This window comes from Pteronotus mesoamericanus, unplaced genomic scaffold (assembly GCF_021234165.1).
Source record: "Pteronotus mesoamericanus isolate MK-2021 breed Mesoamerican mustached bat unplaced genomic scaffold, CSHL_Meso_final scaffold_705, whole genome shotgun sequence".
In the NCBI taxonomy this organism is placed as follows: domain Eukaryota; kingdom Metazoa; phylum Chordata; class Mammalia; order Chiroptera; family Mormoopidae; genus Pteronotus; species Pteronotus mesoamericanus.
This window is the reverse complement of record NW_026555326.1, coordinates 6,238,992-6,382,200: the sequence shown is the minus strand read 5'-3', so window position 1 is coordinate 6,382,200 and position 143,209 is coordinate 6,238,992. Positions and strand designations below refer to the sequence as shown.

Below are 143,209 nucleotides of genomic sequence, written 5' to 3'. Positions count from 1 at the left end.
TCAGTTTTCCTTCCTCTCACCTTACTCCTCTCCTCTGCTTTCCTTCATCCGCCTCTTTCCCTCCCTATTTGTTCTCCTCCTCTTCCCCTCAGGTTCTTCCATATTTCCCTTGTCAAAGTTGGGCAAAGTGGTTTCTTGTGCCCGATGTGACTGACAGCATCTTAAGAAGTAAGTTGCTCTCACTGATCACCAGTTCACCCTGGGAGCGGTGGGCCCATATCACCTGAAAGGAGTGTTCTTACAGATAGATAAGGGGGCCTGTTAAGTTGTTTACTATGTTGGAATACCCAGCTCTTAACCAGCATGTGCCTTGTGGCTATAAGCCCCATGTGTTCCTGGAGACTATATATCAAGCCCCCACTCCCTTTCCAGCATGGAGATCCAATTTCTCTCTGCTGCCCAAGACTCTGCTTCTTAATAAACCCCTGGTTTGATTCTGGAGTTGTCAGGCTCTTTCTTCGGTCTCTCAGCCCCGTCCTCCTTTGGAGGTTGGTTCCAGTGCGCCTTGAAAATTTTCCCAACACTCAAGCATCTTCCCTCTCTCCATCCCCACTCTCAGTCTGCCAAACCCATCCCCACCTAGACTGTGAGCTCTGAAGTCTGACCAACGATTCTTTTCCCAAGGGGAAGCCCCGCCTGCCTTCATTTTGAAGGGGATTGGTAAGGAGGCACAACACTGGGATTCGGGGGGTGGGGGGCTGGGAGGGCACGAGTGGAGCACAGGAAGGGCCATGTGCAATCCTTGCAGAGACCGGGCACTATTCTTCTGCCTCTCCCTGTTGTCCTGGGCAGTCTGTCCACTCTCCAAGCCTAACCTGTCTTTTAGATGTGAATACCTCCCAGATCGTCTTGAACTTTAGCCATGAATTTAAATGCCTGTTGGACACTCCCACCTGAGTGTTGCCCTGTGCTTCCCAGACCCAGTTGTCTAAAGCAGAAATGGTCTCCTCACAGGCCCAGGCCTGCTCCTCCTCCAGTAGACCCTCCGTGAGTTACACCAAACCCAGGCAGGGCCTGGGGCCAGGCGAGGGAGACACCCTCAGCCCTCCTTTCTCCCTTATCCCCAGTTCATCATTCACCATGTGTGTGCCTTGCCTCCCTCCCTTCCCCACCATTGCTGCCTTGGTTGATTTTCCCCTTCTTCTTCTTCTCCCCCTCCCCTCCCCTCCCCCTCCCCTGCCTTTCTCCTCCTCCCTCCCCTCCCCCTCCTGTCCCCCTCCCCTCCCCCCACTCTTCGTTGTCTTCTCTCCTCCTCCTCCTCCTCCTCCTCCTCCTCCTCCTCCTCCTCCTCCTTCTCCTTCTCCTTCTCCAAAACAGATGTTATTTGCCCTGACCAGTGTGGCTCAGTGGGTTGGGTGTCACCCTGCACAGTGAAAGGTCGCTGGTTCAATTCCCATTTGGGGCGCATGCCTGGGTTGCAGGTTTGGTCCCTGGCTGGGGTGCATATGAGAGACAACTGATGGGTGTTGCTCTCCTACATCGATGTTTCTCTCCCTCTCTTTCTCCTTCCCTTCCCCTATCTCTAAAAGTAATAAATAAATAATAAAATATTTTAAAAATAGACAATTTTTAGGGCAGTTTTAGGTTCCCAGAACAACCGAACAGAAAGCACAGCGGTCCTGCGCACCCCCCGCTCCCCACACGCACAGCTTCCCCTGCTGTCTATGTCCCCCACCGGAGTGGCACATCTGTTACAGTGATGGGCCTGCCCTGGTGCATCGTTATTGCCTGAAGTCCCTAGTTTACATTAGGGCTGACCCTTGGCGTGGTACATCCTATGGGTTTTGACAACCGTATAACGACATATATCCACCTTTATGGTATCGTACAGAATAGTTTCCCTGCCCTAAAACCCTCTGTGCACCCACCCTTGGCAACCACTGATACTTTTACTGTCCCCATAGTTCTGCATTTTCCAGAATGTCATAGAGTTACAGTCATACAGTAGGTCTCCTTTCCAGATTGCTTTCTTTCACTTAGTAATTTGCACTTAATATGCCGCTATGTCTTTTTACGATTTGACAGCTCATTTCTTTTTAGCACCAAATATTATTCCATTGTCTGAATGTACCACAATTTATCTGTTTATCTACAGAAGGAAATCTTGTTTGCTAGCAAGTTTTGGCAAATATGAATAAAGCTGCTATAAACGTTCATGTGCAGGTTGTTGTATAAATGTAGGTTTTTACTCCTTTGCATAAATATCAAGTCGTATGGTTGATTGCATGGTAGAATGTATTTATTTTTGTAAGGAACTGCCAAACTGTCTTTCAAGTGGCTATACCATGTACCATTTTGCATTCCCACCAGCAATGAATGAGAGTTCCTGTTGCTCCACATTCTTGACAGCATTTGGTGTTGTCGGTGCTCTGGGTTTTGGCCATTCTAATAGGTGTATGGTGGTATCTCTTGTTTTAATTTGCATTTCCCTGACAACATGTAATGTGGAGCATCTTTTCATACGCTTATTCGCCATCTGTATATCTTCTTTGGTAAGATGCCTGCTCAGGTCATTTGCCAATTTTTTAATCAGGTTGTTTGTTTTCTTATTTTGAATTTTAAGACTTCTTTGCATATTTCCGATAACAGTGCTTTATCTGATATATCTTTTGCAAATATTTTCTCCCAGTCAGTAGCTTGTCTTCTCATCGTCTTGAATTGTCTTTCTCAGAGCAGAAGTGTTTAATGAACTCCGGCTTATCAATTATTTCTTTCACGGATTGAGCCTTTGGTGTTGTATCTACTTTTACCTGGACCACACCAAAAGCCCCCTGACTCCCTAGGTCATCTCCTGCCCTCCCTGCCTTCACTTAGAGGATCTCTGTGAACTCACCTGATGGCCTTTCTCCCCTAACTGTCTGCTCTGCCAACTCCCACCCATCCTTTGGAACTCGCCTCAAAGCTGGTTCCTTAAAGGAGCCTTTCCCGGTGTCTCGGTCCAGCCCAGGTGCCCCCTGCCCCATGACATCTCTTCCAGTCCCTCTGCTCCTACTTCTTTCCACTAGTCATGATTGTAAGATGAGGCTCCCTGCTAAGATGTAAGGTCCATGAAGGCAACTGGGATTCCTATGTTGGTCACTGTTTATCTTTAGAAAAATAATTATTTTAATAGCAAATACACACATCTACAGTGCTACGTGCCAGAAACCCTCCAAAGCAGGCGACATATTGAACTCATCTGCTCTCTGCAATCACTCTGTGAGTATCTGATTATTTCCAGTTCACAGATGAGGTATCAGAGATACAGTTTGCCCAAGATGACAGAGCTAGTAAGTGGAGTAGCTGGGTGCAAACCCCGAAGATCTGGCTCCAGAGTCAGTGTTTAGCATACTGAGTTGCCTCTCAAGCTCCCTATATCTTTGTTGAATGAGTGACTACATTGGAGAGAAAGACAGAGATAGAGACAATTAGAAAATAGTATGAGGTGGTTAAAGATTGGAGTGAATCAAATAGGCATTTGACTCAGAAGGACTCCTTAAGTATTGTTGACTGACTGATAGACAGACTCTGGAATAGGGACACTCCTGCCCCAGTGCCTCCTTCCTTCTGGGATGAGTAGCACAGATAGATAATTAGTGGGACAAAACCCAAGTTCATTTTGAGGGGCATGTTGGAAGGATGCCCAGGGCACATTAGTACTGAGCCGCCTCGGGTAGAGGCAGCCTGAGCCATGGATAATTACTGCTGAGATGTCCAGGACATCAATTTAAAAGATTCAAACAGTCATCCCTGCAACTCTGGCCCAACCACAGCCATTTTAAGGGGAGACATGGAATATACAGAGAGTCCCAAGGTCATGGCTCCGTTCCTGCTTCTGACCCCATCCATGGCCACACTGGGGGCCTCTGTTGTAGATTCAGGAAATGTTGCTACCCAGTTTTCATGGATAAAAGTAATTTTCCCAGATGGTGGAAATATAATTGAGCAGCATTGGGGAATGCTCTGGTCCTCCCTGGGGAACACCTGGGTGTGACATTCTCAATCAACAGACCTGGGACCCTGAGCTAACTTGTTCATCCTGGGAGTCAAGTCATTTCTGTGGTGCCTGCTCTTTCCAGGAGACAAGAGGCACTTTTCATGTGACAAATAAGGACTTGGTGGGTCGCTAGAGGGAACACAGCTTTGACAGAGACAAGGAGGCATGAGGCACAGAGAAGCTGACGTGAAGCCAGAAAGCCCCTGAAGTAACTGCGTTAGCCGTAGAGGCTATGAGCTCCTAGGAGACCAGACAGAGATGGTGGCCCGGGCCTCCACAGGGAGAACAGGCTTCCTTGAACCAGGGTCCCTGCTTCTGGAGATGTGAGAACGTTGTGCCAGGCAAGTACAGGACAGCAAGAATCACAGCGGTGGATCTGGAGGCCAGAGAGCATGAGTCTTCCTTACCCAGGAGGCCGGGGTGACTTCTGAGGCCTGGGGCAAAAGAAGAACGTGTGGCTACCGCAGCCCAAGGGCACCCCATGTGCTTACACCACGAGCAGAGGTAAGAGGACAGGTTCAAGAGGGTCAAAGGCTCCCCAGACCCAGAATGTTGGGGGCCTGACACCTGAGCTCCTGTGGTTGACACCCACCTCCCTGAAGGTTAGGGCAAGCAATGCAGCTTAGGGACTTGGGTGGCCTGGGCAGTGATGACCAGTCTACTCTTGCCTGTAGTTCAGTCAGAACATGGTGATTATATCACTTCGTTATGTTAGATATTTCTGTATTGTGATAAGTATTACCCTTATCGCCTTACAGAAGTCCCTTCTTAAAAGCTTCTCTTATTATGTTAAGAGAAAGAAGCCATTTATATGTGTAAGTCCATTTACATGAATTTCAAGAACTGGCAAAACAAACCTATGGTGATAGAAATGAGAGCAGTGATGGCCTCCGGTGGGCCCTGTCTGGGGTGATGGCAATATTCTAGATCCTGATTTAGATGTTGGTTTCACAGGTGTATCCATTTGTCTAAGCTTGTTGAACTTCACACTTAAGATCTGTGCATTTTACTGAACGTAAACTGTATCTCATATAAATAAGCAAAATGACCTTTTCTTGCTGTTCTTGGGGAAGAGATTTTCCTGCTCTTTTTCACTGTGGAGAAGCGGCTGGCTGGGCCTCCAGGAAACGGTGAGCAGCTTTGGAGTTAGACAGCCTCTGGTCCTAATTCTGTTCTGCCACTTTCGTTGTGATCTTGGACAAGCTGATCTCTTATTTCCTAATCTTTAAAATGGGCCTGGTTAAATAGTTATAGAGCATAATGCCTGGCAAATAGATGGTATTCAGATATCACCTCCTACAGGAAGCCTTCCCTGCCTTCTCCAGACCATGTCAGGTGCCCTTTTCATTCCCACACACCAGCCTTGGTGCGCATGTCATTCAAATCTGTATTTCAACCATGGCGCACATCTCTGACAGTCACAGACTTTTGTGGTTGTTTATTGAATACTCAAACTGCAAATATGGCATCTGTAAATGCCAAGAGTCTGCTGTATTGTAGTATTTATATCTCTCCGGTCTGCACCCTCCAGTAGGCTCTCAGATTATGAAGGTGAGGACTGGGTCTTGCTCGGCTTTTAGCTCCCCAGCTGTAAGGAGTGTTCGCTAATTGTTTCACCAGTGAGTAACTAATAAGTATATTAGTGCATGCATAAGTAATGGAATAAATGCATGAAAGAATGCATTAACTAGCAAATATGTGAGTAAGTGGATGAGTAGAGAATCAAATGAATGAAGGAGTGATGGTTTCCTTCCTTCCAAAGGGATGTGCGGTGGTAGCAGCCCAAACAGCCCAGCTGTGGGGCCCTGGGAAGAGCTAGGGCTGGGACAGCTTGAGGGATAGCCAGGAGGGCAAGTTCAGCTGCCAGAGCCCTCCAAATACAAACCCTTCTGGAGACTGCTCCTTCCTTGTGGCCACCGTTGCCCCCACCCCTCTTCCGCAGTGGGGCCGAGGCAGTGTGAGGCAGGGCATGCCTCCAGGAGCTGAAAGCTCAGGCCATGGCTGTCCTCTCTCCTGACGTCCCTGCCACAGACTGTGAGGGCCCGCTCCCTCCCCCAGTGTCATGTCCCCGAGCAGATGTCGCTCCTGTCTTGTCAGCAACAGAGCGGCTGTCAGGAGTTTGCATTATTTATCTGCTCTGTAACAGTTACTGGGATTTAGTGTTTAATAACTGTCACTCCAATATATCTTTTCTTAATCCCTTCAGATCTGCTGCTGTAGCAATTTTAAATATTTATCAACACTGTTCATGTATTTGCTGGTTGGGTTGTATTTTTTTTAATAATTAAAGATTTATAAGACACTACTCGAAATTTAGGAAGGATTGGTAGAAATCAAAGCGGGAGGAGAGGAGAGATCTGTTCTTGGAAACTGATGCCTGGGATCCTAATCTGGAGTCTGCCCTCTCCCCAGAAAGGCGGACGCTCACCCACTGGTTCCCGTGGCTGCCTCCTTTTCCCTCTTTCACACAGTTTCCAGCAAGTGAGATACAGGCCCCAGTGTGGGCCTGCCTTCTGCTGGAGCCCCACTGCCTGCCAGCCTTGGGCTGCGGGATGAGAGGGAGCAAGACAGAAAAGGTCCCTGTTGACGTTGATGTGAAGCTTACATTTTAGTGGTGGAGACAGACAATAAACATGGCAATGCATTTTAAAAAATAATTTTGGAATTTGAAAAATGCTATAAAGGGAATAAACAGATAATGACTGAAGATGGGATATTAGCATCAATGTTCTTTATTACAAGCAATAGAAACTGACTCAGGAAAACCTAACTAAGAAGAAGTTTCTAGAAGGATAAGGGAAGTTCATAGATGAAGGGAAAGAATACAAGAGAAAAAGAACATAAGAATGCGCAGTAAGGATTATTTTGCTGCAGGGGGTGTGGCCTTTGGGACAAATGTCTCCCAACAGTGTTCTGTTTCTTTGACACTCTGCCCAGGAGTCACAATCCAGGGACAAAAGTTTCTCACTCTTTGGCCAGGGGAGACCAGGGCTCCTTGACTGACAGTTTTGCCAGAACTGGCTCTATTGGGGGAGGGGAAGTTATCCAAAGCAACTCGGAGTGTTGGAACCAGAAGGGCTGTAGGCAACGGGCAGGCTGCAGCATCAGGCGAAGAGGACGCAGAAGGCCTTTCTGAGCGTGTCCGAGCTGAACCCAAATGCTGAGAAGGAGCCGGGTCCGTGAAGAGCTGCACGTGGAACAGGAAGTGCAAAAGTTAGGAGGCTGGTTCTGTCTCGCCTCACAGTTAGGACCACACTATGGGCCCAGATTTTTGTTTATTCCAAATGGAATAAAATAGAAGGCCCAGGTCCAGAGGGCATTCTCCTAGCTTCTGGGACAGGGAAACCAGGAGGGTGGAATTCGGGTTAACTTAAGTGGTGTTTCTGGAGGCCTGTGGCGGACCCGGCCTTGTGTCCTGTTTGGCAGACCCAAGATGGACGAGACACGCAGGCACCGCTGGGAACGCTGTCGCTCTTGTCGGGAGATGCAAGCAGAGCTGGCAGCAGGGCAGCGGCAGAAGCAAGCCCGGAGTGTGATTGGAAGCCTTTCTTCTTCCCTAACTGTGTGATGAGGGTTATAAATTCCCCCTTAAGTACTGTTTTAGCAGCACCCAATGATCTTGATTCATGTTTTTATTTTTATTCACAGTACTTCCTAATTTCTCTTTAGCCCATGGATTATTTAGAAGTGTTTAGCTTCCAAATATTTAGGGATTTCCTAGTTATCTTTTTGTATTGATTTCTAATTTTTTTCCCCATTGTGGTCAGAGAAGATACTTGGTATGACTTAAATCATTTTAAATTTATTGAGCTTTATTTATGGCTCAGAAGACGATCTCTCTTGATAAAATTTCATGTTTATTTGAAAAATTGTATTCTCTGCTGTTGTTGGGTAGAGGGTTCTATAAATGTTGACTCGATCAAGTTGGTTGATAGTGGTGTTCAAACATTCTGTATCAAAATACTCTGACAACTTGCTCTATCAATTATTGAGAGAGGGTAACAAAATCTCTGACTATAATTATGGATGTGTCAATTTCTCCTTGCAATTCTATCATCTTTCACTTCATGTATTCAACTTCCCATGAATGGTGGACTTTTTCAGTCTGGCCTGTAAGAACAGGTACTATTCCCAGCTTCTGTGAGTGTTGAGCACTGTTTCCTTTATCCTTTAATCTATTCAAATTACTCTCCCCTCAGCCTCACAGATTCTTCCTGTGCATGTGCTGACCAGTTCACAGCTGAATACTTGAGCGGGATTCACTTTAGATCTGCAGAGCTCTCTCTCTGTGTAACTCCTTTCTCTCTACTTTTCGTTCCCATAAATTCTACCTGCCTTGTACTCTCAACACTGTCTCCTTAACTCCGGGAGTTCACCAGGCTTCACCTGGGATTCCCTTCCTACCTGTAACCTGGAAACTTCTTAAGGTAGTAAGCTGGGCAATCAGAGGGATGACCTTATTTATTTCCCATTTCAAAGGGATCCTTGGCCTTCATTGCCTGGTCTTGTAAATGTCTTATAAATAATCATTGTCTAATAAATAATTGTTTCATATATTTTGTGTGGTTTTTGGTTGTTTTAAATGGAACGGTAAATCCTGTCTCTTTTATATTCCATTTTGGCTGAAAACCACTCTCTTTGGATTTTGGAGACCGCTCTTGAGATGCTACTGGCAACCTGTGGCAAACTCAGTGGGAGAATCCCAGGAGGTCCTCAGACTTTGGGAGCAAACAGATGCTCTCTTTGCTAAATCACTGTTATTTAGAGAAATAATTTAGCTTATTGCTGGCCTAATAGACTAAATCCATGCCCACTTGACACCACATGAGCATGCAACCAAAGCTACTCATCAGGATTGACTAATCCATAAATTCAGGCCTGCCCAAGCAGCACTCCATAATCAAGAGCAAGTGAGGTCAGTGGGCCTGGACCAAGCAGACGCCAATGGCTCCCCTAAGTTGTAGGGGCAAGTCAGCCACTCTCTCAGTGTACCTGCTGCTCTCCCCCTCCTCCTCAACCTACACCCATGGCCTCGTGCAAGTTGACTGAGGATACTCAAGACTACTTTGCAAAACAATTTATGATATGTTGGTATCCACCCAAAGTAAACTATTTTAGCATTATAGCTCCATTCAGGAGTTCACCAAAAGTAGAAAACAGAAATTCTCTCAGTGGGAGTACGTGGAGCATTACAATATTGACTACTTTGCTTGAAAGGAGAGATAGCTTAAGGTAAGGTTCTCACTAATTCATATGTTTGCTAATGATTTGGCTAGATGGTCAAGAATTTGAAGGGTGTAAATTCAAGAACAGGTGACAAGAAAATTTAGAAAAAAGATATATGCTCTGATCAGTGTGGCTTAGTTGGTTGGGGTTCATCCTGTAAAGCAAAAGGTCACTAGTTTGAATACTGGTCAGGTCACATGCCTAGGTTGCAGATTCTGTCCCTAGTTGGGGTGCATGCTAGAAGCAACTGATTGATGTTTGTCTTTCACCCTGATGTTTCTCTCCCTCTCTTTTTACCACCTCCCCAAAAAAAGATATATAATGGGCTTTTGGGGATGGGTACAGAACATGTGAATATTTGTCTTCTGTGTGCGTATCTACCAAGCTCTTACTAGTAATCAGGCCGACAAGGCGGTCCCCTTTGTGCGTGTTAGTTACAATTTTCCCTCAGGGATCCCAGGGTTTGCTCAGTGGCCTTATGAACAGAGTGGCTAAGTTGAAGGCTTGGCATAGGCTCAATTACATAGGCTCAGCAAGAGTAACCTGATTACTGCCATTATTAAATATCCAACATCCCCAAAGCAGAAACAAACCCTGACTTGGTGCCATAACTTAGGGGGCCACCAGCCAGCTGCGTTGGGCCAGGTTGATTATTTCAGATTCCATGCACAGAGGGATTATCATTCATTCTCCCAGAATATAACCCTGTTCTAGTAGAATGAGGGTCCTTGCCAACAGGGTCCCTTATGTGAAGATGAAGTTTGTTTGTCCAAGGAATAGATACTGGAATAGAACCTGTCAGTGGCAGACAGAGCTGGCTGCCATGAACAGGTCATTAAGAGGGTCTGGATAGAGCCTATGAGGTAGCACAAGAGCCAGAGATGGCCACGGAGATGAATAAATAGCTGCGTCTGGAAACGTCCATGCTTAACTCAGGGCTCAGTAACTGTCAGGTTGACAAGGGCATGGCAGCTCAGCAGCATGTATGCGTGTGTGTTGTATGCCAGTTCTCATCTTTCTGATCAGCTGTAAGGGCTTTAAGGCAAGGGATGATTAAAGAGGCCTCAGACAGAAGGCGAGAGTGTGAGGCAGTCTCTGATCCCTTGTTTATTCAGGGTGTAACATAGTTTCTGTCACCAGGTAGCTTCATTTGTTGAAAGAGAAAAAAGAAAAAAAAATGAATGAGTGTGTCTGCAAATCTTTGGGGTTGGACGAGATCGCAGAGATGATCTAGTCCCATCCCCAGCCACTGTGAGACTTCGTTCTTACATAGAATAATGGTTCTAGCTAAAATGCATCAAGGGCTTACCATTCTACTTTATACACATTAACCTCTTACATGCCTCTAAACCCAAGGGGGTAATTATTATGCTTAGGTACCGATGAAGAAATGGTTTCAAGTAACTTCCTCAAAGTCACACAATTAGTAGATGACAGAGTCAGGAATGGAAGCCAGATGTATCTGACTCCACAGCCTAAGCTCGTGAACACCGTGATGTATTGTTGGAATACATATTGTGACAGAGTTCTCACCACCTTACGAGATAATTTGTGCTCTCATTAGCCAGCTTAGTTGTTGGAAAGTTTTTTTACGCTGAGTTGAAACCTGCCTCCTCATGACTCCATGCACGCTGTCTGGGTGTCATTTCTGAAACTTTTGAGAGCCGCTCTGCTCCCACACAAGCGTCCCACAGCTGTCTGAGATCATCTCATTGGCTGCAAGTGTGGGAAGGCCTCTGACTCGGTTCAAGTTTCCCAAGGCTCTTAACATTTGCTCTCAGGTTGAGCAAGGTGCAGTCTGACTAGTACAGGAAGTTTGGGGATCATTGCCTCCCGTCTAGACACCATACGTTATTAATGCCACCTCACCACACACAATTTATTGGTAAGAGAAAGTCTTCCATGGCCCTGGCCTGGTTGGTTGAATTAGTGTGAGACTAAGCGCAAAGCAGGAAATAATATGACAGGGCAAGAACAACAAGCTCCCCTGGGTCTGGCCTTAGTCATCTGGGATTCTGGTTTCTGGGTCTAAGTATTGAGTGGAGAGGGAGGGCGGGGAGGCTGCACAGGAGCTGGGGGAAGTGCTCCTGGTTTGTGCGATGATGCTTAACAACTGCTTCTGTCGGAGTGGAGCTGTGAGGGGGGTGTGTGTGTGTGTCCACATGCGTGCACATCCGTGTGTGGGTGATGTAGCAGGGACTCTTCTCCATCAACCACACACACGGGTGTGCACGGGTGTGTCTAGCAGCTGGTGAGTGTCTCAGCCTCATCTATGTGAGTTCTCACCCTCACTTTGGGTATAACTGCATCTTGTTTTACTAGAAAAATAGCCTCCCAGACTAAGCTGAGCTCTGCCCATGAGCTGGCCTCTGGATCTTCCCCACATCCCTCCAGCCCTGGCGCGAAGAGATAACTAAGGAGGCTTCGCTTGTGTGGAAACCCAGGAGATCCAAAAGTTCAGTTCTGGTAACCTGTGCCGCGGCTGCAAGGAATCCGTCTGTGCACTTCACCCGAGCCTGGGCAGGGTCCTCTCAGGCCCCTGCATGTGTGCGGTGGCTGTTGCTCACCCTTGCACGTGACCCCTACTTTCCCTGGACTTCCTCTTAAGATGTAGAGTGGCTTCTGATGCACAGAAGAGGATGACGATGAGAGGTCTTGGATACTCTGACCTTCCCGAGTCCCCAGATGTGCGAGGGGAGAGGGTGGGTTGGTCCTGCTCTCCCTCCCCAACCACAGCCTGGCTTTCATCCTGACATCACCCTGTGCTAGCTGTGCGAGGAAGGGCCGCACCCTGGCTGGATGAGGCAGACACTGGGGAGCAGAGAAGGTGTGAGTGCTGGAACCCAGCACACTTGGGTTTGAATTTTGGGCCTGGTATTGGATAAGTCACATAAGCTTTCTAGACCCCAGTTTCTTTATCTTTTAAATGAGGTTAATACTCTCCACCTCCTGGGATTGCTGAGAGGGTTGAAGATCATGTGTACAAAACACCTGTCTCACAGGGGACACTTAATAAAGAACAGTAGTGACTATTGTAAGGAGACCCTGACTGCCCCTCCCACCCTCTCTGGATGGCACGGAGAGACAGGGCTAATGGATATGGCAGTTTTTGGGGGGTCCTGCAGGCTGTTGTAAGCTAGAGTGATAAGAACGGCAGTGTTTACATAAAATTCCCTAATACTTTGTGTTTCCACAATGTGCAGCTTCTGAGGGCTCCAGGGAGTGTGCTGGCAGTTCTGGCGCATCCCTTTCTGTGCTCCTCCCCTGGAAACATTGTTCTTCTGAATGTCCCCAGCTCAGGAACTTGCTATTTATCCTTTCCTGCTCGTTCCCTAGCTGCAGGAAAAAGATTGAGGATGCTGGAGGGGAGATTTTTTGTCTCCCTGAGTCTCTATGCTCCAAGGGGAATGGCCAATTAGAGCCCAGCTCCCGGAGATGCATCACTGTTGCCCCTGGCTCCTGGGGCCCCCAGCTTGGCTGGCTCCTGGGTAAAGGCCATGGGCCACAGCCATCTCCTAGCAAAGGTGGGGAGGCCCGGAGGGGGCAGGTGGGCCATTGGATAGAAGCTAGGAAGACAGGGAGGGCTTGAAGAAACTGTACACTCTTCACCACTCAGCGTCACAGGGCAAGGGATGGCCACATCAACTCAAATATGACAGTAATCCAGAGTTTTGGAACCACTCCCAAAGGAGGAAGGAACGGCAGGGATTGTGTTTCACTTGCACGGCTTCACCCCTTTCCCCCCTACCTTCATTTCCCCTTTAACTTTGGGGAGACACTGAAGGTCAGAAGACAAGAAAGGAGCTGACTTCTTTGGGCTTTTGGCTGGGAGGAGGCTTGGGTGCAACTTTCTTCTGAATGTGGATTCATCTGACACCAGCCACCTGAACCGTGCTGCGCGTGGGAAAGACCTTGCCATGTCTGCTCTGGCCCCCAAGATCGGCTCCCTGGGTCTGTCTCTAAAAAGGATGGTGATGACATTGCCAAAGCAACTGGTGATTGGAAGGGTCTAAAGATCACAGTGAAACCGACCATTCAGAACAGGCCCAGAATGAGGTAGCATCTTCTGCCTCTACCCCGATCATCAAAGCCCTCACAGAACAACCAAGAGACAGAAAAAAAGCAAAACACCATTAAGCATAGTGAAAATGTCAGTTTTGATGAGACGGTCAACATTGACCAAGAGATGCAGCTCTGATCTTTAGCTAGGGCACTCTCTGAAACCATTAAAGGGATCCTGGGGACTGCACAGTTCGTGCGCTGCGATGCCAGTGGCCACTACCCTCAGGCCATCATAGATGACATCAGTAGCGGGGCAGTGGGATGCCCAGCTGGTTAAAAACCACAAAGGAAAATATTTCAATTTAAGATCATCTGACAACCGGACAACAACAACAACAACAACAAAGAAAGAAAAAGAAGAAAAGAAAAGGAAGGAAGGAAGGGAGAGAGGAAGCAGGGAAGGTAGGAAGGAAGGAAGGAAGGAAAGCTGAATGGTCTGGCTCAGTTTTAACGTGACATTTGTGGCTGCACATTAGAGCGCTTTCTGGTTGCGCGGAGGGGAGAGAAGGTGGAGTCGGCTTGCCCCTCCACGCCTCCTGTGTCTCATCAGCCTCCTGATTCAGATCTTCATGCATTCACTCATACATTCATTCATCACAAAACTTGTAGTGAACAGCTCCATTGAGCCTGGCTGTGTTCTAGGTGCTAGGGATAAAAAGTGAAGACCCTGCTCTGCTGGCAGACACTAGTATTTTAGAAACACAGGTGAGTCACCAGGGACACACCCAGAGTGAGAGTCCATGGTGATCTCATGGTAATACTGAGAAGAAGCCCTGGCTCAGAACTGGGGAGGCCATGGAAGGCTTCCTGGAAGAAGTGATATCTAGGATGAGCCCCAAAGGTCAACTAGAACTAGTTAGTTGAAGGGAAGAAGGTGGGTGTTGTAGGGGAGCATGTTCCAAGCTAAGAGAACATTGTGTACGAAGGCCCAACAGAGACAGCGAGTGTGGTATGTTCTAGCAATGGAAGCACACCGGTGTGGCTGGACCTCAGAGGGGGAGGGCAGAGTCTGAGGGCAGTGGGGAGCCATGAAACGTTTTCAGCAGGGAAGTGGTAGGACCCAATTTGAACTTTAGAATGAGCTCTCTGGTTGCTGATCCCCCTGCACAAAAGGAGGGGGGCAGGGAAGCCAGGTTGGAGGCTGTCATGGTGAAGAGGTGGCAATGGCCTGGACTTTCACGCCTGCTCCCCTCAGCTTCCCTGGCCCCCCACACCCTTGCCCTGTGTTCTGACCACTGGCCCTGCACAACTCAGGAGGGGATGTAGCCTGCTGTTCTCCTTGCCCCAAATCTGCTTCACTGCTGAGCACTCCTGCAGTGGGAGGACCACCAAGGCTCTTGGGTATTCACTTTACTCGTGGCCTTGGGAGTTCTTGTGTGTTTTGTTGCTCCCCGGCCTGCTGGAGGGCAGGACTCCTCAGGGACCGAGTAATGGCCATGAGACTCCACCAGAAATGGATGTGGGGGCTCTGAGCTAAAGGCAGAACAGAGCAGGACTGCGGTCATTCCAAACTGGAGAGAGGTCCTGGGTTCTCATTTCAAGCCCAGAGGTGCTAGGGAACCCCCCATTCTCAATGACTCCTTGAAACCAGAGCAGGGTAGAGAAATTGGAACCCTTGTACACTGCTTGTGGGAATGTAAAATGGAGCAGCTGCTGTGGAAAACAGCATGGTAAAAAAATTAAACATAGAATTACCACATAATCCAGTAATTCAACCTGTGGCTATATATCCAAAAGAATTGAAAGCAGGGTCTCAAAGAGATATTGCGCACCCAGTTCATGGCAGCATTATTCACAATAACCAAGAGGTGGAATCAATGCAAGTGTCCATCAATGGATAAATCGGTTAACAAAATGTGCTGTACATATAATGGAATATTATTCAGCCTTAACAAGGAAATAAATTCCAACACATACTACATCATGGATGAATCTTAAGGCCATTATGCTAAGTGAAATAAGCCGAACACAAAAAGACAATTACTGTATAACTCCACTTTTTTGAGTATCTAAGTAGTCAAATTCATAGAAACAAAGTAGAATGGTGGTTGCCAGGGGCTGGGGGAGGAAGGGATATTGCTTAAGGAGTATAGAGGTTCAGTTTTACAAAATAAAAAAGTTCTGCACACTGGTTACACAACAATGTGAATGTACTAAATACAACTGAGCCATACGCTTAGAAATGGTTAAGATGGTATATTTTTTATTATATGTCTTTAACTACAATTAAAATTAAAAAGAACAGATTATTTAAATTAAAAAAAATGCAGCAAAGGAAGGTCAAAGGGTGGTGGAGGAGGGTATTAGCATTTCTTCCTTTCCCAGGGCAGGAGGAAATGAGAGGTCAACCCAGGTTCTGACTCCCCTCACCTGAGCTGCCCCAGGTAAGGTCATCCCCTTGCCCTTACTGGGGACTGGTGAGGACCAAGAGACAGCTGGATAGGCAGAAGGAGGAGAAGTCCTGAACATTTAGCCTGTACCCAAACAGCCAAGGATCACAGCTGCCATTTTCCCTAACAGCACTGTTCCCGCTGAACACATATTTACAACTTACTTTCCCCTCGATATTAGTCTTAGCCTATTTCTTCTCTGTGAACATAGTGGGGAGGCTGAGAGGTGAGAAATACTATGTAGACATTCATGTAGAGGTGTCTCTGCCATCCTATTTGTCCTACCTGTTTCCTTTCTACAGAAAACTGTAGCTGAGGTTCAGCTGGAGGCACGGGTGGATGGAGTGATAGTTGGGAAGCCCCTTTTGCCCATAAGAGGAGAAGTCAGCCTGGAGGCGAAGACCACCATTGATTTCCCTCTTGCTCAAATCTGATGTTGCCCCCTCTGTCTAAAGCAGCCAGAGCCACTGGGGGTCCTAGGCAAGGGCACACCCAGCTGGGCTTGACTGAGGTCAGACATGCCCTTCTCCAACACCTCAGGGGATTACTCCAGTCCTCGGCCTTCTTCTGCCATTTGGCGTGGTCCATTGTATGCCCAAGTTCCCAGGACCTTGACTATGAACACCGCAGTTGAATTCATCAGTGTGCTGGGTAGGTTTTCCGAAGCTTTTAGGTCTCTCTCTTTTTTAAATCCTCACCTGGGGATATGTTTATAGATTTTAGAGATAGAGGAGGAGAGAAAGAGAGAGAAACACTGATATGAAAGAAACATCAATGAGTTGCCTCCTCTATACCTGCAACCTGGAATCGAACCCACAACATTTTTGATGTACTGGACAATGCTCCAACCAGCTGAGCTACCCAGCCTGAGTTAGGCCTTGCTTAACTAGGATGTGGTTAGTTCCACAGATGAGACAGGAAGGAAGACAAATGGTAGTAACAGTATGTATATATCTTTCTTAAGAAAACAAGACTGTCTTGGCAAAGCCTTCATTGGCCTTTCCTATCTTCATTGGTTCTCCTTTTTTAAAAACTCTTAATCCATGTTCCCCTTAATCTAAGTCTTAATCATTGTTGTCTTGTATTATTGGCATAATGTAGAAATTCTTTTATTGGGTAAGACTTAACCCCTTAGACAAATAGTAGACTCCTGGGGAAAAGGTCTTCATTTCTTGTTTGCCTTTTGAGTCAGGATCTTAAATAGGGTCTTTGTTTGGCAAAAATATCGTAGTGCTCCATCCATTTCCCATGGGACTCTCTTAAATTTTTGATATCCAAATCACTTACTTTTTCTTGCTGCTTGTTTTCTTGTTGATTTTGATATCCAAATCATTTTTCTTGTTACTTATTTTCTTGTTGATGTTAATATTCAAGTCATTTGCTTTTGAGGTGAGTATTATGTTATCCTGTTAATTTTCTGTTCTTCAGCTGTTAATTGATCTTCCCAAGAGCTTTTTAAAATTGTGTTTTATTGATTAAGCTATCTTACAGTTGTCCTGAGGTTTCCCCCTTTGACTCCTCCACCCAGCACCAACCACTCCCTCAGGCAATACCCCCACCATTGTTCATGTCCATGGGTCATGTCTATGGGTTCTTTGGCTACTCCATTTCCTATACTGTACTTTACATCCTCATGGCTATTCTGTAACTACCTATTTGTACTTCTTAATTCCCTCACCTCTTCACCCATTCTCCCATAACTCCCTCTGATCTGGCAACCATCAAAATGCTCTCTGTATCCATGACTCTGTCTCTGTTCTTCTTGTTTGCTTAGCTCATTTTTTAGATTCAATTGTTGATAGATATGTATTTCTTGTCATGTTAGTGTTCATAGCTTTGTTATTCTTCTTCTTTTTCTTAAATAAGACCCTTAAACATTTCATGTAACAATGGTTTGGTGATGATGAACTCCTTTAGCTTTTTCTTGTCTGGGAAGCATGTTATATGCCCTTTGATTCTAAATGATAACTTTGCTGGGTAGAGCAATCTTGGCTATAGGTCTCTGCTTTTCATAACTTTGAATATTTCTTGCCAATCCCTTCTGGCCTGCAAAGTTTTCTTTGAGAAATCAGCTGACAGTCTTATGGGAACTCTCCTGTAGGTAACTAACTTCTTTCTACCTGCTGCTTTTCAGCTTCTCTCTTTGTCTTTAGCCTTTGGCATTTTAATTCAGATGTGTCTTGGAGTAGGCCTCTTTGCATCGATCTTGTTTGGGACTCTCTGTGCTTCCTGGACTTGCATGTCTCTTTCTTTCACCAAATTAGGGAAGTTTTCTTTCATTATTTTTTCAAATAGATTTCCAATTTCTTACTCTTTCTCTTCTCCTTCTCGCACCCGTATGATGAGAATGTTGGACCTTTTGAACTTGTCCCAGAGGCTGCTTATATGATCCTCATTTTGGGGGGTTCTTTTTTCTTCCTGTTGTTCTGACTGGTTGTTTTTTTCCTTCCTTATGTTCCAAATTATTGATTTGATTCTCGGCTTCATCCATTCTACTGTTGTTTTCCTGTAAATTGTTCTTTATTTCAATTAGTGTATCCTTCATTTCTGACTGGATCTTTTTTATGCTGTTGAGGTCCTCACTAAGTTCCTTGAGCATCCTTATAACCAGTGTTTTGAACTCTGCATCTGATAGATTGCTTATCTCCGTTTTGCTTTTCTGGAGTTTTGATCTGTTCTTTCACTTGCACCATATTTCTTTGTCTCCTTGTTTTGACAAGCTCCCTATGTTTGTTTCTATGTATTAGGGAGAGTCACTTGCTTCTGTGTCCTGCTAATGTGGCCTAATATACTAGGTGTCCTATAGGAGCCAGTGGCACAGCTCTCCCCTATCAGCCAAGATGAGTAGTTGAGGTGCACTCTTCATGTGGGCTGAGTACACCCTCCTCTTGTAGGTGAGCCTTGGTTGCTGTTGGCAGATCAACGGGAGGAATTTACCCAGGCCAGTCAGCTGCAAGGACTAGCTATGACCACTTACCACCAACCTCTACTCTCTGTGGAGGATCAGTTCTGCAGGGGCAGGGTGGTGGTGCTCCAACATGGTCATTACCTGTCCACTGGGTGCACTGGCTCTAGGGTTTCCTGGATGATGCAGGCCAAGGTCAGCTCCCACCTGTGTTCTGCCTGGGGCCACTCTGCCTGACCTATAAAGCAGCCTGAGATGGCTGCTACTTGTGCTGGCCTTGGAGATTCCCAGGAGAAACCAAGCTGTGAATCTAGGCTGATTGCTACTAGTGTTGGGCATGGGGCTCACTGAAGTCAGTTATTGCTTGATTGAGAGGATTTATGAAGTTGTGCAGCATGAGCCAAGACCAGCCATTCCTATGGAAAAGCAGCTTGGGTGGGCTAGTAACTTGGGTGGGGTGGAGTCTTTGGGGATCTCCAAGGTGGGTCAAACAGTGTTAGTCATGTTGATGGAGTCTCAGACATGGCACGAGCTTGCTGGCTCTGTGGCTCTGTGGTGGGATGTTTAGAGAAGGGACAATGGCCTCTGTTCACCTTGATGCCAGACATTTCAGTTCCTCTCTGTATACCACTGGTGCCTTTTAAGCTGTTACCTTGGTGCTGGGGCTCAGAGGGAGTGAGTCTGTATAAGGTGAATCTATGTGTGGGTTATATAAGAGGAACTGCTTGGGGCTCCAGAAGTTTCTTCTACAAACTCAATCCCTGCTGGTTTTTGCAGCCAGAAGTTGTGAGGACTTAACTTCCTGGCACTGGAACCCTGGGCTCAGGGGCCTGGTGTGGGGCTGGTACTCCTCGCTCTCAAGATATTCCTCCTGAATTTTTATCCACCACACGTGGTGTGGGACCAGCCCATTCTGCATCTGTGCCCCTCCTACCAGTCTAGATGGATGTAGTTTCTTTAATTCCATAGTTTTCAGACTTCCATTCAACTCAATTTCTAATGGTTCTGAGTGATGGTTGTTCTATATTTTAGTTGTAATTTTGATGTGGTTGTGCAAAGAGGTGAGCCATGTCTGCCTATGCAGCCATCTTGACTGGAAGTTCCTGGTATGAGCTTTATTGTTTTTGGTGGCTTTGTGGATGATTTATATACATTTTCTAACATTGATTTCATCAACCTCACTAAATTCTGAATTTTGGGGGACAAGATATTAATTTCACTTTGCAACGTGTTCATATCATATTTGTTTGTGTCCTGATAACCACGCATAAGCAACAGAGCCCAAGAAAGACCTTTGACCTTGAGTAGGGTCAGGCTGAGGTTGTGGTTAAATGGGAAAGAACTATTGAGTGAGGGGTTAAGATTAGAATGTGGTCAGTTCACTAGTGAATATTTTTGTGTTATGTTGACTTTTGAGTCTTGGCATAACCTGTGAGAGCTGGAGAATTAATATTCAGAAAACATTGCCTTTCTGACACTTAGATGGTAGTTAAGAATATCCTCTCAATTTGCAAGTTGTAGTTTTCTCCTGCGCTGGCAGGAGCATGTGAGCACAGAGCTGCAGTTCTGTCATGGAGGAGGGGAAGCCTGGTGAGCTGCTTCCTGAGTTTAGAGCTAGTGAGTGGGAGTCCCAGGGCCATGGTTTCACTTCAGTCTAAGGAAGAACTTTGTAAAAAGACTTAATTTTCTTAAATAATCCTCATATGTACCATTCCACATTGTGGAAAAACTTAAGTACGCAGTCTGGACACAACACTGAGACTTCAGAGCACCGGCACAAATACTTCCATTTCCATATTTTATCATATATTAGAACAATGTGTCCCATCTTAGAGACTGTGACAGGTGAGGACAGACTGGTACAAGAGGTTTACAGTGAAAACTTTAAATTTAGAAGTGGTCGATGTGCCAGAATTCCAGATTGCTTTGAAAAGCATATTTAGAAATAGGTCCGAAAGTAACTCTATCCTGGTTCTTCCTGTCTGGTCATTGCAGCTGCATTCGGTATGCAATTGTTAGCAACTTAACCTTAGCAGAGGGTGCTTCCAGCACCTTATAAAGAGTTGATTGAGGCCTGCAACAGGGCTGAACGAATAAACAAAATGACTATCTACAAAAAGTTTCAACTTCCTGTTTTTCAGGAAGAACTTTTAACAAGTAGAATTGATGAACTGGCTGGGCTGCCTCCTGAGGTAAAGAGCTCTCTTTCACTTACAGAATTAAATCTGGGAGGAGGTGATCGGGCAGTTGTGGAGAGAGAACCACAACTGCCCGTGGTGGGCGGGGGTGGGGCAGAAGGCCTCTTCCAAATCCTAGCTTTGATTATTCTACATCTTTTGTGCTATGATACAAAACAAACTCTTGAGGACAGGACTAGATTTTACTCATCCCCCAAATACCGCCTAAACCCAGTGACAGCAGCTTGGTTGATGATTAATGAGTGAATGAGTGTCTGACTGGGTGGATAAGCCATGGCATGAGTGAACCAGCTCTCATCTTCCACGTGGTCTTCAGCACCTGGCCACTCCAGAAGCCAAAGCCAAGGTTAAGCTTCCTGACAGTCCTTCCCATGGGAACCAGAGTGAGAGATGGGACCCAGGGGAAAGAAAGGAGACAGGTCTGAAAAGAGGGGTAGCTGGGTAGCTCGTAAAGGGTGCTTTAAATGTCTTGAGCTCCTACTATAGTGGCTGTCAACCTTGACTGTACATTTAAGTCCCTGGGAAGCTTTTTAAAAAAGTTGTAATGTCTGTATCAGCCTCTGATTTAATTGGCCTGCGGTGCTGGGCATCAGGAGTTTTTAAAATTCCCCAGGTGATTCTAATGAGGAACCAAGTTTGAGAACCACTGTCTTATTAAGTGCTAGATGCTTTACATACATGTTCTCATTTTAGTGCTCGCAATAACTCATGAGTCATGCATGACTTCTCGGAGCGTTGTCCCGAACCAGAGGCATCACTTTGGGAACTTGTGTGAGAAATAAAAATTTTCAAGCCCCTCTCCCGGGTTGAGCCAGGGATCTGTGTCCCCCCCGACCCTCAACACCAGCCCAGGTGATTCTGCTGCATGCTCCTGTTTGAGAACCACAGAGTTGAGTACTGGCAGCCTTTATTCACAGGTGCAGCAGACAGGTGTGGTTAGTAGCCCAACGTCTCAGCAGGGATTTGAATCCAGGTATATCTCTCTGTCCAGACTGGAATGTCCTCCTTCTTTGCCTATGGTTTCTGTCACAGCCGAGGTGCACCGCATTGCTTGCGGGAGGTGACTGGGGTTTCTTGCTAGCCTTGGGCTCATTCTTCCTCCTTCTCTTCACTTGGTGCCAACATGTAGCTCCATCTGGGGCTCAAATGCTCTTGCCCTAGAGAAACAAAGGGCAGAACACCCCAGGATTCATTCTAAAACAGTTTTATTAGGTGCTTAAAATAGCTCCTGGCAGATGGTATGTAGAATGAGGACTGGAGCAGAGCTGCAAATGACATTTACAAAGTTGTGCGTGTTTGTGCAAGCACATGTACAAGCACGTGCAAACTCATCACATGTGTGCATGGTCGGGGGGGGCGGTCAGGGAAGTTGAGGAATTGGGGAAGGGGCGTAAAGGAGAACTAGAACAGGATGGGTGATTCTAATCTACCCCAGGCTGAAAAGAAGGAGGACTTGAGACTGTGTTTCCCAAGGCACTTGGGCGAGCCCTGTGCCCTCCCTGGTCACAGGGCTGTCAGGTGCTGTTGACTGGCTCAGTGAGCTCTAGTATGGCTCCCAGGGTTAGGGGTCCACAGAGCTGACAGGGGAGGTGGATACAGTGGAGTTCCAGGAAGCTTGTGGGTTTTGATGGGCTGCAAGCTTGAAGCTTTGATTGAAGTTTAGGGGCATACACAGGAACCCTTGTTTTGTAAATGAAAACACTGGGAATTCACTTCATTTTCCTTATTTTAAAGGAAAAGTCTATATACATGTATCTGAATCCAATTTACGTGCAGAGATGGTGGATGTTCATCCATCTAATCCTGACAGACCCCCAAGTTGTGGGTGGCTGTTTCCTTTGGCAATTTCCAACTTTAGTCTGGAGTCCGGTAGCCGTGGGTGTGACTCACAGACCTTCTAAAACAGCAATACTTGATTTTTCTAGGTTTTGGGCCCATTTAAGAATCTTATCAAATCCAGGGTGGCCTCTCTCCAGAAAATTTCACATATGCATATAAGCAGAAAATTTTGGCAACAATTCCCAGAGGTCCATTGACTCTCCAAGTTTGTTTTGAACCACTGAGGATTATGACCAGGGGTCCTCAGTCCAGCCCTGCCCTGAGCCAAGAGGCTGGGATCTCGTTCCCCTCCACCCTCACTGTAAAATGAATGGAGATAATGATATCGAGGCCATTAGAAGGCAGGGGTCTGAACCAGATGATTCTTCACAGCAGAATTCAGCTGCGAGGGATTTTACTGAGCAGTGACCTTTAAGCGGGGGAGCCGTGCACTCGTCTCCCGAGGGCTCCTTGACTTCAGTCAGCTCTGGCCCCACAAGTCCTGGGACCCACCCACCACACACCCAGCTCCTACAATCCTTGTTGGTGCAAGTGATAACTGTCTCCCCCTGATCCTCTATAGTTAGTTAGCACCTGATTGTTTCTGGCTAGCATTGCACACCCCTAAGAGAGGTGCTCTGCCCTCAGGTCCTTGTTTTCAGGTAGAAGGTGTTTTAGTGTGGGTGGGTGAATTGAGTATGGGGATTCAAATTAGGAGACCCAGGTTCAAACTCCAGCTCTACCGTTATTGGTTGTGTGACCTTAGGTAAGTTCTATAAAATTTTCAAGCCTCAGCCTCCTTGCCTGTAAAATGGGGATTACAACCATTTCTGTGTTGCTTAACTCAGTATGTTATTACTAAGAGCAAATGAGAAAGTTGGTATCAGTGAGCCCAGTCATGTGCCACAAAGTACTGCATGTTATTCACAGCATGTAGGTTGAGCCTGCGTTCCTTCTTCCCTCCTCATAGACTGACGGCCTGGCCCTTTTTGATTCCTGAGGTGGCAATGAGGGAATGAGGAATAGCTCCTTAGCACTCCTTCAACCCACTGTGTTCTCTTGTTGCCAAGGGAGCTGCCATTTTCCAACAGTGGCTCTTCTGAGTTCTCAGACATCCACGAGCAAGGCCAGTAGGCCCCTTTGCATACAGTGGTGCTGCAGATGGGGGTGAAGGGCTGTGGCAACTGGAAATTTCTACAAACAAGGCAGAAGAGAGCTCTGAGTTCCTTGCTCAGGACTGTAGAAAAGGGAACCTGGAGGGGCACAAAGATTTGGGTGTGGGGAGGAGACCAAGGGTGAGATGCTGATTCCTGACTGTAGCTGGGCAATGCAAGGCCACAAGAGGTGGAACCAGCTTTGGATGAAGACAAAAGAAGAATGGCTCAGGACACCATTGGGGCATGAGAATGACATGGGCCGTGTGGCCGGAAGGAGGCCATAGAGACTGTGTTTTCTAATCAATGCTGAGAAATGGGCATGGAGGCCAGATGAAGCAGTGCTGAGTACTCCTGCCACCTAGACATTGCTTGGTGCATTGCTGAGCTCAGTGTCGTGCTTTGATGAGGTCCTGACTTGCCAGCTGATGTCTGAGCTCAGAGGCAAAGGAAGCCCATGGGCAAAGGCTGGTCTGGCCATGATTCTGACCAAGAAAAAAGAGCTGATTATTGAGGGGAGAGACCAGAACCTCCAGAGAAAGCCATTGTGGAATTTTAGAGTTCATAGTATCCAAGGAAGGAGAAGATGCGGGGGGGGCAAAATGAGGTGCACCCAGATTTCTAAAAATCACACTTCAAAATCACACTCTTCAGAGAGAAGGATCAGAAGCTGTGATTCTCAAGACAATATAGTTCAAGAATTTTTAAAACCCCATCCTGAAAATAAAGTCATAAATTATCCTGAACAAAAAAAAGAAGGCAGCATCTAAAAATAAAAGTGGCCACACAGGGAGCTAAAATCTGCACACAGATTTTAGAAGTTCTTCTGTTCTCAAAAAACTATTGTCATACTTTTAAAGCATATGAATTTGAATCTAGTGGAGCAGGGTGGTTAAGAAGCAGCCTTTGGAATCAGACAAGCATTTGAATCCTGACTCTGCCACCAACTAGCTGTGTGACCATGGATAATTCATTTAGCCTTTCTGAGCTCTGATATCTAAATTTGTAAAATGGGGATAATGGTAGTGTCTACTTTATAAGGTGGCTGTCAATGAAAAGAAAGTGTGAAATCTGTACTAGAATGTTTAGCACATAGTAAATGCTCAGTGTTAGCCATTATTTCAAGTCTATAAAAAATACAAGGAGCCCTGGCTCGTGTGGCTCAGTTGGTTGGAGCATCATCCTGTGCTCCAAAAGGTCTCAGGTTCAATTTCTGGTCAGGGCACATACCTGGGTTGAGGGTTTGATTCCCAGTTGGGGAGCCTATGAGAGGCAACCAGTCGATGTTTCTCCCTCATACTGATTTTTCTCTCTTTTCCTCCCCCTTCTTCTTTTTCTAGAAGCAATGAAAAAGTGTCCTTGGGTGAGGATAAAAAAAAATTAATAATAAAATACATGGAGATGGTGTTGATCGAAGGGTAACTGCAAAAGGAAAGCACAAATGGGTAAGAACCATACCAGGAAGGTTAAAGAGAGGAGACCTGATCCTTGTGAAACTCATGAGGAACATACAAGTGTCCTTTTAGTAAAATCATCAAGAAGGAAGGTAGACCTCAGGCCCAGCACAGCCAAAGTATTGTCAATGGTGGCAGAGGAAGGGCAGGATGGACACTCCTCCTGTCACTGCTGTCTCGCCCTTGGAATGATGTCCTTGAATGACAAACACAAAGATGGAATTGATGGTCAGTGAAGCTCATTCCTCACTACCTTGAATGATTTCCAGTCTCTCTGTTATGGGGTAGGGCACTGACAGGCCACGGGCTACTTTTGAAGATTCATGGGGGAAAGGCAGAGAGGTCAGGAGCCTGTGAAAGAGTAAATGTGTTTTGATTTTCAAAAATAGGGGAAAGGATAGTTCAGAAAATACCGAGATATACTTGGTATGCATCCCTGGCAAAGTTCTAGAAGCAATGTTTAAATGGAGATGATTATTGCAGGGGACTCCTAACTGGCCTTTCTGCTTCTGCCCTGACCACTCCACACCCCCATGCTGTTCTTGCTGTTCTCAGTCTAGCAACCAGAGGGTTCTCCTTAAGTCAAATCATGCCATGTCTGCTCAGCACCCTCCAGTTGCTCTTCCTCTTAATTGGAAAGAAAAACCCAAGTCCTTCCAGTGACCTACAAAGCTCAATGCAATTGCCCAGCTACTTCTTTGACCAAGGTCTCATGGCCACTCTTCCCCCGCCTCTCTTGCTCCGGTCACACTAGTCTCTTGCTCTTGGCCTTCGCCCATGCTATTCTTTTGGCCTCGATCACTCTTCCCCCAAATGTCACCTTCTCAACAACGTGCCGAGCACCCTGCATAAGTCCTCATTTCTTCCCTCATCCTCTTTCCCCCCTGACTTGTTTTTTTCTCCATAGCACTCATTACCATCCAACATACTATATATTCTTACTTATTGGTCCTGTTCATCAGCTTGCTACCCTCACTAAAATGCAAGGTTGGGCTCAGAGAGTTTCATCTGATTCTCATTTCCTAGAACTGTACCTACTACATAGTCATGAAATATTTGTGATTGGGAGGGAGGAGGAAGGGAGGAAGGAAGATGGCTTGCTACACTTAAAAAGAGTTCACTAGACTAGGGTGACCAACCATCTCAGTTTGACCAAGACTGAGAGTTCCTAAAATAAGGGACTTCCAGTGCTAAGACCAGGAACATCTCAATTGGCCGTCCTACACTGGATTAGCCAACCTCATTTACTTCTGTGATAAGGGACTAGACTGATAGCTCCCAGTGATGCCACAAACTCACTATTCCCTCATTTTGACCCTGACTCCCACAAAGTCAGCCTTGTGGGAGATTCAGAAATGTTAGCTGCAGGACAGTATGTTTAAGTGGTTTGCAGTTGTCAGAGAGGCCACGCCGGATGTGTTGACTGATGGACCTGTGTCAGGCAGGTGGGGAGGCTGTTGCGGTGAGCCACACAACGTGTCTGCCCACGTCTACTCCACGATCTCTCTGAGCCACGGATGAGGACACAGAAGGCAGGAGAGCCGAGCAGCAGCATGCTCTAGGGAGGGAAGCTAATCCGTTCAACAGTCAGGCCAGGATTGGAAATCGTCTGAATAGACTGACATGACAGGTCTTACATAACAATTTAAAATTTAAACAGAAATAAATATTGCTTTCTATTTAGGGTTAAAAAAAAAAGGAATTGTCAATGTGCAGAAGAGACCAGGTAAACTGCTATTTTGTTTGTTTTCAATGCAGGATTTTTAGCCTACACGCTCAGTCTAGTGTGAAAGCTAAGACTTCAAATGCCACGTAGGCCTGTTAATAGCCATACGAGGCATGGTGTCACTGTCCTCTGCCTGCTTGGAATGCGCCTGAGCCACATGCCCAGCTCTGTACCAGGCAGAGGCTGCTCACTCTCATTGGCTCTGTTTCTAGCTATTCTAGGACACAGCAACCCACAAAGTGCCTTTCTCTCCGTCTCCCTAATTCGCCGTGTCCCTGCAATGTCATCCCCTTCCAGGAGAAACAAGGCCACTCATTTGCATTCTCTCCCCAGCTCACCTAACTTCTCAGGGTAGCCAAGGTGCTGAGGATGTGGGACTCAGTTGAGAAACGGTTAAATCACCAAAACTGCCTTTTCTCCTCAGAAAAAGGGATTCATTTTCAAGGTCTCAAGCAGCTGAGAGCTCCAGTGCAGCCAGAATGGCACCCCTTCTCCCCAGGCCCCACCCCGACCTGGCCCAGGGCTTCCTGTCTGTAGCTGGGTCTGAGGGAAAGGCAGGCAGTGAAGAGGTCTCCCACCTTCCAAGCCCAGGCACATTTGGAGTGTTCTGAGCTTGCGGGATCTGAGGCCCTTAGCCTCTAGCTGCGCTGCTCACTTTCCAGGTTGCTCTGATGGGCCCAGGGCTCCAGGGAGGCTGTGGAGGCAGCAGCAGAAGTGCTGATGGGAGGGCACCGTGGAGCTCCACAGGCTTTCTAGGGTTCTGGGTGCTTATATAAGGGAACAGCATCTCGAATCTCTGTGCCATGTGGGTCCATCTGGAAAGGCAGCAGCTGCCAATTGTCCTAGAGGGAAGGAGAGGCATTGACTTCTGGCTCTAGTTTGCCATGATCTGCAAAGGCCCTGCCTGCCTCTTCTCCACAGACCTTCTGAATCACAAGAGGATGGATCCAACCCTGACAGATGGCCAATAGGCTAGATCCCCAGGCCAGCTCTGGTCAGTTGGCAGAGCTGCCCAGCACATAGCCGTGGAGGTCCCGAAGTTCATCAGGAAACAGCACGTGGAGGCTTTAGGAGTGTCAGCCATGGGTGCTGGAAAGGGGAGTGTCTCTGCTTGGCCAGCCCCGCCCACCAAAGAACACATCACAAAGAGCACAGGAAAGAGCACATGTGAACGGAGCCTGCTGACCTGAGCAGCCCACCAGTGTAGTGGGGAGGAGTGGAGGGACCATCCTCCAGCTCCTTCCCCAGCTCTATCCTGGGGCCTGAAGCAGGAACGAAACATTCTGGCTACCACAGGCTGCAGCTGCGAGGTTCCCAGAGTGTGGTCCCCAGACCAGCAACAACAGCATCACCTGAAGACTAGTTAGAAATGCAAATTCTCAGGTCCTGCCTAGATCTAGATCAGAAACTCTGGGGGTGGGCCCAGCCATCCATGTTCAGCAAGTCATGGGGTGGAGCTGCCTAAGAGGCAGAAGGCTTCTAAGCTGGTATTTGGAAAAGTCTTCAGAGAACCCTGTTCTCCTGTCTCATGAGAGAAAGGCACTACGTCTGGCTTGGGTGAGTGTGCACTTTCAAGGTCCCGTGGGGCCTGATGCTCATCTACTAGTCTGGCTTCTACCAGTGTATATATCTGACTCTCAAAGGTAGCTTAGAGTCTGCTGAATGTGTCTTGTACAACAGGGGTCCTCGGGCTCACATGTTGCTTCTTTTCAGTCTCAGGAGCCTCTGACTCCCCCAAGCCTGCCTGAGAAACAAGCTCTGTGGCCAGGGGCTTCTTGCCCCGGAGCTGCCCCATTCCCTGGCCAGAGCAGCCCTCCCCTTGCCTCTGTTGCCTTTTCAACAGATGTCCCCTCCACACTTGGGCCTTGGAAGTCAATCTTTTTTTTTTTTTTATAAAAAACAAAACAAAACAAAAAACACTGTAAAAGCAAACCAGGCTCATTGCAAATTATACTGAAATAGACCGGAAAGATAAATGCGGCGATTTCTTTGTCCCACAGCCCTTCCCTCCCCAAATCCTCTATCGCCCCACACTGCCTCCTACCCAGTGAGCCCAAGTTCTTGCTGTCTTGATGATTTGCAATTCTCTGCATGACTCTGCCTCTTGGGTTTGTTTAATTAGAAATAGGCCTGGAAAGTGCTTCTTATGCACTGGCATGTTAATTGCTTATCAGAGAATGAGAAGGGGTGACAATGTTTGGTGATGGAAATTTCCACTCCCTCCATCTCTGGCTTTTTCTCCCCCCACCCTTCTCCTTGCCTCCTGTGCTTTCTCCCTCTCTCGTCAGCCTCCCCTGCCCTTTGCCCCTCTCCCCCCCCAGCTCACAGTTACAGGGATGGTCTGGGAGAGGCCAGCATGCAAACCTACAGGGAAAACCTGTGCCTTCCTTTGCCATTTCCCCTCCTTTCCTTCCTCCTCTTCCACCCAGCCCCTCCCTCAGTCACCCTCTCTAGGCTTTAAAGGGGTCCAGAGCAGGGAGCTCTGAGTTTATACTGAGTAGTCAAAGGACTATTTTCCTTTTGTTTCCTTTCTCCCTTGTTATGTTTTTCTTATTTAGTTTTATTTTTTTATAAAACAGGAGAAAAGAGTGAATTGGGTTGCGGGGAGGTGACACATTTCTCCACAAACGTACAAAATTGCCTATACAAAGTCAACCTCAGAGTGCCAACTGGGCTCCCAAGACGGGGCGGTCCTGGGCGGCCTCTTCCCAAAAGTCCCTCAGAGCAGGCTGGGGTCCACTCCAGGAGCAGCCCCCAAGATCGGAGGACAGGCCTTCTGCCCTTGCCCAGGAAGGGAAAGAGCAAGCAACTGAGACTGTACAGAGCAAAAGAAGAGGAGGGGGCATGTCCTGTGGGCCAAGGGCCTGGGGACACAGGCAGGGGACATCCAGGTGGTGGCCCAGGAGCCTCTGGGCATGTAGACAACTGGGAGGTGGAAGGCTCTGGCCAGAGTCCTTCTGTCCCTTGCAGATACCCCTCAAAAAGGCAGCAGAGGAGCCCCCACAAGGCGAGGGCCACGTTTTGGAGGCTGCAGGAGCAGCCCCTGGGGCCACAAAGCCCCGTCTGTCCTGGTCCAGCGGTCAGGCCTCAAGCACGTGGATCCATGTCACTTTCTTGGCAGGGCGTCTGGCCCAGATTGCTTCCCTTTTGTTAAAAAGTAGTCCTAGTTTTTTCTCTACTGCTGAGAACAGGCTGAGCTCCAGGAATTTTGAGACAATGGTGGTGACAATGCCTCCCCTTCTAAGGACGTGGACAGCTTCCTTCCCAGATTCCAGGGCAGGACAAGGGGTGCAGACACCACTCGGACCGAGGGGGCACCCCAGCCCCAGAAAGCCCAGGCTGGGAGGAGAGGCCGCCCACCCAGCCCCTGCGTGGGCTGGCCAGTGCCAAAGTGGGCTGCTAGCCCAGCTGCCAGCAGGAGGACAGCCAGAGCCAGGACGGCTATGAGCCCAGGTCGGTCCCCTAAGGCTCTGTGGCAAGGAGTGGCCTCTTTAGTCCTGGCCCACACACAAGCCAACTGGGTGTGGGCATCTGCGAAGGCCACTTGCAGGCAGGCCCAGTACTCTGTGGCCTGAAGCAGGCGGGTGATGTTGTAGCTGTGGGTGCCCCGCGGAAGGCGGGCCAGAGCAGTGGCCCCCTGTCCCCGGAGGGAGGAGACGCTGGACCAGGTGAGGTTGGTGGAGATGGTGTTGGGTGGGGGGACCCAAGATAGCAAGATGTGATAGGGGTGGGTCTCCTGCACCCGGAGCTCTAGCCCCCATCCCTTGTCCCTGCCTAGCGGCAGGGGAGCCCGGCCCACCACCACACTGACTGTCTTAGTATCGGCCCCCACCAGGTTCTGGGCCACACAGGTATAGAGCCCGGCCTCTTCCACTGTCACCCTTCGCAGCTCCAGGGTCCCCTCAGGGTACACCCGGTATCTCCTGCCTGCACGGGCAGCTGTCAGTCGAACCCCGGCTGGAGTGACCCAGTAGATCTCAGGTTCTGGTTCAGCCAGTGCCCGGCAATGCAGCACTAGGCTCTCTCCACTGGCCACATGGAGGATAGCGGGGAAGCTGCGGGGGGAGATGAGGGGCAGGCAGTGGTCTGTCATCTCTCGGAAGGGTACCTCTCGGACTGGGCGGCGCTGGAGGTCTGGCGGCTCGGCACACAGGGTGGACTGAGGTTCGATGAAGCGGACACGGGTGCTGGTGGCATTGGCCCAGCGGATGACACAGTCACAGCGGATGGGATTGCCATGAAGACCCACCTCCTGTAGGTTGGGCAGGGACTCCACTGTCTGCCGGTGCAAGGCACTGAGCGCGTTGTTGTTGAGCATGAGGGTCTCCATCTGGGGCAGGTGGTGGAAGGCGCGGGGGTGGATGAAGGACAGCCGGGGGTTGTTGGTGATGTCCAGCTTGGTCAGCTCCGGGAGGTTGACCAGGGCAAATTTGTCAATGGAAACCAGCTCCTCCATGTTGTTCAGCCCCAGCTCCTTGAGGTGCAGCATGTTGGCAAAGTCCCCTGGCCCCACCTGCTGGAGTGGATTCTTGTTCAGGTCCAGAAACTTGAGCCCGGGCACCTGCTCCAGTGCCCGCCTGGGCACCCGGACCAGCTGGTTGTCATAGAAGGAGAGGCTCTCCAGGCTTTGTAGCCCCTCCAGGGCATAGTCAGAGATGTCCCGAAGGTTCATGCCTGCTAGCACCAGGCTGCGCAGGTTGGCCAGGGGCCGGAAGTTCATGTCCAGGATGGCATCTACCTTGTTGCCCCCAATCATGAGGATCTCCAGGTTGGGCAGCATCTCGAACCAGCGGCTGTCCACAGCCCTCAGAAGGTTGGAGTTGAGGTGCAGCCGCAGCAGGTTGCCAAGACCAGCGAAGGCCCGGGGGGCGATGCGGTGCAGCTGGTTGTGGTTGAGATAGAGCTCCTGCAGGCTGGCCAGTCCTGCAAAGCTGTGGTCCTCCAGCCGGGTCAACTGGTTCTCCTCCAGGTGCAGGCTCAGCAACTGGGGCAGGGCATGGAAATCACAGTCTCGCGTGTCTGAGAAGCTGTTCTGGGACAGGTCCAGTTCTGTGAGGTTGGCCAGATAGCCAAGCTCACTCCGGTCCACGCGAACAATGCCATTGCTCTGCAGTAGCAGGGTCTGTGTGCCCACAGGCAGTGCTGGGGGCACGGCCGTCAGGAACAAGTCATTGCAGTCCACAGTAGTGGCCTCACGGTAGGATGAGCGGGGTGTATACCAGGGCCGGATCTGGCAGGCACACTGAGGGGGGCAGGGCACACGCCAGGGGACCACAGGCACAGCGGCAGTGGCACCAGCCACCCACACTAGCAAGAAGGGTGCCACGAGGAGCCTCATAGTGGAGCCACAGGGGAGGGGACCATCCACAGGAAAAGTCTAAAGTCCTTCTGCTTCTAGCAGTTTGTAGGCTGAGGGTCAGCAGCCTGCCAAGGCCTGGGGACCCCCCCTCCTAAGGCAGTCATGGGGGCTGGGTGGGCATCACTTCTTGCCCTTCTGGGTGTGGCTCTCCATCCGTGTCCACTGGGCCTGCTCACTCATCGCCATGCCCCAGCGGGGCAGCCCTGGAGAAGAGAAGGCAGAGTTAAGCAGGTGGCAGAGAAGCAGAACCTAGTCCCTCCTGCCGTCTCCCCTGCCTGACTCAAGAGGCCAAAGAGCTGAGTGCAGTGGGTCTCCTGGTTCCGTCCTACAGTCCCTAGGCTCTAGTGTCCTTTTCTAGGACCTGACACAGGAAGTAAGTACTGTGAGTCTTCATGGAAGGAGGAAGAGATTGGAATGAGAAGCTTCCAGAATACCAGGGAAAGGTGTGGGTGTGTGAAGAGGGGAAAGCTGTGATTGCTGTCATCTTGAGTCCTTATGAGCCCAGAGAGATGCGGAGTTGATTCTCCAAGCTTGCTTACATCTCTCCTCCCCGTCTCCTTGGTTCCCTCAGTAAACGGAAAATAAAGCAATGGTTTCCAGACATCTCTCTGAGAGGTATGGGCAGGGAATGGTGAAAACAAGTGCAGCTTCCAAATTCCAGGGTGGCTCACAGGACTGTGGAAGATGAAAGGCAGGCTGGGGAGGGGAGTGGTCCTGCCTGGGGTCGGTTTAAGTTCTCCTGGGGTGGAGTGCAGCTTGGGTTTGGGCCAGCTTCCCTACCTGGAGGCAGGTCTTTCCCTTTCTCTTCAGCCTGGCCGAGCTGCCAGTTGTTGGGATTAAGAAATCTGGGTCTGAGCTCCTTAGTCCTGCAGGTGAGACCTTATGTGACCTGGCCCCAGCCACTTCTGGCTTCTCTTGCTGCCATCCCACTAACCCACTGTGCACAGTCCTTTCAGGCTGAAGTTGCCCTGACGTGTCCCCCTTCTCATGTCTCCTTTTCATTGTCTCCCAAGCAACCTCTAGTTGCTCTTCAACACTCAATTTAAGGTCAGTCACCTCGTATGGAAAATTCCTCCCAACCTCCCGCCCCTGGCTGGCTAAGGGCCCTGCGTTATGATCTTACAAGGCCCCACGCTTCCCCCTGTCACAGCTCTGATCACATCACGTGGAAATTCTTCCCCATGTAGGGGAGACCATGTCCTCATTGGTCTTGCTGTTCCCTCCTTCCCAACCCAGGTTCTCTCAGACCCCACAGCCAGGCTGCATCGCCCTGGAGGCAAGTCCAGCCTTGGCCTGGAACCAAGATGGGGAAAGACAGGGGGCTTCCTGGGCTTGGTCTGAGTCCTCTGCGGAGGTCTGATTTGGGCAGTTTTCCACCTGCAGGCATTAGCGAAGTGCACGCACACTTGCTAAATACCTGCAATTTGCCAGGACTCTTCAAAGACTCTGAATGTCTTTTTCTGATTTAACCTTCATAACTAATCTATAAGACAAGTATTAATACCTCCAGTTTGCAGATGAAGAAATTGAGGTTTGAAAGAGATTGAAGAATTTGACTCAAGACACACAGCTGGTAAGCAACAGGAGACGGGAATCTACACGAGTTCAGAGCTCATGCTGGTTATGCCACGCTTCTTGGTTCCCAGGTCTGGCCGGAGTCCACCCGAGGCACCCTGGCGTGCACTGGTGGCTCCGGCAGCAGAATGGGTACTCATTCTTGTTTCCTGGGGCAATGACTCCTTATTAGGGAGCTTTGGGAAGCTGGGGGCTGTGTCTCCTACCACCTTACAGACAGGTACCTCTCAGCTGGCCAGAGGAGCCCTCTGCCCACTTCATCCTGCTTCCAGGACCCTGGGGCCGGGGAGGGTAGCAGCTGGAGGCGTGGTACCTCCCTGAGCAGGAGAGTGGCATGCCTGTCTACATCTGACTACCTCCCACCTTCTTTTGTAGCTATTTCTGAAGATGGGAAAAACAACCATGATTTAAAATGCACAGAGGTTTTGGGTAGGAGTGTGTGGGCACTGACGCATAAAACTCAGGGCAAATGAACTCATGTGCACACACACGCACCTGTGCATTCCCGGCCACCCAAGCCCATGACGGGCAGTGGGGAACAAGGGAGGGAATTCTGTGGTGTACTATGTGGGTGGAGAGGCAGCAGGGACAAGCTGAGTTCCGGAAGGACCAGTGGTTCCCACCTCTTGCCTAGACCTGGCACAAAAGAGCAGAACCCATCAGCAAGGAGATCTTACTATTACGTACTTACAGCCTCCTACTGGAGCACCCTGGGAACAGCTATTGACTTCTTTGAACGTCTGTTCCTTATGCATACATGAAGTTGTCATCAGGATTAAAGGAACTGAGTGTATCGCACACAGAAAGAGCTCAATAAATATTACTTTCCTTCCAGCTCCACTCATCCCCTGGGGTTGGGAGGCCCTCCAACTAAGACTTCTTAGGGGGAAGAGAGGTTGGATTCTAGAGCTTGACAAGCATCCATGAAGCCTGCCCACCGTGGGCTCAGTGTTTTCCCCAGGTTGTGGAGTGGGAAGCTGTGAGCAGAAATAGATAATACGTTTGTCACACCTTAAAAGAATGCCTCTCTGGCAGGACCCAAAATGCAACATGCTTAGGAGAACCTAAAACCATTCCCAAACAGAGACAAGGCTGGAGTGGGTGGAGAGGGGTTTCAGTTGGTCCCCAAGCATGTCGGACCCTGCCTGAGTCCCAGGCATCTCTCCTCCAACACCTTTTTTCTAACACGTTTTTGATGGAGAGACCATTTAAAACTTAATTAAAACCCTCCAGAGAATGGCCTTTCCCTGCACCACTGGTAGCACCCTCCTCCTTGCCGCCTCTGTCTGGAATGGGTGACTGAGGTAATGCTCCTGCCCCTTGCCAGGAGACCAGGCCTGGGGTTCAGCCCCCAGAGAGAGGCAGCGGCTTGATGACTTATGTTCATGCACCTTTGATCCCAAGACTTGGCAAAGGCCTGGACAAGTCCTCCCCCCTCATTGCTGAGTGTTCAGCCCCTCCCGGGGTAGAATTCAGAGCTGCCCACTCACCTGCCATGACCATTTAAGGTTGTCTTGCACACAGCCCACTCACGCAGGCTGATTAGCAGTTTCTTCTGGGAGCTCAGAGAAAGCTAATTGTCTTTCATCCCTAATCTCCCGGGGTGAGCGGGAGTTCAGGCTATCACGTGCGCATTCTCCCCAACTGGATTTCAAGCTCCTAGCAGCAGGGGCCACGTCTTACATGCTTCTTGTGTCCCCATAGTGCGGTGTGTAGGACTGTGCACGAGAGGGTACTTGTGAATGGATACAAATAGTGAAACGTGTAATTTTCCCACAACCCTGCGTGTCAGCAGAGAAAGGATTTAATCTCCTTTTGCAGAGAAGCAACTGAGGCTCTGAGAGGTTCAGTGACTTGTCAGAGGTTGCACAGCTTCTGCGTGGTGGAGGCAGGATTCAGCCAGGTCTTTGACTCCATAACCTGAGCTTCCAGTCCAGCCAATGCTCGCTACCTGGTGGATCAAGGCCTGCCTTACAGGAGCAGAGTGCAGGGCTGGCCCAGCATGCCAGGCCCCTGTGCAAGTTCCTTCAGAGATGGCCTGGGCCCTGAGCTCCTCCTCCCTGGCTACCTGCCAGGCCCCTAAGACACCATTCCTAGGCTGTAGCGTGACTTACTGGAGGGACAGCAAAGGGGAGACACTGTTCCTCTGTGAGTGTGGCTGGGCCTAGAACCTCAAGGGCAAACAGAGCCAGCAGGCCTCACGCAGACCCCAGCCTGCCTTCTGACTGGGGGCTGGGGGCGGCTTTCTCTGCCAGCACTGCTGGCCACGGCCTTCAGTGACAGGGCTCGGAAAGCCCAGGGGCCACAGTGAGGGAAGCAATGTTACCCATGCTGGGGCGGGTTTTCTCTTGGAACAACTGCCTCTGTAAGCCCCATTGGACTCACCTCCTCCAGGAAGCTGCTCTCGATTTAGGAGAAAATGTGGAGCTGATTATTATACTAAGACCCTTGGCAAAGCCTAAATGAAGAGATTTGGAGGAGCTGCTACCAGGAGCCAGAGCTGCCTTTCCCTCCTTTTCCAGCCCTGCCCCCAGCCCAGTCCCAGTGCTGCTGCCACATCTAAATTGCTGCTCCTGCAGCCTCTGCTGTCCTCCTCCACCCTCCTCTCCCCTCCCTGGCGCCTCCACCCCACCCCTGGGAGCCGGGGGTCTGGAGGGAGGAGCCGGCTGGCGGTGATGGATTGCCTGGCCTCGCAGCTTCAGTGCCAGGTCCCCCAGAGCTGCGGAGATAGATGGGCAGCATAATTGAGTGTAGCGTTGATAAACTCCGGCCTCCTCACCAGCAGATAAGCGCTGGGTGGAAGGGATGCAGAGGGAGGGAGGCCAGCCCTCCATCTGTACACCTGGCCTCCGCTCCTTCTGGGAGGTGCGCATGGCCCCTCACACCCACCTCTCATTTAATCACACACGACTAGGACCTCAGTGCTGAAGGAGACCTCGGAGGGGCTGCGTGTTTATCTAGTCTTCCAGAGCCTGAATTCCATACATAACTTATGCAAAGGTAGAGCAAAGACGCCTGGGCTTTGCACTCAGTTTGAGCCTGGCTCTGCCTCTCCCTGTGTGACCTTGGGAGACATGGGCAACCCTCTGAGCCACAGGTGCCCGCCGTGCTGGGGAGTCGGGGTAAGACACGGCCGGCACAATAGCTGCGGGTGTAAGGGCGATGCGGGGCTTGTTGGTCCCCTTCAGTTGCCCCTTTATGCTGCCTCTCACTCCAGCTTACCACCTACTTCTCATCCCTCACCTTTTGTAATAAACTTTTAAAAATATTACTGAGGTATAAGATTTTACAGGAGAGTACATAAATAACACTAATGCTAAGCGTACAGCTGGGTGAATTTCTACATTTGTGTCTACCAGCAGAACACCACTCGGATCAAGACGTAAATGTTTCCAGCACTCTGGAAGGTCCTCGGGGAAGTTCCTTCCTGGTCCACAGCCAGCCCCGACCTGGAATTAGCCACTGTCCTGACTTCTATCACCATCAATCAGTTTCATCTTTTTAACCCAGACTTCCGCTTCCTTTTCCACCACAGCTTGGAACCGTGGCCTCTGGAAACTTTAGGGAATGCCAGAACTTCAGATTTGAAATTCACCTGATTCATGCTTCTATTTCCTGAGGGCTAAGGCTTCTCAGGGTCTCATGCTTAATCAGCCATCTTCAGAAAGGGAGACTGAGTTTTCTTTCTCATTCCATAATTCCCACGTCTAGGGATTGCTCTGCGCTTTAGGGCCCTGCTCCGGCTGGAATCCCCCGGCCTGTGAGCGCCAGGCTGCCTCGAGGCAGGGCGGTGGCAGGATGGCCTCCCGGCTGCCCTGGGACTCTCAGCCAGCCTCTCTTCCCCAAAGCCCTGCGGGGCCCTGGCCACCGCGTGCGGCAGCTCTGCTCCCTGCCCTTTCTGTTGCAGACCCCCAGGTCTTCTTATGAGAGAGTCCTGGGGCGCTAGGCAAGAGGACACAGCGACAGGTAGACGGAGGGGCCCAGACTCACTTCTAACTGCCCCCAACTTCTCTACTTGCCTGTCTCAAAGGCTCCTCACACTCTACTTGCTCTAAACTCAACATCTTCTCCATCTTCTCCCACCAAGCCTGCTTTTGCTTCTTCAGTCCCGTCTCTCTCAGGCAGACCACCACCCACCCGTCTGTAAGACTGCAAACCTCTGCCGTCTTGATCTGTCTCTCTCCTACCTCACCCCTGACCCCACAGTCTTTGGTCTCTCTTCCCCACCCTTAAGTGACCCTCTCATCCCCAGACTTGCTACACCTTGGGCATCTCATGCTGCCTGTGAAGCAGCTTCAACTACCGAACTTCTCTTCAGCCATAGAAACCCATCCCAAATGCGACCTCCTCCATGATGCTTTTCCCAATCCCTTCTAGAAGAGCGGCTACTCCCCCTCCCCTTGCAGTCCCAGAGACTTCAAATTGACCTCACCACAGCACCTGCCTGCCGTCAGGCTGCAGGTCCATCTGCCTGACAGAGCTCCTCAAGGACAGGATGATTTGTTATTGATTTCTGTATCCCCAGAGCCTAGTGCAGTGCAGAATTTACTTGCAGGGGTGGGGGGTGTTCTACTGCTGCGAATTGTGTAGGGCAACCCATTAGTGGGTCATGAAAACAATTTAAAGTGGGTCACAAGCCCTGGCCGGTAGCTCAGTTGGTTAAAGCATCATTCCAGTATGTCAGATTGTAGGTTCCATCCCCAGTCAGGACGCATGCCAGAGTCAACCAGGGAATGCATAAATAAGTGGAGCAACAAATTGATGTTTCTCTCTCTCCCCGACTCTCTCCCTGCTCCCTCCCTCTCCCTTCCTCTCTCTAAATCAATTTAAAGAATTTTAAAAAGTGGATCACAATCCACATTTTAAAAAAAGAAAAAAAAATAGAAAGTGTCAGAGTGTATTGTATGCAGCTAGACTAAACCTTCTTTTGAGAAGTTATTTTTCCCCTATTTTACACACACACACAGTGTACAGTCACATGAGGAAAAGTCATGAGTTTTTTGCCTTCGTTGCAGATAAAAAAGCTTGACAACCACTCTTCTGTTCAGCATCTCTCCCAGGAAGGTGAGTCCCTTCCACTCCAGCTGACACCACTGGAAAGATGACATAACCAAAATCCCAGAGGAAAGATGTGATGTTCTTGAGCACCTTCTCTGTGCCCGGATCTCTGCTGGCTGCACTGGATACCTCGTCCCAGCCTCCCGACAACCCCAGGAGGAGGTTCTTTTAGCTGAGAAACCCTAAGCTCGGGGGAGCTAAGTGATCAGACCAAGGTCCCTCAGCAAAATGTGACAGAGCCAGGATTGGAGCCCAGGTGTGTTTCATTTGTGAGCTTTCGCATGTCCATGATTCTGGTGCCAGAAGCTGACTTCTGAGTGGGCGATGGAGGGGCTCCTGGAGGAGGGCAGGGGAGGAAACTCGAGGGCATCCCCTGGGAGAAGAGGAGGTGTCTGGTGTCCACCCTTCCCTCCCCCTCCCCTCTGGAGCGATAGGAGCCAGTGCTCCCGGATAAACCCCTTCCTGGGCCTGGAAGGGAAGGGACTTGTCCCCAGGCATACCTCTACCCCCAGGGCTCCCAGCTGGCCTAGGCTCAGGGTGTGAGAGCCCTGCTGCCTAGAAGGAAGCCTGCCTCGTTATTTCACAGCTAGGAGCGGAGGGCGCCGGCAGGTAACACACACCGTTGTTTCTGGCTGGTGGCAGCACCAAAAGGACCGCAGGGGAGTGGAGCCAGCCTGCCAGGCATGGAGAGCGGTGCCAGGCTGAGTCCCACGGCTTGTGCTGCCAGGCTTCTGCTTCTCTGACCATCCCCCACCCCTCCCTCTCCTGGGCTTCTCTGGTGCCCCAGCAGCCCTCCGTCAGAAACTCCCTGTTACTTGTCTGTCTTTCTCTCCCACCAGATTGTGAGCCCCTCAGGGGGAGGAACTATGCTCCAAGGTGCCAGTTCCTCCCACTGTCTGGTGCATAGTAGGTGCTCAGAAGACATCTGGGGAAGGAAGGAAAGAAGGGCAAAAGGCAGGGCAGGGAGAGAGGAAGGGGGCTGGTGTTCCAGAACTCCTGAAGACCAGGCAGATCAGAGTCTGGCAGGATGACCCCCTTCTCACCCACTGGAAAGAGACCCACGTGGCTTCCAAAATCCGTCCTCCTCAGGCACACACCCTTACTCCCCTGCCCCTGGCCACTGCCCAGCTACCTTAGCCCTTCCCTCAGGTAGAGAAGGCACTTCCGTCTGACACAGGTTTCTGCCTCCGGATCCAACAGGATCCTATGGTGATCCTGACCCTGCTGGAGCTCTTGCAGGCTCCCCCTCTGGAAATCCTGGGGACTGAGCCCACCTCCCTGAGGGCTTAGGCTCAAGGCTTAGGCCCAGGGCTCAGGAGAGGCGCTCTGTACCAGACTCCCGGGGCTGGCTGCGTGACGTTGAGCACCCCCGCTCAGGTTCTCTTATCTCTTGGGAGGGCACCTGTAAAGCACCTGGTGCTCAGTAGAGTCTCCTTCCCTTTTTACCTGCCTTGATTCGTCTGAGGCACATTTCCTGGCTTCTAGGCCACCTTTGCACCAGCTCAGCACCAGATAGCCATGTGGCTCTAAGGCAGGCAGCCTCTCCTTGGACCCCTTCCGCCGCAGCTGACATTCCTTCCCGATGCAGCGGCCCTCTTCTGGGTCAAATATAAGCACTTCCGAGGACCTTCAGCTGGGGTCCAATTTCTAGTCTTCAGGGCAGCTCAGCTCATTTATAGATCATGGACGTCTGACACAGCTCTCACCCAGTAACAACCCAGCTCCTCCTGGCTTAGCTGAGCAGTTCTTCGTTTCCTCAGGAGCTTGCTCCCTTGGAAGGGTAGAGCGGCCCCCTCCAGCAGAGTTCTAAATGTCCCAGCTTGATGGCAGCCCAGGCATTCCACACTGGCCACAGTCACAAGCCAGAGGGGCAGCCAAGCCCAGCTGTTGAGTCACAAGCCTCTCCAGCCCCCCTCCCTATAATTCCCCCCTGATCTTTCTAGAATCAAGTGGAGGTGCTGGGCAGAACCTAAAGTATTCTTGAAAGGCTCCTCCTGAATCCAGGGCCCCAGATATCCCTTTAGACACAGTGGATCCTTGGAAACAAGGCACAAAAGCAGGGGGAGGAGAGGGAAGCCTTCAGAGAGATGCAAGCAATATACTTTGCTGCCCCAGTGCCTTTGCACACACAGGGTTCTTGCCCAGAAGTTCCTTCTCTCATTTGTGTATCTTAGGAATGTCTTCTCATCTCTGAAGTCTCAGCCTACACTGTACTTCTCTGAAGTTGTCCCTTATCACAGCCATCTCCTCCTCCACCCCAATTACTGGTAATCAATCCTTTGCCCCTTCTCCTATCTAAGAATCCATATCTAGCATGATGTTCATCTCTTTTCTCAGACCGTGAGCTGCTCCAGGACAGCTCTGTGACTTTGTGGCCCCAGAACTAAAGAGAAGCATCAATAAGTCTTCCGGCCTTGTTTGAGGTGAATGGGGAGCTAAATTGGGGGAGTTTTGGTGCACAGAGGGAGGGATCCCCAGGGCATGGGGGTGAGGGTGCAGGGAGGTACCAGGGAGGGGGCTGGAGTCTGGATGGCTGAGGAGAAAGAGCGGTGGATCCAACAGGGAGAACAGTTAAACAAGGAGAAAGGCCAAACCTCTTCTAACGGAAAAGGAAAATGAAATGAGAATGAAAATTGATGAGGCGGAGAGAAAAGGAGACTCGTTTCATCAGCAGGTTTGCCAGATGAAGCTGAGAGATAAATCACTCGGCGGAAGGAGCCTGGGTCTCTGGCGGGGCTCACTGCCTGCTCCCTCTGTCAGCTGTCTCAGGCAGGCCTGTGAGATAAATGGCTGCAGCTGAGGCCTGCAGCGGGTCCCCACCGCCACCCCCCAACTGCAGAGAATGGCCTGTCAGTCCTCTCCACCTCCTGCAGGCCTGCCCTGGACCTTCCTTCACCTGGTCCCCTCCCTTTGGTCCGCTCTCCAATTCTGCCCTACTCTCCCTCAGCAGCCCCTCCTAAGCTGGCGGCCAGGCCTGTGGAGAAGCTCTGACCTTCTGCAACCCACATCCCGCCTCTCTAAAGCCAGAGAGAGGAGCAGACAGAGGTCAGGGCACAAGAACCAGCGGTGGAGGACACAGGGCTGGGTTTATTCCTGGCTTGGGGATAGACCCTGGAACATGGCCTCTCATTTCTCTAGGCCTTGGGCTCCTCATCCGTGAAATGAGGGGGTTGGGCCAGAGAGCGAGCAGTTCTAAAACTGTGGCGCCTGGACTAGCAGTATCAGCATCACGTGGAAACTTGTCAGAAATGCAGGTTCTCGGGCCTACCCCAGCCCTCCCCACTCGGAATCTCTGTGGGTGGGGCAGAGTTGCCCATGTCTGCACAAGCCCTCCAGTTGCTTCTGATGAACGCTCCTATTTTAGAATTCCTGGGCTAGACAATGTGTCAAGTCCCTCCAACAGAGATTAGAATTGTATATGTATATGTGTATGTATATGCATATGATGAACTTCTTATTGTTATCCTGACAGCTAAGAAGAGTTTCCAGGACCCTGCTCACCTTTACTGTCTTGGCCACAAGGAAACTCTCTACCCAATTAGCATTCACAGAGAGATGGCTATATGCCGGCACCAAGAGGCGCTGGGGTACAAGGTTATGGGGAGGGCAGGCAGGAAGTCAAAGATAAAAAAAAATACACTCTACCGTGGTGTGGTAAAAGGTCACAGAAGCACTTACCAAGGGCAATAGGGGCACAGCCTGGAGGAGAGAACACAATTCTGCTTCATGTGGGAAGTTGGGTAAAAAAACATCAGAGTCACTTTACTAAAAGTCATTGAATTGTACACTGAAAATGAGTGAATTTGATGGAATGCAAAATCACAACTTCAATAAAGTTGTTTAAAAAATCATAAGAGATTGGACTTTTGGTCAAGATGGCAGATTAGGTAAACACAGCTCACCTCATCACACAACCACGTCAAAATTACAACTGAAATATAGAACAACCATCACTCAGAACCGTCAGAAATTGAGTTGAATGAAAGTCTGACAACTATGGAATTAAAGAAACCACATCCATCCAGATTGGTAGGAGGGGCAGAGACACAGAACAGGCTGGTCCTGCACCTACATGTGATGGATAAAATTTTGGGAGGCATATTCTGGGAGCGAGGAGTCCCAGGCCTGTATCAGGCCCCCCAGCCTAGGGTTCCAGTGCCAGGAATATAAGTCCCTATAACTTATGGTTGCATAAACCTGTGGGGATTGAGTTGGTAAAGAAATTTCTGGGGTCCCAACCAGTTGCCCTTAAAGTACATACACACAGACTTACTCAGACTCACTCCCTCTGAGCTCCAGCACCAGGGTAGAAGCTTGAAAGGCATATAGGGAGGAAGTGAAGTGTCTGGCATCAAGGCAGGAGCTGGGGGACAGCTTTCTCTTAGAAAGGTGGGCAGAGGCCATTGTCCCTTTGCTGAGCCCTCCCCTCACAGAGTTGCAAAGCCGGCAGGAGGATGCCGTATCTGAGACTCCATCAACCTGGCTAACACTGTTTACCCTGCCCTGGAGGTCCCCTCAGACTCTGTCCCACACAACCTATGGGCCTACCCAATTGTTAACTGTGGCTTTTCCATATGAATGGCTCAACTTGGCTCATGCTGCATAACTTCCTAAGTCCTTTCAAACAAGCCACAGTTGACCTCAGCAAGCCCCCAGATCCTGTACCTCTTGCTGAGTGATCCAGACCTGGCCCTAGCAGCAGCCAGCCTAGATTCACAGTTTGGCTTCTCCTGGGCATCTCCAAGCCCAGCACAAGTAGCAGTCATCTCAGGCTGCTTTATAGCTCATGCAGGGTGGCCCTGGGCAGAACACAGGTGGGAGCTGACCTTGGCCTGCATCACCCAGGAAACCCCAGGGCCAGTGCACCCAGTGGACAGGTAATGACCATGTTGGAGCACCACCACCCTGCCCCTGCAGAATTGATCCTCCACAGAGGGTAGAGGTTGGTGGTAAGTGGTCATAGCTAGTCCTTGCAGCTGACTGGCCTGGGTAAATTCCTCCCGTTGATCTGCCAACAGCAACCAAGGCTCACCTACAAGAGGAGGGTGTACTCAGCCCACATAAAGGGCGTACCTTGAATATCCATCTTGGGTGATAAGGGAGGCTGTGCCACTGGACCATACAGGACACCTACTACATTAGGCCATACTACAGAGACAGGGAGTTATAGCGGCTCTACCCAATGCATAGAAACAAACACAGGGAGCCTGTCAAAATAAGGAGGCAAAGAAACATGGCCTAAATGAAAGAAAAGATTAGAACTTCAGAAAAAGAACTAAACAAAATGGAGACAATCACTCTACTAGATGCAGAGTTCAAAACACTGGTTATAAGGATGCTCAAGGAACTTAGTGAGGACCTCAACAGCATAAAAAAGATCCAGTCAGAAATGAAGGATACACTAATTGAAATAAAGAACAATTTACAGGGAAACAACAGTAGAGTGGATGAAGCCGAGAATCAAATCAATGATTTGGAATATAAGGAAGGAAAAAAACAACCAGTCAGAACAACAGGAAGAAAAAAGAACCCCCCAAAATGAGGATCATATAAGCAGCCTCTGGGACAACTTCAAGAGGTCTGACATTCTCATCATAGGGATGCCAGAAGGAGAAGAGAAAGAGTAAGAAATTGGAACTCTATTTGAAAAAATAATGAAAGAAAACTTCCCTAATTTGGTGAAGGAAATAGATATGCAAGGCCAGCAAGCACAGAGAGTCCCAAACAAGATCAATGCAAAGAGGCCCACTCCAAGACACATCTGAATTAAAATGCCAAAGGCTAAAGACAAAGAGAGAAGCTCAAAAGCAGCAGGTAGAAAGAAGTTAGTTACCTACAGAGGAGTTCCCATAAGACTATCAGCTCATTTCTCAAAAGAAACTTTGCAGGCTAGAAGGGATTGGCAAGACATATTCAAAGTTATAAAAAGCAGAGACCTACAGCCAAGATTGCTCTATCCAGCAAAGCTATCATTTAGAATCAAAGGGCAGATAAAGTGCTTCCCAGACAAGAAAAAGCTGAAGGAGTTCATCATCACCAAACCACTATTACATGAAATGTTTAAGGGACTTATTTAAGAAAAAGATCAAAGCTATGAACAATAAAATGTCAAGAAATACATATCTGTCAACAACTGAATCTAAAAAACGAGCTAAGCAAACAAGAACAGAGACAGAGTCATGGATACAGAGAGCATTTTGATGGTTGCCAGATGGGAGGGGTGTATGGGAAGATGGGTGAAGAGGTGAGGGGATTAAGAAGTACAAATAGGTAGTTACAGAATAGCTGTGGGGATATAAAGTGTGGTATAGGAAATGGAGTAGCCAAAGAACCTATAGACATGACCCATGGACATGAACAATGGTGCGTGGATTGCCTGAGGGAGTCAGGGGTGCTGGGTGGAGGGGAACACAGGAGGAAAATCAGGACAACTGTAATAGTATAACCAATAAAATATAATTAAAAATAAAATAAAAAACCACAAGGGATGCATTGCCTTAATCAGTAGGTCAGCAGGTGCACAGGTGGTGGAAGGCACTGTATGCATATTGGGGACAGCAGAAGAGTAGGTCCTGGGATAAAAGTGTATGAAGTGTATTTTAAAGAGTGGCTCCCCTGAGGTCCAAGAGTGTGGGTGATGTGTGGAAGAGGCTGGAGCAGCACACCAAGGCCAGAATGATTTGGACATTCTAGTTAGCCAGGCCCTGGGCTTAGGGGCCTGGCAGGAGCGGCTGCACTGAATGCTCGTTACAATGCTATGATATGGGATGACTATCCCATTTCACAGATGTGAAACGCTCAGGAATGTTCAGCTGGTCCAGCCAGGACTCCAACTTGGTTGTGGCCGGAGCCAAAGCCTGTACTCTAAATCTCGACCCCATATCACCCTTCTCCAGCCTCTACTGCCCAGCTCTCCTCGAGCCTGGAATGGAATTGGGAGATTTCCAGCTGACTTCCCCTTATTCAAACTTCCTTGAGTCTGGGCCAACCCAAGAGAAAGAAACTGGCCCCTAGCCTAAGTTGAGCAGCCCTTCTGCAAGGGAAGGCTCTTCCCAGTCTGGCCGCGGCTCTCTCTCCCCCACTAGCTGGTCCATGCCTTCTGAGCCCAGCACACCCTTAGGGGATCAGCAGCTCCCAGGGCCCCAGAGCCTGGAGGCTGGAAATGCTTCCATCCATGATCAATAACAGGCATAATTCAGGAACTGCAGCAAGTACAAAGGAGTGGAGGTTAAATCAATACTTAGAAGCTTCAAAATTAAACTAATTAAGAGCAAGCTTTAATGATTTTTTACTGTCTGGCAATAAAAAGACAAAAGGCCCACCTATATTTCATGATTCTACCTTAGCAGCAGTGATTTGGGGAGAGCAGCAGAAGCGAAGTGCTCCCAGCTTTCTGCGTTGCAGAGACAGAAGCACCTCATCCTTGGCAGTCAAAGATGGGGAGGAGAATGGATGGGATGGAGCACAGGAGGCAAAGTGCACGTGTCGACGGCTACTGGCTTAGGTTAGGGACTGTCATGGGTTGAACTGTGACTCCCTCCTCCAACAGGTATATTGAAGTTCTAACTCTCAGCATGTGTGAATGTGACCTTTATTTGGAAATAGGGTCTTTGCAGATGTGATCAAGTGAAGATGAGGTCATGCTGGTTTATGGTGGGCCCTAATCCAACGACTGGTGTTATAAGAGGACGGAAGTTTGGACTCAGACACAGAGGCACCGGGAGAATTCCATGTGATAATGGAGACAGAGATTGGAGTGCTGCAGCTGCAAACTGAGAAAGGACAGCGATGGATGGCCACCGCCAGGAGCTGGGAGAGGCAAGGAAGGATTCTTCCCTGCAGGTTTCAGAGAAGTGTGGTCCTGCGACACCTTAACTTCAGACTCTGGACCTCCTGAACTGTGAGACAGTAGATTTCTGTTGTTTAAGCCACACGGTCTGTGGCACTTTGATACGATAATCCAGGAAACTAACACAGGGATCCTGGATTCTAGTTCCCACTCTGCACAGCACAACTGTGCAAACTGGGCAAGGTGCGTAACCAGAGAAGCTTCAGTCTTTTGTACAGAGATGTGGCACAGATCACATGAAAACATGAGTGTGAGATATGCACCATGAGCTGTACATGCTATAAAAACATCACCTGGGTTCACTGTTCTTGGAAAGAATCTGGTGAGGGACTCAGGAGCCATCTGTCAGGTGGGCAGAAAGCTCCCTGATGGTTTGCAGGTCTGGTCTAAAATCCAATGAGGTCACAGGTGTGAGTTGTGTTTGTATTGTTAAAGATACATATACCAAGGGTATTTTATTGTTGTCCTCAACAGGGATTTTATGTACTGCCCACTTCACCCAAGTTTTCTTATCTGTAAAATGAAGGAGTTGGACAACATTATTTTAAAGGTATGTTTTTCAGCATCATTCTCTGGGAATATTTATACACTAAAAACACAAAACAAAACAAGACCTCATGCTCATCCTTATACCTCTCTCCTCAGCCTAGTAGCTGGACCAGAACAACTCAGAGGGACTCCAGCTAAGCACTGGCTTTGCTCCCTCTGTCCCCTATGGCCTGGGTTAAGGGAGGGGAAACAAGAGCACTTTTCCTCCGTCCTCCTTCCAGAGGATACCAGGCATGGAAGGAGCAGGAAACCACACAGGCAGCAAATAAAGCCTCTATCGATCTTGAGATGGCTGGCATCCCAAGTCCAGCTGGCTCCCAGAACTGTTCATTTTAAATAAACGTTCCTAATGATCCACTCGTACTTAATACTGGAGCCGTGTCTTGTTAAAGTGCAATGGAACAGGGTGGCCGGCACGGGGCTGCTGCTGCTCAGTCTGGTCCTCTTCCAGGGCTCCGGGGCCGGGGGCGGGGGAGGGGGAGAAGGCTCCCAGGTGGTCTCAGAATTTTGGAAGGAGGTGCACCTTGCAGCACTGGGGTTCTCCAGTGAGAGGACTGACCTTCCTGCTATGTGACAATCAACATTCTTCCCAGATGGGTATCAGGGAGCAAATGAGCACCTGTTTGCACATCGCCCTAGCACGTCATCCTCACAGGGTGACATCAGCAGTGTAGCCATGATAACCGCTTGCACAATGCCATCACCTGGTTACCCCCCCTGCAGTCTGCAGTCCGTCATCTCTGTCACCAGACCCATCATTGCTACTGTCTGCAGTTGTGACCACCAGGACCCCTTGCTCGCTGCCATCACCACCTACCACTCTGAACCCCTGCGGTAGGATCATCATCTTCTCCCTCCACTGCCACAGTGCTAGTCATAACTACTCTGATAATCAAAATAAAATTTATATGGCTTCATTGCTGCAACATGTACAGAATCTGAAACAGATATGGTTTCTGCCCTTGGGAAACATGCACGACACAAGGAGACCTTCCTGAATGCTAACAAGAGAACAAGAGGATCTGCACGTACATGGAGGTCCCCACCAAACAAAGCACGAACTGGGGACGCACTCGGAGGTAGGGGTGGGGCTGAACGGGTGCACCGGGCACAGCCCTTAGTGCGGCCGGGAGAACTCCAGGCCCATTCAGCCAAATCGATGGGGATTTAGTATTGAAAAAACACAATTCTCCAGGATTGTTTTGTATGTAGATTTTATATGAAAAGAAAATAAACCCTGCGAAACAAAATTAAAGTCCATAGTTGTTCATACGGAGGAATTTAGGAAAAAGTGTACTGATGTCTGCAATTTACTTTGAAATGCACCCAAAATAAGATGGATTGAGGGACAGATGGAGAGAGATGTGATAAAGCAAGTCTAGGAAAAGGTTAATGGTAGAATCTGGTAGATGGTGGGTGTATCGTAGCTCACTGTAAAATTCCGTCAATTTTGCTATATATTTGAAATTTTGATAAAATATTGGCAAAAAAATTCCCAACTGATTTTAACATGAAGCCTGGACTGAGAATTATTGCATCTGAAGGTAAAATCCATAAGCAAGTGAATTTCTCTTTCTTCCACCCTCCATGTGTGAAAGAACATACCCGCTTTCTATCAAACCGGTCAGACTGTCGCCCAGCGCTCCCCCATCCTTCTCAGGTGGTGGAACGCAGTGTGCTTGCGGGGTGCACCTGGGGCAATGGAGGGGGGCTGCTTGCAGCAGGAGCCTGGGCTGGGGAGACGAGAGACACGCTGCCGCCCCAGGCCCCACAGGGCTGCCCTGAGTGCCCAGGGCTGGGCCCAGGACCCGCAAGCCCTACAAGTCGGCCAGCTCTGCTCTGCTCCAATGCCCCCCACCCCATCACCGCCCCGAATCGCCCCGTTCTAAAGGCTGAGCTCAGCAGTCTTAGCAAGGATTAAATCATTTCCCAGGAAAACCAGGCCAGAGCCCGGCTGTTTGCAGTGCGTGTGTGCGTGTGTGTGCATGTGGGGACACCGTGGGCAGGGGCCACCCCCACACCTCATCTGTATGCTCCTCCACACCCGCGGGCCCTGCCGGGGAGCGCCATGGCAACACCGCGCTCTTGAAACACAGGAGTTTGTGCTGCCATCGCAAAGCAGCATTAGGCGATTTAATTAAGGAGCTGGCAGCAGACAAACTTTGTGAGTTAAAGGCATTTTATTAAATCCCATTGTATTATGCAGCTCAGTTCCCCAGGAGCTGAGGAGCTGGGGAGGACAGAGGAGAAATTGCTGGGGTTTTCTATTTTCTTTTCCTCTTTGCCTGGCCTCTCTTCTGCTTCATGAAAGCATTCCCTGAGTGCAGGGGGACCCCAGCTGTGATGGCCTGCTCCACCAGCCCAAGCATTAGGCCTTGGCAGCAGTCTGGGGATTTAATCACCAGCGTCGATCCCCCGTATTCCGGTTCGCAAAGCGCCATTATCCTGGGCCAGGCCTCTGACCCCAGCTTCAGTATTCACAACAGCATGTTCCGTGGTGTTGGCACCAAGCTCCGCGTTTCCCATGCATGATCTCATTGAATCCTCCCACACCCTTGCAGTAAGAATCCTGGCACTTCCATGTCATAGATATGGAAGCTGAGGCTTACAGGCGAGAAGTGACCTGTCCAAGATCTCATGGGTAGAATGTAGCAGATGGGCTGACTGCAGAGCCATGGTTCAAGCCACACTCCCTGCTGTCTCTTAAGGCTTGTGACCTTCTCTTATTTCACCTTGCAGAATGGGTTCCACTCGAGTCACCCAGCTAGGAAAACCTTGTGAAAGTCACGGCCAGGTCCCAGGAACTTGCCAACATATTCAGAGGGCCCGACCTTTCTTCCTGGCAGCCATAGGAGAGTATTTGTCTGGGACTTGAAGCCTAGTCCACCTCCTCTGAGGACCAAAGGTCAGGAAACCAGATGAAAAACTATAGGGCGCTGTGGCTGGATATAGGGAACAACCTCCTGGGTAAGAGAGGGTGAAACCAAAAAGCATGACTTGCCAAGAAACCTCCTGACACCTAAGCTGCCCTCAATGGAGCAGGGCTTTGGGCTGGTCTCTGGGAGGCCCAGCTCCCAGCCTCCGGCTGAGAAGACTCTCTGGGGCTTCACAACCCTGAGACTCGGCTTCTACCTCTGGGATTCCCTTCTTTCTGAGTAAGTGCAGGGAAGTCCAGCGCAGCAGCCCCCGGACAGTTGTGGAGAGGCCCGCCGTCCTCTGGGGCTGCAGTCTGCTCCTGGGCCACCAGGGCCTCTGTGGTCTCCCCTCGTGGTCAGCCTGGCCTGGTGGGAGAGCCCAGGCTCAGGGGCGGCGCCACGAGGGGCGAAACGCCCTCCGCTCTGCAGACGTTCACTGAGCCTTGCTCGGTGCACGGCCTCACAGGTGAGCGACTCAGGGTGCCTGCCCGCCCGACCTGTGCCAGGGACTGTCCTCCTGGGCTCAGTTTCCTCAGTTCTAAAATAGGGCTGTCAACTGAATAAACCTCAGTGAAAATATTAAAGGAAGGCAATGACATATGCTTTGTATAGCTGAAGTAGATGCAAACAATAGCTGATTTCATGAAGGACTTATTCTCTGCCAGGGGCTTGCCACGGATGATCTCTTTCCATCCTCATAACAACTCTATTATATTGTCTACACTGTGCAGATGAGGAAACTGAGGCTAAAAGAAGTTGGACCTCTTGTCTAAGGTCAGACAGTTAGCAAGGGGCAAGAACCAGTGCTCTTAACAATCCCATCCTCTCTCTCTCTGTATGTATATAAAAAAACCATACGTATGTATACATGCATATACACATATTATATATTAATAATAGCTCTGGAGTATAATTCATATACCATAAATTCACGATCACATGACATTTAATAAGTACACTTAGTAGCTGGATTTGCACCAAACTTAAGGACAGGTTATGATTATCTGATAGGGCAAACATGTTTCATGAGCACAGGGCTCATCCTTTTGGAAGGGCCTTCAGAGCCACAGCCAGCAGCTCCTCCGGAGGAGGTCTCCGTGGGCCTTGTCCTCTCTCCCTCCCCCCACCCTTGCTCTCCACCCATCACTGTCCTCTCCCGCCCTAGCCTGAGGCTTCCACCTTGCCCTGGGGTCTGTTCTATTGGCCCCCCCGCCTCACCTCACCTAGGAGAGATGGAGCCACTGTGGGTACCCTCCAGGCGATCCCTTTGAGAAGTCCCCAGAGGGGGCATGTGCATGGGGCAAGCCAGGGAGGACAGAGCTGGCTGCAGGGGAGGGCCAAAGGGCCAACTCGAGGGACGCTGAGTTCCACGCTGCTGCCGGGTAAGTCTCCCAGGGAAACAGCAGCCGTGGAAGGACCTGGTGGTAAGAGATCTGGCCTGGGAGGAAAGCCAGAGGTTCTAATTTCAGCTCTACCATTGAGCATCTAAGGGACAATCTCACACAGTCCTGGTTTCTTCTCATCCGTAAGATGAGGATAAGAATATCTGCCTTCAAAATGAATAGGTACCATTCACTGCTTGCTATGTGCTGAGCCTTTCACAAAGTGTTTTTCTCGTTTAATCCACATGACCCTGCGTAACAACCCTACAAGAGCAGAAGTGTTATATTTAATGGAGGCTCAGAGAAGTTACGCAACTTGCCCGAGGTAGCCCAGCAAGCGGGTGAGAAAGCCATCACTAAAGTCCCGCATAGTATGACAGTGAAGGCCTGTGAGGGAGCCTTCGGGATGTGTGTACAAAAGGGCTCCAGTGGGGCTAAGCGACCTGCCCCAGACCCCCATGTTCCCTGCTGGGGCCTGGCCAGTTTTTCCCGAGATAAGAACAAGCAGGCGCTCCAGGGCCTCTGTCCCCTCCCTCCCCTCTGCTGTGGCAGTTTGGTCAGCACGTGTGTGTGTGTGTGTGTGTGTGTGTGTGTGTGTGTGTGTGTGTGTTTGTAAATGTGTGTATCTGTCCAGGAGCATGCATGTGTAGTGTGTGTGTATCTGTGCATGAGCACGTGTGTGAGTGTGTACCTGTGTGTAAGTGTGTGTGCGAGAGTGTGTTGGGGGACGTGGCAGGCAGAGAGACGCCATGCCTGGCCAGGTGAACCAGCTTGGAGGGGAGCGAATTTGGAGACTGTATTTTGCCAGTGCTTGTTCTCCTGAGCACAAGGCCTGGGTGGTGCCAGCTGGTTTCACAGCCATTTTCCCAGGGAATTAACAGGCAAACATTCTCCTCTATAATAATGATAAAAACAAGAATAATCAACGGGGCTGCAGCTAATGTTCTCTAGTGCCTCTCTCTCCAGATCTCAAAACTCTGGGCAAACAGCAAATCTACTGGGTTTCTGGCCACACCCCAGGGCCCGGGAACCTTAGGAATTGCCAGATTTTCTGTCTCCTCCAGCTGGGAGGCAAGTGCAGGTGCACACGCGAGGCTGCCCTGTGCCAGGGGCTGCCCTCTGAGTGCCAGTGGCAGAGCTGGGAAGATACCCCAGGTCTTTTCCTCCTGTTTCCCACTGCATCGCCCCTCACGTTCAGGGATTACCCTGTGCCCAGGAGGTAAGGGAGGGGGCGAGGTGTCAGCTGCCTTTGCCCATCAACCTCTGGGCTCCCCCACCTCCTGCAGCCAGAGGGGACTTGTCTGTCCGGCAGGTCTGGTCCCTGCAGAGGACAGCTGATGGCTTTCTCTGGTCCCAGCCGGGAGTCATTACACACCAACTGTCTAGTTTAAACAAGTGATTAGGCAGCTCTATTAAGAGCGCACGTGCTTCCCATCAGGAGGGACAGGGAGGTGACCAAGGCAGGAGGGTGAAGGACCGCAGGCCCTTGTAGCAATGACATCTTGTCCAAAGCACTTCCCAGAGAATGCAGTGTAAGGTGGGTACACAGGTGCTGAGCCGGCACCCTGAGCAGCTTGAAGCCAGACAGATTTTCAGACACAGAGTCCACCCCCGGTTTCCGGGCAGCCCACCCACACCCCGACGTGAAGGACCTTAAGCAATTTAAATGGACAGAGAAGCCAAGGCTGTCACGTGGCTCATGGCTTCAATCTCCTCACATACACTCTTGAAAAGCGATGACTGCAGCTGCAGGACAAGGAAGGGGTCAGAAGAGGAAACATGGCCAGGAACTGTGTTTATTATAAACGCACCCTCCCAGCATCTCCAGAGAGAAAGCCTACTTAATCTTGAGTCCACAGATGGACTGGAGTCTGGAAATACTTCCAGTTGTACGCAAATACATTTGTGTGTGTGCACGCGCACACACAGGCGTGTTTTTCTGAAGAGAAGGCCCAAAGCTTGCATCAAGTTTTCAGTGGAGTCTATGACTCCATCCCTCAATCAGTTCTGAAGACGATGGCTTGTCACCTTCCATTAAGAGGGCCTCAGACAAATACCAAATTATCTCACCTATAAGTAGAACCTAATCAACAGAACAAACAAGCAAGAAAAATATAACCAGCAACGTTGAAAGAAAAAACAAACCGACAGTAACCAGAGGGGAAGAGGGAGGAGGGTAATGGGGAAAAGAAGGGGAAGGGTCAAGTCAAGGGACATGTATAAAGGATCCGTGGACAAAGCCAAAGTGGGGAAGGATTGAGGGTGGGGGGCGGGCGGTGGGGGTAGGAGGGGCGGGGGAAAGTGGTGGCAGGAAAATGGATCCAACTGTACTTGAACAATAAAAAATAAATTTTAAAAAATAGAAAAAGAAGAAAAGAAAAAGGAAATTTAAAAAAAGAATTAAGAAGTCCCAACTGATAGTCATAGAACAGTCATAGGGATTAAAAAAAAAGATGACTTTATCTTTCAGAACTCAGCAGTGGATTTTGAGGCCTGGATTCCACCTGCTTAAAGAGGGGTTAGGACAAGCTTGGGGACACCCTGAAGCAGATCTATGACAGAGACTTGCCAGGCAGAACTGTGGCTGCCTCTAATCCAGAAGTGGTGATAAAGTGCCTTCCTCTTCCCCTCATTTTTCCCTTTGTCAGAGCTCCTATCTACTGTTCCCTGTCACCCCGGTGACAGCCTTTTAATGATGAAGGCAGCGTCAATGTCACATAAATTCCTCCAGAAGCCAAAGGACTAGAAAGAGTTCTGGTTCAGGAAGCTGGGAGCTAAATGCCCTGCACAGAAGAGTGGAAAGAACAAGCCTTTAGAATATGAAAGACCCTCGTTCCAGTCCTGCCTCTGTCTCTTACTAGCTGTGTGACCTCAAACAGGTAACCTCTCTGAGTGTCAGTTACACTATCTGTAAAATGGGAATACCTCACAGGACCATACTGAGGGTGAAATGAGGTCATGCTGACAGAGGCTCGGGCATCAGGCTGGCACACAGTAGGAGCTCAATAAATGAGTCCCCTTTCTCAGCAAGCGTGTGTGGGAAATGCACCCCTCTAGCTATGGGCTGCACCTCTGCAATATCAGAGAAAAAGTTGCTTGGTAGGATGTGAATGTAGTCAGGAGCCATCTCTCCTACACTGGTGATCCAAATCTCCCAATCCTTCGTGGCTCACCGGGGACCCCTCCTCCTCCATGAAGCGCCTTACGCTGCTCTTTCCCGACATCCCACAGTTCCCATCGGAGCTTCTCCTCACCCGTCTCCTGCGGGCTCCACTCCATCTCTCTCTGTAATGAGAGGGGTCTCTGGCTCACCTCCATCAAAGAGCTGATCCCTCAATGGCTTGGCTGCTCTGGCAGCAGCCCAACCCCCAACCCCATCCCAACCCCATCCCTGCCCACCTTTTGTCTTTGCCTCCTCTTCTCTTAGCCCTGACCTGTATAGGAACTGGCTGTTCTCTTGGGCACTTTCAGGTCTTTGAGATTGTGCTGGAATATGCTGCCATTCTCTGCTTGGGGAGCTTTTAATTATCCTCCAAGTGTCAGTTCAGTTGTCATCACCTTTGTGACGCCTTGCCTCCCTCCCGCGCCCACTGCACCTATGCTAGTTTAGCAGGAGCCACAGAGTGACCATCTGCCTCCCTAGACCGAGCTTGCCCAGAGCAAGGGCTGAGCCTGCTCCATCCTGGCTGCCCCTCTGCCTTACACAGCGTCTGGCATGTGGTTGGTGCTCAGTAAATGTGGGTTGGGGTAAAAGAACATGGCTGACCATGGCTGGCAGTGAAGTCTCCTTTAACAGAGGCTTCTTGTAAAGGTGGGAGTCCACCCACTTCGGATGGCTAACTTGGGTCCTGCTAGGGTTAGGTCCAACCCTGTCTAGTCTAGCTGAGCAGGTGGGTAAGGTTAAGGGCTAATACACTCACCCCATCTGGATTCCACACCTGTCCACTCCACGCCATGGGACTAGGGCTGAGGGCTTCTGCCACTCACCCCAGAACCTTCTCTACCTTGCACCTGCCCAGTGAGGGGGAGGGAGAGGATGGGGAGGGGACAAAGAAGGGAATTAACGACTGTGAGCACTTGCAGGGTTAGGTGTAGCTCTGTGGCGCTGGCATCCTTCCCGCAATCCACAGATGGGGACACTGAGGCTTCGCGATGACTTATTTGCCCAGAGCCGTGGGGGAAGTTGCACAGAGCTAAAAATTGGAGACTGGGTGGTCCACCTGTAGAATGAGAGTTCTTTTTTTCTTTTCTTTTCTTTTCTCTATGAGATGCTGCCTTCTGCAGAAATGACAACACAGGGCCCAAAGGAGACAGGAATGGGGAAAGACTCACAGAAGGATTGTATGTGTGTGTGTGATCTTCTCCTTCACTGACAATGAAGACAGAGATTGTCTTCCCACCGTCATCCTGCCTATGTTTTTATCCCACCACGTGTGATAACTTGCACTACTTGGCCAGAGCCTCAAGCCCAAAAGGGTGAGGAGGAAGATGGAGAAAGTGAGGGGAAGGGATGAGGAAGCCCTCCATGGCGAGAAGAGTGGGGGTGGGGGGACTCCAGACAGAAGGGGGAAATGCGGGCAAGGGGCTGGGGCCAGGCTGGGTGGACTGAACCGGCCTGTTTCCTCAGGCACTTGAGTATCTTTATTTTTGGTCAGAAATATATGACCTGAAAAAATTTGAGACTTATTTTTATGCTTTTGGGTTTTAAAAAAATGCTTTTTCTTTAGTTTTTAGTAAATGTTTCCAGAAAAACTACTCTCATTTCTGTTGAAACGGAGAGAAAATAGGGACGGTGCGTACCTGAAGTACAGCCGCTCAGGAAGAGCAGCTAGCAGCAGACTTTGGAGGGCTGGGAGCTGGGGGTGGGGGGCGCGGAGGGGAGGGGAGGGCAGAGGGAGGGAGGGCCAGCAATCACGTTGGAAGGGAACAAGGGCTGGGAAGAAGGCTCGGTTCTCCCCGAGTGGGAGCTGTTTCAGGCCTCAGGGGAGATTTCGGGGCAACCCCAAGCACCTATATTTCCAGGCAGTGTTTCTGGAGCAGCTGGTACAGCCTCCTGGGCGAGTGCCAGGAGGGCGGCTGCCCTGTCCGGCCGCAGTGGGAGAGGAGGTGCCCGAGGCTGGCCTGCAGTGAGGCGGATTCTGGCTCTAAGTAGGGAAGGAGCAAGGAGGCAAAAAAGAGGCTGGGAAGTTAAGGAGAAAAGGCTTTGAGGAGCCTGGGGTTAACAGCTCCTTTCCTTGAGGGGAGATGTCATGCCATGCGGGATAAAATAAAAGTCTACACAATCACAAAGGACGCACTCCACAGTGTATTGGGTGCCACCACCCAGTTACCCCTCTGTCAGCCACCATCAGGGTGACTGATGGCTTATCAAAATCCACTCTGACATTTCCAAATGAGATGTTTTGACGGAGGTGCCATTCAATAGGGCCAAAAAAGCCTGACAGACCCTGAATGTAAATGAGGAACGTTTGTCACCTTTGTCTCACTTATTTAAAGGGGTCTTGTCTGACAACAAGGCCTTCTCCAGGAGAGTGCTAAGGAGGGCGAAAGGGAGAGGGAGAGAGAGAGATGTACCAGAAAATGGGCAGGTGAGAGGGAAGGGAAGGGCTCCCTAGAAGAGCAGGCAGTCAGGGGCAGCAGGAGCCAGGTGGCTCTGGGAGTGACTCAGCAGGATGGAGCAGCAGCAAGAAGAAAGGCAGTGCTGTCCAGTATGGCAGCCCGCGTGCGGCCCCTGAGCGTTTGAATGGACTGTCACCCGTCCAAACTGAGATGCGCTGTAATGGAAAGGCACACCAGCGTGGGAAGATTTACGATGGAAAAAGAATGCAAAATATCTCATCAATAAACTTGTTATGCTGATTACATTTGAAATGACAATATTCTGGATATATTGTGTTAAATAATGTTATTAATTTCACCTATTTCTTTTTACTTTTTCAATGTGACTACTCAAATATTAAAATCACATACGTGGTTTACATTACATTTCTACTGAACAGTGCTCGTACAGACTGTGGATCAGAAAGACATAGTTTCAAATCCCACCTCCACCACTTACTCAAGGACTCTCTGTTGAGTCACTTAACCTCTCCAAGCCTCCATTTCCTCACCTTGACAAATGTGAAAATATGGTGTGTTCTTGGGAGGTTTCTGTGAGGATTGAACAAAATGATACGTGGAAAGCACCTGTCCTGAGAGCAGCTACACGCACAGTCAGCAACCGCCAGGCAGCCCCGCTTCCTCCCCCTCACTCCTGGGAACCATCCCCGGCCTCATCCCTAATGAGCTCCGTGCTTAGTTTTTCTGTCAGCCTTCTATGAGAACTTGGGAACCTATGGCCCCTTTGCAGAACTCGATTCTCTTAACTGTAAAATGAAGGGTATGGGTCAGATGACTTCTGAGTTCCCCCAGAAGCTATATGGCCCTTAATCTGAATGACCTAACCTTGGTGGACCTTGGTTCCCTCACCTGAATTATGGTGAGGGGACAAACAGCAGTGCTGGTCCGATGGGAGAAGGTGCACCATTGGTGCTCCTGCCCTCCTAGGTGACATGATGGGCTTGTGCCTTATGGCGAAGACACCACCGCTCTCTGGGCTGGGGTCTGGAACCAGCAGGGGGCTGTGCTGAAGCCCCTACATCATTAGTGTCCAAAGCCTGGCACTGTAAGCAGCTGAGTGAGCCCAGGTGAGGAATTCAAAGTGCTTGATCATAAATTTGGCCTAGAGAACGTGGAGAAGGTCTTAAAACATTTAGCCAGGAGCATCACAGCACCATCTGATTCCTGGGAAAATTAATCTTTCCCACAGAACTTGTCCCTGTTCCTGGCTGTTGCCCCCAACAAGCCCTTCCCCCCCAGAGGCTCCCGCCATCCCAGGCCAGCGCAGTGGGGATGGAGGTCAGGATAACTAGGAGGACCAAGGCAGGGAGACGATGCTGATAGCAACCTGAAGACCTAGGGTGAGCCAGTCCTCAAGGCCTCTGACCAAGGCCAGGAGAGGCCTGACGGTTTTTCTCTCTGACCCTAAATGCCAAGGCCTTAAATATCAGGACACAAGAGCTCTTCTTGGTTGACCTGGAAAAGCAATGTTTCAGAGAGTGGTCCATGGCTCCCTTGAACCAGATTCGCTCAGCAGGGTACTTGTTAATCATGAAGATTCCTTAACTCCACCCCAGACTTCTGGAATCGAACTCTTTGGAGGTTAGACCCAGGAACTTTATGCTAAACACACCCTGGAGGAGATTTCTGATAACCCCTGATGGAGATCTCAGGTGAGGACTGGTCTAGTGACTTCAAGGTTGGAAGGGACTGTCACCTCCCCATCCCTAGCCCAACATCCACTTCTCCACTGAGCAGCCTTTATTTCTATCAGCCCCATCAGCATGGGAAACATGAAATGTTTGGGCAGAAAGTGAAGAATCTTCATGAGGAGAAGATTTCTGGTCAAGATGGAGGCATAGGTAGACACGCTATGCCTCCTTGCACAGCTACAGAAAAAATTACAGCCAGACCTTAAAACAAATAACACCCAGAAACTGCTGGATTTTCAGGAGGCTCCGCTTAAAGGGCCCGCATGGACTTAGAACTTACACAGACTCACCCACTCTGGGATTCAGCAACAGGGCAATGGCTGGAAGGCACCAGTCACACACACGGAGTAAGTGAAGTGGCTGGAAGTAGGGAGAGTGCCAGGCAAACCTCCAGAAGTCAGGTAGCAGCCTTGTCCGCTCTCTGAGCCCTCCCTGACACAGAGCCACAAAGCAGTGAAGCAGGTTGCTCCACCCTGGCGATTACCTAAGGCTCTGCCCCACACAATTTACAGGTGCCTTTTCTGTAATAGGCCATGCTACCAAGACAGGGAGTGAAAGCAGCTCTACCTAATACACAGAAACAAACACAGGGAGGCTGCCATATTGAGGAGACAAAGAAATACGGCCCAAATGAAAGAACAGAACAAAACCCCAGAAAAACAGATAGATGAAATGGAGATAGCCAACCTAACAGATGCAGAGTTCAAAACACTGGTTATCAAGATGCTCAAAGAACGCATTGAGTATGGCAACAGTATAAAAAAGACCCAGGAAGAAATGAAGGTTACATTAAGTGAAATAAAGAAAAATCTACAGGGAAACAACAATGGAAGGGATGCCAAGATTTAAATCGATTTGGAACATAAGGAAGAAATAAGCATTCAATAGAACAGCAAGAAGAAAAAAGAATTTTTAAAAAAACACACTTTTTAAGAGTTTTTAGAGACTCATGGTATAAGGAATCTCTGGAACATCTCCAAACATACCAACATCCGAATCATAGGGATGCCAGAAGGAGAAGAGGAAGAACAAGAAATTGAAAACTTATTTGAAAAAATAATGAAAGAAAGCTTCCCTGATTTGGTGAAGGAAATAGACACACAAGTCCAGGAAGCACAGAAAGCCCCAAACAAGTTGGGCCCAAAGAGGACCATGCCAAGATACTTCATAATTAAAATGAAAAAGGTTAAAGATAAAGAGAGAATCTTAAAGGCAACAAGAGAAAAGCAGAGAGTTATCTACAAAGGAGTTCGTATAAGACTGTCAGTTGATTTCCCAAAAGAAACTTCAGGCAAGAAGCCTTCAAAGTGACATAAAGCAAGGACCTACAATCTAGATTACTCTATCCAGCAAAGCTATCATTTAGAATCAAAGGGCAGATAAAGTGCTTCCCAAACAAGGTAAAGCTAAAGGCATTCATCATCACCAAGCCATTATTACATGATATGTTAAACATACTTAAGAAAAAGATCAAAACTATGAACATTAAAATGGCAATAAATTTACAACTATCAACAATTGAATCTAAAAAGCAAACCAAGCAAACCAGAACAGGAACAAAATCATAGATAGGGAGATCATTTGGAGGGTTATCAGCAGGGAAGGGGAAGGGGGAGAAGGGGGAAAGGGCGCAGGGAATAAGAAGCGTAACTGGTAGGTACAAAATAGACAGGGGGGATGTTAAGAATAGTATAGGAAATGGAGAAGCCAAAGAACTTATATGCACTACCCAGGGACATGAACTAAGCAGGGGGGGTTGCTGGAGAGAATGGGGGTACCGGGCAGAGGGTGGAAAAGGGGGAAAAATTGGGACAACTGTAATAACATAATAAAGTATATTTTTTTAAAAAAAGAATCTTTATGAGAGACTCCAGTTAAGATGGCAGCGTAGGTAAACACAGCTTGCATCCTTGCAAAATCACATCAAAATTACAACTAAAATATAGAAAAACCATCATTCAGAACCATCAGAAATCAAACTGAATGGAAGTCCTACAAGTAGAGAATTAAAGAAGAAACCATATTGAAACTGGTAAGTGGGGCAGAGATGTGGAATGGGCTGGTCCCACAGCCACATGTGGTGAATAAAAATTGGGAGGGATATCTCAGGAACAAGGGTCCCAGCCTCACACTAGGCCCGCCCAGCCCAGGGTCCCAGTGCCAGGAAGATAATTCTCCATAACTTCTGGCTGTAAAAATCAATGGGGACTGAGGCTGTGGAAGACAGAAACTTCTGGAGTCCCAGGTGTTCCTCTTAAAGGGCCTGGACACAGGTGTACTTGGACTCACGCCCTCTGAGCTCCAGCATGGAGGCAGCAGATTGAAAGGCATCAGAGAAATATGGGGAGGAACTGAATTCTCCAGCATCAGGGCAAGAGCTGGGGGCAGCTCCTCCCAGATAGAATTGCTAGCAGAAGCCACTGTTCCTTTTCTGAGCCCTGGCCCCACAGTGCCAGCAGGTGGGCACCATATCTGAGACTTGATCAACCTGGCTCACACTGTTTTCCCCACCCAGGTGATTCCCTAAGTCCCTGCCCCACCCAAAGTTCAGGCTCCCCCAAGCTGTTTCCAGTGGCTTTTCAATATGAATGGCTTTTCTTGGCCCATGCTTCAGATTTTCCTAAATTCTCTCAAACAAGCAGCACCTGGCTTATTGAGCCCCGTACCTCTTGCTAAGTTGTCTGGGCCTGACACTAGCAGCAGCCCACCTTGGTTCACAGCGTGGCCTCTCCTGGGCACCTTCAAGCCCAGCACAAGTAGCAGTCATTTGCAGATTGCTTTGTAGCTAATGCTGTGTGACCACAGACAGAACACAGGTGGTGGCTGACCTTGGACGTGCCAAGAGCAATCAAGGCTCAACTTCAAGAGGAAGCTGTGCACAGCCCACATAGTGGGTGAACCTTGAGTACTCAGCTTGGGTAACAGGGGAGGCTGAGCCACTTGACCCCACAGAACACCTACTACATTAAGCCACTCTATGAAGCCTGGGAGATGTAGTAGCTCTACCTAGTACATAAAAAACAAACACAGGGAGGCTGCCAAAATGAGGAAACAAAGAAATACAGCTCAAATGAAAGGACAGATCGAAACTCCAGAAAAAGAACTAAACAAAATGGAGATAAGCAATCTGCCAGATACAGAGTTCAAAACACTGGTTATAAGGATGCTCAAGGAACTTAGTGAGGACTTCAACAGCATAATAAAGATTCAGTCAGAAATGAAGGATATGCTAATTGAAATAAAGAACAATTTACAGGGAAACAACAGTAGAGTGGATGAAGCCGAAAATCAAATGAATGATTTGGAATATAAGGAAGGGAAAAAAACCCCAAAAACCAATCAGAACAGCAAGAAGAAAAAAAGAACAAAAAAAAAATGAGGATCATATAAGTAGCCTCTAGGACAACTTGAAGAGTACCAACATTCACTCCATAGGAGTACCAGAAGGAGAAGAGAAAGAGCAAGAAATTGGAACCCTATTTGAAAAAAATAATGAAAAAAAAAACTTCCCTAATTTGGTGAAGGAAATAGTCCCAAACAAGATGGATGCAAAGAGGCCCACTCCAAGACACATCCTAATTAAAATGTTGAAGGTTAAATATAAAGAGAGAATCTTAAAAGCGGCAAGAGTAAAGAAGTTAGTTTCCTACAAGGGAGCCCCAAAAGACTGTCAGCTGATTTATCAAGAGAAACTTTAAAGGCTAGAAGGGATTGGCAAGAAACATTCAAAGTGATGAAAACCAAGGATCTACAACGAAGATTATTCTATCTAGCAAAGCAATCATTTAGAATCCAAGGGCAGATAAAGAGCTTCCCAGACAAGAAAAAACTAAAGAAGTTCATCATCACCAAGCAAATATTATATGAAATGTCAACGGGTCTTCATTAAGAAGAAGAAAAATACGAACAATAAAATGTCAATAAACATGTGGCTATCAAAAATTGATTCTAAAAAACCAAAATAAATAAACAAGCATAACAGAATCACAGATACAGAGAATGTTTTGACGGTTGCCAGATGGGAGGAGGTCAGGGGGATGGGTGAAAAAGGTGAAGGAATCAACAAGTACAAATAGGCAGTTACAGAAAAGTCGTGGGGATGTAAAGTGCAGCATAGGAAATGAAGTAGCCAAAGAACACATATGCAGAACCCATGGACATGGACAATGGTGTGGGGGTTGGCTGAGCGAGTGCGCGGGCTAGGTGGAGGAGGACAAAGGAGGAAAACTTGGGACAACTGTAATAGCATAAACAATAAAATATAATTTAAAAAAGAATCTTTCTGAGGGGAAGGGAAAGTGGGGATGACCGCACACTTCTGACAGCCATGTGGCCTTATATGCCGAAGAAGGTTCCCAGGCACCTGGGGAAGCAGCCGGGGTTGTGGTGAGAATGTCCTGTGATGAGGAACCAGCCGCACTGGAATGGCTGGTTTCTCTTCTTTAGTGACAAGAGGCAAGTATCAATACACAATGATGAGCTCTAAGTCCCCTCTGAGGGGAGCAGGCACTACTGAGGCTGTGGACCCAGCTTCCCAACACCCTTCCCTCGGGCCAGGCCGAGGAGGAGGGGTAGACAGACCTGGGGGTGGGGCAGACACAGGTGTGGGCCAGGGTAGGGAGAGGAGGAACTCAGGCAGGTGGCCCAGCTAAAGCCGTGGAAGGCAAGGCAGCAGTGGGGAAACAATACAGGGATGCAAGGGGCTGGGTGGGGTGTGGGGATGAGGGGGCACAGAGAATAGGGGAAATGGGAAGAGAAGGTTGGAGAGGAGCAGCCAGTTGTGTGCGCTCTCAGGAGATGGTGAAAGAGGGGTCTGGTCAGGACACAGACGATGCTGGGCCTCTCCCGTGGCCACCCTCACTGTTGGGTAAGACTCAGCTGCTGGATCGCGCATGTCAGAGTAAGGGACCTGAGGTGACCCAGTCCAGCAGCCCAGGAAGCTGAGGCTCTAAGAGGGGAAGTCATTTGCTCCTTGATTCCCAATTCCGGGTGCTTCCCACCCACTCCCAGGGGCCTCTGGCTGGTGCTCCCACAAAACTGAAGGATGGCACCAGAGGTGAGATGTAATAGAGACGAGGGCATACAAATACCCGCCTGTGCACAAATGCAGGGTTTATTCAAGGGGTCATGTAGGGGCTCAGCACTTGCCTGCTGATTTACAAACACCTTCACCTCATAGCCTCACTAGCACACAATTGGCCACCACCTTCTTCACTGTACAAATTAGAAACAGGAGGCTCAGCGCCTTCGAGTTACCGGTGGTGGTGACCGGCCTGGACCCAGGCTGCTCCTGACCGGGTAGGGGCCTTCCCACCAGCCATGCTGCCTCCACAAAGCACATGAGGAGGCAGCACTTGGAGCAGGGACGAGGTCCTGGCAGAGTCACAAAAGGCAGGGATGGAGGCGGCAGCCCCATGGCCTCAGGACAGAGGGACCAGGTGAAGGGATCTGTAGAAGGTCACAGAATGAATCAATGGCAAAGCCAGGACAAGAACTCCGGACTCCTGATTCCAAACTTAAACTCCTCCATAAGAGGCAACACAGAGACATGGGTGAGCTTAGGGTCACCCTGCAGCTGGAGGCAGAAGCCAGGAGCCAGGATCCATTCCCTTACCTACTGCCACTCAATATTTAGGGTGGTTCTCAGTGAAGAGGGACCTGCTGGGGGTTGGGGACCTAGGGCTGAACAGCTTTGCCCTTGGAAACCACTAGGCTATGGGGTCCTTGAGAACAGGTCTGGTCTTACTTGTCTCTGTGTCCTAGCGCTCTGCGTGGTTCCCAGCACACAGCTGCAGTGATGAATAGATGAATGATGTGTGAATGAATGAATCAAACCAAACTAACCAGAAATGAGGCAAAGTGAGGGGAGGGCTGTGGTAGGGGAACAGGGACTGGGACTCAGGACTCTGCTTTCTCCTTCTCTCCTGCATCACTGAATACACGAGGCATTGTGCTGAATGCAAACCATGGACAAGAGAGTATCCCAGGAGAGAAGGGACAATTGAGCAACAATAAGGAAGCAAGAGGCTGCATGCTCCTGCTGAGCCCAGACCATTGTGTGACCTAGAGCAAGCCCTTGCCTTCTTTGGGCCTCCGTTTGTTCAGGAGGAGTTGGGGTTAGATGAAACGATCTGAGCTCACTTCCCACACTGCCCTCCATGGCGGGCACATGGTGGGCATGCAGCCCCCTCCTCGCTGCAGAGAATTGTGGGGTGGGTGGGAAAGAGCGAGGACAGGCAGAGGCACCCTGGCCCAAGAGAGGCAGACAGACACTCCTGGACGCTGGGTCCCCAGAGTCTGTGCAGCGAGAGGTAACTGGCTGTGACAGAGGAGCGAGCCAGTAGTCAATTCCATTCAATAAAACTCTGATTGCCTAGGAGCCCTATAAACAGCAAGCTTCCCTGTGGGCCTGAGGCACACTCTGCCTCCCTCCCTCCTGCCGGCACCTGCTGTGCTCTGGCCAACTCAGCCCCTTGCCAACCTGAAAACATCCCTCAGCTTCTGGTGGGAGGTGGGCAGCTGAGGGTTACGCACCCCTGGCAGGTGAGGGCTAGGCCACCAGGCAGTGGGAGGGGTAGGGAGCCTGGACCACTTAGCCCTCATTAGACCAAATTAAAATCAGGAGTGAGATGACAATTACAATTTGCAGTGGGCTAATTGTTTTCCCTCAGAAGGTGATCATTTTTCAGATTGGGGAAATTAATTGTTTCAAGTCCCAGGTGGATTAGCTTTGGAGGCAAGGCAGTTTCTGCTTCCTCCTGGACTGGGCCTCCACCTCTTCAGCACCCCTCAGGCCAGCCCTCCAGCCTCAGGACTCTGTCTTTGGGCTCCTCAGGCAGGGAGAGACCAAGGTCTGAGGATCCAGGTGGAAGGAGAGGAGATCATTGGCAGAGGCAGGGCTGGGAAGCCGCTGGTTAGAAGGTGCAGCTGTTCAGAAGCCAGCAGTGAAGCTGCCAGGAGGGGGCGTTCTAGCCTGCAGCCTCTCATCTACCCAGGGGAGGGGTGGACTCTGGGAAGCCCCCTTGGACTTGCCAGGAGTTTCCATTTCCACAGAGCATCTGACCGTCCTTGTAGCGTGTGTGCGTTCATTCATTCATTCATTCATTCATTCATTCAACACCAGGGGCCTGCTGTGTGCCAAGCACTGTTTAAGGAGGGCTACGGACACTGCAGCGAACATTACAGACACCATGTCTTCTCTTGCGAAGCTTACATGGGCAAGGGGGGGGAAGGGTGGAGAATAAACATGTAAGTAGATCAGACATTGGGTGGTGACAAGGGCTAACGAGGTATGTGGCAAGTAGAATGGCCCTTAAAGAGGTCCACACCCTAACCCTGGAACCTGTTTAATCTGCTACCTTAGATGGCAGAAGGAACAGTGAAGATACAATCAAGGTCATGGACCTTTAGTTTAAGGAGAGGTTCCCAAAAGATCTGGGTGGGACAACTCTAATCACACGAGCCCTTAAAAGCAGAGAACTTTCTGAGCTAGAAGCAGAAGAGGGATTCCAAGCAGGAGAGGGCTTGGTGTCCTGTTGCTGGCCCTGAGACACGGGGAATCATGCACAGTGACTGAAGAGAGGCCTCTGGAGCTGACAAGCCAGCGAGGAAACAGATACCTCAGTCCTATGAGCGTAAGGACTGGCACCCCACCAGCTACCTGAAGAAGCTTGGACCCGCATTCTCCCCAGAACCTCCAAAGCTGACACCTTGAGTTTGGCCTTTTGAAACTGGAGCAGAGAGCTGAGCCAACCCAGATAGACTTCTGACCCCCAGCACTGTGAGACCGAAAATGTGTGCTGTTCCAAGCAGCTGGGTTTGCGGGGATTTGTTACAGCAGCGATAGGAAACTACTTCAGGAACTAAACAGGGGGATTACTCTGGGTGGCCTGGAAGGCCCTGAGGACAGAGGCCTGAATGGTAAGGAGGCTTCAGTCCTGAGTCCCCAACCACCCACTACCCCGCAGTCTTGGGCAAACCAAGTGGTCGCTCACTGTAAGGCGAAGGGAACAGGCAAAGGTGGTGGGGTGCTGTTTTTCAGGAAAAACGCCCACAAAAAGCCTCCTGAAGGAAGTGCTGTCAGATGCAGGAGCAGGTGACAGGGCTGCTGAGGAACCTTGCTCAGAAATCTCTTTAGAATGGGGACTGGGCAAGTCTAGCTAAGGTGTGGGGGATGGGTGAGAACTCTCCTGTCTAGAGCCTTCTAGACCTTCTTCCCAGCCGAGGGGCTTAAGAATGACCACTGCCTTCTCTGTTCCACCCCAGGGCCATTTCCTTTCTTCCCTGCCTGCTCTGCCTCCCTTCCCCAGCTGGCCTCTGCCAGGGCCCAAGTGTCTCCACACTGCCAGGTACCAGGTGCTGCCGGCTTCCCAGTGGGATATTGGTGCACCGCCGGCAGCACAGAGCAGGGAGTGTCATTTAAGGCATTTTAAATTAATGAGGCCATAGGAGGCTGGAAAGGAGGGAAGGCAGAGGTTGGGGCCGGCTTCATGCTCTTATCAGAACGGCACCTTTGAGCCTGAAGAATGCCTGAGAGGCAGAGGGCAAGGGAAAAACAGAGGGGCAGGGGGCCCCTCATGCTCTCTGCTTCCTCTCGGCATGGCTGCTCCACCTTTGCATGAGCCCATCCCTGTCCCAGGTCAGCTGGTGACTTCCAAATGCCAGATAGGCAGGATGCAGCTGTGCAAGCCCAAAGCAAGGACTTGTGTGCTGGGAAGGGCAAAGAAGGACCTGAGTTAAATTTTTGGCTTTGTCTCGTTAGCTCTGTGATGTCTGGGCAAGTTAATTGCTCTGGGTCTCAGATTTCTCTTCTGTACAATTAGAGTAATAATACCTACTTTACAGGGTGGTTGTTGTCAAGATTAGAGATGTCAAAAAGTGCCCCACATGGAGTAGGTACTGGATAAATGGTAGCTATTTCAATTATGAGCACTGAATCCCAGCCCCCTTAATCCAATGTTTCTCAAATCAGAGTGGGCCCCAGGATCATCGGTGGTGCTCATCAACGTGCAAATACCCGTCCTGTCCCCTGGTCCCCATTCGGCAGGTCTGGGGGTGGACTAGCTCCCAAGCAGACGATTCTGATGCAGGTAGCCAGGGCCACACTTGCTGTCCCAGGCCAGAGTCTGCCTCTTGGGGAAAAAAAAAAGAGCTGGCCCAAGGCTGTCCTGTACTTGTACCCATTTTAGAACCTGCCTCCACAGGCAGAAACAGCGGCCTGGGAGGTGGCGCTCTCCCTCCACTGGCTGTGCCTGGCGCAGTCTCCACACCTGAGTAAGGTGAGCAGGTCCTCAGCCTCCTGGGGCATTGTGAACCCTCAGAAGGTCAGAGCTGGAAGGCACCTATGCACCCACCTCATTTTGTTTCCTTGTTTTTCAGGGGAAGAAACTGAGGTGCCGAGCAGGCAAGCAACTTGAGCAAGGGCACACTCTGCAGCCCTGGCCTGACTCCGACCCGCAAGGCGAATGTGCCCGGCTGCACGACTGCTCTTCCCTCTCAATTCAAAGTTCTGGGTTTGGGCAATTGTTTACTCCTGGAGTAGGCACCCCTGGCCCCAGGTGGGGGGACCCGGAGGGGTCCCCAAGGCTGACGGACTTCCTTGACCACTAACGCACCTGATTTCCTAGCCAGGTCTGCAAAACCGTTACTGCATTTCTGCTCCCGGCCTTATTCTGTTTATTGTCTGCATTTGGAGGGCTTTATCATTTTTCCCTTTTTCTCTCTTCCTCCTCCCTTGCTCTTTTTCTCTATACATGCACTGAAGCATCGACTCCCTGCCTGCCTGCTCCCTGCTAGGCACAGGGGATACACAAGATGACCAAGACCCACCTGTCCTAGGGAAGCTGCCGGCCCCACAGGGCAGATGGACACTCCCAGGTCTGATGTGGCCCAAGGGCTGTGAGACGTGACGGGAGCACTAGCCATGCCAGGTAACGGAACTTAGAGCTGCCCGGTGGCCCTCAGGGTGCCCCAGCTTTCCCCTGTCCCTCTCTCCTGTCTCTGGCTACCTGCCCACAAATACCTAGTAATCTAGGTATGATACACTGCTATTATTGAAAAGCTGTAAAATATGGAAAAACGTGTGGAGAAAATTTAAACAATCTCCTTTTCCACCTCCTAATGCTAACCACTGTTATGTTGGTGCATATCCTTTCAGGCTTTTTTCTATGGCAGTAAAAATTCTGTTTCTCTTTCTCCCTGAGTTCCATGTCATCTTTCTTGTTTTGGCAGAGGACATCATTAAGTTCCTTTTGAAAAAGAGGTAAGTTTCTTAAAAATGTGCATATTTGAAAATATCTTTATCTGATGACCTTAATTAATTGATAGATTGGAAGTATAATTTCAGATTGAAAATAACTTTCCTTCAACAAATGCCGTATGATTGGTTGACAAGTGGAAGGGGGCTGGGGGGCTGCGTGAAACAGGTGAAGGGATTAAGCAGCACAATCGGCGGTTACAAACAGTCGTGGGATGCAAAGTACAGTTGTGGGAATGTAGGCGATAATATTGCAATAGCTGTGTATGGTGTCAGGTGGGTACTAAGCTTATTGGGGGGAATCACTTTTTAAGTTATATACATGTCTAATCACTATCTGTACACTTGAAACGCATATAATATTGAATGTCAGCTGTAATTGAAAAAAATTTTCTAAATTTTAAAGAACAAAATAACTTTTCCTCATGGGTTTGAGGGCATTTTTCCATTACCTCCTTGCCTGCAGGGTTCTGTTGAGAAGTCTGCTGTTATCCTAAAGTGTCTTTTTCTTCTAGATATCTGTAGACTCTTCACTTTACCCCTGACATTTTGAAATTTTAAAATGTTGTGTCTTCACGAGCCAATTGTGCTGGGCACCTAGTGGATCCTTGCAAACTGGAAAGTGATCATTTTCATTTGAGGAAACAGAATATAGTTTAAATCCTAACAGCTCATTCTTGTTTTCTACATTTTCCTTAAAAAGCAAAAATCACCTAAATGTCCATCAACTGATAAATGGATAAATAAAATGTAAAATAGTCATACAATGCAATACTATTCACCGACAGAAAGCAATGGAGCACTGATCCCTGCTACAAGGGCGGACCTTGAAAACATTGCATGAAGTGAAATAAGCCAGACACTAAGGCCGCATGTGGTATGATTCTATTTATGAAATGTCCACAATAGGCAAATCTATAGAGATGGAAAGCAGGTTAGTGGTTGCAAGAGCCCGAGGGAGGAAAGAATGGGGGGGCGACTGCTTATGGGCCTGAGGTTTCATTTTGGGAAGAGGAAAGTGTTTTAAGAATTTGACTGTGGTGATGGTTGCACAACCTTGTGAATATACTAAAAACCCACTAAACTGCACACGTTAAAAAGGTGAATTATATCTCGATTTTTAAAAAGGCCCCTGTTCTTGTTGTGTGGGCATAAAACCCTCTCTGCCTCTCCAAGAATATCCATTGTGGTGGAGGTAGCAGTGGCTTTTATGTTACTCCCTGCATAATGTTTGCTTTCTGCAAGTTATTTTCTGTTTATAATTTTGGCTTATGCTTTTTTATATTGGATGCTTTCCTTAAAAATCTAGTAATCCTTGGCTGATGGCTCATATTTACAAGTGAGGTGTTTAAAAGCTGAGTGGAAGCTCGGTGCCCGGACAGAGCTTGCTCCCTGGTGGGTCTCACCACGGGAGGTTTCAGTGGAGCCGCCCGAATGTCACTGTTGGCCCAGCTACCAGCATCCCCAGAGCCAACAGGAGAAAAAGGGCAAGGAGCTTCCCATTTGGCTTGCAAACTTACCACAAATACCCATTTTTCAGTATATTGCGTCTCTCCACCCATACTTATCCCTATGTCCCCAGGCCAGCACATGCTGGACTCAGTCTCTGGTGAATAGTCTCCCCCAGATGCTGCGTGAGTAGAGCAGGGGCAGTTCTGTGGGGAGATGGGGTGAGGGATCACTTTGGGGCATCGCTCTCCTGATGTGCGCCCTGCCCTGTACCCTGGCTTCAGATGGCGCCGATGTCTGAGCTTTCTGTGATTCTATGGCAGGAAACTGCCCCTTCCTCACTGGCTCCTTCTTTGGGGGTCTCTAGGTTTTTCCTTCTCTATGCAGCCAAGTCAGTTGGCTTCTCAGCGTTCCAAACTGTATGGATATCACCGACTCACTTTGATCTCCGCTTCCTTGCCCTTGCAGTCTTGTAACCTTTTTACTTCTTTCCTTTTGTTTTAATGTGGCAGCGGGGAGACACATGGATGTGTTCAGTCTACCATGCTTAGTCAGAATCTCTTTGCTGTCGTTTGAAAAGCAGCAGACACTTGGCATTCTCAGGTTTATCATAAAGTGGCTTCTTGTAACAACCAACCCTGATATGACATGAAATAGTGTACAGTGCTGACTTGCAAGTGCTGTGAGAGTGATTCAGGGAAAGCTCCTGGCAAGCTGAGAGCTAGGTGACTGCCCTCGCTAGCCATCATTCCATTTCTCAGTCATACTTTACTGCATTTTATGGGGAAAATTACAAGGTAGTCTCTAATCCATGGATTCATGAAGGGCTACGATGTATCCCTTGAGAACGTCAAGGGTCTAGTTACCTCTGTTGCTATGGAAACTAGTTTCCTGTTGACAGTCAGGTTTAGTGACATCCACAATGGTGCAATACACGTGGATCCTGGTTCTGCTAATGGGCAGAGAGCAGTCCCCGGAGAGAGGGACTATCATCTAAAATGGAAGGACAGATAGAGTGCTTCCCAGAAACGGTAAGACCAAAGGAGGTCATCATCACCAAGCCCTTATTATATGAAATGTTAAAGGGACTTATTTAAGAAAAAGACAAATATCAAAACTATGAACGTTAAAATGGCGATAAATTTCCAACTATCAACAATTTATCTAAAAAACAAGCTAAGCAAACAAGCAGAACAGAAACAGGATCACAGATATGGAGACCACTTGGAGGGTTATTGGTTGGGAGGGGGAAGGAGAGAAGGAGCAGCCGTGCCCTTCAGGGTGCCTGCTGAGCCTCGGCCGCCCCTGAGCGCCCAGCACCAGGGGCCTGGCCTGGAGCACCGCGGCTCAGAAGGCGAGGAGGGCGAGCACGAGCCTGTCTGGCCCACCAAAATCTGGCCTCCTTCAGGTGCTCCTGGAACTGCTTCCAAATCCAGTCCCCCAGGACTTCTGCTTCCAAGTCACCAGAGTGAGGGGAGTTGATTCAGGGGTCAACAGTCCATAATCAGCTTTCAGAGTGTGTGTGGGAGGAGGAGAGGGGTAGGTCAAAAGTCATTAGTGTTTGGCTTTGAAATGCATTAGTACTTTTTGTCCCTGACATCTTTACTGCACAAATGAATTAATACATGTTAAGTGCTTAGAACAGCCTGGCTCATGGTAAGTGCTTTATAAGTGTTTGCTATTATTATTATCACAAAAGTTGTATTTAGCTTGGGTCCACATAAAAACAAATTTGCATTCCCTGCCTCTTTGCAGCTCCCTCAGCTCAGAAAATGGATGAGCTAGAGACCCAGTGATTAACTCCTGGGTCTTCAATTCCTCTTTACACAACAGGGAATAAACCACCATCCAAATATTTTGCTGGTTGGTTCAGCCCATTCATTAGACTGGTGAACTCTCCCTGTCAGCCCCACACCTGCACACTTCACCAAGAACCGATTTGTGAGCTCTCTCTTCCTGGGCTGTGCTTATGGCTGCCCCGCCCTGGCCCAGGAATGAGGGGCTGGCCCAGCTCCTCCTCCTCCCAGTTCCTTCCTTCCTGCCTGGTATCTGCCGCTCCATGACATCCCAGGTCTTGCCCGTGGGGCTCTCGTTCCTCCTTTCCCGCTGTGCATGCTCACCTCCAGGTCTCCCACACACGCTCGCTTCCTTCCGGCTGCTCCTTCTGCCTTTTACAGATGTTTCCCCATCTCTCCCTGCCTTTTCTGTCCTCATCACCATCATCTCACTTTCTCTCTTTTCTTCCCCTGGGCTGTGACTCCCTTAAGGGCAGGTCTTGTCTCTCTTTAACCTGAACACCTAGCCCAGGCCCTGGCACATAGTACGTGGTTGGAATACCTTCTTTCTTTTGGGGATGACAGAATCCTCTTTTTGTTTCTGTATCTGCTTTGTGTCCTCTGCCTGTTCCCTCCTGCGTGTGTACACACACCCCCACCCCCAGCCCCCTGCTAGCTTCCCCTCAGAGCCTCTGGGGCTGCTCCTCTGCCTGGCTGGGCGTGAAAGAGCTGGTGTTTCCCATCTCCGGGAAAGCCTTTCTGACCTCAGCCGCAGGAAAGGCCTAAATGGGTTGCCCAGCTCAGCATGTCAGGACTGATACCTGCTGCTGAGGAGCCGGCTTGTTCTGTGCAATTTCCAACTCATTTGTCTTTTCATTTGTAGCTTAAATTGGCCAATTTCGCCTGAAATGTGCTTGGACTCTCTGGCAATCTACACGTAACAAATGAGTGACCCAGCAGCTATGCAGAGACTGGCAGGGGAACGGGCCCAGGTCCCCCAGGACAGCACAGTGATGGTGCTACCCTCTGGAAGCACAGATGCTTGAAGGATGATGACTAGCCCTGATACCCACAGGCTTGTGGTGGGAGAGGCCCTGGAAACTCGTGATTTCTTTCTTCTCTTACGTTTGTTCCTATTGACCTCCCTACCTACCTATACTGAGGAAGAGTGTCAAGTGCAGGAAATGGAAGATTATTGTTTGGGCTTTTAAGAGGAGGCCGCATTGACAGACTGTTGAGTGAAAGAATCAAGTACTCGGCATGGAAGTCAAAAACAGGCAGAGCTAACCCGTGTTGCTGGAACTCTGAACAGCGGCTACCTCTTCAGGTGTTCCTGAGGAAGAGGGGCGTGAGGGGGTCTTCGGGGGATGGAAGGTTCCACATTTCGGTCTGGGCCCAGCAACACGGCGGGGGGCGTTGTACATCTGGGGACAAATTCACCAAGCTGCACACTTAGGGTCTGGGTGCTGCCCTGGATGGCTTCTACCTCAATAAAAATGAGAAAATAAAGTCCCACAAATGGTTTCCAAACTTTACAGGGTATAAAAATCACATGGGAGCTCATTTAAAAATGGAGATTTCTGGATGCCCATCCTGGAATCTATTTAGTTGGTCTAGAGAGCTGTCTGGGAACCTGCATTGTTAACAGTCCCCAAGGGTGGTCGCAGGTCAGGCAAGACCATACAGGGGCGTGGACATGTGCCCACGCAAATGGCGTAGGTGCCATCCTGCTGGGAGCCATGAAGGGCAACTAGGTGGCTAAGGGCCCCCAGATGCCCTTGGCAGGGAGGGTTGGCGGTTGGCCACCCGCGGCACAGAGGAAGCACTGGCGGGAAGCAGCGGTGGTAGCGAGTGCTGAGGGGTTCACAGGGACCAGGCCAGGGCGTGGGCCCCTCCTCAGGGAAGAGGGTTACTCCAGGCAAGGAGGCCTCCTGCCAAGGATGGCTGGGCAGACGGCATGGAGTGGCCTGCTGCTCGGCAGATGCAGTGGCTGGGGACAGCGGGTCCCCAGCAGAGGTGGAGTGCCATGGAATGCCATAATGACTACAGGGATGGGGCACTGGGTCTGGTCAGTCGCGTAGTCCTCAGCAGGCACCTGTTGTTGACAGAAAAGGGAACCCAAGGCTGAAGACACATGCCCAAAGAGGAGGCCCTGGAGAGGGTGTAGACAAGGTGGCGGTTCCACAAACGCCAGGCTGAATTTCGGCTCAGGAAATGAGTCTGAAAATGTGTGCAAATGATGTCTTCTGAGCCATCCTTGACTTGAAGGCCTGGGAAGGCTGAGATATAGGAACAGAGAGCTAGATACAGGGCATGAGGAAAGGAAAGGGAGCAACATTTATCACATGCTGGACCCTTACCAAAACCATGCTACCTGATCCTCATAATTCTCTGACATGGCTTACTTCGGTGCACCTTACAGGTGATGCAACCAAGACTAAGAGACATTCACCAACTTGTCTGAGGCCAAAACCTCACAAACATTTGGAATTTGAACTCAGGGCCTTGTGACTCCAGCCCCATGATCTTTCCATTTTCCCTGCTACCTCTCCCTCAGCCTCCAACAGTGATTGGACGTTGAAGAATTTGCAAAAAGCTTTCGCACACATTACCTTACTCGATTTGTATAAACACCTTGTGTTAGGCAGCTATAGATCCCATTTTATGGGTGAAAATTTGAACTTCCGGTAAAGAAGGGGTCCCCAACCTCCAGGCCATGGACTGGTACCGGTCCAGGCCTGGGCCACAGAACAGGAGGTGAGCTGGAATGTAATGAGCCTGAACCATCCTGAAACCATCTCCCCCGAACCCCCCGCCCATGGAAAAATTGTCTTCCACAAAATCAGTCCCTGGTGCCAAAACGTTGGAGACTGCTGAGGTAAAGAATAACCTGTCCAAGCTCAAAGAGATGATAAGTAGCCAGGTACTGGACCTTAAACACAAACGAAATGGCTCTAAAGTGGCCACAATCCTGTCTGGACTTGGAGAAACACAGTCCATGCCTGTCATAAGTTTTGGAGAATTTGAGAACACCGCTGCTTGGAGCACACCTTGGTTTCACGATGACTGGAAACTGATTTTATACCACTCCTTTAGGGCTGAGATGGAAACATGACCTCATCAGGGACGTGGGGGTCCAGAGAGTGTGGTGAGTGGCTCACAGTTACACAGGACACTGAGGCCGGAGCCGATGCCAGAACCCACGTTCCCTCAAATGGATCATTTCCAGAGGCCTTCTGGGAAATTCCTTCCATCTCATGGTCACAGCCTCAGGGGCCCTCCCCTCCATCCTCCATTTGGACCAAGAACTGATGCCAAAGGTGAGAAGGAAGCATCAACTAATGCTGGGGGTGGGGTGGGGGTGGGGGAAGGGCAGGGCAGGCAGCAGCCCCTGGGGGAATTCATTGCCAAACCACTTGTGGACCTGGGGCACATCATCAAGGGACATGTAGAACAGGGATAGGTCATACTGGATCACTGCCCTAACACTACCTAAAGGGGCTTTCCCAGGCCTTCTCCCTGGTTAAGGGGCCATCAGGGAGTCCTCACACAACATATGAGGAATACACCGATGAGGAAGCTGTGCTCGGGGTGGCCTCCCACTATGTGGACTGGTCTAACGTGCCGGGTCTTCAAACAGCAGCAGCCACCCTGGATCCTCCATTCTGCTGTCTGCACTTGGGGACCATTTGCTTGGTGGCTTCTTCCCAGCAAACATTTTTTGCCCATCCTGGTTTCTCCTTGCTGCCTGCTCTACTCCAGGAAATGCAACCAGAATTCCCCAAATCAGACCTAACTAGACCAGCAAATTGGGGGCACTCAAGTCATCGTGGCGCCCTCCAGGCACAAGTGCAAAGGCTGTTGGGATTATCCTGCACGCTGCTCGTTGTGTCTGTTTGCGTTTCCTGGATTATCCATTCTCTGCTCCCCTGATGGAGAGGCAGGATGCAGTCCCCCACAGGCTGGCATTCATCTTCCCAGCCTGACCCTCTTGCAGGCTATTAAGCTGCTGTTGCAAGATCGAGGAGGGGAGAAAAATGAAACCGGTGCACAGAGAGCGGCAGAGGGCAAATGGGATTCTCTTAGAACAGGTCCATTGATAAGTCAGACCAAGAAAAAATGGCCTCAAGCTCTGAAAAGCAGAGAGCTCCCCAGACAGCAAGGCCAGGTGAATGGACCTCCTTGCTGGGTGGCTCACAGGAAGAGGCCAGGCCGGGAGAGTAGAAGGCTGGACAGCCTGGGAACCTAGGCAAAGGTTACTAAGGTCATTGCTCCCTTTGTCTCAGTGAAAAAAAATGAGCAATTCTCCCTCCCCTGCCCCTGTTCCTCTCCTCCCAAAGCATCGTAGGAAGAGAAAGCAGAAGCCGACAATCCAGCCCTATTATAGATTCATGATCCCAGCTTCACTCAGCCCTCTCTGCTGCAATCCTTTTATTCCTCACTCACTGCTGCCCTGGCACACTCTGCTTCTTACTGTGCTCCCATCTGCACTTGACCTCGAGAAAGGAGACCTTGCTGACCTGACGGAGCCGGTGGGATGAACAGGCATGACTTCCTTTGCCCTCCAGCACTCGGCCTCCATCCCTGCACCTTTCCCCCACTGCCCATTCTCTCCTCCTTCCCTCTGACTTCAGAAGAGGGATTTCCTCCTTTTCAAAACCACCCTCATCTCTCCCACCTCCTCAGGAAATTTAGTCCTTTACTTACCCTCGTTCCACCTTTAAAAACAACAACAAAAATGCTGCTCTTGTCTGTTATCCCCTCTAAATGGACACCCTGCCTGCTTATATCCCTGTAGCTGCTGTCAGCCTCTCAGCTCTTCTTGATCCAGGAGCATTTCCTCAGCTTCCAGCCTCCACAAGCTGCAGATGCCAAATAGCATGGCTAAAAACCCTTCCTTCCTGCAGCCCTCTCCCTGTCTTTGTGCTTCCATGTGCGCACCTTCCCCCTGGGGTCAGCAGTCTCTTGTCACATGGGCAGCTCCACCCCAGTGACCATAACGTTCTGTATCTTTTCTCCGCATTCAGTTCCCTAAAGGACCAAACTTTCACTTGAGTCCTTAGAACAGTGGTCCTAAATCAGACACGTCCCTCCCTCTGTCCCAATATTGTTCCCACATCCTAACCAGTCCACTCTTCCAATTGTCCATTCAATCTCCCCAGCTATTGTTCCATTCTCTTTAGGAAGATGATTCTTCAACTCTTCCTTTGAAGTGCCCCTGACAACACAGTGGTCGTGTTCCCAGGGGTCTGAGGACCCACTCCCACATGATCTGCCAAAAGGTCAGAATTACTTTGAGGTCTTGTTTTACACCTCTTTGTAAACTTCATACTAGATCCGTATTTGCTTTCCTCTAGCATTTGCTCCCCAAGTCTCTGAGTCAATGTGGTACCGTGGCTGAGATCCACGATCCTAGGTATGGTTCCTTGGTCTCCAGCGTGAGTCTCACCTCCTCAGGACACCTCTAATCTCTCTTTTCTACCAGCAACCACTGGCTTTAGAGCCTGGACAATTTACTCAGGCATTTAATTATTCTTAATTGCTTCAGGGTGGGTCAACACTGTTAGCAGTTCCCTGAGGGCAAGGCCCACAGTCCGCCCTTTTAACCTGTCCCTGCGATCTGTGGCCCTTTGGTAAGGCCTTGATTGGACTAAAACCACAGGCTCCCTTTTGATGTCATGGGACACATTTCCAAACACCCTCTGTGAAAGTCCCACCCTGGGGACCCCACTTATCTCCACTGTGTCCTGGAGGCTGGGGTTGGCTTTCTTGTCACCTCACCTCTCCAGACAGAGATGACAGGTGCTGAGGGAAGTCCATCTCCTAGGTGCTGTGCCCAGGATCAAGACTAGTCCAATGTGTAGTTCCTTCCCAATCACTTAATTGTATTTGGCTCTCCACACCAGAGGCTGAGGACTTCCAACCGCTCCACAAATCCTCCTTAATTAAACCTCCTGAGGCCCCTGCCGAGTGGCAGTAACTCAGCTCCTCTTCTACAGGTAAAAATGCTCTGGCTGGACTTTTCAGTTTAGGGTGGGCACCTTCAGGCCCCAACCCACTGTTTCGGCACACGGCACCAGCACGGCCTGACCTGGGAGCAGCTGGGAGGGCAGCGGTGGCAGGAGCTGGACGGGTCTCTCTGCATTGTGCTAAAATGAGCAGCCTACAAATTAGATGCAAGATACCATGCAAATATGACACATATTAATTTGGAACAATTAGCTTTGGGCATTTTAGTCAATAAAATGCCAGACCTGTGTGCGATCACTTTTACTTCCCCAATTATCCTTTTCTGAAATTCCAAGCAAAACTGAAGGTACAGTTATATAAGACACTGAGAGGGATGTATTCCTCTCTTGTGAATGTCTAGGCACAGGGGTAAGGTGGACATTACTGCTGCCCACGTACACATAGATGCTATTATACCCACATCCTTATTGGCAAATACTGATTGAGACCCTACTCTACATAAAACATGTTGCTGGGTGCCAAGAGAACATGAAGTGTCCTCATTCTGTGGAACTCGGTACATTAAACATCTATTAGGTGCCTATTACTAAACATTTATTAAGTGTCACTTACTAGTCCTGTGACCATGGGCAAGTTGGTTTTCTCACTCGTAGTGTGGGGCAATGCACATGTTCTTCACTGGGTGAGTAGTTAGACTGGAGCCCATCTCTACCACAGAACAACAAAGCAACCTCAGCAACAAAGAGGTGCAGGCTGCTGAGACAGGTCACAACTTGGATGAACCTCAAGGAAATGATGCTGATTTAAAAAAGGTAATAGAAAAAAATTATAGACTGCATTATTTCATGTATATAACTTTTGTGATAAAACAAAGCCAGGGGTTAAGGGTAGGGGTGTGGCCATAAAGGAATCCTTACGATGATACAGTTATGTGTCTTGGTTGTTGTGGTGGTTACACAAAACTACACATACACACACAAATCAATGCATGTATGCATGTATAACTGGTAAAATTTGGAAAAGCTCTATGAATTATATCAATGTCGTCTTCCTGGTTTTGATATTGCACTATAGTTACATAAGATGTTAATATTAATACTGGGGGAGGCTGAAGGGGACTTAGGACTCCCCTGCACACTGCTTTGTACTTCCAATGAATCTATACTTGTTTTAAAATAAAATCTTAAAAACTAGTACCTATAGCATAAGGTCATTTTAGGGTTCAGTGAGTTGATATAAAGCACTTAACCTAGAGTTAGCATATAGCAAGCCCTCATTCTGTCGTCGTTGTTATTTCTACACGCCAGACACTGGGAGTTCCAAAATGAGTAAGCCATGGTCTCTGTCCTCAAGGGGCTTCCAACCCAGCAGAAGAGGAAGACACAGCAAAGAGACTTTTAACAGACTATGCTGAGGGCGCTTGGTACACAGAGGAGGTCTCTGGGCTTTGGGGAAGCTTCCTGGAAAAGATGGCATGAGAGCTGAGGACTGAAGCGTGGGGAGAGCCAAGTCTGGTGAGGTGAGTATGAAGGGCACCGGGCAGAAGGAACAGTCGAGCAAAGCTCAGTGGTGTGGAGCGGCTGGGCAGCTGGGCAACCAGAGGCAGTTGGGTTTACTTGACTATTTAGGATTACTTGAATATTACTTGAGTATTTACTTGAGTATTCCCCTCTCTAGTGAAGGGGAAGAGGCCAGCAAAGCAGGCAGAAGCCAAGCCAGGGAGGCCGTGTGTGCCCAAGGAGCCCAGATGGCGTCCTTCTGGAGGCTCTGTGGGTTCTCTGGGCACTCCTGCTCCTGGAACCCCAGAACCAACACTGTCACTCTGTCCCCGGCACTGAATGAGGGACTGACTATTCAGTATACAAGACAGGTGACAGACCCAGGGGGCTCTGCAAACGCCAACTTGGACTGGCCTTAGATGGACAGACGGTAAACCTATTGCAAAGCAAACTGCACGCCACATTCCAGTCACACCTTCTCCTACCCCGTGGGCGTTGGGGGGCGTTAGGAGGCCCCGCTCCTTCCATCCTGTGGATAAACCAGAACTCACACCAGCCTCTTTTCTACAAGCTGTATATGCAGCGGTGCAGACAGCATGGGAGGCGGGCCACAGCACCGGGCTCAGCCTAACTCTTCGGTGACCAGCCCCGTGGCTGCACAAATGCCACTAAACCTGTCTGAGCTGTACTTGCCCCAGTGTGCAACAGCCATCATAACACACACCCAGCTTCCTCAGGGATGGCTCAAAGGACATCGAACAAACACCATAAGGTAGGCTGTAAAGGGCTGTTCAGATGTGAGAGGTTATTGCTATTGTTCTTGAAAGAACTATGGTGAAGAGGAGTCTACACGCCTGTCTGGAAAATCAGAATACATCTCCTTTGGATCTGGGCAGGGTCTTTAGCTGTGGAAGGACAGTGACAGGAAAGGGAAGGGGACAGGAGCTGAAGTCCGGTATCTTTATATAGTAGAACACTGGCAAGGCAGTGGTCTTCGGCTTACACCCAGAAGACAGCTTTTTCCTCCAGCTTTTTTTTTTTTTTAAGTCCTTACCCAATGATATGTTTGTTGATTTTAGAAAGAGAGGGAAGGAGAAAGAGAAACACTGATGTGCGAGAGAAAAACATTGATTGGTTGCCTCCTGTACGGGCCAGGGCCAGGGATGAAACCCGAAACCTAGGCACATGCCCTGACTGGGAATCGAACCTGCAGCGTTTTGTTTACGGGATAACCTGCAACCTTTGGTTATGGGACGACGACACTACAAGCAACTGAGGCACACTGGCCAGGGTTTTTGGAGACATCCATCTTAGTCAACTAGGCAGATGGATATAAAGATATGTAGCTCAGATGAAGAGGTGCAGGCAACAGATTTTCACTTGGGTGTCACCTGCACATGTTTAGTAATGGAAGCCATTCATTAGACGGCCTCAGGACAAGTACCCAGTCAGAAGAGAATACTTTGAACCAGACCCTAAGGAACCCCAAGGTTTAAGGATGGAGAAGGGGAGGGTGACTCAGCAAAGAACACTTGGGAGTTACCAGAAGAGCCATGATTAAGAGAAGCCAAGGGAGAAAAAGGTGTCAGAAAGGACGGAAAAATACTTCTGAGAACTAAAATAACGTTCCCTGCACTTAGTGATATGGAGGGCTGTCTCAGCAGAATGATGGGGGAGAAAGCAGACTGAAGTGGGGCAGAGGAAGAAGTGGGAGGCTCAGAAACGGAGAGCGACAATAGCAGAGCCAATTCTTTCAAGACATTTGGCTTGAAGGAGAAAAGAGACAAGGTGGTGGCAGAAAGGGGAGTCGGGCTTGAGGAAGGTGCTTGGTGCTGTTGTTGTTGAAGATGGGAGGAACTTGAGCGTGGTAGGGCCGATGTTCCTACGAAGACTAGAGGACATGGTCTAGAGTACAGGTGGTGGGAGACCCGCCTGCGAAGGAAATGCCTCCTCTGCAGAAACAGGAGGGAAGAAGGAGGAGGCTGGTGCAGAGACAGGTATGTGTGAGGGTCTGGTGGGATGAGCTGAGGGGATTCCGCCCGATGAATCCATTTCTCTGTAAAGCAGGCGAGGTCCTCGGCTTACAGCAAGGGTGTGGGTAGAGGTTGGGGCGAAGCTGTGAAATAGTCATTGTGCAGAGAGCCAGGGGAGGGCTAGCCAGGGGAATGGGGTAGGAGCACCTCTGAAAGAATAACTTGGGTTGGTGATGGTGAATTTTTAGAGGTACCAATCTGCCTCATTTTGTCTTTTTCTAGGAGGTTGAGTTATCTGGATAAAGGCAGAAAGAAGATAGAGTGATTAATACAGACTGGGACTTTGCCAGCCTTGGGCAATAAAAAGACAGAGGGTCTAGAGAGTTTAGGATATTGGCAGGAGAGCTCTTAAAATGACAGAGCATAGACTTTACCTGGACTCAGAGAAGGAAGACAGAGGAAGGTAATGCATGGCAAGAAAGGAGAGGTGCCAATGGGTCAAAGATCCCGATGAGGTTCAAGAATGGTTGTGTGGGAGTCAATGGACAGCAAACTGGCAGACCAGGGCGTGGTGACCAGAAAGCAGGCATCTCTACTAGGTGATTTTCAGGCGACGGCAAGATCGAGGGTGTGACCTTGGGAGTGAGTGGCTGAGGTAGGGAAGCTGGTGAGGGGGCTGATGGTCTGGGGATAGGGTGAGTGGCCCATGTAGTCTCTGACCTCACCCAGGACAATGGAAGGACGAGGAAAGGGGAGGATGTCTATGAGCAGATGCCAAAGGCTTCCCTGAACGGGGAAGGCGACTGGTGAGGATAAGGGGGTGGGAGAGATGTAGTCTGATTTTATGAGATATGGGGAATAATAATCTCTTAGAGAAATTATATTCCCTTTTCACCTACAGTACATTCTTCAGAGTGAAAGGTCAGGAAAGAAAGTGGAAGGAGTCGAGAAGAGGTAACAGATACAGCACTGGGCCAGAAAGTTAGGAGACTTATACCTAGTCCTACTGACACTAACGTGCGTGTGACCTTGGGCAAGTCCTTTCCCCTCCCTGGACCACAAGTGTCTCACCAATAAAAATAGGTTGGAGGAACTGGTTAAACTAGAGCTTCCCAGCTGATGTTGGAGAGCCACATGGGTTACAGGTATGCCGAGATCAAGGTCCCCTTCGTCCTGGGTCAGTCAGAGTCCCAGAGCCATGGCCATTGCCTTCGTGTGCTATGATGTGAATGAGAAGGTGGGAAAGCAGTGGGCTGGACTCTCTCCAGGGACCCATCCGTCTCTGGCATTCTGTTTGCCCATCTCTGGCGCTCTGTCTTAGGGAAAGCTGTGGGGAGGTGGTTAGAAGAACAGACAGATTCCTGCTGCAGGCAGAAGTCCATCTGCTGGCAGAGAGGAAGCCAAGTTTCCCAGTTCCCACTGGCTCCCCTCACCTCCCTCCTAGCACCCGCTGAGGGAGCTGTGACCTGCTCAGATGCCTGGGTGAAGGCAGGAGCCTCTGTTCCTCTTCTGACTGTTGGCTGGGTGGTTACTGGTGGCCTCTTCAAGCCTCAACAGCAGCTTATAAACATGGAGGAGCAGCCACCCACTGGCTCCTTCTTCCGCTATCCAGATCTAAAAACAGACTCACCGTTTCCGAGGAGTCAGGCAGCATGTCTCACCGCACACGACCCAGAGGCTTCACAATGCAGAGCCTTCTCTTAGGATCAGCCACTTCTTAGAAATCCATGGAAGAGCTGCTTACATGGTTGACCTTGGACCACCCTCTCCCTGCCACTAGCCCTCCTTGGCCTCCCTCTCCCTCCGTCTCCTGTCAGACGCTATATGGTTAAAGAATGCACAGATAACCTAATTATACCCTAATCATGAAACACCAGGAAACACCCAGCACCTGGCTCAATACTTTGTACATAGTAGAAAGGCAATAAATATTTACTGAATAAACAAAAACTATTCTTGAACATTTACAAAAGAGAACCTTACCAAGGCCCACCATAATTTTTAAAAGTATTTATCACATTGCTTGCATTTACTGGAATAGGTAATTAATAGATCACTTTTAAAATTCTTTCATACTTATAGATGCCTACCATGTGCCAGGCATTTCGCAAGGGTGAGCTGGTTTCATTTTCACAAGCCTGTGAGATGGGATGTGTTAACCCCATTTTACAGATGGGCAAACAGAGGCTCAAAGAGAGGTTAAGAGATGTGCCTAAGGTCATAGAGCTGGTAAGCAGTGGCCACAGGATTCTAACCCAGATGTCTCCCACTTTAAGGCTGGTGCTCTTTTCAGAACCAGGTGGCCTCTTACAAGGGCACGTATGGAATGGAAGTCACCGAGAGGCAGAAGTGAGTGTGCAAGAAGACTGCAGCAACCCAGACTGAGGCTCCCCATCGCCTTGCTCTGCGGAAGTCGTTTTGAGGTTGAATAAGCTTTGCCAATGAGAAGAGGAGGAGAGTCTGGCCCTCGCTTATCTCTCCCCCTTTGATTGCTTGGCTGGCTCACCTATACCTCCGCAATCTGGCATTCCATTCAGTGCCACCCTGCTTGGTTCTCTGAGCCTGCGAGGGGTCACAAAGCTGCAAGGACCTCTCCTGTGGTTACATTACTCCTGCTCCCCTACCCATGAAGCAGAGCAACTACTGTGCCCAGGGGGTACCCCTGTTCTCAGGGACAAGGGAGCAGGCAGGCGTGGCAGAACACACAAGTGGTCTGAACATGGCTGCCAGCACCTCCACATCTGTTTGCCTCTGACAGGTGAGCATCTGTGCTCTACAGCTGTCTGTCCATCTGTCTCCTTCTCATGCTCCCCAGAGAGGAAGGACCTGGACCTGAAGCAGCAACCTTACTCCAGATATTAATCAGCAGGGAAGAGGAAGGGTGGGGCAGGAGGAAAAGTGTGCCCCTCTATTCATCAAAAACCCAAACCCCCTCTCCATTTCCCCGTCCCTCTCACCACCTCCTCCCCTCCCTACCACTCCCCTTAGCTCTGCCTGCCAAGTGCTGCAAATTACCACACATGCCAATAAGTCATTAGAAACCAGGCCGGCAAAAGTGGGGTTGCTATGGAGACCAACACCAGGAGCTGGCAGCCCTGGGGGCCAGCCTGTGGCTCAGGTGTGCTGTGGGGAGAGCTAGAAAGGCCAAAACACCTGGCCGAGGGGAGATAACACACTATACACTATGGGCACTGGGCTCTGCAGCCTCCTGTGCCTGCCCTCCCCCAAGGCTCTGGTCCAACCCACCTGCAGCTTGTTAGGCTGTGGACTGGCAGGTGCAGCCTGGGCCAGTGGGCCCAGCCCCCTCCCTTCACCACCGAGGAGGTGGCTGGGATAATGCTCACTTGGGGACTAGCCTTGGGGACAAGTCCCCAGGGGCCGAGGACCAATGACAGCCCTTAGCAACCTGAGCTGGGTGCCTGTGTTTGTAGGAAACTGAGGCCCAGTGAGAATCTGAGGGTAGAATGGCACTGGAGCAACAGTCTCTCAGCTTTCTGAACCTGGAACTCACTTTGCTTCTGCCCAGCACTGAGCCTAGTGCCTGGAGGTTTGTAGGTCAAAATGCACACATCCACTTGCCGAAAATGTCTGGAAGAAGGTGTTCAAGCACCCAGAACTTCTGACAAGATAGCAGCAAGCCTTGGATGGGAGTCCCAGCTCTTTCACCTACTCATTATAACCTCCCACAAAGCCACTTCTCTCTGGGCCTCGGTTTTATCATCTGGAAAATAACTGGGATGTGTTTTAGGCACAGTATATTCCTAATTGGGCTCTTCAGAGTTGTGAAGCAACTCCTCAGGGTCAGGGATCAGGAGGAGGCCAAGTCAGTGAGGTCCTGGTCCACCTGCTTTGCTCCAGCTACAGTAGCCTATTAATTTCCTGTTGCTGACTTACCATACAAGATCTGTCCAGAAAAAGTTCAGCCATGGTTAATATCATGAGAATGGTTTGCGTGACATCAGTATAAGCTGGCAGCCAAGGAGAGTGGACTGGAATATGCATGAGTGAACAATGACAACTTCACTGTACTAGTCATGGGGGCCGTAGACGCCGTTGAGTGAGCATGTGTACTGTGTGGCCACTGCACTCAAAGTGACTGAGTGAGCAAAGCAATGAATCTGCATCAAATTTTGCATGAAGCTGGAACATTCCTCTGTGGAAACTATTCAGATGATTCAGAAGTCTGCAGCTATGGGCAAGTGGTGATTGGCAACTTCATCATGACGATGCACCAGCTCATGCATCATGGTTTGTGCAGAGCTTTTTGGCAAAACATCAAATCACCCAGGTGACTCAGTCCCCCTACAGCCCAGATTTGGCACCCTGTGATTTCTGGCTTTTCCCAAAACCAAAATCACCTTTGAAAGGGAAGAGATTTCAGGCCATCAATGAGAGTCAGGAAAATACGATGGGGCAGCTGATGGCAATTGGGAGAACTGTGTGAGGTTCCAAGCTACCTACTTTGAAGGGGACTGAGGTGTCATTGTCCTACGTACAATGTTTCTTGCATCTTCTTCAATAAATGTCTCTTTTTTCATACTACATGGCTGGATACCTTCTGGGCAGACCTCGTATTATCATAAATTTAGTGGCCTACAACAACACAGATTTATCTTACAGTGCAAACATAAGTCTCACTGGACTAAAATTAAGGGGTTGCCAGGCCTGTGCTCCTTTGTAGAGGATCTAGGGGAGAATCTGTTTCTTGGCTTTTTCCACCTTCTAGAGGCCACCCAAATTTCTTGGCTCATGGCTCAGGGCCCCTTCAGTCTTCAAAGCCACCAATGGCCCATTGAGTCTTTCTCATATCCTGTCCCTGACACTGACTTCCGCCTCCCTCTTCCACGTTTAAAGGACTCATTGTGATTACACTGGGTCTACAGGATATTCCAGGACAATCTCTTCATTTTAAGATCAGCTAATTAGCAAACTTAATTCCATCTGCCACCTTAATTCCCCTGGCCATGAAACCTGACATTTTCATGGGTTCCAAGGTCTAGGGCACAGACATCTTTGGGGGGGGCTGTTATTCTGCCCACCACATATGTGTTTCGAAAAATGGGTCAATGTCTATAAATGTTGAAAGCCACATGACCAGAGGACTCTCAGTTGCTATCAGTTTTAAAGAGCTATCACTTGGGCCTCTCCTTTTCTCCCTGGGGGATCATTACAAGGAATTCAGAGGCACTCTGGGGCCTGACCATCAGCAGTGAATGCTGCAGTCTTAGGCTGTCCTGGTGGGGTGTGCAGACAGATGGGTTTCTATGTCTATAGAAAAGAGGTCTCCAGGGAGGAAGGGATGAGGGCTGTTAATGTCAGGGGGAGCTGTGTGTGTCTCCAGGGGGGCAAGTGAACGATCTCTCCCATTAGACGGGTTCATCGCCGAGGCCCCGACTCTGTTTTCCTTTGCGCCCCCATTACCCATCCCCATCCATTGGCACTGCACCTGGTGCCAAAGTCACACTGATTTAACAGTTACAAAATTGAGATGCCATTCTTTCCTCCCATATCTTCACCTTCAACACTGTCCTCTTCCTAGATCCATCCAGAGGAGTTCCCAGATTATTTGTTACAAACTCTAGAAACAGTACCAAGTTCAGAAAACATAAGTTTTTGAACCTTCCTGCCAGCACCTTTCCAGGACCATGGGGACCAACTCTAGCACTTGCAGCTGAGACAGGCTCTGACCTGCCCTCAGGGAGATGGTGGCCTCTCCTTCACCCCCTGTATACTATAACCTCTGTAAGGTGTAAGGTACCCTCAGCCAACGGCCTGAGACCCAGTAGGGCTGGGTAACGAAACTCTTATGAGAAGGATTTTCCTGGATATTAATCATAACCCTTGTGTTTTATGATTTTATGCAAATTACTCACCCCCTCTCAGCCTTATTTTTTTCCTGGGTATAAACCAGCAGCTCACTCTGGTTCCTACCTCTATCATTTGTCCCAAGGGATCCCAGAAGAGAAATGTGATGAGGTAGGAGAGAGCTATTCTTTGGAGGATTGGCCCAGGGGAAATGGAGGGGAAAGGAACGAACATTTACTGAGCTTCTACTTTGTAGCAGGCGTTTTACACAGATTGGCTCCTTTAATGTGGTGCCTGAGGACCAGGGCTCTGGGGTCAGGAAGATTTGGGACCAAATTCTGGCTCTGCCACTTGCCAGCTGTGTGTGGCCTGGGCAAGTTACTTCATCTTTCCCATCTTTTGGTTTCCTCAGCTGCAAAATGGAGGGAAAATCATATCCACTCCACAGAGTTATGTGGATTAAATGAGATAAATGCAGTGAAGCTTTTGGCACATCATAAGCACTCAAAAATGTTAACTCTTATTATTAACAACTCAGTGAAGTGGGTATTATTAACCTTGACTTGTAGGTGAGAAAACTGAAGCTCAGAGAGGTTAAGTAAAATGCCCAGTGGAGTGTGGTTAAGGAACAGGGACCCTGACCCACTCCCAACTGACTCCAGTTCCTCCAGACTGTGAGCTTAGGCCTGCGTCTTAGAGGCTGTGCCCACAGCCTCCGGGTAGAGCTGGTGGGCCCTCCTTTCTCAGGCTGCCAGGGCCCAGGGGAAGGATGAATCTGTTTAGCAGAAAGGGCTGTACATGTGACTCCTGGCTCTTTGCTGGGGGCCGGGTGGAGGCAAGGTGGGGGTCGGGAGGGTAAGGCACTACTGAGGAACCCCATTCCACTCCAGGGCACTCTCTCTACAGGTCAGAAGCAAGCCAAACCCCAAGACCCAAATCCCAGACAGCCTCTCTCCAGGGAAAGAACAGACTCAGCCCTCATGGGCGGATGTTTGCTCATTGCAATAAAATGTTATTTCCAATTCACTGTATATGAAATAAATTGGAATGTTGTAGGCGAGGGGTCCTTAACCCCCGGGGCAGTGGACAGTACCTGTAATGGCCTATTAGGTACCCGGCTGCACAGCAGGAGGTGAACTTGAATGTTATGTACTTGAATCATCCCGAAACCATCCCCCAACCCTCGTCGGTGGAAATATTGTCTTCCATGAAACCAGTCCTTGGTGCAAAAACGGTTGGGGACCGCTGTTGTGGGACTAACCTACCAAACAGGAGCCAGGTCAGTGAGAGGAAGGAAGAACAGAAGCCAGTTGCAGCCTGGGTAGAAAATGGAGCTTATGGGATGGCAGAGAATTGGGCCCTGTGTCAGCGGGCCAAGGGGCCGGCGGACAGCAACCGATTGGGGGAGTGCAGATCTCGGAAACCACTTGAGAGCTGGAGAGGGGACCTTCTCAAAGCAAGGCGTGTCAAAGGACAGAGATCAGTGGGCCCTGCGGAGAACAAGGCATGAATGCGGGACAATGGGTTTTCATCCTCTAGAAAAAGGGCTGCTCTCCTGTCCAGAGAGAATAAAGGGGACACGAGAAACCCGATGGTGGGGACTGCTCCGGAGACAAAAACCGCTCCCCACCAATGCGCTCCCTCCATTTGGCCACCTTTCTCCCATTCCCACCCCCAGGAGCTCCTAGCTCCCTTTTCCAGAAGCCCCTCCGCAGACCCAAACCCTGCCCCGCTTTCCAGGCCCCCCGTCAGCAGCACCCCTTCAAGGCGGCGTTCCCTCTACACGCCCACACAAAGCTCACAGTTCTGATAACATTTATAGTCTAAATCACACAGTTTAGCACTTGGTTTTAAATACTGTCTGGTATTATTCCCTTGTTATTTCTTAGGAGTGTAAGTTTTGCCTCCCCAATGAATCTGTAGATTTCCTCACTAATAGGCTATGACTTGTGTTTCTTTGTCTTCTCCACGACCCCTCCTCACCCCACACCAGGACAGTGCTCAAAAAGTACCTAAGGAGGGTGGTGAGTACTAATTGACTAAATTAGTTTCAATGGCTGGAGAACCTCCTGACTAGCCACCTGGTGAAATGCTGAAACGGCCAAAATCCCAGGGTTTTAAAATTTAAAAGGTCTGATCACGTGACCTCCTGCCCCCGAACCCCGCGAGGTCTCCATCTTACTCCGAGGAAGGACCCAACTCCTCACTTGAGCTGCAGAGCTTTCCCAGACGTGGCCTCCTCGAACCCGCCAGGTGCGGCCCTGCCTCTGAGCCCTTGCACCTACTGTTCCCTTCGCCACCTTGCAGCCACTTCATCTTTACTCTTGTCACCTCCTCAGTGGGGTCTTCCTGGACCACCCTGTATGAAATTACAAACTCTCCTCTTCCAAACATATCCTTTCCTATCCCCCATCCTTGCTTAATTTTTCTCTTCAGCATGTGCCATTTTCTAATTTACTAATAATTTTACTGCCTCCCCCCCCCCCCCCCCCAGACAATCAGGTATAACTCCATGGGGTAGAAATCTCTGGTTGCTCGCTGCTTGCTCACTGATTTCTGTACCAGCAGGCCAGGCACTAATGCTTAAAGAAATACTTGCTAAATGAAGAGATTCCCGTCCCATTCTGTGTCTGACACAGCTGGGGCATGGTTCTGCAGAGACAGACGAGGGACAGGCAAATTCTGTAGCTCCCGCCCAGATGTGGGATTCCACCCTCCCACCCCTGGGCCAACACAGGCCAAGCACCTTCTGAAGTTCAGGGGCCTGGAGCTGAGTGAGCTCCAGCTACCTTCCTCTCATTGGGAGGTCTATCCAGAAGTAGAAGATGAGGGGTTGTGTGTCAAGGTAGAGTCGAGGCCCTCCCCTCCCCCTGCACAGCCTGCCCACCAGCTGCCCCTCTGTGAGTGCCCTGTCTCCTGGCATCACCACATCTGCCCACCCGGGCCAAAGACAGACACTTTCATCCCCTGCCTTTAAATGCTCATTCTGAGGACAGGTTATAGAGGAGCAAAACCGCTCCTGCCTTTCCCATCTCTTCCTTCCTTTTTTTCCCTCCTGAAAGGATCAGGTAAGACAGACCCACTTTGACAGGAGAAACCAAGCTGGTGGTCTAACAATTGCTGCCCCTTCTTCCAGACGCTTTTTCCTGAAGGATCTGCCTCGTGAATTTGTAAATATGAACGACCGTACTTGGTTTTCTGAAGATACGAGGCTGCCTTGTTAGAGACACCCCCTCTAACAGCACCATTCCCGAACCTTCCCGGCCCCATTTGCTGAATCAGGGTCTGCATCCATCCTCACATCCCTCAGAAGTCCGCCCTGCACTGGTTCCGCTATGGTGGCCATAGCGACTGGCTCTCAGTGTCTAGCTTCTCTGGGAGCCTCTGGCTCTGAGAGGCCCCTGAGGCACTTAGCTGAGGCAGAAGCAAACAATGTGGGCTCTCGAGGAGCTGTGACCTGGGGGAGCAGGAGGAAGAGGGGACACCCTTTCGGAAGGTCCCAAAAGGGGGCAGGCGGCCCCTGGCTTGGACAGGACTTTGGGAGCCTCTTAAGGTAGGGAGGGAGGAGAACGGGCTGCATGGCCCCAGAGCACCCTGCAGGCCCAAGGACCGCTGCTTTCTGAGGGCGGTTACCGAGTGGGAACACTTGGGTCAGAAAGAAAGTTAAATCCTCTGTTGTTGTTGGTTTTTTTCCTAGTAATATGTCTTTGAGCAAGTTACTGAACCTCTCTGCATCTCAGTTCCCTTGAGTTTAAATTAGAGATGATAAGAGCACCTACCTAACAGGGGCATTTTTAAGGATTTAATGGTATAATGCAGGTAAAGCTCTGGGCACAGGGTCTGCCACACAGTAAATGCTCAATAAATGCTAGCTGCTATAATTAGTGCCATTACAATGTGAGAGCTGGAGGGTGAGAAATGATTATGGCCCTAGGAACCCTCTGCCTGCTCTTCATCTTGGAACTCACTTCGGGTCCATCAAACACTGAGCAGCAGGGAAGGTGTAGGTGGAAGAAATGTACAGAGAGAAACTAAATTCTAAACCAAACCTGGTTCAACTCACCTCTGAATAGGCAGCTTCCTCAGCCCAAGGCGTCCACTGGGTCCCCAGGAAGTGCAAAAAGCCAGAGGACAAGGGCTGTGGCTGTTCTGGGTTTGGAGGAGAGACTGCTTGATGTCTTAGAGCGTTTTGGAAGCCGTGGTCATGAGACCAGTCCCAGCAGGGATACGTCAGGTCCCCTGCCCAAAGGACAACTGTTTTAGGCTGAGGTTCTGGGTGACCTGTCAGCCCCGCTGGAAACTCAGCCCCAAGCACCGGAACAGAGGCTGAGATGGGACAGGCCCAAGGTGTTCCTGAAGTCTACAGAAGGCACCACATACACAACGCAGCACCTTTTCATACGCAATCCCTGCGCCCCAGACACCCTTGGCACCAGTGTCCCAGGGCCCGCCATCTGTGCCGGGATGACTCCTTTTCAAGCCTTGCCCCAAATATTATGCGCTTTGAGAACCATTCCATAAAATGCAGATGGAGACAGTCACCTCTTTATCTGCTCATCCCTGTATTATAGCACTCGTTTCATTATTGTAAGACTGACTCTCCCACTGAATAATAACAATAATAATATACTTACATAGCACTTACAATGCAGGGCACTGTTCTAAGCTCGTTACATGTATTAACTCACTTAATCCTTAAAACAGCTCTATGAAGTAGGAAACTGAGTCACAGAGAGCTAGATGACTTGCCCAATGTCACTCAGCTATAAGTGGCGAAGCCTGGATCCTAACCGCAGGTGTGCAGTTCCAGAACCTATGCCCTTACTGTGAATTCCTGGAAGGCAGGGGCCACATCTGATTTGTCTCTTTATCTCTAGCCTCTAGCACAGGTCTGAGCACACAGTAGGTGCTTAGAAAAGATAGGCTCATTAAGTAAACAAATGCCTAAGTAAGACTGATCTGGTGACTATTCTACCCTCTGAACGACGGGACTGAGAGATCAAGGCCCTCAAGGAAGTATAGGGTATAGGTGTCCTTCTTACCCTCTCTTAGCAACCCCACCACATGCTGCTGTCTGTCCTGTCTGGTTATGTCTTTTCTTGCATGCTTCTTGCCTGATGTTTTTTGTTTCTCAGTTTATTTTCTGTCTTTGTCCCCCTCCCCTCTTGTTCCCGATCGCTCTCCCCCTTTCCTGCCCCCTCCATTCTCCAGCCACTGCCCTTGCCCTTGCCCTTCCCTGTAGTTACTGTCAGCTTCACTGCCTCCCTCCTCCATTCTTTGTCTTAGAATGTTTATAGAGTTCAGGCTTGCCCAAGGAGGCACTAACTCATTAAACTGGCCATCGACCCAGCTCCTACCTCCTGACCCTCAATGAAAACAGCAATTTCCCATCATCTCTACCTGGAGGCAGGGTGGCGTGGAGCATGGGTTGCCTGCCTACAGCTTGTCGCACATCTGAGCAGCATCAGAAAGATCAATACCCTCCCTGCCTTCTCTATCAGGGTCCCATCTCCTCCAGGAAGACTTCCCTGATCGCTTGTGAAAGCTTATTCATGCAAGAGTTCAGCAAATCCTTATATATCCTCATATTCTAACTGAGGAGACAAGGCATGCTCCTGAAAAATTCGATTAAAATGTAATCTCAGATAACTGCACAACTTACCAGATGTCACAGACATCACAGGGGCAAGATGAGCAGCAGACAATCAGTGATTTCAAAAATGTAGAGCTATGTGTGTGACCTGGGGCAAGTGGTTGATCTTCTCTGGCCCTCAATTTCCTCAGCTATAAAGCATGGGATGATAATCCAGGCCTTAGAAGGTTGTTAGAAAGATCAAATGAGATAATTTTTGTAAAGCTCTGGACAGGCTGGTGCTTAGTATGTACTCAATAATAAATCTGTGTCTTTCTCCCTCGTCTGTCTACAACACTGGACTCCTACTCCGCCCTCCCAGATAAATGGTGAGATAGGAACCGGTCCATCCTTTCGGGTCAGAAGTGTCTTAAGGACAGGATGGCCCTGGGTCTGTAAGCTTTGTGGTACTTGGTGTTTGGTAGGGAGGTGGGCCTGTCACGTTAGAGGCTGCTCAGCATGATGATGGTAATTCACTAGGGCTGTTCACGCTCCCATCCCTCCGGCCAAGCAGTGGTCTTTGAAAGAGCCTGGTGGGCACAGACTAATCAACTGGAAAGTCCAGAGACAAGTTTACTTTTGCCCTGAGACATAGAGGTTTAATTGCTGTATCGTCAGCTCCTAAAATGGTGTTGGGCACATAGTAGGTGCTCAATAAGTTGCTGAATAAAGGAATTTTGTTGAAAAAGCAATGGATTTTCTTTTTCCTTTCAAATGAAAACAAGGGGTGGGGGTAGCAGGGGCAAATGGCAGGGCACAGGAGACAGGCCAGGGAAATGCAGCTGCCAGGCCCACCAGCCTGGCCCCTCCTCTGCAAAGGGCATTCAGCAAAGCCAACAGTGCATGTGTTCCCACCGTCAGGGTGTCTGGAGCAGAGCACATGCCTGGCTTCTGGTTAAAGCTGCAGTTTGCAGAAGAGAAGCGGGGCAAAGTGGCCACAGAGACCTGGGAGGGACGGAAGGAGGGAGGGAGAACATCTTAGGGAGAAGGAGGAGGGTGAAAGAGAGGGAAAGCGCTGAGAGGAGAAAGGGAGAGGAAGAAACGCTGGAGAAAAGGGAGTGAAGAGCAAAGGAGAAAGGAGGAGGGAGGATGGAGGCAGGCACAGGAGGCAATTGAGGTGTGGGGAGAAATTGCAGTGAGTTACAGAGGAAACTTGTCTCAGTCTGAGTGGAATTTGTCTTAGCAGACCTCTGAGTTCCCATTGCCATTTGGTGTCTCCTTTGGGTTAGGCCGTGCTGGGGAAAGGTGTGGATAGCGGGGTGCTTCTAGACACCAGGTATCTGCCAGACCCCAGGCAAAGCTCAGTCCCTGGGGCACTGTGGCCTCTAGTTCCATGCTTTCCAGAGGGGCTCCCTAGGCAGAAAGGAGACTCAGTATGAGCCAGCTCAGGGGGAGGCAAAGGGCCTAGAAGGCTCAGACCCCTCGCTGTGCCCTTCTCTTTCCATCTTCTCCTCACAGGAGCACCTGGTCAGCCAGGAAAGTGGGTCAGGCCACCCACATGTGACTTTTTTCTGATAACCACAGGGCCCACAAGCAAGGGGGCATCAGTACCTTGTGCACAGCTTTGCCAGCCCATGCCCAGTGCTCCTTGCTAGAGGGACCTTTAAGGAGCAGTGGGCAGTGGGCAGTGGAAGGGGATCCTGGCCGCCTAGTGCAGGAGGAGGACACGGGGCCAGAGCCTATCCCAGGCTGGCGGGGAAGGGGGAGCCTGCCTTGTGCCTGTGCATGAAAAGACCCAGATCTTCCAACAACAGTGAACAAGCTGGCAGGGGGCCACCTCTACGCTCCATACCTGGGGAGGCAGTTCTCTCTACCACCCACCACCTGGGATCTTCAAGCACAGGGTCTGTGCAGTCCATCTCTGCCACTGAGCGCTGTGCCCAGCCCACCCCCTCCCGACCCAACCCTGCCATTTGAAGCTGCGTTGGCTCCAACAGATGGGAGCTGCGGCAGCCTGAGGAACAGAGCACAAAGCCCAGCTGACATTTTCTTTCCTTTCGTTTGATGGGGGAAAAAAAAGAGGGGGGAGCACAGCAACACCCCCAAGGGGCCTGGCCTCTTGCACCTTCAGCTTCTCAGCTCAGCCCCCCTCACGGGCAGCTCCTCGCGGTCTGAGCAGCCAGAGCCTGCGCCGCCCTTGGCTGCAGGACAGACGGACCACCTGTGGCTGGCCAACCCCTCCTGTCTCCTGGGTACTGAGGTGGGCGCAGAGTTGTCGTCCCGATGCCGCTTCCACTCCCAGGGCCCCCAGGCTGAGCCCATCCCCCAACCCAAATGTCCCATCCCAGGCTGCGGACAGACCCTTGCCGGCCCGGGAGGAGCCTGGCTCACGGTTCCAGATACTTCGCACGGACACCAAGGCCACCTTGTCCCTCCTCACGGACACCAGAGCGCCAAGGCAGGGGAAGTCCCCGCGGTTCTGGAGCGCTGTCACCCCGCTGTCCGCCCCTGTCACGCCCTCCCTAACCTCTCTGCCACCTCTCGGCTCTCCGACATCTCAGGGCCCCGCTCTCCCCAGCAACAGTTTGGGGCGCGCCGGGCCCCTCAGGGTGGGTTACGGCCCAGACGCCACCTAGCCCTCCGCCTCGGGTCCAGCTCGCGCAGTTGGCCCCCTTCTTTACATTCCCCAGCCCTCCCTTCCTAGGCGCTCGCGGCTGCCTCCCTTCCCGAGTCGCCAGCTCCCCTGCAGGCAGCCAGCGGCGCCTGCAGCCATCCCTCCCCCAGCTCCCGCCAGGTCCCCGCGGCCACGCCAGCGGCCCCCGCGCCGCCCGGGATCAGCCCTGAGCCGCACACTCACCCTGCGGCCGCCGTCCGGGTCCCCGGGCCGCCGCGCCGCTCGGCTGCAGCCCGGGCTGGGCTGGGGAGCCTGATCGGTGCTCTTCTTCCGTGTGCCGCCCGCCCAGGCCGGGGAGGCTTGAGGGCGCCTTCCCGCCAAGGAGTTGTCCTGGGAGTGGTGTCGGGGCAGAGTCGGAGAGAGCGATCGCCGAACGGCGACCCGCTCCGCGCCCCCGCGCCCCGCGCCTAGCGCCAGGGACTCCGCGCGGCCCTTCGAGCGTCGCTGGAGGCTGCGGGCTTGAGTCGGGGGTTCTCACCGCGCGCCGCGCGGCCAAGTACACCCGGCAGGCCCCCGCGGCGCCCCGCGCCCCTCCTCCCGGCTGCTCGCTCGCCCTCCTCACTAGCTTTTCTGCTGTTCTCCCAACCTCCCCAGCCCACTCCGGTCGCCGCCTCCCCGTCTGCACGCCACGCCACCCCCTTTCAGTCCCGCTGCCATTTTAACTCCTGAGTGGCCAGGCGCACCTTCTCCCTAAACACACATTCACGCCTCCGGAGGAGGAGTTGGGTGGGGCCAGATGCTAAAGCTTGAGTGTCTGGGGCCAGTGATGTTCTCGTGCCTTTAGATGCAAGGCTTGGCTGAAAGAGGGGGCACGGGCCTGGGTCTCAGAGGAGAATCTGATATTGCCTCTTTGCCTCGTGCAAAGGCCAATAGGGTCTTAAAAGGGGACTAAGAAATTCAGAGGGTGGGTTAGAATTTGTTCAGTGGACACAGGCACCTCTTAAAGAATGGAATCGAATACCCCCGAGCTCTTGCGCTTTTCTAGCATTGCCCCCTGAGCAGGTTCTGAGAGCTTGGAGCGTCCTACCCTGGCCCTTAGAAAAGAATGTCATCTACTTAGTGTTAGGCAGGAACTGGCTAACCCACTTAGGTGCTTGGCTTTGGGGAGTGCCCACCTTGCAGACTGGGTATTATGAACACTGGGAAGGAGAGTGAGAGCTGAACCATGATGAAGGTGGGTTCTGAGCTGCTTCCTGGTGGTTTAGAAAGGCTGGGTCCCCAGAGATTCCATTGCTGGAAATATATCCTAAAAATCCAGAAACACTGATTCAGAAGAATTTATGCACCCCTATGTTCATAGCAGCGCTGTTTACAATAGCACAATGTTGGAAACCGCCTAAGTGCCCATCATTAGATGAATGGATTAAAAAACTGTGGGGGGTTTTTTACACAACAGAATTTCATTTACACAATGGAATACTATGCAGCAGAAAGAAAGAAGAACTCCTACCTTTTGCGACAACATGAAGACTTATGCTAAGAGAAATAAGCTGGTTGGTGAAAGACAAATAACATATGATCTCACTTATAAGAGGAATCTAATGAACAAAATAAACTAACGAGCAAAGCAGAACCAGAGACATGGAAACATGGAACAGACAGCTGCCAGAGGAAAGTGGGAGGGAATGGTGGAAAGAAGGGGAGGGGTCAGTGAAAGAACACGTGTGAATGACCCGTGGACATGGACAATGGTGTGGGGCCTGACTGTGGGGGGCTGCTGAGCAGAGGAGGGCAAAGAAAGGGGGGGAAATTGGGACAGCTGTTAACAGAATAAACATGAATTTAAAAACTCAAAAAAAATTTTAAAATTAGAAAGAAGAAAGGCTGGGTCCCTGCCACTAGTCTGGGCTTAGGAGAGCGGGTCTCTTGCTGGAGCAAAGACCGAAGGCCCTTGCCTTAGAGGGCCTTCTGCCGGGACAACTTAGAAAAGACAGAACAAGCTCCGCCCCAAGACGGGTCACACCCGCTGATGGGTCTTGACCAGAGGCTGCAGAATCAACAATAGGAAAGTAGGTGGGGCAGAGTCCAAGGCACAGGGAGTCCTTTGAAGAGGGCATCCTGGATGTCTCCCTTCGTCCAGAGCTGGAGCTCAGTCCTGTGAGGTGAGCTTTGGACAGAACAAGGACAGAGCTTTCTAGCTCTGTCTTTTCCAAGGGCACAGCCAGTGGTAACTCCAGGCCTGGAGGCTTTCATAAAATTGCCTTGAAGATCTGCGTGTTCTGTATGCACAGAGGGGGTTCTCCTTGTCACATATTCAATAAGCATGCCTCATACGTCCATTGTACCTCCGAAACCACCCCCATGTCACCACCCTCCACCCCTGCTGTGGGGTATAAAGCCATCATGACCTAGGACTATTCACGGAAGGTTTTATGGAGGAGTTGAAATCCAAGCTGCGTCCAGATGGAGGGATAGGATTTGAACTGGCAGAGAAAACATGGACCAGCAAAGGCAGGAAAGCGGAGACCAGCAGAGTAGAATGGGCTGTCTGGGGGTACGGCAGGGAGGGAACTTACAGAGCTACTATTGGATGCTGTGCCTGTTCACATCTCTCATTTTATCCTCTGAGTTGACTCTTACCCCACTGAACAGACAAAAGGATGGAGGTTCAAAGAGTTTAAAACCTACAGTCAGAATCTGAACTCTCTTTGAACTCATGGTGTCCTTGATATTATACAACACTGGATATGCAGAGTGGAGCAGCTGATGGGAAGTCTGAATTGCCAGGCGGAGCCGTTTAGCTCGCCTGTGCACACGTGATCTGGGATGAAAGAGGCAGGAAAATGGGAGGCTAGTGAGGAGGCTGTTGTGAAAAGGAAGGAGAGGGGAGCTGTGAGAATAGACAGCCGTGGGCCTTTGTAAGGGACACCTGGCAGGACTCTGACACTGACTAAATGAGTGGAGGGCTCCCAAACTTGACTGCATGCTTCTGTGTGAGTGTTCGGGTCCCTTGTCAGTTTGGTGGAGCCACCTCAGCATCCTGAGGGCCAGCATCCTGAGTGCCTGTATACAGACTGACCGTGAGAAGGAGGAAATGTTGCCGGTCCTTTACCAGGTCAAGAGCCTGAACTCTCTCTACTCCAGTGCCCCTGCATCCCAGCATCTACGCATGGCCTAGTGTGTATCTTAGTGTATCTTAGCTCTCAGACTGTGAGCTTCCCGAGGGCTAAGACTGTCCCACACAGCATTCAGTCAAGACTAGTGCCCTATAGTAGGTGCTCAGTACCTGATTATTGAGGAATAAATGGGATGAAAGCAAGTAATATTTGCCAAGTGGCTGGTTCCTATGTGACAGACCTTGTAGGAATTGCATTACCCATGGGGATAGAAAGGAGAAAGCTTCCTTTGAGCTGACTCCAACTCTCTTACAACCCAATGGGATTGAGGAAAGAGTATAGATTTGAGAGCCAGAGGTTTGAAGCTCTGTTTACCCTACCTCTGTGTTGCTTCAAGAAAAGTGCTTAACTTCTCTGAGTTCCAGTTCTTTCCTGTGTAAAAATATTAATTCAAGTAATAGCAGTTAATACTTGTTGAACATCTACTACATGTAAGGCATGATGCTAATCACATTTAAGCAAGGGCTCATTAACAATTTCTCCAGCTTGTCCTGATTGGTGTGGCTCAGTGGATTGAGCGCCAGCCTGCGAACCAGAAGGTTGCTAATTTGATTCCCAGTCAGGGGACATGCCTGTGTTGCCTGCTGGGTCCTCAGCTGGGGGCATGCGAGAGGCAACCGATTGATGTATCTTACATATTGATGTTTCTCTCCCTCTCTTTCTCCTTGCCTTCCTCTTTCTCTAAAATAAATAAATAAATAAATAAAATCTTTAAAAAATTCACCAACTGTAGGACTCTGATAGGAGGAAATAAAACAGTTTAACATTTACATAACTGGTACCTAATAGAGCTGAGTGCAGTCTAAACACTTCTTTAAGCTGAGGGTAGCAATCAGGGTATTAATTTATACTCATAGGATGGTTGTGAGATGTGACAGGGTTACAAGTGTCTGGCAGTGAGCACAGTGTCTGGCACATTGCATATCTCAGTAAATAATAGTCTTCTCCCTTAAATCGTGGCTGTCATTCTGAGCCACATACTTTCCTGGCAGGAGATGGGGACTCAGTTCAGCCCTTTGGAAGCTCTTAGGTAACTACTCAGAGGATTGAATGACCCTGTTACTGACCTTTCTCCCTCCAAGTTCGTTCTCTAAGGTTAGCCATGCATAACTGCCTGACAGGAAGCAAGGAGGGATTCAGTAACAGCAAAGAGTCTCTGGAGAAGGATGCTGGGATTACACACTCCTACAAATGATCCTCAGCTCAGTTCCACTTGGTTCTTTAATGTAGTATCAGACACTGGACTAGTAGGCGTGCTGTTTGTGCAGTGGGGGCCGTGAGGGAGGAGGGCTTGTGGAGCTTGGCAGATGAGCCGAGGCAGGGAAGGGAGGCTGGGGATGTGGTACCACCTCCTTCAGCAGACCCTGTACTGCTGGATGTAGCCTCTGCCTGGCCCCCACCTCAGGAGGCTTTGGATGAGGCCTTTGGAGTCACTGTGGACTTTTGTCCCCCCACTGACCCAGCTAAATAGAGAGCACCATCCTAGAGCAGTGGTCCTTAAGCTTCAGCATCCCTAGAGTCAGCGTACACATGCAGATGCATCATTCCTACTCCAGAATCGGATCCCGCAGTTCTTGAAATCTGCATTTTGGCAAACTCTCCAGGTGACTCTGATTCAGGTGCCTGGAAGAATCCTGCTTTGAACACACTGGCCTGTGATGCCCTCTGCTCTCTGACTTCTCCCTGCCTGGGCTCAGTGACAGCAGAGCCTTGTACTCTCACTATTGGGGACAACAGAGAAAGAACACAGGTTCCCTGCCAGAGGCAGATTCATTGTGAAGCTGATGAAGCTTAAACTTTAGGGTTGCTCACTTTGGGGATCAGAGGAGGGTTGGCTATGTGATCTGGGAGTCATAGAGTGTTCTGTATGGGAAGGGGAGGCCAGTTTACAAACAGGAAGCATTTTATGTAAGCATTTCTGGTAAACTGGATGAAGAGATGTCACAAGAAAGGGATGTGAATTTCCAAGGCTGGCATAAATTGTGATTTTTCCTGTTTTAAAGAAACATTACCATTGGACCTAATTTTGTATTCGCTCTTTTCCTTCAGAGAGCCCCACAAAACCTGGATCTGCCCTTGACCTCTGACCTCGGGCGGCTCCCAGGATCCGTAGACACCCTTGGATCACAGGGAAACGAGAAAGGCAGGAGGACATTGCAGGTGGCAGAGCCGTGTGGAACGGCAGGGAGTCCTCACATTCCTGAAAAAGGCACTGCAGGTAAAACCGATGTAGGTTGAATCTGTTTTTGCCCAGAAACAATATGATAATGGAAATTATGTTCCTCATCAAGATCCTGGTGCCCAGATTTTTATGGGAATAAGTCTAAACACCATATTTATTCAACCGTAAATGGTACACCTGTACTCTGTTTGTTAAATCAAATTTGAGTGTATAAAACAGCTAAATTGGGCAATATGGTAACCACATCCCATTCTGTTTAATTTAATGTATTTAATAGATTACTGGGAGAAATGCTATTTTGGGGAGTGGGTGGAGATGTCTGCTTCCTTCCATACAAAAGCCTGTCTAGTCAAGAAGGAGACTCTCAGAGGCCTGAGCTGGAGGACCAGGGCTTTGTGTCCCACAGCACATTGGGAAACAGATGAGCCAGGCAGCATCACGTGTGGGTGCAAGTGGCCGAGTCCGAAGTGCTTGTCTCTGAACTCTGGGGCTGTCTACGCACCAGGAATCGAGCCCCTGGAGAGGGCTTGGAGGGCCTGGGGGCCAGATGAGGCTCATCTGGGGTGGCTTTCTGGGGGAGGAGAGTTTTGAGAAGATTCTTGAAGGCAGGGGAGGCAAATGGTTTGGCTTCCCATGTGGTCAGTCCCAGGGACCCTCAAGGACCTTTCCATTTGACTTTTGACCTACCTCACTGTAACCCACAGTCTGTCAAGAAGCCTTTGTCCCTAAGTGCTCATCACTCACCTTACATCTACTTCAGTGTTTTTCATACTGCAGGTGGAGACTCATGAGTGGGTTATAACAAGAACTTTCAGAAATGAAATAGAATAAGATAGAATGTATTTCATTCGTATTTTTGTTCCAATTTCAGGTAAACATATGATGTACTGAGCTGTGGTGTTCAATGTATTTCTTACCACAGGTCTCTAATCGAAACTTAGCTATTTATTCCCAAAGCCTACAAATAAGAGATACAAGCGCTATCTCATATATGAAAAATAAAGTATTTAACCAAATCCAGCCTTTCTACTTGGCATGACTTCTGTTGATTGTCTTCTTTTCCAATCAGAGTCTATTCATTTCTGAACATTTCATTTCAGAAATAGTTCGCAGGCAAAGAAAAGGGTTCCCAGTACCCTAATCCCACCCTTTTCTCTTTGCACTGTACCTGACCCCTATATTTTTCCTCTCTCTCTCTCTCTCTTTTTTTTTTTTTAAACAAAGGAGGAGGTCTTTATGGCCTTACTTCCCATATTTGAGTTTATTCCAGCCTGGATCTTAGAGCTCCCAGAGCTCTGCAAAAATCACTCCTAACGTCTCTCCCAGCCACCACCTGGGTCGATTTTTGCTTTCTAAACCTGATCGAAAGAGCCACCCGGGAGGCTGACTAAAATGCATTTTCCTGGATCGCACCCAGGAGGTCTGAAGTGGGGCTCCAGCACTGCATTTCTGGCCAGAATCCCTTGGGATTCTGAGGACCCCACCTGGAGGACCATTTATAAACCACGGAGAAAATTTAGCTGCTTCCGGGAGGCTTTCCTGGCTCACTCCGGATTCTGAGTGCTCCACTCTTTCCCTTCCGCAGGAATAGCCTGGGTTCAGGCCACTTTATATTTACTTGCCATCATTTGCACTTTGCTTAAAGTTCCTTTGTCTGGGTGTCTTGCCTTCCTACTTAAATTACAAAGTCCACCAAGGAACTGTGTGAATTTATTGCTATTGCCCCAGAGTGCCGGGCAGAGAACTTTGCTCATGGCAGGCTTCCCATAAGCTCCCTGTGCATAGGACAGAAACCTCCCATATACCCTGCTGCCTCTCCTGGCTTCTATGCCATGGTTGGGAGTCCCATCCAGGAATGCTAAAGGCAGGGGTAAGTGTCTGAGTTTTTCCCTGGATCGAACAATATTATTGATTGGGTGATTTTGGCTCTGTCTTACTTTGTCCTTCCATCTAACCTCCATAGGTTTAGAGAGATGTGAACTGGTAAACACTGATGAGTTCAGATGACCCTCTGGGATTGCAGCTTTATCAAGGGCTCTCATACTCGTCCCGTTCAGGAATACATCCAACAGCAAAGGCAGAGGGCTGAGCAGCAAGGCTGGAATTGGAATGAGGCAAGCTAGCCTATAGCAGCCTGAAGCAAGCATTCTGAGCCCTGAATCCTGACACTTAGGCCTTGAAGTAGACAGAGGGAGAAAGAAGAGGCCTGCTTTGTGCCTTCTCCTGCCCTGAGGAGCTGCCCCGCGTGATGGGCAGTTGGGGTAAAATTGACACTAAGCCCTGATTTTGTGCTGGGAGCCTTCCGTGTGTTGTCTTACTCAGTCCTTCTGAGGTTCACAGTGGCTAGTCTCCCAGCCAGAAAGGGCCCCAAACGGGCTCCATACCATGTCCTCTTGTCAAAGTCCACTTTCCTCCCTCCTTTTTTTCTCTCCAAATTCCCCTGGCTCTCATGGGGACTCCACAATCCCTGACAGCCAGTTGTCAAAGGGGTTCAACTCTTCCCTGTGAGAAGGCTCACCCTTATGTTTTATCCTTACTGCTCCTTCTGCTATGAATCATATTTCTTCCTATTTTAATCTCAGGAGAGATGAAGAACAGCCTGTCACTGGTCACCAGCCTTTGTATGTGGCCCCAAGACCTTTTGGTTCATGAAGTCTTTGCTGTCTTCTTTTCTTCAGGAGCTATAAACCCATCTCCTTTTCCGGGGGTGGGGGTGGGGGAGGTGGTTGTAGAAAAGAAAAATTATAAAGGAAGAAGGAGAAAGGTACGGGAAGAAGAGAGCTAAAGAAATAAATGAATGCCGTCTCTCCCTGCACTGAGGGAGGCTGACCTAACTAAAGACAGGCCATGAGGGACGAGCCCCCAAATGCTGGGCTCTTTGCAGGCCAGGACCCTGGGCAGAGAGTCCAGGAGCTTGGGCCACCCTGTGTGCTTCTGCATAAATGGCCAATAGCCCAAACCCCTTCACAGACCCCAGAGCCTTGCGTTGCAAGGGATGGTGGGTGAAATGGCTTCTGGAAGGGCCTCTTCCAGTGGGGCTCGCCTGGATGGCTCAGCCACAGACAAGTGGGATTTTCAGACCCCAGATGGGAGAATGAAAGGCTGAGGACAGGGGTCAGACACTCAGGCCCTTTCTTCCCTGCAATTCAGAGACGATCTCCCCGTACACCGAGTCGGGTGGCTGGAGCAGATGACTAATGCATGCCATTTTCAAGATGCTCTCTCTGCGCAGGAAAGTACATTCAGATCCAGGTTTTAATTGTGTGTGGTTTTAGCTGAGATGGCGTTAATTTATTTCCTTTGCTACTTCAGCGGTTCTTCCTCTTTCATCACGGTGAAATTATCTGGAATGTATCTTTTTTTCTTAAGGACAAAGAGAAGAAGCTGATCTTGCTCCTTTTCCACTGATTTAGGTTTAGAACATTCTAGGGGCTGCCAGATGCTGTTCAGTGGGTGCTTCTGGATAGAGACCCTAAGGTCTCCCACTCCCTAGCCCTCCCGCTAACTACCAGCTTTGCCCAAGGGAATGCTGGGTGACACAGAACCCTTACTATCCAGCCAGGCCCTCTGGCAAATCCACCAGCAGAGGGGAATTTCCAGCCAGGGCTGGCTCCAGTCAGTTTCCAAAATGAGAGGTGCTTTCTTCCTTCTACAACCTTCAAAGAAGAGGGGAAGAAAGTTCTTTTTGGAGGAAGGGATAAGGTTAATCAAAGAAAGATGGGTTAAAAGACATCTATGGCCCCCGAAGCTCATGCTTTCTGACTTTGGTTGGAAAAGGGTCTATCATTTAAGGAAGTGGATAGGGCCAGGGTGAATATGCTAACTCCCTTATACAATGTTTTTAATTTTTTCTTTTCACTCGATCTCTTTGTGATATGCATAAAAATAGCACACACACCTTCCGAGATTCTGCTGCATCTTTCCCTAGAACGTAGCCCTCCTTGAAAACTATTGTTTTTCTATGTATCTGTACTAGCTAAGATCATTTTATCAAGCTTGCCTTATCAAGCCTGTAGTTTTTATTATAAAAAGAAAATAATTTTTATTTTCCAAATATAGAATTAGAGTATCATCTTGACTTTGCTTTTCCAATCTCTATGTAAGTCCCAAATTGGAGATTAAGCTCCTCCATCCGTCCCCATTGGAGAATCAGTGAATCACCGACTGAATATCCAGAAGGGAAATCAGAAAAGCATTAGCCATGCCATACTGGGACTGTTTAAATACCCTTTTCGCTCTTGTCCAAGTTGCTCTCCCCATCCCCTGAAATCAGTGTCTTCCTTGGTCATCCTGGCACATAGCAGGAAATTCAATAAGTGTATGTTGCATGAATCTTACAGTATTAAAAAATTACCAAATGCTTGGCACTATGTTGGTGCCTGGCGCTGGACAAGGTGCTCAGTATTAGCTGTTGTTCTTAAGGTCCCGACACCCTCCCTCCTCCACACATCTTGTTGTCTGCGCTCTGTTCAGAAACTCTGCTGGTAGAGATGCCAGTTTTCTTAAGGGACCCAGGATGGCCCTCAACATCCTCTTGTTCTGTGCAGCTTATGTTTGGCCTCCATATGCTGAGCACCTGTTCAGATACTGGTTTCTTTTGGTCAAGTCGAAAGCCTAGCGCAGTGCCGTGCCCATAGTAGGGCCATTCGTTGATGAGGGAGTGAATGGTCTTATGCTCTCTACGTGCCAGCCCATCCAGTCAGGTGAAGCAAAGCCAGAAGAAACCGTGGCAGGACCACACGGCTGCTTAGTGAACAATGAAGCCTCTCACTGTGCTCTTATGAACAGGGCTCTGATCGACCAGCACACCCTCATGGCTTGAGAAGCATCCTGGGTAGCTCATCTTTCTAGTGTGTTTAGGGGTTTATTGGGGGCCAGTATCACTCTGTTTCTGAGTTTTCCCTGGGTTTCTTTGAATACTTTTGGAGTTCGGATAGCTCCTTCTTCCAACTGCTTTTGGTCACTTCCTGGCTATGTCAGCTGCAGCCTCAGTCTCTGTGGTGTGATAAGTATCAGTTCCTTTCCCAGACGGGCCCCAGCCTAGAATTAGCAGGCACCTCTGGCCATGGGATGGGGGCGCTGCGATTCCCAGACATGCCCATTTGCCTCAACCTGCCGTTTCTTAAAAACAAAACATACTTCTTATAGTATGATCCTACGATTGCCATATGTCCCAAAGAAATGAAAACTTACATCCACATAAATTCCTGTACATGAATCTTCACAGCAGTTTTATTTGTAATAGTCCCAGACTGGAAACAACCCAAATATCACTCAGTGGATGAACGGTTAGACACACTGTGGTCCATCCATGCCACAGGATACAACGCAACAACAAAAAGGAATAAACTATCGCTACACAACAACTCAAGGCCTTGTGTTGAGTGAGGAAAAAAAAAGTCAATTTGAAAAGGTTAGATACTGCATAATTCCATTTATATGACATTCTCAAAATGATGAAACCATACAGATGGAGAACAGATTAGCGGTTGCCAGCTTTGGGGAGGAGGGGTGGTTAAGGAAGAGAAGGGTGCGGTGCTACTACAAAGGGACAGCTCGAGGGAGCTTTGTGAGGGGTATAGTTCTGCATCTTGATTATAGTGGTGGTTACGACTGATAACATTGCATAGAACACACACACACACAAGTGCATGTACAATCAATGAAATATGAATAAGTTCTGTGGATTGCACTGATGTCTATTTCTTGTTTTCAAAAAAGAAAAGGCAAAAGAGAAGAGAAAAGAAAAGAAAGAACCTCCAGCATTTGTTCACACTGTTTGTCAGCCTCTGGTTGCCTCTAATCTCCAGCACAATATTCAGGCAGGTTTGGAAGGGCCAGAATCCCCTGACATTCTCAAATGTTGGGAATATAGCTAAAATACTTTAGTTCTCCTTCTAGCCTACAGTGAATACATTCTCACAGAATCATCATAATCTCTTTTGGGAGCTCTACATATTCCAGCTTATGCCTTTTCTTGGGGTATTGTATCCTAAGTGGATTATCTACCCTGTGAAGGAGAACTATAAACTTATTTTGTTTATTTGATTATTCTAAGCCTAATCAGCTTCACCTTCAAGTTTAAGGAGGATCCTTAATTGAATTACCACAGAACTTGCATTCCACTGCTGCTTTATTTTAGAGCCAAGTCTGTATTCTCTGAACCCCTGTTTCACTCCTGGTGGTCCAAAGCTCCAACCCACAGTCGTCATGGGATACACAGTGCTGCCTGCCCTAGAGGGGTCCAGTGTGGTGGGCATGAAACAGCCATTCTAGGACTTGATTCTTTTAACACTCCCATCCCCCACATGAACAACCCAGGAGCTCTTTCCTCTCTCCTTATCCTAAACCTCTGGAGGAGAAAGACACAGGCCTCCCTCCTGCCCAATCACATTGCATCTCCCTGCTGCGCATCTAGACCCACCCCTGTCTTGCGCATCCTGACCTTGTGGGGCTCTCAGGAAGGCACACCATCATCTGGAAGTGTATCTCACCCTTTTTCCTATTTTGTGGTGAAGACCCTGAGACCCCGTCATAGTTAAATGCAAAGCTGGTCTACCGTCCCCCATGGTACTTCGGGCTGCCTCTCTTGGAGAATGAGTTCCATAAATGTATTTCTGGTTGATAGTTCTGTTTTGTTAACTGGGGAGTTCGGTGACAACAGAGGCAGGACTTCACCTGAGCTGCCCTGGCAATAACTTAGAGTTGGCCTTGCGTCTCTGTGCCTCAGCCCTTACTTCCTCTGGGGCTAGTACTTCAAAGGTACTGAAAGAGTGGGTAAAGCTCAGAAAAAGGAGGAGATGCCTCTGGTTCTTCTGGGGGCTCCTTTGTTAATGGTGTTCTGGCCTTTTGGAGCATCAGGTTTACATTCTGAAGGGCCTGTCCTTCCCAGGGAGAAGAAGGCTGAGCCTGAAGTTGTGGGCAGTTGGAGCGATGCTGGGGAGCGCTGTGGGCAGACTGGGCTAACATCCTGCAGTGGGCTAAACAAATACCCTCCTCAGCCAACACCCCCCATGCACATGCACACACATGTGTACATGCACATATGCACACACACATACGTGCACGTGCATTCCCCATGGGACTTAAGCTTACTCATTCCAGACCTCTAGTATGGTGAATGGTTAAAGGCACAAAGAATAAGACCCATCTGACCTGGTTTGAATCTTGACTCCGCCACCTCTTGGCCATGTGAATCTTGTAAATATTCTTCGCCTCCACTTTTTCATCTCTAAATAGAGGTAATGAATGGTAGCTATCTCACAGGAATGTCACAAGTACAGAGAGAATATATGTAAAGTATCCAATTCAGTCACTGGTACTTAGTGAGGGCTCAATAAACGTAAGTTATTTTGACAATGCTGATCATCATGATAGTGAGTATGAATGTTTTAAAATCATTCTATATTTGTATCCTTCATGTTTTAGTGTTGGCAACACTTCTTCTGGAAAATCTTCCCTGGCTGCACAAGAATAGATGGAAGACCCCTCTTCTGTTTCCCATAGCATCCAAATCCATCTATCTTAATATTTTCACATTGCACCATTGGTCTTACTAACTAGACTGAGTGTTTTTGAGAACAGCATCTGCACCTTGTTCATCCCTCTATCCCCAAGGTTAGCACAATGCCCAACAAATAGTAGTTAACTCAAGATATATTTGCTGATGGATGGATGAGCAAACAGGTGGATGAGTGAGTGAAAAGATGACATGTAGTCAATAATACGTGGGACTCAAAGTGCCCTCTCCATACTGAGACTATCCTTCCCCTGGAACTTTGCTCACTCCACTTTTACTTTCTAGAAAGTCTGTCCCTACCTTCCCATTTTTCTTGAACATTCCCAGCCTCTAGGGCCCACCTAGAGTCCCTGCCTCCTCTGTGAAGCCTTCCCTGATTGCTTCAATCCATTGTGATTCCTCTTGGGTTGGAGCTCACAAAGGAATTACGTAGCATTGATTTGGATTTTCTGGTTTTTTTTTTTTTTATGTTTATGTCCTTTCTCCCCAAACTGTAAGTGCCTAGATGGCAAGGACTTAACCTTATTCTGTTCTTTATCTTCAGAGTGCTTTGTAAGCCTCGGGGACTCAGTCGATGTTTATAGGTTGAAAGTCGAACAAATTGCTCTAAGGCAGAGGGTCCAGGAGAGCCGTGGGCAGGACATAGGGTGGGGCACACAGTGCTCCTTCTCCCACGCATCAGCTCAGTTACCTTGGGCCCGTTTCTTGCTTCCTGGCATCTCGTTTTCTTCAACTGAACTAAAAAGTAAAAGTGTCTGTTCCAGAGGGTTGAGAAGGAAGTAAATGTGGAGTGCCTGACACAAGTCACAGGAGCCACCATCATCGTTCCTTCTTCTTCTACAACCACATCCATTTCTGTGGTCACCACCTACTGAGCTCATTCTATTGCCCGACACTTTACATCGCCTTACCCCGATCTTTATGAGAACACTGTGAGCAAGATGTTGGCCCCCTTGTGTGTGTGTATGTGTGCGTGAGCATGTGCGTGTTGTGGTCTCCTTGTTTTAAACAAAAGGAAACTAAGATTCATACCTGGTGGGCGACTTTTCAAAGGTCACATGGCTAGAAAATATCAGAACCGGGAGTCAAGTTCTGGCCTGCCTGACACGAAATCTATGCATATTACAATGAATTCTGGAAAGAGCACTGAAGTCTAGCTCCTGCTCTGCCACCGACTTGTTCTGGGACACTGAGTAAGTCACCGAACCCTTCCCAGTTTCTGCACAATGAGGTGGTCCGGCTGGGTGGTCTTTGGCATCGTGGCTGACTATCGTGCCATGGTTTTCTACGTGACTGTGAGCCCTTCGAGGGCAGGAACTAGACAGCAGGCGAGGTCCCTTCCGTATCATCCCTCCTTCTCCTTACACAGAGAAGGCCCATGCAGGCTGTGGGTGGGTATTGGACTACCCGGGGCGGTGGTGGGCGAGCAGGAGGAGTTCTGGAGCGGGGCTGGCTGCGAGTGGAGGGCTGCGATGAAGGAGGTGGCGGACCCACGGGCTGCTGCTGTCGGCACAGGGACACCTGGCCTGGGGGAGAGACAGAGGGAGGGTGTGGATGCCTGTCTGTGTCGGGGTTACAGCATGTGGACAGGAGAGCTGCTGGGGCTGGCTGTTCTACAGGCAGGGATTTCTAAACTTGTGGCTTCAGTGGCTGTGAGGAGAGGTGGTCTTGACTCAGAGCTGTGGCCAGACTTGGTTATCTATGTTGAATTCACGGAACTCAGCAACCGAATCACCGTAACCCACCCGGCTTCCCATGGCTTGAAATCGTTGTCTCCTGTTCTCTAGCCAGGAAAGTCAGTCTTCAATACTCAGCTCTGTGACATGTCCCTGGACGCCCTGGAAGAAGTGGCATTTATCACTGGTGAGGAGACCATCTGGGGCCCTTAACATCTGGTCAGCGGCGGCGTTGTCCGGAGTGGCCCCCAGTCCTCCCTGGTGGTCCTTTTACTTAACCCTCCATGCCCTCAAGCCTGCCTGCCGCCCCTTTCATGTGCTCTTGTCCCCTCTCCCTCCCAGGATCACACCGTTTAACCCTTCAGATATGCATGGGTCACCTGCCCGCTCTGGGCTCAGCCCAGAGATGACAAGAAGTGGGCACCAAAGCATTTTGTAGAAGACAGTGTTCCCTATGAGGGAAAGGCACAGCACAACCAAGTGCCAACCTGGGGCCCTCAGGCTATGGACCATGAGGGTTGTGCATGGGCCGAGTAGTCCCCAGGACAGCGGGGTGCCCGGGGTGACCAAGTTATCACGGCCTTCCTCCGGCCAAACATTATCCTCGGCCCGGCTCCGCTCGGCAGCACCAAGGAGAAGCTGGTGAGGTCGGCACATGCAGGGCTGGAGGGCAGCTGCCAGGTGCGCTTAGCCGGAAGGCGGCAGGTCTGGACACGTCCTCATTTCTCTAGGGATGGGGTAGGGGATGGGGGCAGGGAGCTTCCTGCTGAGTTGTCCCAGTGTGGTGAGCCAACTTTGATGTCTTCTCCGGCCCCCTTACATGTGTTTCTCACCCTCACGGGCTCTGGGAGCGTGGCTTTGGAGGGTCTGTTTCAGAGGACCTCAGCTCCCAGCCCTCCGACAGCGGCACTGACACAGCAGACAGGCTGGGAGGGCCCAGGCAGAGGGGGTATATTGTTCCTGTGGCTACTTTATTTCTTTGGTTTGTGGCTGTTTGACAACAGCAGTAAAAACAGCTTATAAATTAGGTGCCCGGCTGTAAACTGCAGACACAGCCGCGGTGCAGGGAGCAGGGGCACTCTCCTCCCCTGTCCCTGCCTGCTGCCGCGGCAGACGGGACCCAGGCCGGGGCGGGGCAGGGGTGGGCGGGCCTGCCTTTCACCCCCAGTGTTTACCTGATCACAGAAGGGCAGGGAGCTGCTGTTGCCCCTCAGAGACTCTTCAAACAGAGAGATGTTTATATCTTTTCAGTACGGTCCAAATTACAAGCAGGAAACTGGAGCCTAGGGAACGTAAACCAAGGGATACAAGGTAGGGATTTTTTTTTAAAGCTTGATTTAAATCAACCTCCAGGAGATCTCAAGGAGGCCTGCGGAAAGGAAGAGCTGCAGGAAGGAGGCAGCCAGGCCTGGCTGTCAGGAGCGCAGTGTGACCTGGTGCATGTGACCTTCACGTTTCCTCCTTGGAGCAATGCCCCCTCTCTCCCAGCTCATTTAGAAAGCCAGTTATTCTAAGAAAGGAGGAGCCCGACAGAATGGAGGACAGAGTCCGGGGGTCTCTGCGCAGCTTTGGGGCACTGCCAGGACAGGCCTAGTCTCCTGGCAGCTGTGCAGACTGCTCCTCGGGCCAGAGGGGGTGGCTGGCCCAGCCCTTGACGCAGCCCTTTCCTTCTAGCCCTTGGCAGGAGCTAATGAGGTGAGCTGCCACTTCACCTCCCTGTCCCAGACCCCATGGGAACCTCGGGGCTGGGGCTGGAGCTTGGAAGGTTTAAACATCCACCCCATCGTGTTTAATGTGCACTGTACGTGGAAGGGCCTCAGGACTTACATACCAAGGAGAGCTTTCCCTCAGAGATAATTTCTGAACACAGAACACTGCTGGTTGGACTCAGCACCCCCAATTGTGTTACTCTGCCTCTTCCATCTGCCCCCTGGCATGGCTGTGTAAATTCCTACAGCTGGGCCATTATTCTGCATTTGTAGGTGTGTTTTCTTTGCATATGGCAAGTCATGTGTGTGTATCCTGCCCATGAGGACAGCTTGTAGGGCAGGAGTGGCAGCCGGCCCTCTTCTAGATCAGAGATTCGGCTCTTGTAGCAGATCCGGCCAGCAGAATGCCAACAGGCAGAGAGAGGACACCCAGGGCACCCAGAGGGAGGGCGCACTGGCGGCCTGTGCGTGTGCGCACATGTGCATGCACACATGTGAGGAAGCAAATTGACATGAGGTACAGGTCACACAATCTTGTGTGGGTTGCTGTTTTTTAAGGCATTTTAGTTTTTAACTTGATCCCTTATCCTGCAGGGCAGCTGCTCATACATCCTACCCTGGCCCAAGCCCAGGAAGTCTTGGAGGAGCAAGTTCCTAGGCTATATTAGACCAACGTTAGATCCAATGTGTTTTAGACCAGTAAGCTACAAAGCAATGCGCCATCTCTTTTTGAAAAAGAAGACATTTCTGACCCACTAGAAACATCTGGGAAGTACTCTGTTAAATCTTGTTAGCTGCGTGACCTTAAGCAAGTCACTTAACCTCGCTGAATTCAGAGTTTTTATCTTGGAAATTAGGAAAGTGATCTCTGTGAAATCCCTGTGAAGATGAAATGGTATAATAGATGAGAAAGAGCTCTGAAAAGTCCAAGTGCTCTAGAATGTCTAGAATCCTATAACAACAGCAACAACCGTTAGGATCCGCAAGTATAGACTACGGTGAGTACCCCAGGAAGTGAAGGACTTATACACATCTACCCTGTCACTGCCTGCACATGCTAGCCTGGCCCTCTCTCTTTTCCTACGGGGTGTGTGTTTCACATGCCACATGCAAGCATTAAGGTTGACCACCCCTGCCAGCTCGGGTATTTCCCCAAAGTGTGGAGCCTTGGGCCAGGAGTGAAGGTTCTCAGCGTGACAGCCCTACTCGCCACCCTTAGCCCACACTCTGGGTCCCAGGGGACTTGAAGATGACCCTGGTTATAAACCTGGATCAGCCATGAGAGAGTGAGGTCTCCTGGGCCAACAGTTCCTTAGGCGGGGCGGGTTGAGGGGGTTCAGGCTGACATTCCAGGATACTCTCTGGCTGGCCTGTGGCTAGTGTAGCCGTCCCCAGTGTAGGGCGTCTCCTCAGTGGCAGTCGCCTCGCGAAGATGACAGTCTGTAAGCTTCAGCAGATGTGCTTGACGGCCAGTGGGAACAGCGCCCGTCTCATTGGGCGGGTTTACAGTTTAAGGGGTATCTCTGTTTTAGCAGAATGGAAATCAAAGCACCTTTCTTAGGACTGAACTTTCATTTCAGTTCTGGAGAAAGTCTTCCCAACCAACCCGGAGTCCACACCAGACATTCAGGCTGACCCACGCGCTCCCTCCCCACCTCAGCTCTATTTTTTTAAAAAATTTTTATTTATTGATTTTAGGGAGAGAGAGAGGAAGAGAGAGAGAGAGAGAGAGAGATTGAGACAGAAACGTCGATTGGTCATTCTGCTTATTTTTGCATTCATTGATTGATTCTTGTATGTTCTCTGACTGGGGATGGAACCTGCAAACTTGACATATCGGGAGGACGCTCTAAGCAACTGAGCTACCTGGCCAGGGCCTGTCAGCCCCACTTCTAGACCCACCCAGCACAAAGGGCTGGCGCGGGTATTCTTGCACCTCTGGGAGCTCCCAGAACAGTGACCCAGGCCTCCTCCCATGCTCCACTTTTATCAGTACATGATGACTCTTCACCCAGGGGTTTTTGGTTGGCTTTGGCCAAACTGCCAATGCAGATGACCTAGGAATTTCTGTGGGGCTGGATCCAAGATGAACCACACTTGGATCATGGAACACAAAAGTTCCAATGCCTCCATGGATCTGGAATCACAATTGGCTGCCATGCCTTGGCACACAAGAGGGGACTGGGGTGAGACCCCTCTCTCCTGCCCTGAGTTCCAGTCTCCCACCACCAGCGAGGGGTGGTGCTGGGTTGGGGAGGAGGCTGCGAGTGCCCCTTCCCCAGAGCAATGTCTCTCAGGATCTCTGCTGTGGCTGTGTCATAGGAGGAAGAAAAAGACCTTCCTCCCTCCTGTCCCCAGCGCAGTATTTTTCCACCTACTCCTCCAGCTTTGTATCGATTTAAATAGAGAGGAGGCAGGTGGGGGAGAGAAGGGAGAGACTGAGAGAATAAGAGGCGGACTAAAGCAGAGAGAGGAAGAGGAAGAGGGACGAGCAGCATGGTGTGCGGGAGAGAGGGAGGTGAGTAGGAAAGGGAATGAGAGCTAAAGAGAAGATAAGCAGAGGACGTGGGAGCAAGAAAATCAAAAGGGAGGGAGACAAGGAGAGGAGAGCGAAGGGAAAATTCCTTCCAGGCCATCTCTCCCCCACCCAGCCAGCTGAAGGGATTTGCCTTCTTGGGATCCATCAGAGCCCGGCACAGCGCACCCCGCCCGCCCCCCGCCTCCCCAGCTCCCATGACGGAGTCTGCTTCACCAGATCCCTGGTCCTGGCCAGGAGCTCTAGGCTTCATGGGATATGCATGGGCAGAGCTGTGTCCCATTCTGTGCCCCACTCTGTGCCCACGTGATAGGAGGCCCTTCCTCTGTTCCCCGCGTCCCCCCTGGTCCTGCTGTACACCCTACGCCATCCAGATTCCTTTTGGTAGATGAAGCGCTTTGTACGTGGGGCTTTCCTCTGTCTGTTCCAAGGGGAGAGGTGACTTCTGGAAGGAGCTCCCAATCCCGTCTCTGGCAGGTGGCCCTGCCCCATGCAGGGCCCAGCCATCCCCAGGGCAGGCTCTTTGGGGGGTGATCTCTGCACTGGGGATGGTTGTCCCCATTCTGTTCAGTCCTGGGGCTTGGCTTAGGAAGACTCACATAGTGGTGTTTACATGTAGGCACAGTTGGATGTGTCTGTGTTGCCATGACAACAGCGAGGGCTGCTCTGTTCTCTCACCCACCCCATACTCCGCTCCTTTCACAGGCTAAAAACCTGTCTATCTCTCTGTTCTCCCCCAGCCCATACATGCCAACACTCTTAATTCCATGGGACTTAAATACCTCTCCCCTATCTCCCCCTCTGCAGGAGTAAAACTGCACTGATTTCTCTTCAGTCTAAGAATGTAGGTTCCCAAGAGCCGGTCTCAAGCACTGAGGGCGGAAGGGTGGCCTGTGTTGCGACTGGGAGCAGAGGGGTGAAGGACTGGGTGAGGTTGCGGCCATGGGAGGGCCTCAGGTCTCCAGCCTCCTCTGAGAAGTTGCCTTCTCCTTTCCTAGAGCACCCCTCAGCACACGCACCCCAGCTCCCAGGCGTCCCCAGGGCCCCTCAGGCTCCTCCGCCCCCAACACTTGTTGCCCTTTTTCTTCCAGTTCCCGGTCAAGCTTCAACTCCTCCTATAAACTTTCACAGTTTAACTCCACCTGACCTCAAACCCCAGGATCCCTCAGCATTTCGGTGCACTCGGGAGTATTGATCTGCACTTGCTTCTCTCATACGTGCCCCACATCTCCGTTCTGGGCTGGATTTATGTGTTCGGCCTCCTCAGCAGCCTGAGACAGTATTTTTTTTTTCTCTTTGATGTTCAGGATACCTTGCCATCTCCCTGCCCTTATACCAGAACTCTTTGCTATGACAAACCCGTTCTATGTATTTTGGAATGGTTGGCTAGCTGCCTCTCCTTCACCTTGCCCAGCCTTCCCAAAGGATGGACACCTGGCCAGGCCATGTAGTGCCTTCTCTGAGAGCTGCTGTGAGGATATGGGACGCCTCCCCTGGACTGAACTGTGGAATAGTTCATAGCCTTGGGCTTCCGGGGGCCACTTTTCCCACTACATGAAAAGGAACAGTAAACAGCAGGAAGCAGTGTCAGGGGAATATATCATATTTACCCATCATTCCAGAAACTTTCTGAGAGCAAAGGAGGTGTCACCCCAACCAGGATGGAGCTCCCCAGGGGCAAGAGCTTGGTTCCCTCATCAAATCGGGAGCTCCTCAGGGTAGGATGGTGTCTTAAGCAGATCAGGTGCTAAAGTCTTGGTAGTTTAGTTGGCAAACTCACAGGCATTTAAGGCTTATCACCAAGGTTTAATTCCTTATTTGGATAACTTTATAAAAATTACACCTGACTATAGTTCTGTCTTGCTCACCATGGGAGGTGCTGAGTCTAAAAACAAAGGCAAGACAATTTTGCTCTCAGGGATTTACAATCTGGCAGAAAAGCATGTCTGTGCCATGACAGAGTGAGGATAGTGTCCAGCGGGGCTGTGGGAAGGAACAGCAACATACTGTCAGAGGGCAGGCCTGCAAAATCTTCAGAGAGAGGGTCCCCATGCCAAGTCCTAAAAGAGGAAAGGAGCTGGTTGCCAGGGCAGTCAGCATTCCAGACTGAGGAGCAGCCTCAGTAGAGGCATGAGGGGGACCCAGCCTTCGGGCCGGGGAGCCGTGGGTGTCTGCCAGGCGCCGCAGGAGGATGGGGCTGGAGTCCCCTGAGTGCTCAGGGACATCTTCCTTCTCCCTCCTCTGTGGGACCCTCCCTGGCAACAGGCCCTCATGGAAACATCTTTAGCTGCTTGGACGCTGCAGTCTTTCAGGGCAGGTAAAGATGTCGAGCCACACGCTGTGCGTAAAATGACCTCCCTCGTTAGCCCTGGCCCTGGGTGACCGTTAGTCCGAAACTCTCAGTTGCAGGTACCAGTAAATCCTTTAAGCTTCCATCAGCTCAACTGAGCAGGAAGTCCAGTATCTCTTTCTTGATGCCTCTTTCCTCTTCCCCAACTCTTGCCCCTTGTAATTGTTAGAAAAGCCCTGGGGTTTGTGAAGTGAGAAGGGTCCAGTATGTAGATAACAAGAGGACCCGGCCGATCTCTGTCACTGCCTCATGAAATGACGCACCAACAGTGGTCTCCACAGTCCAGAGGGGCTTCTCCATTAACGCGTCGATGCCCTTGGTGAGGAGGCTCTTGAACAGACCAGCACAGGGATGTTCCACTCTTGGGCCCTTGACATACTGCAAATAAGTGTGTGCTTACGTGGTCCGCCGCTGTCTCCAAAGGTCACCAGCTAAGTGGCTGGGTCGGGGAGAGTTTCTAGTGTTAAACAAAATTCAACCAAGTAAATGTTGAATGGGCTTTATGAAATGATTCACGAATCGGGCAGCACCCCATCTACCACATACAAAGGCACTCTAAAGGGCTGTACAAAATAGGAGGTTTTTATAGGAAGAAGGGTAGAGCAAAGGAGCTACTAAGAAAAGAAAAGAGAAAAGAAGAGATTATTTGGGGTCTGGGAAGGGTTTTTTCAAGCAGAATGCCTCTTCTTTCTGGGGTGGGTGGAGTGGGAAGGAGAGTGTCCAGGTTAACAGGTTACTTCATTGGTGTTGACCAGAAAATTTCATACTGGTTAAGACTATGTTTCTGGGAGAGGCCGAAACTGCAATTAGATGAGGTGGTAAATCTAGGTTTGGTATCATGGACTTTTAGGATAAGTGTGACCATTTTGGGCCTGTGGTTTTCTCCTTAACAATTGCCACAGCCACATTCTATGCCCAAACCAGTCACTCTGCCGCCAACATAATCTAGGCTCCAGCATTAAGGCCAGATGGTCAGTCTAGACCAGCATTTCTCAAGTTTTATCGTGTATTAGAATTACCTGCAGAGCTTGTTCAAGGCCACAAATGTGTGCTTGTTGGGTGGGGCTTAACAATTTACATTTCTAACAAGCTCCCAAGGGACGCTGATGCTGACTGATGCTGACCACATGTAGCCCGGTCTAGATCCCCCTTTCTTCAGGGTAAATTCTCCCTTGTGGCCCTTGGTGTCCATTTCCTCAGCAATGTCTAAGGTCATCACCATCTCCGTCCATCATGACTTACCGAACTTGAGTAAATAAGAGATCAATGTCTTGATCTCTTGATCACAAGTTCATCTTTTTCCTTTCAAGAGGCTCCTTGGACCCTATGTAAGGTGGTCTGCTCCTTTCCCCAGGTGCCTTTGAACCCTCTATACAGATAGTTCTCTGAATGGGTTCCCTGGAACCAGCAACATCAGCATCTCCTGGGAACTTGTTAGAAATTCAAATTCTTGGGCCTCACCTCAGACCTATGCACTGTGTGTTCTTTTATATGATGGTCAGTCAGGTGTGGCCACAAGAAGAGACATTGGAAGGCTCAGGAAAACAAAGTTTATTAATACTCACAGCTTCTAGAAACAGGAGGCCCATCACATAGGGCCATGTGAGGAGGCACCAGCATTGTTAGGAGGCAGAAGGACCAGGAGGAAGGGAAGAGCCTAAGTCAGGGCCTTCAGTGGGGGTGTCCCCAGGAAAGGCAAGACAGGGCAGGGGACACAGTTCAGGACTGTCTAGCGTGAGTGTGATGAGGGCGTGCTGCAGGGAGGGCGGGCCAGGCAGAGGAGGCTTAGCTCTGGACCAGTTGGTCTGTGTATCAGAGGCGTGCCTCCAGCTGGGTCCTTTGATCTCTAAGAATTGGCTGGCTCTGGGAGGGGCAGCCTCTCTCCCCGGCTAGAAATGTTTTTGAGATTCAACACATCATAACATACAGAAAATAAAAATATGAACACAACACCTCCGGATTCGGAAACTCTGAGGCATGTGAGGCACTGTGCTCTGCTTCAACCTCCTCCTGGGGCTTCCGATCCACACGTAGTGGGAGAGCCACCCTCTGCTATCTAATGCAGCTATTGGAAGGGCAGCCTTTACCAAGCTATAAAACGGGTCCCTTAATGTTTCCACGTGGAACCCCTCCCCCGAGCTTTGCCTAAGCAGGAGGGGCTCCTCACATGACTTTCCTAAGGGACTTGCTGAGTCAGCCCAATAGTCCAAGGGAAGGACAGCTGCAGGCTGCTGGCTGCTGGGGGCTGTCCAGCCATTTCTAGTCAGTCCTGCCACTACCTGAGCTTGGGGTTGCCACTCCTTTCCTTGTGAATCTCCAGCGGAATGTAGGGACGGAACCTCATGTCCTCGAAGGTTCCTTCAGCCCCATGTTTCCCGAGCCTCCTCACCACTCCCCAGGTTCTTAGCTGGAGAATGGAGATAGCGCTCAGCCCTGTGTCACCGAGTGGATGAAATGTGGTGACGTGTGTGGGAGCACCCACCATGCGGCAGAGGCCTGATAAGGCTAGCTGAATTGTAAACTATTCTCTTGTCCCCCCAGTTTTGCCAAACCTTCCTTTTATTTTTTATTTCTGCCTCCTCTCTGTGCTTTCATCAGGCCTCAGGGGCCTCTCCGCTCCAGAACAGTCTTCTCTTTACAGAATTAGCATCCTCAGCCACAAACATTGTGTGGAGAGGAGTCCCCCATATACTTCCTCAAGAATCAGGGGATGGAAGGAAGAACCGGGGTCGTACCCTTTGCATCGGGCACTGAGCAATGGAAGGCCTCAGACATCTGCCCAGAGGCTTCCTGCTAAAACCGCTTCCCTTCCTCGTTCAGGCAGGCGGCAACTAGCCCCTCTGAGGAGCCGCTCAGAATATCTGCACCCAGAGCCCAGTGGAGACCCCTGAGTGTCTCCCCTGCTTGTCACCACCCCCACTCTGTGTCCTCCCCCTGCCTCACCCCTCTCTGCCAGGGTGCCTCTGCCAAGGGCTGGTTATTTATATCCCAGAGCAGCTGCTGACAGACAGCTGGGAGCTGGGAAGCGGCTGACAGGGATGAGCGAGGCAGAGATGACAGGGTGGTGGGCGGTACTGTCACTCTTAGCAAGACTGCTGGGCAGAGCCTCCCCCCTTCACCCAGGGGGCGAGACTTAGGCAGGGTTGACAGAGGCACCGGGGAAAGGTCACCTCAGAGGGAAGGGAGCAAGGGCAATGAGTCTTGGGATGGAGAGGCAACTGGGGTTGGAGGGAAGAGCTTTGCTCCCGTTGACCTTTTCCAGGAGGGAAGAGAGCAGCTGTGGCTTAATTATCTGGGCACTTGCCCATGGCATCTGCTGCTCACAAGCAGTGTGACCTTGGGCAAGTCACTCTGGGTAAAGTGAGATGGTTGAACAGGATGTTCTCCAAGTTCTCTTCCAGCTCCATTAGAGAGGTTACAAACACAAACGCTGGGGCCTGAAGCTTGGCTCTGCCACTTGGTTGCTGTGTGACCTTGGACGATTTACATAACCTCTCCGTGCCTCCCTTTCCCTCTTTGTAGAATGGGGGCTCTTAGTAGTATCTGTATCAAAGGCTTTTTGCAGAAATGAAATGAGCTAATTAATATATGTGATTGCATGAGGAGAGTGCCAGGTACATGGTCATCTAGTTTAAACAACCACAAGTTCATGATTCTTTGGATGTGGCCCCTTGCTCTAAGGAGGTAGCTGTATTGGAAAATATGAAGAGAAAAAGAGTGGGATCCTCTTTAGTGGGAAGAAGGGGGAAGTTTCATGGGTTCACATGCCTTGTATCATCAAATGGGTAATCTGCAAATTGGGAAATGCTTGAGCTGAAACTACCTTTGTTTTGAGCCTGAGTCGTCCTCTCCTGACTATTCCTCTGCTAGTTATCACTGGGGACAGCTATTGTTTGCTCAAAATAGCAAAAGGTCAAAAGGTTATTGTGTCTTTTTCTGATTCTGTCTGTTCGTCATTCTCTCCTTGCCTCTCCGCAGCTCCTGTCTTTATTTCAACCCCTTGCCATCCTTCTATTTTAAAAACTAATACCTGGTCTTGGGAGAACCTTATCCCAAGCATGTAATTAAGTCCCTGGGCACAGCTGTGCCTACAGCACCAGCCTGGCTGTCAGGGTGGGGCAGGGGCTAAGCAGGAATCTGGGGGAGGGGGAAGAACCCATCTGTCCGTTCACCAGCTCTGAGCCCAGCCACAGGCAAACAGACACACTGGGTTTACACCAACACCACCTCACTGCCTTGTCTGGGAGCAGTTGAGACTCATGTGGATGGCAGCCCCTTCTCTCTTTAGAAAAGGAATATCCCCATAACAGATGAAGCAAAAAAAGCTGATGCATTACCATGGAAACCAGCTGAACACAAACTCGTAGCTTCAGCTAATACTTGACTTGTAGAAATACTTCCATAATCACAAAATAAATGAACACACACAAATACACACCCCCTTGTAAAAGGAGAATAATTATTGATTTATTCCTCTCTAATCATAGCAGTTAGGTTCCAGTGTTGGAGTCCAGATGACAGATGAGGACATGAATCTGTTCCCCTCTAGAGAAGACTCTTGCAATTCACTCTTTTCTTGGAAACCTGGGGCATCAGTTCCGACATCCTAGCATTGCCTAAGAGTCACATAAGGAGGATTACATCCCCAAAATCCCTAATCCTTTGCTGAGTCATCCAGGTTAGAGATCTAAATTAAGCTTAGGTTTCAAAGAGTCTCCTCCCTTGCCCTGGCTGCTGTGGTTCAGAGGACTGAGCCCTGGCCTATGTATCTCAAGGTGGCTGGTTCGATTCCCAGTCAGGGCACATGCCAGGGTTGTGGGCCAGCTGGGGGCCTGAGAGAGGCAACTGATGGATGTATTTCTCGCACATTAATGCTTCTCTACCTCTCTTTCTCACTCCCTTTCCCTTTCTCTATAAGTAAATAAATAAAATTTCAAAGAGTCCCCTGGCTTTAGCCAATACCACAGCAGTGGGTAGGAGAGAGTGTGAGAAATGGTTAGTTATTCATTAAATATTTCCCGATCACCCACTATGCATCAAGCACCAGGAATTAAAGGTAATAATAAAAATCTGGTCCTTGTCATCACAAAGCTCACATCTCAGGCAGTGGGAGGAGGTATAACAAAAATGATCTGTTACTAATAATAAGGGACCCATATTTGCAAATGATTTTTGCATATGCAGAAATATTGTATTCAGGATGACTCCTACGAAGTCGTGCATTCTTGAGGGGAGAAAGTGAGAATTGGGACCACCCCTAGGCTTTCCAGCTTTCCCATTTCAATTACTCTGTCACATGCCCCAGCTGCATAGCTGCCACCTTTCTTTCCTTCCCAGCCTTATCTGCCTTCTCAATTCAGAGCTGCCTCCTCGTGAAGGAGGTCAGGTCAACCTTGTGCCCCACAGAAGCAACACAGGTGCTATAAGACCCACAGGGAAGGTTGTGCCCCCGTGTTTAACCTCCACACACTGTTACATGGTGTCTCATTTAATAGGTGAACTGTGGACGTCAAGGAGGTCAAATATGCACAAGGTCACACCCCTGGTTTGGGGTAGAGCCTGAACTCTCCCAAGCTGGTTTGTAGCTCTCCAGTACTTTCTCCCCTGGGTCCAGACAAAAAGGACTGGGTGGCTTTGATCAAATGTGCATGTATCAGAGTCCTTCTCTGTCTACCTTTTCAAAATTGTGCTGTTCCTGTCACTCTCTATTCTGGTCATCTCTTTTCCCCTCTTAATATTCATTGCCACCAGACCTGATACATTTGTTTGTGTACTATCTCCCTTTGTTAGACCGGAAGCTTCTAATTTGTTCATTACTATATTCCCTGCACGTAGAATATTGCCTGGCACATAGTAGGTGCTTGATTTGTATGCTGAATGAATGAACTAACAGACCTCTGACAGAACTTCCCTGCCTTCTGTTCTGCCCGTTTTGGGGGAGCCACTTCAGGTCACCAGGAGCTGGCCACTGAGGAAGCCGTCCTGGGCCTTGGCAGGGGCGGTGAGCTGGCTCCTCTCAGGGACCAGGGAAGCACACACCCTGCAGCCAAGGCTGCCAGAGAGGACCGGAAATGTTCAATAAGACAAAATAACAAATGTATTGGGTCAGGTTTTGGCACTGTTTCGTCCCACCCCGCCTTGAATCCACCCAGCCCATCTGGCTGCAGAGGGGCCGATTTTCCCTCAGCCTCCTCTCGCATTCCCGGAGCAGACGTCCGCCCGCCCCACACAGCCACTCCCAGAGCTCAAAGGGAACCATCCATTTGATTTGCATCTCCAAAGAAATAAAATAAATTCCACTAAATGCTGCTTACTTTTCCTTCTGTTTGCCCTGAGGCGGGCCTGTTGCGGCTCCTGGGAGCCAGAGGGCGTCATCTAGGCAGTGTCTGTGGTTCCGGAGCTGGGGACCTCAGGAGCCTTCACAGTGAAAAATGGGACTGCAACTCGTTTGGAAGGGGTGAGAGAGGGAGGAGGTTGGAGGGAAGATAAAATGGCCAAAAAACCTGCCTGACACAATTATAGCTACATTTGCATAACAGAGACTGAGCGCTCACTTAAAAGAAGTAGTAATTAGATTCTCTGGTGTTCAGGGACACTTTACAACCTGAGGATAGAAATGGAAATTCAACCTTGAAGTGGAAAAGAAATGTACAGAATTGAAGATCACCAGTGGTCGATGGGACCAAGTGATGGCAGACTCCAGGCCTGGCCTGACCTGCAAGCAAAGGTTTGCAACCCAGACCTTCTGCTTGTTCCAGATGCAAGGTGTTGAAGAAACGCAACCCTGTTTTCTGGGAAATGAGTTCCCCAGGCAAAAGGACCAGGAAGAGCTCAGGTCCGGCTGAAGCACACCTGAGTGTTCAGGAAAAGCAAGGTGCCTTGCACCAGGAACAGGGAAGTGAGTGGAGGGAGAGCGAGAGGAGACATCAGAGGTCACGAATATCTTGAACTTCAGCTGTGATCCTGGATATTACTCTGAAAGAGAGCCCACTGGAGGGCGTCGTGAAGAGCAGGGGCTCGCTGTTTGGCAGACTGTAAAGGCAAGCTAGATCCAGAGGACCCAATTCAGACGGCAAAGCGGTAGTCACAGGGCCCAGTTGGTGGCCTGGAGGTTGCAGGAAAGGCTCTGAGGCAGCAAAATTGTTTGTGGCATCAGCTGTAGAATAAGAGAGAGAAAGAAGAGATTCAAGGACAGTGGCTAAGGTTTTTAGCCTGAGCAATTGGGGTTACCATTCCTAAGGTGGAAAATAACGGGGAGGGAATAAAAGTTCTGTTTTGGAGATGTTAGGTTGGAGCCCGTCAGATATCCAGGTGGAGATGTTGAGAAAAGAGTTGGAAATTGGAGTCTGGAGTTCAGGGGAAGAGGTCTGGGTGGGAGCTATACATTTGCATATAGATGGCACTCGAAGTAATGAGAATGGATGAGGTCACCCAGGGAGCACGTGCTGATAGGAAGGAAAGCAGGTCTGCGAGCGAGCCTGAGGCTGGAGATGTTTAGAAGCTCTTTCTGGCAGATTTAGTGGTATAGGGGAACATCAGTCCAGGTAAACTGAGGTCTAGATTTCAGCACCTAGGCCTTTGTACAAAAACTCTACAGCCTCAGATCCTAAAGATAATGGACTGAGGCAGCCCAGTGTTATCAAGGAAGATTGAGCCAGAGGACAGAGCTCATTATGACTTGGACAAGTCCCTGCCCTTTTCCAAGCCTCAACGTTCTCCTCTGTGAAAGGAGGGGTGGATACCGGGTCTCTAAGTGCGACTCCAGCTAGAACTCTGAGTTTGACTCCAGGAAGTCTAGTACGCTCAGGAGCCGTGGTTGACTTCAGGGAGACAGCTGAGTTGATACCTCGTTCCCCTCATCTGGTTCTCATCGTCTACAAGAGCAATTTTGTACTGGTGTGCCAGGTGCGCCACAAGAATTTTTATAACATGCAATACCTGAGCATTTAGTGAGGGACACTGACCTCTTTTCCCTTAGATTGTCAAATTAAAAATGACAACAGCAGACACAACAAACAGTAGCCATCCAGTGTGAATGAACCAAAATTATACCTTTTTTCTTTTCAGATCAGCAAAACATATTTTTAGTGTACCACAGAATTTTAGTAATTAGTTTATGTTTGCCATGAGATGAGAGAGGTTGAAAATTGCTGGTCTACAATATACAGCTGAGCCTTGTTATTTGTGGATTCTGTATTTGCAAATTTGCCTACTCACTGAAGTTTATTTGTAAGATCAAAATCAATATTCAGGGGACTTTGGGGGTCGCTTGCAGACATGTGCAGAATAGTGAAAAATTTCAGTGCCTGAGGCTCACATTCCCAGCTGAGGTCATTTAAATGCAGAACCTCCTCAGGATGGTCCTATCCTGTTTAATGAGATACTGAGTTGCCTTTCTGAGACAACAGACCAAAGCCGCCAGTCATGTAGCCGAAGCGTGTGCAGAGGACAGAACTGACTTCCAGCTGCACCAGGAACAAAAATCCTCCCTTCCCCCCAAACAAAGGACCAGGACAAAACCAGAACTTGAATACCAGAACCATTTCAGGAGCAAAGAATTCAATGTCCAGGAAGATCTTGTGTTCCAAGTTCTAGGGCCTTCGATTAAAACTTGCTCCACCAGCACGTCTACATACATGTTCCCTCTAATATCTTAAAAGCCTTTAACTTAATCCAGTGAGCAAGATGGATTTGAGTCACCATTAGGTCTCCCATCTTCTCAGTTTGTGCCTTTTAGATCAGTTAAACTTTCTTATTCCAAACCCTCACATTTTGAGTTTTGGCCGTTCAAAGCCTCAGGCCAAACTTTGGCCTGGTAACCGTCAAATGAGGTGACTCTCTGCTTCCTCGTTTTTTATTGGCAATTTCACTGTTTAATGTGGCCCCCAAATGTAGTGCTGAAGTGCTGCCCAGTGTTCTTCAGTGCGAGAAGGCTGTGAAGTGCCTTACAGAGAAAATGTGATTCGGAAAGCCTTGTTCAGGCATGAATTATAGTGCTGTTGGCTGGGAGTTCAATGTTAATGAATCAAAAATATCTATTAAATTAGGTGTATTTAAAATGAAATACACATAGAAAAAGGTTATGTGTTGATAGACTGATGAAAACATTATGACCAAGGGCTTGCAAGAACCTAACCCTGTGTTTCCCCTAGGAGCAATGGTTCAGTATTTGCCAATTCATGTTTTCAGCATTTTATAGACAGTAATTGTTATTAGAAAGCGACTGGGTCCAGAGCGGGTCTGCCTTGGGCTAGCTTGTGGTGTGTGGGTTCTTGACTTAGTGCAGGAAAGATTTTACAACACAAGTCCAGGTGATGTTGAGAGTATGTTTATTAAGGCTGGGGACAGGGAAACAAGGAAGGACTTAGGGTAGAAGAGGCAACAGCAGAGCCTAGGCGGTGCTCTGCTTTGGCTCCCTAGAAACGTTACAGGAAAGGAGTGAGCCACAGCGGGGCTGGCGTTAGCTCCCTGAAAAGTCAGAGAAAATGGGCCTTGAAGACAGGTTCAGGGGGTTAGGCTGGGATGAGCTGCCGCTGCCCGATGCTCCCCTGGCTGCATGTCTCATGGGGACCCTCCGGGTTTAGGAGAGAAAAGTGAAGACGCACACCTGAGGGGAAGGAAGGCGTGGGCGCGCTCCTGGGGCAGCCCAAGCTGAGGGTTCCTATTTGTTATCTAAAGCGGGGAATTTTAGGGGAGGTCTTAGGGGAAGATCTTAATAGAATATTCATCAGCTTTATGTTGATGTGACAAAGTGAGATTTGTTCCCCTGGCTTCATCAGTCCTTGGGGGTGACTGGCACAAATGGCACTAATTGGATTCCTGTTATCTATCTCCCTCTGTAGGGTGATTTAAGCTATTTATCCTCTGTTGTGAAGGAGAAGTGTAAACCCTTTATTCTTAAGTGTTCTTGAACACCAGAACCGCTTCAGGACAAAGAATTCATTGTCCAGGAAGATCTGGTGTTCCAAGGCTAAGTTCTTGTGAAAATAGGATTTTGTGATTTACGAGATGGCTGTAAACTGCTTTGCTGTTTAACTATCTGTCTCAGTTTCCCTATTCCACTTGTCCTGGCTTATTGGCCTATCTCAGTAACTACTGTGAATAACAAAGAAATCAGAGTATTTAGTTGTTTGTTAAACCCCAGTTTGCACACACAGGAAGTAGTTTCAGAACTGCTAACCCCTACGTATCCCTGTTAGAAACAATTTTACTGGCTAGAATATGGTACTTATGTGCAGTTCTTTTTTTGTCTTTAGTCTTATAGTATTCAGTCAAAACTGTTTTCCAAAGTTACTTAGATTGATTCTTTTATTTCCCATCCCCTTCAGTGGCGGTATATGATTAATTTATAATATAATTTGGTTTATTTCTTAGCTTGTATTCTATTTTAGTTTCCCCTAACATTTTGGTTATTTTTGAAAAATTTGCAGATATGGGTTTGATTCCTGGTCAGGGTGACACTGGTAGGCATTCTGTCCCGACCCCTGGGAGCGACTAAGGGCAGGGAAATAGGAGGGACTGTCAGGGGAGATGGGTCTAGGCCAAGGGGACAGAACCTAGGAGCCACTTCCGCACTGAGCCGTGCTCCGCGGGACAACGACGGCACGGCACACAGCCGGACAGCCTTTGCGCACCGCCGGGGGCCGTGGCAAGGACACTGACTTTCACACCGCTTCTGCATTGAACTGAGAGCATCCTCCCCCACCCCAGGGGCCAGACAGTGGCAGAAGGAGGTTCTTACAGTGAGCACACACAAGGCTGACAATATAATTGGACAAGACGGAGAAAAGCCCGCATACTCCCTTCTGCTACCAGATTGGGTGTGGGACTAGGGAAAGGGAGGCGCATGTGCACTAGAAGTTAAAATGGAGGCAGGGGGAGGTGCTAGACGTGACAGGCCTATCAGTCTAGCCAGGGGAAAGGAGGGATTGGTTGAGAGGTGGACCCACCCAAAGTACATGAAAGTTTAGAAAGTTAATTGGTCATTCTAAGAAAGCACCTGTCCTATCCCACACCCAAGCTAATATAAACCCAGGGGATCAAAGAAATCTCTCTTGCTCTTGGCTCACTGCTCAGGACCTGCAGTCGGACAATGTACTGGCCTGTCCTTTCCATGGGCCACGTGACCTTAGCTGTCATGCGGTCCACGGCCTCCAGGAGGGAGTCTCTCTCTTGATGACCTGATGGAGCATTTGCCAGAGCCCTTGAATGCTTCTGGCCCAGGGGCATGGGACCTTGTGGCTCTAGAAGCCACATGGCCAATGGCAGCACTGGCTACACATTCAGCTTCTAGGAGGGAGCCTGAGGCTGGACAGCACCTGGGAACAAGCTAAGCTACCTAGATAGCTGCTTAGAAGCTGCCTCAGGCTCCAAAGGATGGAACTTTAAAATAGAGCAGGAATTCTGGGGACTGCCTTTGTTTTGGTCTTGCTGAGGACAGCTGGGTTTTATTTGGGTTTTGCAGAGGAGATGAGCTTTGAGCCAGGGAGTTCCCTATTCTCCCAGATTATCCAGCATTCCAAAAAAAACCTTTTTCCTTTCTCACCAACCTCTGCCTCTAGAGTTTGCCTTTTGGTGGTGACAGGCTGCCGAGCCCCACTTTGGTCCGGTAACGAGGGCACATGCCTAGGTGGTGGGTCTAGGCACATGCGAGAGGCAACTGATCAATGTCTCTCTTGTACACTGATGTTTCTCTTCCTCTCTTTCTCCCTCCCTTCCCCTTTCTCTAAAAGTAAATAAATAAAATCTTTAAAAAAAACAACCAACAACCTTGCCTAGTCAACATCACAAAGATTTTCTCTCATACTTCTCCCAGATGTTTTAGTTTTATGCTTTATATATGACCCATATGTAAAATGATGCGCATGATCTATTTAAAACTTAATTTTGAGTTAATTTGTGTATAAGGTGAAATAGAGGTTGAGATTCATTTTTATGCACATGTTTTTCCAGTTGCCCTAGCGCCATTATTGAAAAGATTAACCTTTGTGTAGTCTTTTTTAGTCAATTGAGGAAAAAGACTGAGTTTCACAATGGTTTGAAATGATGGTCCCATTCTGATACTAATTCTGATGTGTGTTTTTTCCTACACCGCCAAGCAATAACTCAACTCGGACACTATCTACCTGGAGAGAGCATCGGATTCCACAGGTGAAGGGCTCAGTCCCAGAAGGCTGCCCTCCTCCTCCCTTCTGATGCCAATCACAAGTTCAGGTTGTCGTCTGTGCTTCTGACTGACGGGCAATAAATCAGAGATTCCATGACTCCTGACCCCCTACTTGGATTCTGTTAATTTGTCAGAGCAGCTCACAGAACTGGAAATTATAGAAAGTCACCCAGGAACTTATAGAAAGGCTTTGGACTTTCCACAAGCCATTGATGTGGGAAGGGTTGTTAAGCATCAGGCAGTTCTTTGGGGAAGGGCAACACTAGCTGGTGTGCAAGTATCTCCCACAGTGAGTTGCGGTCCTCTCCCCAGTTGAGCTCCTTGGTATGGCTGGGTGAGGTGGATGCTGCAGCCTGGTCTGGAGGCCAGGTAGACTCATCAGCCCAGGTGAGGGCCTAGGGCAAAGGCTGTTCGTTCCTCTTACTGGGAGCCCTGCTGCAATAAGAGGTGTCCTGCTGCTTTGACTGTTGTCTCCCTGGGCTCCTGATGGAGACTGACAGCATCTAGCATTCCAGGTAATTCTATTGTCAGTTTTGGCAGCCTCCTGCTCCTCATTAGATAAAAGCAGAGAGAAATGAGCAAAGAAGGAAAGTCAACCCCAGAACAGAGGGGGCCTGGTAGGGTAAGCAGCCTGCAGGAGATGACAAGGTAGTGGGAAAGTTACCTGCCTTCCATCCAGCCCCTCCAGGTCCTTTTGTGGCAAAGGGCCTGTGGAGGGCAGCCAGGGCGGGCTCTTCGGGTTCAGCGGCAGGCCCTCCTGCTCACTGAGGGGCAGAGTGAGGGGACACTAAGAAAGACCAGCTCTTGAATTGTCCAGCTCTTGGGTCACAGCCTCCTCCTGGTGATGGGACCCATCAGAGAGATGTCTGTGGGTGTCTTGGATGTGAGCTGCGAGTGGGTAGTGTTGGAGCTCAAAGCCTTATTTGACTTATCTAGACCTTTAGGATTTCACTCAGGATGGATAAATTTTAAGAGACCATGGGAGGTAATCTTGGGCCTGTAGGGAAATAGGAATCTGTCATTGTCTCACACTAGTATCCTGCCCCTAGCCCTGGCCAGAAGTACACTCAGACTTACATAGATACACACATAACACACCCAGCACTCATATACAGAACCTCATGTACAAGTATGCACAACACTCACTTATCTACTGACACACATTTTTAAATACACAGAACTCTAGACTAAATGTGGATTACCAACTACCCATCTATACAACACATACAGGTTCATGCAGAAAGCATTTGTCGACTTTGTCTTTGGCTTATGGCATCAGCCTCTTTGCCATCTATTTGCATCTTAGATACATACAGCCCACACACACATGTGCACCCACCCACCCTTCTCACAACACAGAGCCCACCCTCAAACACCCATGCCACAAACACATTCACATACACACACAGACATGCGTGCCTCTTCCATGTGCACCACGCATGAAAACTCCTGCCCAGACCTGGTCACTGCGATGCTGCCTGCGCTCTGTGTGCCGCACCAGTGTACTCGCACTCGCCCCCCATGGGCGCTCGGCAGGCTGGGCCAGTGTCCACGCGGACCAGCAGAGCAGGAGCGCTTTCTGCCTCCCTCCCGTCGTTGACATGCAGCACCTGTCCTGTCTTCAGTTCTCTGCACTCTGGCTTCGACTGGGTTGAATGCCAGAGTCTGCCTGGCACGAAGCCCAGAGCAGCAACGGAGAAGCAAATATCCTGTGGGAATGAACCTCCACAAGCCCGGGCGGGTTCATGCCAACTCGGGAAGGGCCATCAAGGAAAGAGGCTGAATTGGGGCCCCCCACCCCTCACCAGTGCTCTGGAGAGCCATGGGGTGAGTCCACACAGGGCATCCTCTTTCATCCCTCCATCCTCCTCCTCAAAATCCTGGGCATTCTGGGGATTCCAAGCTGTTCCCAAACTACAGGAGTGAGTGAGGCCTGAAGGAGATACCAGCTTAGAGAGCCCTAAGTTGCAGTCTGAGCTATTGATTTCAAATCCTGTTAGCCTTTTCTTGGGCATCACTATAGCCTCACAATCTAGTACATGCCTGGAACAACTAATTTTAACTGAAAAAATATGAATGTATGTAACCCTGTGAGGTAGGACCCACACAACTTTGTCTCTCAGGGACCTCTGTGTTTCATCTAAGACATGAAACTGTGAGGAATTTTTGCTGTTTGTGATCAACACCAGGTAGATAAAACATTTTCTTATCCCTTTTACATTTTTCTGGCCCTACCTACTCCCCATACCTTGCATTATCTGTTGCTAACTAATAAGACTAGCTACTGTTCTGGCTGGTGTGGCTCAGTGGACTGAGTGCCGACCTGCAAACCAAAAGGTCGTCAGTTCGATTCCTGGTCAGGGCGCATGCCTGGGTTGTGGGCCAGGTTGCCAGTTGGGGGCTTGTGAGAGGCAACCAATAGATGTCTCTTTCACACATTGAGGTTTCTCTCCCTCTCTTTCTCCCTCCCTTCCCATCTCTCTAAAAGTAAATGAACAAAATCTTAAAAAAAAAAAGACTAGTTACCATTATTTGAACACCTGTTATGCTCCAAGTACTATACTAAGTTCTTTACCAACATCTCACTTAATCCTCACAACATACCTGTTAAATGATATTACTGTCCCTGTTGTATAGTCAGGGAATCTGAGCCTTGAGAGCCCAAGGATCTTGCTCAAGTTCACCCCACTGATAAACAGCAAAGGTAGGATTTCAACTCAGGTCTTGGTTTCTCAAGCCCAGGCCTTCCCCTCTATACCAAACTTACATTTATGATTACCAGTCATATAATCCGAATTCAAGTCACACAGCCATTGTGTAAGCCTAACCCCCTTTTCTGTCTATGTCCATCTGTCAGTCTTAGACTGTGAATGGCAGGAACTCTGGTTATCAGCTTCATTTCATAGTACTCAGCATACTTCCAGGAAAATACAGGAGAGATTACTTTTTTGAAAAAGTAATGGTTTCATAAATTTCAAATTGTGTCTCAAGACAAGAGGCCAAGTTCTAGTCCTGTTCTTAGAAAAGAACAAACTTCAGAAAGAGGCCTGGGTTTGAATCCAACACCATTACTTGCTGGCAGTATTACTTTTCTCTTGTCATTTCCTTTCTCTGGCCTCAGTTGCCTCATTTGTAAAATAAAGTACTGCATGTGATGACCTTGTGGATTCCCAGAGCCCCCTGTGTCACGTGGTGCAGAACGGCAGTGAGGACTAAAAGCATTTCCCGTGCTCACAGAGCAGACCACTTCCTGAATGCCATCTCTTGCCTCCTCCTATGCATCTTCTCTGTTGGTTTATTCCCGAAGAAATCTAAAAAGTCAAGATGGAAAAAAAAAAATGTAACTATATTTTAATTAGATTTATTGTGGTGACCATTTCACAATGTATACAAATATCAAATCATTATGTTATTCATCTGAAACTAATATAATGTCATATGTCAATTATACTTCAATAAAAATTATGCTATAGATAAATAAATAGGAAAAAGAAAAAAAGTCAAGGTTCAAGGCCCTCTCACTGGAGGACAAAAACACTGTTCAATAGCTTGCCTGACAAGGTAGTTACCGGGACTTCCCAAAGTCGTAGTCAGTCACCCCAGCCACGTGCCAAACATTTCATGTGCTGAACACTCGCCATACTCTTAAAGAGTCTGTGTTAGGGGGAAAAAAATCCAGGAAGCCTACCGAAGGACTTTGAGAAAGAGGGCTGCAGGGACAGATGAGCTGAGGATTGGGTGACCAGACTGTCCTGGGTTGAAAAGGACTCCGGATACCTGTTGACAGAAGGGGAAGGAGATGGATCCGTACCGATGGGAAGACAGCGCAACCATGCAGGTCAACGGTGCACAGCCATTTCCTGTCATCAGCAGGTGCCTGGTAAAACAGCATCAGGGATATGCAAGGAGCTAGTCTGGGAGAAGGTGCCAGTATTCCAGCCCTGGCTCTGAGCACTGGTCAACTCCTGGTAAGTCATGCGCCTCTGAGTCTCAGTGACCCCATCTTTTTGCAGCCAGGCTCTTTAAGGCCTCCCCATTCTGAAGGTATAAGCAAAGAGGACAGATCACAGAAATGGTTGCAGACACAAAGGCTCTAGGGTTTCCCAGGAAAAGTACTGAAGCCTTAGTCCCCAAATACCCCTCTTATGGTTCAAGGGCTTCTTGGACAAGAACAAAGTGGCTGTGACACTCTTCTTCCTCCATAACCATGGTGTCCACTATCTGTCCTCTGTCATTCTCCACTCACCCTCTCGCCCACTCTCCCTCTTATGAATCTCCATTAGCTAGAAGTTCTGGTCTCAGCAGTGTGCAGGCGAATGTTTAACCACAAGCTTTGAGGTGGAGGAAATGCCTGGTCTGTAGGGTTTGTCAATTGCCAAGGTGTAAACACTCCCACAATAGCTAATTTTAAGATACCAAATGTGATGTTACTGAGTGCAAAGCCAGGAAGACATTCATAACACACCATTATATAGTGGTCTCACCACACAGATACAACAGACTAAAAAACCTCAGGAGCATAGATGATGATAAAATGTAGTAAAATAATTAGGAAGTAATAAATTTCCTTCATCACTTTGCTTTTATAATTTATTTAATTATAGCTTTATGTAGCTTACTTTTTAATAATGACTGTGCTCAACAATTGTCTCACAAAAATTCCTGAAAAAATGCATATTCTTTCCCATTAAGTCCTTCTCAGACAAATGCCAAAATTTGCAGAGGTACATAGTTGAGGTCCTTGCTGTGAGAGCGTTATGGGTTAAATGGGGCGTTAATTTTTGCATGCCTGTTTTAGCTCCATCTTTAACCTCAGTTTCCCCATCTGTCATGTAAGATATTTCTCCCAGATTCTTCTTCCTTTATTAGAATGGTACTGAGAGAGATAAGATGAGGGCAATAGTAACACTTTGCTTCTTATGGAACCCTACAGTTTACTAAGCCCAAACCTCATATTAATTCTCACAGCAATTCTCTGCAGTGAGGTTGATGAAGCAGTGAAGTTAGTATATGGATCATTTAACCCTAGGTCAGCAAACTTTTTCTGCAGAGAACTAAAGAGCAAATATTGTAGTCTTTGCAGGCCTTATGGTATCTATTGGAATGATCTGATTCTGCTATTGTGGGTTAAAAGCAGCCAAGGACAATAGGTAAAAAACAGAGCAACTATGTTCCAATATTTTTTATTTATGGACAATGAAATATGAATTTCCTATAGTTTTCACATATCACAAAGTGTTATTCTTCTTTTGATTTTTTTAACCATTTAAAAATACAAAAATTACTTTCAACTTGCAGGCCACAATAAAACAAGCTGTAGGCGGAGCTGGGCCCCCAGGCAATAGTTTAGTGACCCTGCAGAAAAGGAAATTAAGCTTCAAAGAGAAAAATGCCTTGTTTAAGTCGATATAAATAGACAGAGTTGGAACTGGCTTGACTCCTACTCCATTGAACTTTCTGCTAAAGCAACCTGCCTCCAAAAGGAGCAGCTGCTGCTCTTTATCACACAGGTGGATTGAGGGACTCACAGGTGAATTCTTCACCGCACGTCCTCTGTAATCCCAAGGGCTTGTGGGTCGCCTTCCCTGACTACTCATTTCTGACTCTAACTAGAGTGGGCCAATGAGAAGAGGCTTTTGGACAATGTATAGTTATAAGCAATTTGTAACCCTGCTCCGCTTCTGTTAAGGCAGAAAACAAAGTGCCCACTGTCTCTGTCCCATTTTCTCCAGGTGTCCTAAATTTTCACAAAGCAGGAACTGCCTGTCATTATTCGGTATTCTCAAGTGTCTAGTCCACGACTCTTCTGTAGGAAGAACTTGGTGACTAAAGGCTAAGCTCCCTCAGGCCACAGTGATGTGTGGAAAAGAGGTGAGTGTGACCCACCTGTGTGATTTATTTTTCCTCCAATATATTAATATGAAAAATTTAAACCTCCAGAAGAGTTTAAAGAATTGCATAGAGAACACCCATATGCCCACCACCTAGATTCTCTGACTAACATTTTGCTCTATTTATCACATACCTGTCTATCTATCCATCTGTCCGTCCATTCTTAGGTTTTGGACACATTTCATTGTAAGTTGCAGGCATCGACACACTTAGCCTTCAAAACACTTCAGCATCCTATCATTATCTAGAGCTAAGTATTTGCTTATGTTTTTTAAAAAATTATTTTTTGACCTGGCATAAATTTGAGAGGCTCTGGAAGCTGCCTCCAAGAAATAGGTCCCCAACACACTGGCCCTTAAAGAGCTTACTTGGGCATGTCATTCTTTGGCCTTCCTGAGGCTTTGATAGAGCAAATGCCTTTGGAGAGAGAACTCAAGTCCACCTGGTGGTGGCTGGAGTATTGGAAACAGCCTTTGGCCAGGCCTGGATTTGAAACCTCTATCACATAATAGTGGTGTATTCTTAGACAAGTTTTGTTGTTGTTGTTTTTCTCATTGTTGTTTTTTAAATCTCAGTGCCTCCTCACACGTGAAGTGGTTAAGAATAACCACTTTGAGATTATAGTAATGAGGATCACAAATTGTCTTGGTGACCTACCCGGTGAGAGGCTGAGCAGCTCACTGTCTCTTTTCCTAACTCAGGCATGTACAGTACAAAAGAATGGGCGCTACTTCCAGCTTCTCCCCAGCTCACTCAGGAAGGCCATCCAAACTCTGAGCACCAAGGGTCAGCCTCTTCCTCCACCTGAGGCTAGTTAACACCTTCATTACATTTCCCCTCTGATTTTAAAAGACAAAACAAAGGAAAATCTATCTTACCAAAGCCTTTGCTGAGATCAAGTTGGCTCCACTGGAGGGGCAGAGGGGCTGCTGCTGGGACTGGAACTGGGGAGAGGCTAGAGCCCCAGGGGGAGGAAGGGGGTGAGGGAGGCACAGGTTCTGTGAGTGGAGGCCTGCCTTCCACCCCCACGAGCTGTGCAGGCCACATCGGAACTTCTTTCGGGGTCTGGGGCCCCCACAGGATTGGATCATGGACAGAAGCCTTTCCTCGAGCTTTCTGAATTCAGTGACTCCTAAACACTCAGAACGCCTGAGAGAGGGGAAGGGGTCACCCTGCGCATAGCGGAGCATCCCATCAGCTGGACAGGTGGCATCTCAGAGTCATGTTTAATTTAGAAAATTAGCACTTGGAGTGTTTCTCTCATTCCTTTTTCTTCCAACAAGTCTGTGTGTTATGAGATGTGCCCTTGGGAAATGGTTACATGACAGAGAGGAAGTTAGGGACCCTGGAGAGGTTCTTTTCCTCTGGTAGGTTTCTGGTCAGGTGCAGACCGGAGTCACTGAGAAGGGGGATCTGGCCCCAGCCCCTGCCCCTGCCTGTGGGCGGGAAGAGAGCCTGAGGAAAGGGCCAAAGGGAAATGGGGGAGCAAGCCAGCAAACTGGTCTCTGGGCCCCCCAACCTTTTATCCCAGAACCAAAGACAGGCCCTCCTGCTCCCATTTATCTCCCAAGCTGCTTTTTGCTGTAGCTGGTCTGCTGGAGAGTCGAAGACAAATGGTGCATGAAAAAAATTCAGCAAAAATAATTACAGTTTACAACAAATCAATCGGAAATGTGTAAATAGCCTCAGGCAGGTAGCCAAGTCAGGTCCTTCAGCTTTACACCGACCCTCCGTGGCAGGCAGCCCCAGTGTGATTCCCCAAGAGGAGGCTGGCACCTGCCCTGGATGGGACATCTGAAGATCTGGATGTGGGCCCCCAGCTTGTCCTAACCAGCTGTGTCAAATGGGCTATGGGCCCCACCCCTCCGCGCCTCAGTTTCAGCGCCTATTTTGAGATAACAATTGCATCTACTCAATATCTGTCATGAATTGTCAAGGGTCATAAAACTGGAAGGACATAGTAGAGTCAAAAGTGCTTTGGAAACTATCATACTAGACAGATGAATCACCTCTTTACCTTCTGATTCTCTCTTGAATGCACCCACTTCTCTCCATCTCTACGAGTGGCTCCTTAAACTAGCTCTCATCTGGTCTGCTGCCATGGCCCCGTCTAACTGGCCTGTGTCCACTCTTCTCCATTTTTAATCTCCCAGTAGACTTGCAGCTGGCATGATCTTCTAAAATCCAAAGTCTGGTCATGTACCCAGGGTTGTCCAATCCCTGCGGACTGGAGGGAAAAGTGGGACTGAGGGTTGAGGGGCTGAAGATGGTTTAGATTAAGAGAAAGAGACAGAGCTGGAGAGAAGGGTAGGAAAGGTTAACGTGCATGGTGCAGTGAGGGGTCTATTACTATTGTGTCCTGCCCTTGTGTTGCTTAACAACTCTGGGGGAAGACAGAGTTTGCAAATGTGAAACAAATGGAGTATAATTAAATGCAAAGCTTTATGCTTCTAATTGTGAAATACTTCTGTTTGCTGCAGAAGCCCAAGGAAGCTCGCAGCGAAGGCTGGGTTTGAGACAGGACCTTGGGAAGCAAGCTAGGTCACAACGAAAAGAGAAGGATAGCCTTCTGGACAAGGGGTCAGGTTGGGATAAGACTTAGGGGGCAGAGGACAGAAGAGTGGGCATATGTGGTGAGAAGAAGCCCAGAATGGGAGTGAGGTGTATGGAGTCTACTGGGCAGCTGGCTGGGTGGTGGAGTCAGGTGAAGCAGGACTTCAAAGTGCAGCCCGAGGCAATGAGCTCTAATTTAGACTAAATGTGGATAATCTGATGAATTATTGATTCGTTCCAATGGGTAATTTCATAGCTCAGAAGTGGAGGGAGCAAGGAAGAAATGCACTGCGCTGGACTTAACTCTGACAAGCCCCAGGGAATACTTGTTGGCAATCAAGTGACCGCGGCCCTTGGAGAAAGTGACTGTGTCAGCTTGGAGTAGGTCACAACAGGCACGGTCACCCTGGCATGGCAAGCATTAGTGCTAAACTTGAGGAAAGGCATTTGGAAAGCCCTGCTTGGGAAGAGAGAGAAGTCTCTCCCCTGGGCAGAGACACAGGGATGGTGGTCCTGGTTGTGCAGGGAGAGGCGGCGAGATGGGCAGATGATGGAGGTTCTGAAAACGGAACCTGCAATACAGCTAAAGAGAGAAGGCACTGCCCCTTCCCCACTAGTGCACACGTGCATGCGCCTGCACACACATGCATACTCTCTGCTCCCCGGGACTGTCATTAGGCATTCAGGCAGTTAATTCACCCAGACACACCGCTGAGAGCGCCAGGAGCCTTGTTGAGCTGCAAATGGCATGGCGTCGCAAGGCTCCTTATAGTATGCCAGAGGGAGCCACGAGGACCAGGATTTCCCCTCCCCGGGCCCCACAGGAGGCTCTGCCTCTCCGCCTCAGCCCTGACCCATCTAGCAGGCCCACCTTGGCTCCCTCCGAGCCCTCCTTCAGCTCTGTGCCAGCTCTCCAGCCATTCCCACCCTCTCCAGGTCCTATTCAGGTTCCTGATCTAAAAAAAAGTTTGTGTGCTCTAAGCTCTTAGGACAGAGGGGCCGTTGGCAGCGAAGTAGGGCCTAGAGAGAATCCAAAAACAACCATACCACCTGAATCTACCTGCCACCAGCGTTAGACCAAGTCAGTGGGTGGAGAAGTGGGGGTGGGGCCCCCCCAACACATACACTGTGCACACGCACTGTTAGAAAGGGTTTTCTTGCTCCTCAAGTGCGGTCCCTGGTACAGGGTAGGCATTTCAGGGTCGGATGAATGAGTGGATGTTTGAAGTACTTACTGAGCACTTGCCCTGTGCCAGGTGTCATTCCTGGCTCTCGGGGTATGTTGGTGAACCAAAGTGATGAGAATTCCCGCAACAGTGAAGCTTACATTCTAGGGAGGGGAGAAGGACGATGGCCACAAGCATCATAAACAAGTAAATTATGTAGTGTTTTAGAAGGTGGTAAGTGTTATGGGAAAATATAGAGCATAGAGGAAGGAATGGAGAGGGGGAAGGTGCCGCAATTTTAAATAGGGTGGTCAGGGCGGGCCTGGTTGGAAAGGTGATATTTAAACAACAGCTTGAAGAGCTAGAGGAGGAGTAGCATTGCAGACGGTGGAAACGGCCACCCTTGGAGAGACAGCAAGAAGCAGAAAGGAGCAGCTTTGGGCAGGGCTGACGTGTACAGGAATGGAAAACTAAATTCAGGCCTCGGAGCAGATGTCATGCGCTATCAACGCTTTCCTTGATTGCTCTGTCCCCTCACCCCACTTCATTTCCTTCATTTCTCCCACCAGCACCCACATGTTACGGACCTGTGTGCATTGCCTGCCTCCTTAAGAAAGGATGTCAGCTTCATAAAAGCAGGAACTTCACCCACGTGTCACTGCCCTGTCCCCAGGGCCGGGCACACAGTAGGTGCTCCACCAGTATCTGCCCCATGTCAGAACTGGTAGTCGGTGTGAAGAGGACGCCTTCCACACAAGAGGCTGCTGAGGGTCCTGGCAAAGGCAGCTCTTCATTCCCTGAATGGAAGGGAGCTTTCTGCCCCACGATGACTATTGTCATCCTGAGGGAAGTGCGTAGTGGTAAGCCACAGGGCTCTTTCCTTGGCCTTGATTGACTGAGAGCCAAGGTGAGCAGGGCAGGCAGAGAACAACCCCGTAAGGGTTGTTCTTAGACCCTCCTCATAGACATGCAAATATTTTTATTTCATTTTTTTCAACAATTATTTGTTGGACACCTACAATATGCCAGGCACTGAACTTACTGATGTTGCTTGGGGGAAGGAGAGAGGGTTGGTTAAAATATCGTCATTCTATACCTGTCCAGGACCCCAAGGCCAACCTTCATCGTGCAAATGGGTAGAGTATGCCAGGCACACAGACAGGCCCTGGCAATACAAAGACGAAGAGCACAGTACCTGTGGCAGTCAAGCTGCTGACAGTCTGGCAGACGTGAGGGACATGTGAACACTTACCTGCAGATCCATCTTGATAAGCACAATGATGGTGTAGACAGAGGACACGAGGAAGGTCCCACATAGGAGTTGTGCTTGCGCTGGACATGAAAGTGGTTTGGTTTGGAATTCAGTTGTATGGGTTAAGCATTGTCCTCTTCCGGTGGCCTGAACAGAGAGGAACTAACATGCCACACAATTCATGTGATTACCTTCCTACAGGTAAGGAGACGAGATGCCACGTGAGAAGGGCTGACAGAATGGAGCGGGTGAGGGACCCTCTTTCCCAGCCCTCTGTCTCCTTTCTACCTTCACTGGTGCCATTTTTAAGTGCCAAATCTTTCAGGCTGGGGTGGGTGGGGGTGGGGCTGTTCCCTCTAATCCTAGAGGGAAAGATTTGATAAACACATTAATTAACACAGTTATCCTAATAGACTCCTGATCTGGGCTCTCCTCACAGCTATGCTTTCTTCTCTCCTCTGCTGCACTCCCTGGGGCAATTAGAAGTTCCATCTGCTTGCAGCCACCTGTGGCTTCCTGAGCCCCCTCCTCACTTCCTGCCTCAGAGGCCAGCCCCTACCTGCCATGTCTTGGCTGTGGATAAGACCTGAGGAGCATAGGGTTTCTTGATTTTAGCAGGAATTGGACAAAGGCTCCACCTTTGTGGACAAATTAGAGGAATAAGTTGAGAGTTAGTATATTAGATGAAGATTTTCTTGATTTAATAGCCAAAAAGAGTGTTGATTATTGTCATCATAAATGTACACACAGGGCTCTTTCATTGACCTTGACTTTCTGATATTTTAATCAGTGACTTGGATGAAGACTAAATGCATCAATGTTAGAGAAAAAGATAACACAACCCTCGCAAACGCAGAACCTAAAGGCCAGAGAAGAGACACACCAGGCCGCATGGGGGCGGCCCTGAAATGCGCGTGAGCAGCAGCGGCCGCAGAGCGCCCGCGCCCGCGCCGCAGGAAGGCTTCAGGGTCGCAGGCGGAGCTCCTCCCGTGCCTTACACTGGGAAATAGGCTATTGCTCATGCCAACAAGGCGGCAACCCAGGTTGTAAAGCTCAGGATCTATTCCCTCCCACCTTCATTATTAATATGCAAGGCAGTGAAGCACTGGGGGCCCTCTCTTGGGTCATATACTCACACATAGGGCACTCCAGTCCAAGCCGGTTCGGCCCGAGCACACTTCTTCATGGCGATGAGGCAAGGGTCTGGGAGGAATGTGTCCATCCTGAAGCAATATACCTGAGAACCTTTATTTTGATTTTTTTTAAGATATTATTTATTTTTATAAAGAGGGGAAAGGAAGAAGAGAGGGAGAGAAACATCAAGGTGTGGCTGCTTCTCACACACCCCCAAGTGGGGACCTGGCCCACAACCCAGGCATGGGCCCTGACTGGGAATTGAACCGGTGACCTTTTGGCTTGCAGGCCAGCACTCAATCCACTGAGCCACACCAGCCAGGGCTATTTTGACATTGTTTTTAGAGAGAAAGGAGGGGAGAGAGAGAAACACCGATGAGAAAGAGAAGTATCAATTGGTTGCCTTCTCATAAGTAACTGGACCGGGGAACAAACCCACAACTTAGGCATGTGCCCTAACCGGGTATCGAACTTTCAGCCCCTTGGTTATGCTCCAACCAGCTGAGCCTCAGTGGCCATGGCTGAGAACCTATATTTCAAATGTACATTATGTGTCATTTGTAGTATTCCTTCCTTTTACTTCACAGAGGAGTTAAAACAAGATTTAAAAAAATAAAATGTTACATAAATAAATATGCCGCATGTAGGCTAAAAAGATCAATTATATAAGTTCACAAATGGGGAGTGTGGCATCACAGCTTGAGAGATACCAGTGAGTTTAGTGGATTCAGAATGAGTGAGGGAGGTGACCTGGTGGCTGATAAGCCAGTGTGGTCTGGATTTATGAGCAGACGCTGTATCTGGGTTTCAGGAGAGGACATTGTGCCCACCCCGCCAGCCCACCCCTCGACAACTGTGCTTAGTGCTGCCCACTCCTGGCCCAGGTGGAGGCAGGGCTGGCGGCTTCTGCTGACATGCAGGCAGAGCGCTTGCAGGGCTAGTGCAGCAGCCGAGAGAACCAGACCGGGAGACTAATTGGCTGAGGCTGGCAGATTCAGGGGTCAAGCTGGCCCAAGCTCATGTCGAGGATTCTAAAGCAGAAGAGAGGGTCGAGGGAGAGAGGAAATGGACCTGACTGGGAGGGAACCAGGTGGAGAAGCCACAGCGAACAGGAGCAGGTGGTTAGGGGGCTAAATCAATTACTGAGGAGGGAAGCTGGCAAGGCTGGAAGCCGAGGAAGCCCCCGGGGAAGGCTGCCCGCTTTGAGGAAGCCCTCGTACTGCCACCTACCTTATTTTAAAAACTATTTATTCTTTAAAAAAACCATACCAATGCATAAGGACATTTTTAAAAATTCAATAGTACCACTAAGAGTACAATGAAAATATTGCAATCCTGTCCCCCACTTTTTAAAATTCCTGCTTCCTAGAATAAACTTTCAGTTCTCTGCTCTGTTCTTATATTTCCCCTGTCCCCCTTATTTCTAAATAGCAGGATTATACTGCTATTTCTCATTTTGGCAGTTTTAGGTTTTTGGATCCTACACGGAAGATGGAGATTGTGATCTCTTACAGCAGCCTTTCCCACACCCCGGCCGCCCAGCGCACTCAGTCGTCTCTTCTTATCCTCCCGTTAGGGTATTGTCACCTTGTGGGTGACATCAGTGTTCAGTGTTGTTGTTGTTGTCGTCGTTTTTGGTTTGTTTGTTTTTATTGTTGTTGTATCTTAACTGTGTTGGAGATATGATGAGATTTTCTTTATTCCCCCCCCATTTCCCCCCCCACATCCTCTTCCACCTGCATCCACCTGCTTCTCCCCTCTCCTGCAATCACTACACATCATCCGTGTCTATGGGCTCTTTTCTGTGTTCAGTATTTATGATGTCATGGAAATACAATTTGCTAATGACCTAGGGGATACAATAAAACTGTATTATTTTTTGCACAACTTTTTGTTTTGCTTGATGTTAATAGTTATTTCAATGTTTATTTGTTTGCTCTCTTCCTTAATTTTCCATGTGCCTACCACAAGTTCACATCAAATTCTCTCGCAGAACAATAAAAATCATCTCAGTATATGGAAACCTTATTCTTTTCCTCATTGAAATGTCTTGGCATTCTTGTACTACATCATTTTGGTT

General features: G+C 49.4%; 1 protein-coding gene across 1 annotated transcript; it reads right to left on the bottom strand.

The window, feature by feature from the left end:
- Nucleotides 1–29,496: 29,496 nt before the first annotated feature.
- Nucleotides 29,497–96,351, bottom strand: LRRN2 (leucine rich repeat neuronal 2). Its single transcript, XM_054562995.1, has 2 exons — nucleotides 96,062–96,351; nucleotides 29,497–32,471 (listed from the first exon to the last, which is right to left on the bottom strand). Exon 2 carries the CDS (start codon nucleotides 32,245–32,247, stop codon nucleotides 30,085–30,087), a length of 2,163 nt encoding a protein of 720 aa, XP_054418970.1. The 5' UTR covers nucleotides 32,248–32,471; nucleotides 96,062–96,351; the 3' UTR covers nucleotides 29,497–30,084.
- Between the last annotated feature and the right edge of the window lie 46,858 nt (nucleotides 96,352–143,209).

Bases quoted from the DNA above. Each gene is read 5' to 3' on its own strand.
- LRRN2 (XM_054562995.1), bottom strand. From the start codon at position 32,247: ATGAGGCTCCTCGTGGCACCCTTCTTGCTAGTGTGGGTGGCTGGTGCC.